The sequence below is a fragment of the Cervus elaphus genome, chromosome 2 (genome assembly GCF_910594005.1).
Source record: "Cervus elaphus chromosome 2, mCerEla1.1, whole genome shotgun sequence".
NCBI classification, from domain to species: Eukaryota; Metazoa; Chordata; class Mammalia; order Artiodactyla; family Cervidae; genus Cervus; species Cervus elaphus.
The window spans coordinates 31,066,262-31,210,440 of record NC_057816.1 but is presented as its reverse complement, the minus strand read 5'-3'; the positions used below and the strand labels follow the sequence as shown (position 1 = coordinate 31,210,440).

Below are 144,179 nucleotides of genomic sequence, written 5' to 3'. Positions count from 1 at the left end.
CTGGAATCCTGTCTTCTGCCATTCATTTATACCAAGCACTCTGTATTTCTTCTTCTGCAGCTGCCATATCATAGTTTCAGACAGCTCAGTGGCATAAATTTCTTCAAAATGAGGGCTCATGATTTTTGTGACTTCTCCATCTCCAGCACCTAAATCAAGAAGTCTATGGGTTTTCCAGTCTGGATTAATTTTAAGCAGTCTCTGAAACTGATCTGGTGAAAACACAAACATTGAGCCTCTTCCTAGCAACCCATTGATAGATGTTCTAGACATAAACAGGCTAAAAACAGATGACACAAAAGAATGATATAATTGGATAAATAGCCAGCCCGATTTCTCAATGCTGTTGTTTAAGAAGATCTGTGTTCCTTGATCAAGGTAACTCTGAACAAAGACAGCCTGGAGTGACTCGCATAATTTCTCTCTGTTGCACACATACCACTGGTGGTTCTCCTTCCTGCCGCCCGCGGCCGCCGCCGGCCCACCCGGGCCGCTCGTCATGTTCACGTACAGGGAGCGGGTGAGCGGGCTCCGCAGGGGCCACATTCTCCGCGCCAGCCACACGGACGCCAGGCTCAGGCACAGCCAGCCCGCGAGCAGTCTCATCGGGGGCCTGCGGCCGCTCGCTCCGATCACCGCCGGGGCGAGGAGGAGGACGCGCCGCCGCCTCCAGCCGCTGCCGCCGCCGCCGCCCAGGCTCGAGCCATCGCGCCCGACTCCCTCTTCTTACATTCTTGAGAGGGACACTTTCCTCCCCTCCAGAATTGTACTAGAGAATCCTTTGCATCACCATTCCTTATATAGACCTGGGTTAAGTGTTCTCTTGGTAGTAAGCTCTGTGCTGGGTACTGATGATCCAAAGACAAATCAGACATGATTCATGCTCTAAAGGAGGAGCAAACATTCCGAGAAATGACTGATATAGTGAGATGTGTTATAAGAGAGGCTTGTGAGGAGCTCTGATGGAAGAGAGAGAAAGGAATGACTGAAGTCATCTTTATTATTTAAAAAAAATTTTTTTTCATTTATTTTTATTAGTTGGGGGCTAATTACTTTATAGTATTATAGTGGTTTTTGCCATACATTGACGTGAATCAGCCATGGATTTACATGTGTTCCCCATCCTGAACCCCCCTCCCACCTCCCTTCCCCTCTGCTCCCTCTGGGTCATCCCAGTGCACCAGCCCTGAGCACTTGTCTCATGCATCCAACCTGGACTGGCGATCCATTTCACACTTGATAATATACATGTTTCAATGCTATTCACTCAGATCATACCACCCTCGCCTTCTCCCACAGAGTCCAAAAGTCTATACATCTGTGTCTCTTTTTCTGTCTTTCATATAGGGTTATCGTTACCATCTTTCTAAATACCATATATATGAATTAGTATACTGTATTGGTGTTTATCTTTCTGACTTACTTCACTCTGTATAATGGGCTCCAGTTTCATCCATCTCATTAGAACTGGTTCAAATGTCTTCTTTTTAACGGCTGAGTAATATTCCACTGCCAACAAAGGTCTGCTTAGTCAAGGCCATGGTATTTCCATTGGTCATGTATGGATGTGAGAGTTGGACTGTGAAGAAAGCTGAGCGCTGAAAAATTGATGCTTTTGAACTGTGGTGTTGGAGAAGACTCTTGAGAGTCCCTTGGGCTGCAAGGAGATCCAGCCAGTCCATCCTAAAGGAGATCAGTCCTGGGTGTTCATTGGAAGGACTGATGCTGAAGCTGAAACTCCAGTACTTTGGCCACCTCCTGTGAAGAGTTGACTCATTGGAAAAGACCCTGATGCTGGGAGGGATTGGGGGCAGGAGGAGAAGGGGACGACAGAGGATGAGGTGGTTGGATGGCATCACTGACTTGATGGACATGAATTTGAGTAGACTCTGGGAGTTGGTGATGGACGGGGAGGCCTGGCATGCTGCGATTCACGGGGTCGCAAAGAGTTAGACACGACTGAGTGACTGAACTGAACTGAATATTCCATTGTGTATATGTACAATAGCTTTTTTATCCATTCATCTGCTGATGGGCATCTAGGTTGCTTCCATGTCCTGGCTATTAGAAACAGTACTGTGATGAACACTGGGGTATACGTGTCTCTTTCAGATCTGGTTTCCTCGGTGTGTATGCCCAGGAGTGGGATTGCTGGGTCATATGGCAGGTCTATTTCCAGTTTTTTAAGGAATCTCCACACTGTTCTCCATAATGGTTGTACTAGTTTGCATTTCCACCAACAGTGTAAGAGGGTTCCCTTTTCTCCACACCCTCTCCGGCATTTATTGCTTGTAGACTTTTGGATAGCAGTCATTCTGACTGGTGTATAATGGTACTTCATTGTGGTTTTGATTTGCATTTCTCTGATAATGAGTGATGTTGAGCATCTTTTCATGTGTTTGTTAGCCATCTGTTTGTCTTCTTTGGAGAAATGTCTGTTTAGTTCTTTGGCCCATTTTTTGATTGGGTCGTTTATTTTTCTGGAATTGAGCTGCAGGAGTTGCTTGTATATTTTTGAGATTAATCCTTTGTCTGTTTCTTCATTTGCTATTATTTTCTCCCAATCTGAGGGCTGTCTTTTCACCTTGCTTATAGTTTCCTTCATTGTGCAAAAGCTTTTAAGTTTCATTAGGTCCCATTTGTTTATTTTTGCTTTTATTTCCAATATTCTGGGAGGTGGGTCATAGAGGATCTTGCTGTGATTTATGTCAGAGAGTGTTTTGCCTATGTTCTCCTCTAGGAGTTTTATAGTTTCTGGTCTTACATTTAGATCTTTAATCCATTTTGATTATGGATTTTGATTATGGATTACAAATATGTGTAATCCGTACACATATTTTTGTGTATGGTGTTAGAAAATGTTCTAGTTTCATTCTTTTACAAGTGGTTGACCAGTTTTGCCAGCACCAGTTGTTAAAGAGGTCGTCTTTTTTCCATTGTATATCCTTGCCTCCTTTGTCGAAGATAAGGTGTCCATAGGTTCGTGGATTTATCTCTGGGCTTTCTATTCTGTTCCATTGATCTATATTTCTGTCTTTGTGCCAGTACCATACTGTCTTGATGACTGTGGCTTTGTAGTAGAGCCTGAAGTCAGGCAGGTTGATTCCTCCAGTTCCATTCTTCTTTCTCAAGATTACTTTGGCTACTCGAGGTTTTTTGTATTTCCATACAAATTGTGAAATTATTTGTTCTAGTTCTGTGAAAAATAGTATAGTCATTTTCACAATACTGATTCTTCCAATACATGAACATGGTATATTTCTCCATCTATTTGTGTCCTCTTTGATTTCTTTCATGTGTTTTATAGTTTTCTATGTATAGGTCTTCTGTTTTTTTTAGGTAGATACACTCCTATGTATTTTATTCTTTTTGTTGCAATGGTGAATGGTATTGTTTCCTTAATTTCTCTTTCTGTTTTCTAATTGTTAGTGTATAGGAATGCAAGGGATTTCTGTGTGTTAATTTTATATCCTGCAACTTTGCTATATTCATTGATTAGCTCTAATAATTTTCTGGTAGGGTCTTTAGGGTTTTCTAGGTAGAGGATCATGTCATCTGCAAACAGTGAGAGTTTTACTTCTTTTCCTACCTGGATTCCTTTTATTTCTTTTTCTGCTCTGATTGCTGTGGCCAAAACTTCCAAAACTATGTTGATTAGTAGTGGTGAGAGAGGGCACCCTTGTCTTGTTCCTGACTTTAGGGCAAATCCTTTCAATTTTTCACCATTGAGGATAATGTTTGATGTGGGTTAGTCATATATAGTTTTTATTATGTTGAGGTATGTTCCTTCTATTCCTGCTTTCTGGAGAGTTTTTATCATAAATGGATGTTGGATTTTGTCAAAGGCTTTTTCTGCATCTATTGGGATAATCATATGGTTTTTATCTTTCCATTTGTTAATGTGGTGTATTACATTGATTGATTTGCAGATATTAAAGAACCCTTGCATTCCTGGGATAAAGCCCACCTGGTCATGATGTATGATCTTTTTAATATGTTGTTGGATTCTGTTTGCTAGAATTTTTTAAGGATTTTTGCATCTATTTTTATCAGTGATATTGACCTGTAGTTTTCTTTTTTTGTGGCATCTTTGTCAGGTTTTGGTATTAGGGTGATGGTGGCCTCATAGAATGAGTTTGGAAGTTTACCTTCTTCTGCAGTTTTCTGGAAGAGTTTGAGTAAGATAGGTGTTAGCTCTTCTCTAAATTTTTGGTAGAATTCAGCTGTGAAGCCAGAATTTAGAATAATGATAATAAAAATGATCCAAAATCTTGAAAACAGAATGGAATTACAGATAAATAGCCTGGAGACAAGGATTGAGAAGATGCAAGAAATGTTTAACAAGGACCTAAAAGAAATAAAAAAGAGTCAATTAAAAATGAATAATGCAATAAATGAGATCAAAAACACTCTGGAGGGAATCAACAGTAGAATAACGGAGGCAGAAGATAGGATAAGTGAGGTCGAAGATAAAATGGTGGAAATAAATGAAGCAGAGAGGAAAAAAGAAAAAAGAATCAAATGAGGACAACCTCAGGGACATCTGGGACAATGTAGAAACGCCCCAACATTTGAATCATAGGAGTCCCAGAAGAAGATAAAAAAGAAAGGCCATGGGAAAATACTCAAGGAGATAATAGCTGAAAACTTCCCCAAAATGGGGAAGGAAATAGTCACACAAGTCAAAGAAACCCAGAGAGTCCCAAACAGGATAAACCCAAGGTGAAACACCCCAAGACACATATTAATCAAATTAACAAAGATCAAACACAAAGAACAAATATTAAAAGCAGCTAGGGAGAAACAGCAAATAACAGACAAGGGGATTCCCATAAGGATAACAGCTGATCTCTCAATAGAAACTCTTCAGGCCAGAAGGGAATGGCAGGACATACTTAAAGTAATGAAAGAGAATAACCTACAACCCAGATTACTGTACCCAGCAAGGATCTCATTCAGATATGAAGGAGAATGCAAAAGCTTTACAGACAAGCAAAAGTTGAGAGAATTCAGCACCACCAAACCAGGTCTTCAACAAATGCTAAAGGATCTTCTCTAGATAGGAAACACAGAAGGGTTGTATAAATGAGAACCCAAAACAGCAAAGTAAGTGGCAATGGAACCATACCTATCAATAATTACCTTAAATGTAAATGGGTTGAATGCCCCAACCAAAAGACAAAGACTGGCTGAATGGATACAAAAGCAAGACCCCTATATATGCTGTCTGCAAGAGACCCACCTCAAAACAAGGGACACATACAGACTGAAAGTGAAGGGCTGGAAAAAAATATTTCATGCAAATGGAGACCAAAAGAAAGCAGGAGTTGCAATACTCATATCAGAGAAAATAGACTTTAAAATAAAGGCTGTGAGAAGAGACAAAGAAGGACATTATACATTGATCAAATGATCAATCCAAGAAGAAGATATAACAATTATAAACATATATGAAATCATCTTTAGCTGCTGTCAGTTATCACAGTTAGTTCTGAATTTGCTTCAGTGTCCCTGGGACTGTGCCTTGCTAACAGCCTTGCATGTCTGTCTTATAAGGAATGTCAGAGCAGTGAGCCCACTCACTTCAGACATCAAATATCACTGAGTCGGAGCAGAAGAAAAGCCCACAGGCTGTTCTGGATGTGTTGGAATTTTATAACTCAAAAAATTTCTAACAGAAGTAGGTAACTTCCTGATGTAGAAGTTTTTTATAGGTTATAAAACAGCACCATAGGAAATAACCCCATCATTATCATATTTGTTCTTAATTGATAACAATTATTATGTGAAGGGCTTCCTAGGTAGCTCAGCTGGTCAAGAATCTGCCTGCGATGCAGGAGACCCTGGTTTGATTCCTAGGTTGGGAAAATCCCCTGGAGAAGGGATAGGCTACCCACTCCATTATTCATGGGCTTCTGTGATAGCTCAGATGGTAAAGAATCTGCCTGCAATGCAAGAGACCTGGGTTCTTGGGAACCCAGTTGGGAAGATCCCCTGGAGGGGGGGCATGGCAACCCACTCCAGTACTCTTGCCTGGAGAATCCCTGTGGACGGAGCAGCCTGGCAGGCCTGGGGTCGCAAAGAGTCAGACACAACCAAGTGGCTAAGCACACAGCACAGTGTTATGTGATAGTGTGTTTACTGTGTATCTTTTAGGTAGGCAAGCCCAGTTTTTTGCTCAAGTAACTGATTTTTATCATTCAAATAAAAAACAGGCCAGTAATAATAAATGGTCTTTATTTGTACTCTTTATATATAAACATATATATATATATGACTATGTTTATATATATGTGTGTGTGTGTATATATATATATAAAGGACTATGTTTTTCAGAATGTTTTTAATCACAAAATTGGGATTAGAATTCAGGTCTCCTGGTTCCTGAACCAGTACCTTTACAGTTTGCCACTTGCTTCTAGTAACTGTATTTGGAGAACCTCCTTCCATAGCAGAGAGATTTTTTCTTTTCTTAAGCAACTCATAAGAAGGCCTACGTTTTTGGAAACTTGCCTTTTATATGGCAGCTTAGAATTTAGGGGAAGATGTATCCTTAATATAAACCACTTTCAGTTCTCCTTTGTTTTGCAGACATTAGAGCCCCACATGCCTTTCTAATGTGGCAAAATTAGTGCTCTCTTAACCATTGGTCTTCACTCTGAGTCCAGAGATCTTTCTGGTGTTCAGAAAGATCTGTCTCTTTAAAAGGGCAGTATTACTGGGGAAGGTGAGAACCAGGCTGAACAAGCTAATTTTGAAGGATGCTTTTCCCAGCAAGTATCTGACTTGCAGCAAAGGGCACAGATGGTGAGGATGACAGACTGCAGCTTTGCTCATGCTTCATGGCTGTGCCCTGGAGAGGGTCATGCATGTCCCTAGCATATGTCCTTCCTGACATCTGGCCTGCTGGGCCTGTCTCACTTTTTTCATTGGAGGCCTGGATCATTCCAAGGAGGCACTGGGATTGAAAAATGGTGGGTAGGCAAGTTTTCTAGTCAGGATATCAGGGCTTGTGTTATATAGAGTTTGTTGTAGAGATATCAGCTTAGAAGCTGGCTTTGAAAATCTCAGCAGCAAAGTCTTTGGAAGAATCTATTTTTATGTGTATGTGTGTAGATGTGTACAAATGCCATTTATGTATATGGAAGCATAACTCTGTGGGTTTGCATATGTTTGAAATTAAAGTCCACTTCAGTGTTTATGACTGAATATGGGTATAGATATACAGATGCAGGCAATTCTGTGTATGTTCCTCTGTGCATGCATAAATGAATAACCCTGAGTGGATATGTATAGATACATACCCATACACCTACTTCTCTGTGTATAAATTTGTGCAGACTTGTATGTATGTGTGTGTGCATGCATGTGAGGAATTTTTAATTTTCTAGAAGTTGAAGACTAGGGTTAACTGTTCTCATACTACTAATTATGATAAAACTACTTCAATTTGTATATTCTTACACATGAATTATCTCATTTGATTCTCATGATGGCCTTGAGAGATTGGTAGGGAAAAGAGTATTATCCCCATTTTGCAAACTCAGGTGAATTAAATAGGCTTTGGGAAAGTAAGTGACTTACTTACTCAGAATGACTTAACTGCTGTGTGATGGAAATGTGTTTTCAGCTTGGACCCTTAAACACTTTGCTATGGTATAACCCAAAATCAGTCCTTTGTGCTAATTTTTGGTCATGTTTCCTATTTTTTTAGTGCTTTATATTCTGTACCAATTAGTAGCTAATGTGATAAACAAACCCTTGTGACGGACAACCCAAAGTTTTGGGCTTTAGCCCACTTTGCCACTGATTTATGTAACCTTGTACCTGTTTCTTTTCCTCTGAACCTTAATTTATTTATTGTAAAATGAAAGGATTGAAAGTACTTTGCATTCTGTCATTCTAGGCTATGGAATGTAATTTTGATATACAGAAATTGTAAATCACGTTTAAAAAGAGCAATGCTTACCTGGTTTTAATACAGTGGCAATATATTTACTACCAGAATACCTATGACATAAGGTGAAGGCATAGTATTGCACTTTTTTTCTGTCTAAGGTGATGGACTTTTGGACCAAAAAAATGTGAATCAGTCCTGAACTTGTTTCTCCGAGGTACAGATGGCTGTTGAGGATTGTTTTAAGAATGTGTTAGCACAGCTTATGCATTCACTATTTGTCATAGGATCAAAGAAGCTGTACCTGGTACTTTCTTATCCGATGAGATTGGAATCTTGGACATCCTTTGGGCTTGGTTCTTGGTGAGAATTAGGTTAAATTTGTTAGGCTTTTGTCCTTCTTAATTCCTTTGGTGGTGAACTGGTGAAGTTAGTTTCTTCTTAGACCTTTAAGAATTTAAGAATAAAATCAAATATAATACTTGGTCTTTGATCTTATGTTTCTGCTGTAATCTTTGTTGGATCTATGTTTCACATTTCATTAAGTTTACGCTTTCATTCATTGTAAGATACACCACTCTTTTATATGCCATTAGAGAAAAAAGTTGTCAGTTCAACCATGGAAATGTCTTTGCAAGATACATTTCTGTTTCAGAGGTGTTAATGTGAAAAAAAAAATATACCTAAGAATCAGTGAACTGTGGTAGTTATCTTATTGTGGAAGTTGGATCTATTCTTAGGAATAAGATCCTGCCTTGATTAGACTTGAGATGATTAAAACTTCTGTTTTCCTAAGTCTTAATCTTCCTGTGGGGAATAGACATGGATGTAGAAGTGTCCTAAACTAAAAACTAGTCATGAGGTGTTACGGATGTGGCTCAGGATGGTACCAGCCATGGATTACTTTCTCTTGAAATGCAGGAAACCTCTTTGGCCATCGAGGCTTGATGATGATACAGTTGATGATATGAATACGGTTCTAGCATAGTGTTTAGAAGTGCACAAAGGTTCAACTCTTGACTCCTGCCAATATATATGTTAAGTAATTACTGGGTAAATTACTTAACTTTCAGTAACTTCAGTTTCCAAATCTATAAAAATAGACATGCTGATAGTACTCAGAGCTGTAGTGAAGATTAAAGGAGGTGATGTTTATAATGTGCTTAGCATGGCGTTGGGCCTGTAGTACCAATAGCACTATGATTATACTCTGAGCTTGGAAACTGCTTTACTGAATAGGTCTCCTTAGCTCTCAAGAAAGGATTAAGTCTAATTGTTTATTGACTAAATCCCTTGTCTTCTTCCCTTTGGAGGTAAAGTAGCTGAAGATTATAATCCTAACATTTCGGTAAGCCTTTACTTCCTCTATTCTGATATGGGCAGGTATGATTTTTAGGGATCAGGTCAGTGTGGCAGATGCAGAGTCTGGGCTGAAGGGCACTCACCTTGGTCACTTGTCTACACAGGGCCTCAGAGTAAAGGACTTGGATTTAATAAACAGTAAGCATCCTTTCCAGTTTTAGCGTATTAACGCTGTAGAAATTCTAACCTTAGAACCAGAAGAACTGCCTGCTAGACTCAGTTTTTCATTTGTAGATTTGAACCTTACAAAAACGAATTTGCCTTTCTGAGCTTCAATTGTTTCATCAATAAAGTGAGCATAATACACTGATTTTCCTGGACATGTCTTCAAATAGCTGAATTTGGTAGATAATTTTTTTCTTTCGAGTTGGTTGGGTCTACAAAACCAGGATTAAGACTTAATTGTTGAAGGAGCAGATTCTATTAATTTTAAAGTCATTCATTCTGTCCTCTGAAGTTGTAGTGAATGCCCTGTCAGTTGAAGGGATATTACAAAAATCAGTGATGAATTGGGTGGAAAGTAAAACTAAATGACCTCAAGGGTCCCTCTGTCTTTCTCAGCTTATGAATTCCGTTTTCCAGAGCAGATAAAATGAGATGTAGATATATTTGGAAGGGTCTTATGAATAGTAAGCTGTGATATATCTGAGAGAATACTGCTGCTTTTTTAAGGATAACTTTTTATTTATAGTCTTACAGTAAAGGGGGAAGCCTTAACTTGCAAGGTGATTCTTCAGCAGTATGTACAACATACTTTTTATTTCCATGGAATGGAATCAAATGTGGACTGAAACTACAGCGTATACACTAGAAATCTGCAAATGCTGGAACAGAGTAGGAAAAAGACAAATGAGGCCTAAACAAAACCCTTCACTGGGATCTACTGACCACCGCCAGAACCAGGGCTGGATCACATTATGGGGACAGATTCCAGGACAGTCTGAAGGGGAGTGGGCAAAGGTGGGGAGGGGTCCACAGTGGGGTGTGGGTTTAGTATGAGGTGAACTGCTCTTGATATTTACAAAATCAGTTGGCTCTATTTCTTAGAAATACTCAAGGAAAGAAAGGAAGATTTGATCATTACTTTATGAATCTGTTGCTTTGCAATACCGACATTATCAGAAATAGGAATGATTCACTCAGATTCGAATTTCAGTAGCAGGAAATCACACCATCATCACTGGCCCTCAGTACAAAACCTCTACCTTACCCTATCCTCCCTCCTTGGCCCACCCGCTACCACTCCCCTCCCTGGAGGCTGCCACTCCACCGCTGCCCTCACACTACACAAGTGTCTTAGAGCCTCCCTAAGGCTGGCTGAGACAAGTAGGCGTGAAACAGGCCACTCTGCAGGCAAATCTGTCCCTACTTCTGTTTATACCACAAACTTTTTCAAGGATCTGATCTTTCAGTAGAAGCGATAAATAGCCCTTTAGGGGGAAAAAATCCTTAAACAAAGGAGGAATTACTCTGATTACTCTAGACTGGTGGTCTTCTGAAAGTAGGGCAGTCCTCAGATTCTCAAAGTCTATCAAACAGGGGTGAAGGTGGCCTGGGAGGAGAGGCCTGTGAGGGGCAGGAGCCCACCCGGCATGTGCTGGACAGGGCTAGAGCAGCTCGTGGGTGATCAGGATACCATGTCCTCAGGGGTCTGCAGCTTCTGTACTTCACAGAAAAAGCTGCCAAGTTGGGGTGTTTGGTTTAAAAATTCCTGGTGGGGACAGGGAATCTCTGAAGGAAAACATTAAAAGAAAAAAAAAGGAAATGAGGAAGGAGAATGAGAGGTATTGTCTAAGGACTTCTATTAAACAATAGAAGGACTTTTATTAAAAAAAAAAAGGAGAAAGAGCAAAAAATAAAGTGTCTCTTAAAAGGTTCTGAGAATTCTAAAGATGAACTAAAAGGGGGATAAGATGACAGAGGAGACAGTTTTTTTGCTGGCCTTGCCCCATGGAGCTTAGCTGGTCTCCATCTGAAGCTTCTTCCTGCTTTGGGGCTCTTTGGGCTCTGACTCTGAGCCCCCATTGAAAGCAAAAATGAGGGACTCTCAAGAATCTTCTCCAGCACCACAATTTGAAAACATCAGTTCTTCAGCATTCAACCTTTATGCTCCAGTTCTCACATCCTACAACTACTGAAAAACCATGGCTTTGACTATACAGACCTTTGTCAGCAAAGTGATATCTCTGTTTTTAAATATGCTCTCTAAGTTTGTCATAGCTTTCCTTCCAAGAAGTAAGTGTCTTTCAATTTTATGGCTACTGTTACTGTCCGCAGTGATTTTGGAGCCCAAGAAAATAAGATCTGTCACTGTTTCCACTTTTCCCCTTCTCTTTGCCAGGAAGTGATGCGACCAGATGCCATGCTCTTATGTTTTTAATGTTGAGTTTCAAGCAACTTTTTCACTCTCCTCTTCCATCCTCATCAAGAGGCTCTTTAGTTTGTCTTTGCTTTCTGCCGTTTGAGTGGCATCATCTGCATATCTGGGATTATTGTTTCTCCTGGCAACACTGATTCCAGCGTGTGATTGATACAGCCCCCCATTCGCATGATGTGCTCTGCATATGAAGTTAAAGAAGCAGGGTGACAGTACACAGCCCTGTGATTCTCTCTTCTCAGTTTTGAACCAGTCCCTTATTCCGTGTCTCACACGCTAGCAAAGTAATGCTGAAAATTCTCCAAGCCAGGCTTGAACAGTACGTGAACCACGAACTCCCAGATGTTCAAGCTGGTTTTAGAAAAGGCAGAGGAACCAGAGATCAAATTGCCAACGTCCGTTGCATCATAGAAAAAGCAAGAGAGTTCCAGAAAAACATCTATTTCTACTTTATTGACTATGCCAAAGCCTTTGACTGTGTAGATCACGACAAACTGGAAAATTCTTCAAGAGATGGGAATACCAGACCATCTGATCTGCCTCCTGAGAAATCTGTATGCAAATCAAGAAGCAACAGTTATTACTGGACATGGAACAACAGGGAAGGGAGTACATCAAGGCTGTATATTGTCACCATGCTTATTTAACTTACATGCAGAATGCATCATGAGAAATGCTGGACTGGATGAAGCACAAGCTGGAATCAAGATTGCCAGGAGAAATATCAGTAACCTCAAATATGCAGATGACACCACCCTTATAGCAGAAAGTGAAGAAGAACTAAAGAGTCTCTTGTTGAAAGTGAAAGAGGAGCGTGAAAATGTTGGCTTAAAACTCAACATTCAGAAAACTAAGATCATGGCATCTGGTCCCATCACTTCATGGGAAATAGATGGGAAAACAGTGGAAACAGTGGCTGACTTTATTTTTGGGGGCTCCAAAAATCACTGCAGATGGTGACTGCAGCCATGAAATTAAAAGACACCTACTCCTTGTAAGAAAAGTTATGACCAACCTAGATAGCATATTAAAAAGCAGAGACATTACTTTCCCAACAAAGGTCTGTCTAGTCAAGGCTATGGGTTTTCCAGTGGTCATGTATGGATGTGAGAGTTGGATTATAAAGAAAGCTGAGCACTGAAGAATTGATGCTTTTGAACTATGGTGCTGGAGAAGACTCTTTGAGAGTCTCTTGGACTGCAAGGAGATCCAACCAGTCCATTCTAAAGGAGATCAGTCCTGAATATTCATTGGAAGGACTGATGCTGAAGCTGAAGCTCCAATACTTTGGCCACCTGATGTGAAGAACTGACTCATTGGAAAAGACCCTAATGCTGGGGAAGTTTGAAGGCAGGAGGAGAAGGGGATAATAGAGAATGAAATGGTTGAATGGCATCACTGACTCAATGGGCATGAGTTTGAGTAAGCTCCAGAGGTTGGTGATGGACAGGAAAGCCTGGCGTGCTGCAGTCCATGGGGTCACAAAGAGTCAGACATGACTGAGCGACTGAACTGAACTGAACTGAACCAACAGTGCAAGAAAATTCCCTTTTCTCCATATCTTCTCCAGCATTTATTGACTATAGACATTTTGATCCATGTGATTAGTTTGCTTAGTTTTCTGTGATTGTGGTTTTCATTCTGTCTACCCTCTGATGGATAGGGATAAGAAGCTTGTGGAACCTTCCTGATGGGAGGGACTGGCTGTGGGGAAAACTGGGTCTTGCTCTCCTGGGCCATGCTTAGTAAATCTTTAATCCAATTTTATACTGATGGATGGGATGTAATGGCAACCTCCTCCAAGAGGACTTATGCCAGTGTGCCGTGCGTCCCAGGACTGCTGCAGTCAGTGTACCTGACCCTGAGGCAGGTCACTGTCTCAGGAAGACCCATGCTTCCTCCGGAGACTCCCGAGCACTCACAGACAGGTCTGTCTCAGTCTCTTGTGGGGTCATTGCTCCTTTCTTCTGGGTCCTGGTGCACACAAGGTTTTTGTTTGTTCCCTCTAAGAGTCTGTTTCCCTGTCTTGTGGGAGTCCTGTAATCAAATCCCACTGGCCTTCAAAGTCAAATTCCCTGAGGAGTCTCAGTTCCTTTGCTGGACCCCCAGGTTGGGAAATCTGTTGTGCGGCCTAGACATTTTGATGATGGCCCTTCTACTGGTGTGAGATGATATTTCATTGTAGTTTTGATTTGCATTTCTCTAATAATAAGTGATATTGAGCATCTTTTCATGTGTTTATTAGCCATCTATATCATCTTTGGAGAAATGTCTGTTTAGGTCTGCTCACTTTTTGATTGGGTTGCTTGTTTTTCTGATATTGAGCTGCAATTGGAGATTAATCCTTTGTCAGTTGTTTCATTTGCTATTATTTTCTCCCATTCTGAGAACTGTTTTTTTTTTTTTTTTTACCTTGCCTATAGTTTCCTTCATTGTGCAAATGTTTTTAAGTTTAATTAGGTCCCATTTATTTTTTTGTTTTTATTTCCATTGTTCTAGGAGGTGGGTCATAGAGGATATTGCTGTGATTTATGTCAGTGTTGTGTTTATGTTTTCCTTCAAGAGTTTTATAGTTTCTGGTCTACATTTAGGTCTTTAATCCATTTTGAGTCTATTTTTGTGTGTGGTGTTAGAAAGTGTTCTAATTTCATTCTTTTGCATGTAGCTGCTCAATTTTCCCAGCACCACTTATTGAAGAGACTATTTGTTGTATAATTTTGCCTCCTTTGTCAAAGATAGGTTGTACATAGGTACATGGATTACCTCTGGGCTTTCTCTCGTGTCCCATTGGTCTGTATTTGTCTTTGTGCCAGCACCGGACTGTCTTGATGACTGTGGATTTGCAGTACAGTCTGAAGTCAGGCAGGTTGGTGCCTCCAGCTCTGTTCTTTCTCAAGACTGCTTTGGCCATTCAGGCTCTTTTATGGGAAATTACTGATCTTATTTCTATACGTATAAATTTACCTTTTCCAAAAAATTTTAAGTAAATGGATTCATACAACAGGTAATCTTTTGTGTCTAGCTTTCTTTTACTTAGCATAAAGTTTGCGAGATTCATTCCTGTTTTATCATGTATCAGTATTTCATTCCCCTTTGTGTCTTAATAATATTCTGTTGTATTGGTATACAACATTTTTAAAATCCATTTATCAGTTGATGGGCATTTGGGTTTCCACTTTTTTGGCTATTATGAATAATGCTCATATGAATAGCCATGCTTTTGTGTGGATATATGTTTTCATTTCTGTTGGGTGTATACCTAAAAATAGAATTGTTGGATTATATGGCTACTCTATAATTAACCTATTGAGGAACTGCCTTCCAAAGTGGCTGTACTATTGTACACTCCCACTAGCAATTATAGTTCTAATTTCTTTGTATCTTCCCCCACATTTGTAATTGCATGTCTTTTCTTTATATCCATCATAGTGGGTATGAAGCGGTATCTCACTGTAGTTTTGATTTGTATTTCCTAATGGATAATGATGTTAAGCATCTATTCATGTGTTTATTGGTCATTTATCATTTTGGAGAAATGTCTTTCTTGTTGTTTAATTTAATTCCACTGTAGTCAAAGAATACATTTTATTTATTTTAAATCCTTTTAAGCTTATGGAGATGTGTTTTATGACCTATCATATAGTTTGTGCTAAAAATGATCCATATGTGGTTAAAAAGATTTGTATTCTGCAGATCTTGGGTGGAATATTGGGTTGATTAATATAGTTGTTTGTGTCTTGAATATCCCTGCTAATATTCATTCCAGTTTTGCTAATTATTGAGATAGAGTAGTGAGCTCTTCAGCTATGACTGTAGAATTTTCTTTTTTTCCTTTAATTCTGTCATCTTTTGATTTATGCAAAACCACTTTCTTGTTAGGTGCATATACATTCATAATTGTTAAATCTTGGTATATCAACTCTTATAATTATGAAACATCCTTTTTTTATCTCTGGTGATATTTCTTAAAGCTTATTTTAATTGATATTAACATGGACACTTCCAGTCTCTTGTAATCATTGTTTCCATGATACGTCTTTTCCATTATTTTGCTTTCAACTTACTCATGTCTTTGAATTTATAATGTGTCATTATTTATATGTTTAGCTTTACATTTGACATTTTGCTATTTGTTTTCTATCTGGAACCTAGCTTTTTCTGTTCTTCTTTCTTTTGTTGAATAAATTAATTTATTATTTTTCTTCTTTTATAAAAACTATTTCTTAGTGGTTGCCTTCAGGATTAAAATATACATTTTAATTTATTATACTCTATTTCAATATATTATTATATTCTATTTCAGCTCAACACAAAGTGCTTTCCAATAAAATACATAAATTTGGTTCCAGTACAGCTTCATTCCCTGGTCTCTGCTTTGTGATATTATTACCATATACTCACATGTACATATGCACATGCACACACATACATACAGATACATCTATGTATAAGCCCAGCAGTAAAGTGTTACAACTATTGTTTCATACAGTTTTTTTTTGTTTTTAAATGTTAATAAAATTTATTTTAAAAGTTTATTTATGGAATATTTCATGTTAATTTACATATTTACCATTTCTTCTGCTCTTCATTTGTACTTGTGGACTGTGAATTTGTGGTTTTTTTTTTTCAGCCTGACAGATTTATTTCAGTATTATATGTAAATAGGTCTTGTGGTAAGCAAATTTTCCTAGTCTTTGTTTATATTGGAATGTCTTTATTTCACCTTCATTTTTTAAAGATTGTTTTACTGGATATAGGTTTCTTGATTGGGATTTTTAAACAATTTCAACCCTCTGAATATGTCATCTCATTGCTCTCTCACCTTCATTGTTTCAGACTGGGAGTTAGGTTTTAACTTATATTAAAACTTAAGTTTAGCTTAGGTTTTAACTTTAATCCTTTTATATTATGTGCCATTTTTCTCTTAATGCTTTTTAGTATTTTTACTTTGGCTTTGACTTTCAACATCTGTCTATGATGTGTCTGTGTGTGAAACTATATATATTTTACTACTTGATGTTTATTGAGATTCTTGGATATCTAGATTAATATTTTTCATCTAATTTGGGAAGTTTATGTATGTTCACACAGTCAGGCGTGTATGAAGAATTTGAGGCCTCTCTCTAAAGTCTGCTATGTCTGTGAGCAACGTCAGGCAGAAATTTGTTTGCCCTATTCAGTATTGCAATCTTAGGCTAGTAGCAGATGGCACCGCTGGGCCTGGGCATTGCCCACTGCTCCAGATGAAAGTGAGCCCTCTTGGATCAAGTAGTTACAGCATACCTTCCTTGGAAGAAGCTCCTTTCTGATCGAGCTGGGGTTGGCTGAATGGGAGCTACCCTGGGGTAGGACATCAGAGATTCCTACTGTTATTACCCAGACTTCAACCATTTTCAATCATATGCACTTCTTATACATGTTTCCACCTTAGAGCCATTGTACTTCTTCCATCTGCAAAGAACAGTCTTTTCTCAGAGGGTCGAATGGCTTCTTCTTTCATTTCATTCAGGCCAGTGATTATATAACTTGTTGTTGTAGAGACCTTTCCAAGACTACTCTGTCTAGAGTAATATTTCCCCACTTTGAACCAATCTCTACTCTCCTATGTTTATCTTTACCTTATTACTACCTGACATTTTGATGATTAATTTTGACTATATCATCTTCTACAATGGAAGCCATAGGACCAGGGACTTTATCTGTTCTGTTCTTTAAAATAACCCCAGAGCTTCAAACAGAGACTGATACACAATGAATGAATGAGTGAATTAAGGTCATTGGCTTTTTAAAAAAGAGGTTTGTGGTTATTAGATATAATGATCCTTTAATTGATTCTTTACATCTTTCTAGCTCCTAACCAATTACAAAGTGTTTTTATACTCATATCACTTCATTTCTTCCTCAAGGTGGCCCTGTAAAGTAGGCAGAGATGTGCTGTCATTACTGTGTTTTATAGATGAGAACTCTGGCTTAGAGTGACACACCTTACCTAGGAACATAAGGATAAGAAATAGAAGTCTGGCACAAAAACCAGTATCTCTTGATTCTGGTAGTTGTTGATATTACCACTCAAAGCCATCACCTGTGGGAAACAGAATATGTTGATGAGGAAAGTGATGAAATCCCCTTCTCTATAGAGTTTTAGGAAACAAAAGAACCTAGTGGTTTTTTTCCCTCAGGGTTGTTATCACTATTTGTGGTATGTTGCATTTCCATACAAATTTTTAAAAAGTTTTTTTGTTCTAGTTCTATGAAAAATGTCACTGGTAATTTGATAGGAATTGCACTGAGTCAGTAGATTGACTTGGGTAGTATAGTTGTCATTGACTGTTGATAGTTTTTGTGTAATGCGTCTTGGAGAAGGTCTTCTTGTGTTGAGGTAACTCTCTCCTCAATCTATAACCATAAAATATCCACAACTCAACAATGGTGCCTATGCCCAACACATCACGATGCTGGAGAATTCTCATCTGAAGATAGATAGGGGGGGTGGAACCAGGGGACCAGTAGAGGCAGTGCAGAGTCCCAGGCCCTTGGTCTCAACTGTTTAGTCCACAGTCCCAGAGAATCCAGGAGCAGCAGCAGAGGTGGCGCACATGACTTTGGATTCCCGGCTACAGTGACTCTTAGGGCCAAGGTAACTGGGAAGCAGTGAGCACTACCCCTCCAGCCATAGAGGTACCAACAATTCTGCCCCCACCCCTACCCACAGTAGTGGATAGGAGCCTGAGAACCTGACGGCACGAACGTGGCAGAGGTGTCCACCTGACCCAGCTCCCTGCCCACCCCATCCCCATGCTAGGAGTGAAGCCTGCAGGAGCCCAGAAGCAACAGAAAAGTCCACCATCCTGGTGCCCCAGGAAGCATCACCGGTGACCTGGTAGTAGCAAGGCGTCAGTGACCATGGAAGCCCAAAACGTGATAGTAATGGCAAGGGGCAAAACTTCTGACAGACATAAAGTGAGGGATATAGTGTGCACTTTCAAATGTAATCAGAGGTAGATTGGCTAAGTGAAATCAGATGTGCTATACTGCCACCTACTGGGAAATGAAAGACCTGTCATTTCTAATCTGTTGAATTGTTAGAACCAAGTAGAAAGACACTTCACTACTTCAAATGTCTTAGCAGAGAAACAACTCATCAATCACTGTAAGAACCACAGTAATGCTGTACCAAACAAAAAAATGACAATTCTTCATAAACCAAACTTAAAAGTCATAAAATATTGCAGCCTAACTGGTGGAGAATTCAAAACATCTGTCATGAAGAAACTCAACGGGCTATAAGAAAACTCAGAAAGGCATTTTAATGAGCTCAGGAATAAAATTAATGAACAGAGGAATAATTTACCAAAGAGATGGAATATCTGAAAAGAAGAAAACAAAATCTAGAGCTGAAGATTCAGTAAATAAGATGAAGAATGCATTAGAACACATTGGAACAAGAGCAGAACATATGGAAGAATTAGCTCAAAGATAGAAATTTTAAAATGATACAGATAGAAAAGGAAAGAGAAATATTTGTAAGAATGAAGAAATTCCACTAAATCTATCTCAGTCTTCTAGGAAGGGCAACATTAGGGTAATGACAACAGCAGAAGAGAGAGAGAAGGGACCAGAGAGATTACTGAGAGAAATAATAGCTGATCCCAATCCTAAGGAACAACTACACAGCCCATGAAGTTAAGAGAACACCTAAGAAGTGAAGAGGAACTAAAGAGCCTCTTGATGAAGGTGGAAGAGAAGAGTGAAAAGCTGGCTTAAAACTCAACATTCAGAAAACTAAGATCATGGCATTCGGTTCCATCACTTCATTGCAAATAGATGGGGAAACAGTGGGAACAGTGACAGACTTTCTTTTCTTGGGCTCCAAAATCACTGTAGCCATGAAATTAAAAGATGCTTTCTCCGTGGAAAAAAGCTGTGACAAACCTAGGCAGTGTATTAAAAAGCAGAGACATCACTTTGCTGACAAATGTCTGTATAGTCAAAGCTATGGTTTCTCCAGTAATCATGTATGGATGTGAGAGGTGGACCATAAAGAAGGCTAAGCACTGAAGAACTGATACTTTTGAACTGTGGTGTTGGAGAAGACTCTTGAGAGTCTCTTGGACTGCAAGGAGATCCAACCAGTCAATCCTAAAGGAAATCAGTCCTGAATATTCATTGGAAGGACTGATGCTGAAGCTCCAATACTTTGGCCACCTGATGTGAAGAGCCAACTCATTAGAAAAGACCCTGATGCTGGGGAAGATTGAAGGCAGGAGAAGGGGACAACAGAGGACAAGATGGTTGGCTGGTATCACCAACTCAATGGACACGAGTTTGAGCAAGCTCTGGCAGAAGGTGAAGGACAGGGAAGCCTGGCGTGCTGCAGTCCATGGATTCGCAGAGTCGGACACGACTGAGTGACTGACCAACAACAAATGGTTAGTATATACACCATACTGCTGGATGCTTTGCTGCTTGTGTGCCTGACCTGGACACTTTCATAGCCAAGTCATCCCAGCAGTTCAAACCTGACCTCGTGTAAGTCTTATGGCCTAAACTGCCTGCCCAGTCTCCGGACAGCATGGTTGCAGAGGAGATTGACATCTTAGAATTTGTCACTAAATTTGTAACCTGTAGCTCCTACCAGGTGAGGACAGCTCTTCCTTTTCTCTCCGTAGGTTTACTATATTCTCACTCTTAGCATCAGAAGTATCTATTTATTTTAGACACTGGAGTAGTTTTGTTGGATTTCTTGTTTTCCAACTAGCCTTTTTTAAACAACTGTAGTATATTTTCTTCACAGTGTTGTGTTACTTTCTGCTGTACAGCCTAGTGAATCAGCTGTGTGTGTACATGTATTCCCTCACTCACCCCCACTGCACCCACGTGTCTGTGTCATCACAGAGCACCGAGCTGAGCTTCCTGTGCTGTACCTCAGGTTCCCGCTGGCTATCTATTCTGTACATGGTATTGTATTTATGTCAAATCTAATCTCCCAGTTCATCCCACCCTCCCAGTTCCCTTCCCCCATGTCCACACATCCATTCTCTAAATCTGCATCTCTATTCCTGCCCTCTAACTAGGTTCATCTGTACTGTTTCTCTAGATTCTATATACATTCATTAATATATGGTATTTGTTTTGCTTGTTTTGACTTAATTCACTCAATATGACAGACTGTGGGTCTGTCCACATCTCTACAAGTGACCCAGTTTTCTTTCTTCTTATGGATGAGTAATATTCCATTATCTTCTTTATCCATTCATCTGTCTACGGACACTTAGGTTGATTCTATGTCCTGGCTATTGTAAAAGTGCTGCAGTGAACACTGGGGTACATGTGTTTTTTTGAATTATGGTTTTCTCGGCATATATGCCCAGTCGTGGGATTGCAGAGTCATACGGTAGTTCTGTTTTTAGTTTTTTAAGGAATCCATTGTTATTGTTGTTCAGTCACTAAGTTGTGTCCTAGTCTTTGCAACCCCATGGACTGTAGCACGCCAGGCTCCTCTGTCCTCCATTATCTCCCAGAGTTTGCTTAGGTTCATGTCCATTGAGCCAGTGATGCTATCTAACCATCTCATCATCTGCCATCCCCTTTTCCTTTTGCCTTCAACCTTTCCCACAATCAGGGTCTTTTCCAGTGAGTCATTTCTTCACATCAGGTGGCCAAAGCCACCTGGAGCTTCAGCATCAGTTCTTCCAGTGAATATTCAGGGTTGATTTTCTTTAGGATTGATTGTTTGATCTCCTTGCTGTCCAAGGGACTCTCAAGAGTCTTCTCCAGCACCACAATTCAATGGCATCAGTTCTTTAGTGCTCAGCCTTCTTTATGGTCTGACTCTCACATCCATACATGACAACTGGAAAAACCATAGCTTTGAATAGACAGACTTTGGTTGGAAAAGTAATGTTTCTGTTTTATAATATGCTGTCCAGATTTGTCATAGCTTTACTTCCAAGGAGCAAGTGTCTTAGTTTCATGGCTGCAGTCACCATCCACAGTGATTTTGGAGCCCAAGAAAAGAAAATCTGTCACTGTTTCCATTGTTTCCCTATCTATTTGCCGTGAAGTGATGGGACCAGATGCAATGATCTTAGTTTTCTGAATGTTGAGTTTTAAGCCAGCTTTTTCATTCTCCTCTTTCACCTTCATCAAGAGGCTCTTTAGTTCCTCTTCACTTTCTTCCATTAGAATGGTATTATCTTGATATTATATATATATATATATATATACATATATATATATATATAATATATCTGGTATTATAACCTCAGGTGAGGTTGTTGATATTTCTCTGGGCAGTGTTGATTCCAGCAAGTGATTCATCCAGCCCCGCATTTTGTATGATGGGCTGTATCAATTTACATTCCCACCAACAGTGCAAGAGAGTTCCCTTTCCTCTACATTCTCTCTAGCATTTGTTGTTTGTAGATGTTTTGATGATGGCCATGCTGACTGGTATGGAGTGATCCCTCACTGCAGTTTTGATTTATGTTTCTCTAATAATGAGTAATCTTTGAGCATCTCTTCCAGTATTTGTTGCCCATCATTTTTTGATTTTGTTTTTTTAATATAGAGCTACATGAACTGTTTTTATATTTTAATCCTTTATAGATTAATCCTTTGTGCATTACTTTGCAAATATTTTCTGCCATTCTAAGGATTGTCTTTTCATCTTGTTTATGGTTTTCTTTGCTGTGCAGAAGCTTTAAGCTTAATTAAGTCTCATTTGTTTATTTTTGTTTTTATTTTCATTACTGTAGGGAGTGCATCAAAAAAGACCTTGCTGTGATTTATGTCAAAGATTGTTTTTTCCTATGTTTTCCTCTAAGAGTTTTGTGATATCCAGTCTTGTGATATCCAGTCTTACAGTTAGGTCTTTATTCCATTTTGAGCCTATTTTTGTGTATGCTGTTAGGTAGCATTCTAATTTCATTCTTTTATATGTATATGTTTAGTTTTTCCCTGTATCACTTTTTGAAGAGACTGTCTTCTCCATTGATCCTGTTGTCCTGTTTTATTGATCTACATTTCTGTTTTTGTGCCACTACCATAATGTTTTGATTATTGTAGCTTTGTAGTATATTCTGAAGTCAGAGAGTCTGTTTCCTCTACTTCAGTTTTTCCTTCCCAGGATTGCTTTGGCTATTCATGGTCCTTTATGTTTCCATACAGATGCTAAAACCTTTTGTTCTAACTCTGTGAAAAGCGCCATTAGTAGTTTAATAGAGACTGCATTGAATCTGTAGATTCCTTTGGTAGTATAATCATTTTCACATTATTAATTTTTCCAATCCAAGAATATATCTTTCCACCTTTCTGTGTCATCTTTTATTTCTTTTAGCAGTGTTTTATAGTTTTGTGAGTATAGGTCTTTTTGCCTCCTAAGACACGTTTATTCCTAGGTATTTTATTCTTTTGGTTGTGTTGGTAAATGGGATTATTTCCTTAACTTCTCTTTCTGATTTTTCATTGTTAAGGTATAGGAATGCAAGAGATTTCTGTGCATTTATTTTAACAAATTCATCGCTTAACTCTAGTAGTTTTCTGGTAGCATATTTAGGATTTTTTATGTGTAGTATCATGTCATCTGCAAACATTGACCGTTTTGCTTCTTTTCCAATTTAGATTCTTTTTATTTCTTTTCTTCTCTGGTTGCCATGGCTAGGATTTCCAAAATTATATTGAATGAAAGTGGTGAGATTGGACATCCTTGTCTTGTTCCTGGTGTCAGAAGAAATGCTTTCAGTTTTTCACCATTGAAATCGATGTTTGCTGTGGGTTTGTCATATGTAGCCTTTATTGTGTTGAAGTAGATTCCTTCTGTGTGCACTTTCTGGTTAGTTTTTAATCATAAATGGGTGTTGAATTTTGTCAAAATCTCTTCTGTCTCTACTGAGATGATCATACAGTTTTTATTCTTTAAGTTCTTAATGTGGTGTATCACATTGATTTATATGCATATATTGAAAAATCCTTGCATCCCCAGGATAAATTCCTCTGGATCGTGGTATGTGATTGTGGTATTGTTGGATTGATTTTCCACTATTTTGTGAGGATTTTTGCTTCTATGTTTATCAGTGATATTGGCCTATAATTTTCTTATCTTGTGCTATCTTTGGTTTTGGTGTCAGGATGATGGTGACCTTGTAGTATAAGTTTGTGAGTGTTCTCCTATCTGCAATTTTTTTGGAAGAGTTTGAGAAGGATAGGTGTTACCTCTTCTCTAAATGTTTGACAGAATTCACCTGTGAAGTCATCTGGTCCTGGACTTTTGTTTGTTGGAAGATTTTTAATTACAGTTTTAATTTAATTACTTGGTCAGTTCATGTTGTCTATTTCTTCCTGGTTCAGTCTTAGAATGCTGTACTTTTCTAAGAATTTGTCCATTTCTTCCAGGTTATCCACTTTATTGCCATATAGTTCCTTGTAGTGGTCTCCTACAGGCCTTTGTATTTCTGTGGTTTCTGTTGTTTAAGTTCTGCTTTTTCATTTCTAATTTTATTGGTTTGAATCCTCTCCCTGTTTTTGTTGATGAGTCTGGCTAAAGGTTTATCAGTTTTGTTTATCTTTTCAAAGAACCAGCTTTTAGTTTCCTTGATCTTTGCTATTGCTTTCTTTGTTTCTGTTTTACTTATTTCCTCCCTGATCTATATGATTTCTCTCCTTCTACTAACTTTGGTGTTTTGTTTTGTTTTTTGTTTTTTGTTTGATTCTTCTTTCTCTACTTGCTTTAGGTGTGAGGTTAGGTTCTTTATTCGATGTTTTTCTTATTTCCTAAGGTTGGCTTGTATTGCTGAAAACTTCCCTCTTAGAACTTCTTTTGTTGCACCCCATAGGTTTTGGGTCATTGTGCTTTTGTTGTCATTTGTTTCTAATTTTTTGATTTTTGAGAATTTTTTGATTTCCATTTTGATTTCTTCAGTGATCTGTTGGTTATTTAGTAGCATGTTTAGCTTCCATGTATTTGTGTTTTTTAAAGTTTTTTTTTTCCTTTCTGTTGTTGGTTTTTAATCTCACAGTGTTGTAGTCAGAAAAGATGATTGATATGATTTCAATTTTCATAAATTTACTGAGGCTGCATTTGTGACCTGGTGTGATCTGTCTTGGAGAATATTCTGTGTGCATTTGAAAAGAAAGTGTATTCTTCTGCTTTCAGAGGAAATGTCCTATAAATGCCACTTAAGTCTCTGGGTCTAATGTGTCATATAAGGCTTTTGTTTCCTTATTAATTTTTCTCTCTGGAGGTTCTTTCCGTTGATTTAAGTGGAATATTAAAAGTCCCCTACTAGTTCTGTGTTACTGTCGATTTCCTCTTTTATTACTATTACTCTTTGCTACCTTATGTATTGCGGTAATACTATGTTGAGTGCATAAATATTTGCAATTGTTCTATCTCCTTCTTGGATTGGCCCTTTGGTCATTATGTAGTGTGCTTTCGCGTCTCTTATGATAGGTTTTATTTTAAAGTCTAATTTTATTTGATGTAAGTATTGCTACTCCACTTTTCTTCTGATTTCCATTTACATGGAATATTGGAATATATTTTAATCCCCTCACTTTCAGTCTGTAAGTGTTCCTAGTTCTGAGGTGGGCCTCTTGTAGATATTGTATATGTGGGTCTTATTTTTGTATTTATTCAGCTAGTATGTGTCTTTTTGGTTGGAGCACTTAATTTATTTACATTTAAGGAAATTATTGCTATGTATATTTCTCTTACCATTTTCTTAATTGTTTTGGGTTTGTTTTTGTAGGTCTTTTCCTTCTCTTGTATTTCTCACCTAGAGATACTCCTTTAGCATTTGTTGTAAAGCTAGTTTGGTGTTGCTGAATTGTGTTAGATTTGCTTATCTGTAAAGTTTTTTATTTCTTTGTCTAATCTGAATGAGGTCCCTGCTGGGTAGAGTGATATTTTTGTAGGCTTTCCCTTTCATCACTTTACATATGTCCTGCCACTCCCTTGTGGCCTGCAGTTTTTCTGGTGAAAAATTAGCTGATAACCTTATGGGGATTCCCTTGAGTGTTATTGGTTGCTTTTCCCTTGCTGTTTTTAAATATTTGTTCTTTGTATTTAATTTTTATTAGTTTGGTTAATATGTTCTTAGCATATGTTTCCTTGACTTTTTCCTGTATGAGACCCTGTGCTTCCTGGACTTGATTCACTATTTTCTTTCTCAGATTAGGGAAGTTTTTGACTATAATCTCTTCAGATATTTTCTCAGGCTCTTTCTCCTTCTCTTCTTCTTCTGGGATCACTATAGTTTGAATGTTGATGTGTTTAATGTTGTCCCAGAGGTCTCTGAGACTGTCCTTGTTTCTTCTCATTCATTTTTTTTATTCTGGTCCTCAGCAGTTATTTTGCTCCTTGCCTCTGTCTGTATCAAGTGTGTGTTTCGGAGTGTCTGTGAGCTTAGTACATCTTTAGGCAACCTGTCCACTAATGGGTAGGGCTGTGTTCCTGTCTTGCTATTTGTTTGGTGTGAAGTGTTTGGCACTGGAGCCTGTAGGCATTTGGGTGAAGCTGAGTGTTGGTGTCAAGGTTGATACTTCTGGCAGAGCACTATTTAATATTACCTGGGCCCTGGAATTCTTTGGTGGTCTAGCATCCTGAACTTCATATTCCGACCCTGGAGGCCTGAGCCTAATGCCTGGCCAGTGAACCAAGAGCCCACAAGTCATGCTCCATGCCAGACAAAAAAGAAAAGAAAAAGGAAAAGAAAATTCACAGAAAACAAACCCCAAGAAAAACAGCAAAATCAAAACCAAACACATAGCAGCAACCTGGAGACAACACACACACACACATACACATACTCTCTCAAAGAATTGAGAAAACAGACAGACACACAACATCCAAGAGTTATGATAAAAACAATGAAACTAACAAAAACAAAGAAGCAGACAGAAAAGAGGAAAAGAGAAAAAGAACAAATGAAAGAATTCGAACATGAGAACAGTTAAGGCTAAAATAATAAAACAAAAAAATGAAAACTAAAAAACAGAAAGCTCACGTACAGGAAAAAACAAAGAAAAATAAGTACATAGAAATAATAAAAAAGGAAAAAAATAAAAAACGAAGCATAAATATAAAAACCCCAGAAAACTACAAAAAGTAAAAAGAGCAAAATAAAAATGTACACTATAAAAAATAAATTATAAACAACAACACCATCCACTGAACAAAACAAAATAAACAAGGAGAGAATAATAAGAAGAATATTTCCTTGGGGCCTCCTGTCAGCGCTGTTGCTCCGACAGTGAACCGCAGACAATCTCAGCCTCCAACAGGAGGCCCTCCAATACCTGTAGATAGGTCTCTGGACCTGCTATTGGAACTGTGGTGCCGGTTCAGACTCTCATCTGGCCCAAGTACTGTGTGTAGTTGCCTCCAATGTCCACTGTTGTTACGGCTAGACTGATAACCATTTTGGGACCGCTCATTGTCTATTCAGGTATTCCACGGATGTAGGATTTACCAAGCCTGTTGGGAGGATTTAATGTGTGACTTGAGGAGCTGGGCAAAATGTTTTCGTTTTTCTTCCTTGGTGACACTGCCCCTGGGGCTCAGCTTTTATTTTGGCCTCTACCTCTTCATGTGCGTCACCCTCAGGCACGTGCTCCCCACACAGGCACCAGGGAGCAAAGCAAGGCCTCACTGGGGCACATTGACTTCTTCAGTCCTGGGGGCGGGGTGCAGCAGCCACAGTTAGGGTGTGTGCGGATTGCCTCAGCCATTAGGAACTGAGAGGCAGTTGCAATAGTCTGGGGCATGCCTGCTCTTGTGTGAGTCCTTCTCTGTGCCCACATGGACCAAAGAAACTGGTGGGGTGGGGAAAGGGGTTGTACTGGTGGCCCTGCCTCTTGCATACCACTCAATAATGATACCTTGCTTCTGTGGGATCCTGTACTTTTTCTGCAAATTTTATTGATTGTGTCGCTCCTTACTCCTGTCCCTCCTTAGGCTGTCTTTTCATAGCAGTTCCCTCCCTGGTCCATGCTCCAGAACCCACTTTCCAGCACCCAGCCCCTCTCCATAACAGGAGCCTCATGACTCAGGCTGGGGTGCACAGAGCTCACATGGCCACACAGACCATGCGAGCAATTCTTACTTTGTCCTGTCTTTCTCAGGCTGTCTCAAGACCTTTGATCTCCCTTTCTATCCCAGCTGATTTCCCCATCGTGAGATTTTTCTAAGTGCAGGGACCTCCCCTCACCTTCAACTTCCTGCCAGAGTTGCTGGTCCCTTTTTTGATTCCTCATTTTTTTTTCCCTTTCATTCTACCCAGTTAGAGGATTTTTTTTGTCCTTTTATGTGTTCAAAGTCTTTTGCTAATGTTCAGTAGGTGCTCTGAGAGAATTGTTCCATTTGTACATATATTCTTGATATACTTATGAGGAGCAATGACCCCCACATCCTCCTATTCCACCATCTTCCAGTTCAGTGTATCTTTAAAATTTACCTTAAGACTTGGTCCTTGACCCACAGGTTATTTAACAGTGTATGGTTAAATTTCCAAATATTTGTAGATTTTCATGTTATCTTCCTATTATGATTTCTAGTTTGATTCCAGTGTATCACAGAACACACTGTGTATGATTTAAATTCCTTTAAAACAGGATCTGTTTTAAGGCCTAGAATATGGTGTGTTTTGGTGTGTGTTCCATAAGTGCTTGAAATGCATGTACATACTGATGATGTTGGGTGGATTATTCTATAAATATCAGTTGGATACTATCGGTTGATGTTCTTATTGAATTCCTCTTAAGTGTTTGTTGATTTTCAACGTAATTGTCCTATAAATTTTTGAGACTTTGATAATGAAGACTTGAACTGTTGTGGGTCTATTTTGCATTTCACTTCTATCAGTTTTCCATTCATATACTTTGCAATTCTGTTTCCTGCTGCACGCAAATTTAGGATTGCTGTGTCTTATTTGTGGATTGGTCCTTTCATCATTATATAATGCCCTTCTGTGTTTTTAGTAATTATCTTTGCTCTGAAATATAATTTCTTTGGCATTAATGCAGGCTCCTCTGCTTTCATTTGAGTCATGTTGCCATGATATCACTTTTCTGTTCATTTACTTTACTCCAACCCGTACTGTTACATTTGAAGTGAGTTTGTTGTAGATAGCATATGGGTGGTTCATCATGAGTCCTGTTCTGCATATTATACCAGGAAGGTCATGTAGAGCTCAGATCATTATTTTTTATTTATTGGTTTGTGTCCTTGTTTTTATTTATTTATATTTATATCCTGCCCCTTTCACTCAAATGGTTTAAGAAAACCTGCAGCAAGGATTTTTGGAAAGGAACAAAAAAGTTCCTTTGGAAACTTTGAAACAAGGGAAAGATAAGCCGAGATAGGTTGATTACAGGGGCTAAAATATTGCTATACTTGAGCTTAAACTTTAGAATTGAACCTCCTAGAAGTTAAAGTAACAAGGTATGCTATGTAATCCTCATGATCAGAAAAGAGGGAGCGCATCCCAGTTACCTGTGACTCCAAATTGTAGCTTTCTGAAGTAATGGATTCTCTTCCTGTGTTGTTCAGTACATTAAATACTTGAAATGTGGTTAATGAATGAGGATTTGTCTTTTACATTTTATTTAATTTTATTAATTAAAACTTAAATAGCCACTAACTGGAGAGCCCAGGTCTAAGGAAACAGTGTAGCACAGTGTAATTGGAATCAGATGGGCTGGGCTAATTTTTGGCTCTGTCAGAGGTATGTGTGACTGTGGAGAAGCTACTTAACCTTTCTGAGCTTCAGTTTCTAGATATGTGAAATGAGAAAAATGATAGTATCTAACTCTAAGACTCTGAGGAAATAAAATAGGATGTGCAAAGCATTTAACACAATCTCTAACACATAGCAAATATAGACCTATTTTATAATGCTTGGAATTACCTGGTTTGTCAGACTTTATGTCTTGATTTTAAAAGGCACTCAAATGGAGGTTTTATACAAGAATAACAACTAGCAGTCTCAGTTATCCTTAAGCATCTTGGCCAATAACTGCTTTTCTGTTCACAGAATCAAAGATCAATCAACATTGTTAACAGCCTATATCCACTTCAGGCTACTTGAGGATACTCTGTATAAAAGCATGGGATTCTCTTGCTTTTCTTGTCACGTTGTTAAGGGGTTAAATTCTAATATTACCATTCAGTAGCTCTTTCAGGCTTGCTGTTCAGTTCTTCTTCTAGGTATATTAAAAGCAAAAAGTACTAATTTCAGTGAGCTTTTATTGAAACATGAGAAGATTCATTACTTCTAGTAAAAAGAATAATGTTTAAACTAGGAATACCATATGTATTTAGTGAAGATAACATCCAGCCTTTGGGCTTGATACATTGCTGTACAGTTGACTAGGGTCTGGCATACTGCCCAGCATACTGCCTAGAAAGAGAAATCAGAGGCTGGCACTCAGCTGGTGAGGTGAGGTATCTATAGGTCTCAAGTTTATCCTTTTTTTGTGTCAATTTTATTATTTTGCAGATTTAAGTAACTGATATTTAAAACAACTCGTAAGTCATCTATTAGCCCAAGCAGTGAATGATAGAATTGCTCTTACAATAATTAGAAAGTTACAAAAAATGGTCGGGATTGATATTGCCTAGCCTGTAGGCTGCAGGGCAAGTTAGGAATTGACTGTGTTTTTGTAATATTACTAGGTTCTTATATTTTTCTGATAAGCCACTCCTGTACAGAAAGGCCTGTGTGACAGTGTGCTATCCTTGATGTTTAAATAGCACAAGACAATGTGTGCGTGTGTGTACGTATATTTGTAAAGTATATGAAACAGGCTTTATGTACAATAGCAAATGCACTCTCTTACTTTGTTTTTAGTAGAATTCCCCCCAAGATGATAGTGTGACAGTGATCACTAGAAAAAACTTTATCAGGTTGGCTTGCTCATTATGGAAACTGTTTGACTCAGAGCCCCTATTCTACAGGAGGGTGGAGTTTTAAAAGAATGACTGACAATCTTTGTTTGCCGGTTTGAGAGTGTCTTGAAAAGATAATCGAGTTCTTCCAGTATAAACTTTTATGAGTTCATCATATATTTTGTGTAGGATCATACATGGTCCACTAGACTTTGAACAATATTCATTACAAAATAAAAGTTTAATTGGGTGAATAATGATTCTATAAAATTGAGTCAGTTCTTTTGGAACAGTAAAGCTGGGAGAAAATATTTCCCAAATAGCAGTGGGAGCCTGTGGTCTCTTTCGTTACATCATGTCACCAAGTCACCTTTCTTTATTGACTTTTTTATAGTCAAGTTTGAAGACTCCCACAGAAATTGAGTACTTATGTTCTTTGAAATAAAGACATGATGGTTAGACTTATTTGATAAACTCTTTGGTATCCTTTTTATATTCTGCTTATCATGCTTTAATTTTGTCTTGCTTCTGCTTTAAAACCAGGAGTGATAGGATCAGACCTTGTTGTTGTTTAGTTGCTTAGTCTTGTCTGACTGTTTGCAACCCCATGGACTGCAGCACACCAGGCTCCCCTGTCCTTCACTATCTCCTGGAGCTTACCCAAACTCACGTCCATTGAGTTGGTGATGCCATCCAACCATCTTGTCCTCTGTCATCCCCTTCTCCTCGTGCCTTCAATCTTTCCCAGGATCAGGGTCGTTCCTAATGATTTGGCTCTTCACATCAGGTGGCCAAAGTATTGAAGCTTTAGCTTCAGCATTAGTCCTTCCAATGAATATTCAGGACTGATTTCCTTTAGGATTGACTGGTTGGATCTCCTTGCAGTCCAAGGGACTCTCAAGAGTCTTCTCCAACACCACAGTTCAAAAGCATCAGTTCTTAGCCTTCTTTATGGTCCAGCTCTCACATCCATACATGACTACTGGAAAAAGCATAGCTTTGACTATACAGACTTTTGCTGGCAAAGTAATGTCTCTGCCTTTTATATGCTGTCTAGGTTTGTCATAGCTTTTCTTCCAAAGAGCAAGCATCTTTTAATTTCAGGCCTATATTTGCCCTAACATGGGACCAACCTCCAGAGACTGTTTCATTTTCTGTTGATAAGAGAAGAGGAAAAGATGTTTAAAGAAGAAATCAGAATGAAGTTTCAGAAAATCATCATATCAAAAGATTTCTTAATCCTTTAATTGCTACCTAACCTCAATGGGTGCAACCATTTCAAGGGACGTAGAAGATAAGAGGAGGAAGTATTCAGCTGAATCTGTTGGTGAGGAATATGTGGTGATGATCAGTAAAGACTTCCTGAACTGAGTCTTACACCAACAAGTGTTAACTGGGTGAAAGTTGGAGATGGAAAATGGGTCAGCCTTGCAGTAGGGAAAACATGAAGAAAGGTACATAATGGTATAGGAGAGTAGTACAAGAGATTTGGTTTTGCTGGAGTTTCAATATGAATGAGGATGAAGGGGAGTTGGGGGAAGATGTAGCTGGAGAGAAAGAAGAGATCTAATTGAAGGAGCTTAAACTTTAACCTTTGGAATGAATTTTAAACATATTCAACTTTGCATTTTAAAAAGATCACTGCTTGAATTTGGGGAAGTAGTGAGATTCTTTGGGAGTCTACTAAGTAACTACCTTAACAACTTAACCATAGTAGTACTAAGCAAGGAGTTGATTAGGGGCCTAGTGGACATTGAAATCAACAGGGGAATGAGTAGGAGAAATAAATATAAGTGAATAAGAGGTATAATAATCAGAATTTGTTTGGTATAAGTGGGAGGGGTGTTGCAAAGGAAAGTAAGCTATTAAGAATGAGGCGTTCATTTCAGATCTTGTCATTCATAAATTTGGAGGCACAGAAGATGGAGTAGATTTGAAGGTAAAGATCATTCAGGTTAAGGTTTACTGAGTTTGAGGTGTCTACAGAAGGACATTCAGACAAAGATGACCAGTAGATTGATGGATGTAAGAATCTAGAGCTCAAAATGAGGTCAGAGCTAGAGAAATAGCCAGAAGAATCAGATATTAAAGAAAGCTAAAACAAGTCCATTTTTGAAGCAGGTTAGTGAAGAAAAGCTTCCCAGGTGGCACACTGGTAAAGAATCCGTCTGCCAGGGCAGGAGATGCAAATAACACAGATTCGTTCCTCGGTCAACACGATCCCTTGGAGGAGGAAATGGCAACCTGCTCCAGTATTCTTGCCTGGAAAATTCCATGGACCCAAAGGAGCCTGGCGGGGTATAGTCCATGAGGTCACAAAAAGTCCAAGGTAACAGAGCCTGCAGTGAAGAAGAAGAAAAAAAAAAGCAAGAAAAATTATTTTAAAAGAAGAGACAATCAGTGACTATGTGGGCTATAAAAATAGTTAATGCCTGAACTAAATGACTGGTGAAAATTAAGTTTATTTTTAAAAGAAGAGAAGGAAACATGGTATACCTTAAAAGACATTTAAAGTGTGGTGCACTGTAAGGTTGAGGGTTGACTTTAGATTCAGTCTTAGTGCTTGACTGGGCATTAAGGCCACGCCCCTGGCCACGCCTACCCACAACTGCCACCTTAGGCCTTGTTCTGCCTGGCCGCCATCTTGAAAGACGTTGGTCTTCTCTACCCTGAATTCTAGATTTAGGTTTGGGACCTTGAAGTCACGTTAAGTGTTGAGTCCAGCTCCGTGCTTTCCCTAAGTATCTCCAGAAAGAGGAAGGTACGTTAACACTCTTAAGTTGGCCAGCATACTTGAGTGAGGCACTGTATCCTGTCAGCTCACCACGGGTGAAGCCGGAGCTGCCGTTATACCCCTGCTGCCGGGAGGTCGCTTGAGAACCGAGGGCTTCCACCTAAGTGGGTCCCAGAAGCCCCACGAAGCCCTACAGCCCCTGGGCAGGTTTCTTGCCTCGGCTTCTCTGGAAGTCCCCGCAGATGTGAAGGGTGCTCTATATATTGTCTTGTTTTCTAGTTTTATTTTTATGGCAGGACGTATTTCCGTTTCTCAGTCCTGAGCGGCATGCCCTGGATTTTACCTCAAGCAACTCTGTGAACAGTGGTGCCCTGTACTAAGTTGGGACTGAACATAAGAGCAGTAGGTTTGGGGGGGAAAGGTCGGGGGTTCAGTTTAGGACATAATAAGGTTGAGATGCCTGTAAGAAGTCCAGATGGACATTTCAGTACAGTTTTGATTGTATGGGTTTGGAAACCAGAGAAAAGTTGTTGGAGGGAAATCATGTTGATTAGCCTTTCCCTGTGCTCAGTCATGTCTGACTCCTTGCGACTCCTTAACTGTACCCTGCCAGGCTCTTCTGTCCGTGGGATTTTCCAGGCAAGAATACTGGAGTGAGTCACCGTTTCCTTTTCCCAGGGAAACAGAGTCTTAGTCTTTTCCTAAATACTACTTAATTTTCATGTGAATTTGGCTACTCTTGACTGTTGGAAGTAAATGTAAAGTATCTGTAGATACATGGGACATGGTTATGGTAATGATTCTGGTTAAAATGCTGACTTTTATTTAGTATTCATTCAGTTTATGTTCCTCCCAGTCACAAAACTTTTGTTCACAACACCTTTTTTTGACAGGCCAACATTTGCAACACCAGTTAGCGAAATTTCATCACCAGTTAAAACTTTTTTCTGATTTTGTGTTTATTTTCCTTTGACCCATAATTTTTTTTTATAAATACAGTGTTTATTTCCTGAAATGTGGAGTTTTCTGATTATCATATTATGATTGATTTCTAACTTGACTGCACTGCAGTCAGAAAATATACTGTTAAATTTCTGTTACTCAACTAGGTTTGTTTTTTCAAGGGGCTTTATGGTTCCATAGAGTCCACTTTAGTTCCTTATAGCTGTTGGATCATATTTGATTATGTATTCTTCAAATAGGACATTTCAGTCAAAACCATGATAATATCAGCAATATTTTCAACAGTGTCCTGTTGTAAGGAGAACAAACTCTTATTTAACTCATTCAAATAACTGTATTTCCATGAAAATAAATATAGTAAAAGAGTTTCCCAATTCTGGAGGGATTGGATAGAAAAGATAAACGCTTCACCTTTACTTAAAAAGGTATAATTTACTAGATTGCCTCAATTGATTATTAGCTTGAGGGGAAAGCTTCCCCTATATCTGGAAAACATAGATTAAAAGCCAGTAATATTTCAGATAAAAATGATAAAAGTTATAACCATATTCATCAGATCACTCCACCCTATATATCTAATCATTGATCTTACTATTTTGTTAACATTTTTATGAAACTGTCAGGGTTTCCATTAGAATTTTAAAATTTCTTCTTCTGTTCAGTGGTGTGATCTGAAAGTTATCTAAAACCTGTATTAGTCCTTTCTTTGAGTCTTCTTGAAGATGAAGCATTTTTGAAAAAGCAAAAGATGTACTCTGCAAATAGTTAAATAAGCAGGGTGACAATATACAGCCTTGTTGTACTCCTTTCCCAATTTTGAATCCATCAGTTCCATGTCTAGTGCTAACTGTAGCTTCTTGATCTGCATACAGGTTTCTCAGGAGACAGATAAGGTGGTCCAGTATTCCCATGTTTTTTTTTTTTAAAGAATTTTCCACAGTTTGCTGTGATCCACACAAAGCCTTTAGCACAGTCAATAAATGAGAAATCGGTGTTTTTCTGGAATTTTCTTGCTTTCTCTATGTGCCATTGAAATGTTGGCAGTTTGATTTCTCTGCCTTTTCTAAACCCAGCTTGTACATCTGAAAATTCTTAGTTCATGTATTGCTGAAGCCTACCTTAAATGATTTTGAGCATTGCTTTGCTAGTATGTGAAATGACCACAATTGTATGGTAGTTTGAACTTTCTTTGGCACTGCCCTTCTTTGGGATTGGAATGAAATCTCACCTTTCCCAGTCCTGTGGCCACTGCTGAGTTTTCCAAATACGCTGGTATATTGAGTTCAGCACTTTAATAGCATCATATTTTAGGATTTTAAATAGCTCAGCTGGAATTTCATCAACCTTCACTAGCTTTTTTTCCTATAATGCTTCCTAAAGCCCACTTGACTTCACACTCCAGAATGTCTGGCTCTAGGTGAGTGACCACAACATTGTGGCTATCCAGGTCATTAAGACCTTTTTTTTTGTATAGTTCTTCTGTGTTCTTGCCACCCCTTCCTAATACCTTCGTCTTCTGTTAGATCCTTAACATTTCTGTCTTTTAACATGCCCATTTAATTAAATATATTTTACAGTTTTTATCTCTTAAAAATATTAGTCTTTAGTGAAAACGAAGAATCAAGCAGTTCTGAACATAGCAGAATTTCCTGATTGGTTAACTTATGAACATATTCTACACCTCTAGTAGCATACATTTTCTCATAGCATAGTTTCTTTCCTCAATGTGGTACAAGACATACATCCGATGAACCCAAAGTATCTTTAATATTTCTCTCATAAGACGATAAAAGTAGGTAAACTTAGACTTGTTTAGCAATTAGTTGCCATATTTTATCTTATTTAGAAGTGATCTGGATATTTAATGCCTTCCTATCATTGAACATAATTTAGCAAAACTCTAAACTTTAAAATTACCGAATATCTTGAGAGAGTATTTTTAAATAGATAGGCCTAAAATATAATTGGGCTGCCCAAATGGTGCAGTAGTAAAGAACCATCTTGCCAATGCAGGAAACATAAGAGATGCAGGTTTGATCCCTGGGCTGGGAAGATCCGTGAAATGGAAAATGGTGACCCACTCCTGTATTCTTGCCTGGAAGACTCCATGGACAGAGGAACCTGACTGGCTACAGTCCATGGGGTCACCAGGAGTCAGATATGATGAGCACTTGAGCAGCAGAGCAGCAAACTCATTATTCCCAAAGATTTCACCAAGAAGGTTCTTATGTCACTTACATTTAGTTAAAACAATTTATCAGAGAATAGTTGATTTACTATGATGTGTTAATTTCAGATGTACAGCATTGTCAATCATATATATATATATACACACACACACACACATATGCATACACACACACACATACATACATACAACATTCTTTTTCAGATTCTTTTCCCATATATGTTATTGAAGAATATTGAATAGAGTTCTTTGTGCTATACAGTAGGTCCTTGTTATCTATTTTATATATAGTAGTGTGTATATGTTAACTCTAATTTCCTAATTTATCACTCCCCCCTCCATGTTACCCTTTGGTAACCATTAGTTTGAGGTCTGTGAGACATTTACATTTAATTTTCTTAAAAGTTTCATCATATCAAATTTTTCTTGCAGAAACATTTTGCAACAGAAAGAATTTAACTTTAACTTTTAGTTAAAGTAGATACAATAAAAGTATTGGACTTAATGTTGATGACAGTAAAGATATGCCTACATTAATTAAATCAATCTTAAACTAATATTAATACCAGATATGAATTTAATACTCAATATTTACCAGCTGTCATGAACCTGAAGTTCATTCAGGTTAGGTTTTTTCCCCCATGTTTCTGAGAATTTATATAAGCAATTGGTTTCCTATAAGCCAGTTAAGTAGAGCTCAATTATAAATTCATTCTGTTAAAAGCATTCAGAGGTAAAGATATGTCACACTTATAAAGTACACACGTACATACCTAGAGGTCTTACACCTTCATTTAAAAACTTAGTCATTAATTAGGTATTACAGTATAAAGCAGTTTGTAAAACAATAGAAACAAAAAAGTTAGAATAAGTTCTGTTTCCTCCATTGAGTTTAAAAGACCTCTTCATTCCCCCACCCCTCTTTCTCTGTCCAGATTTAAATTCTAAAATTAATCCTTCGTCCAAGGTAAGGAGCAGCAGCTGCGCTTTGCTGGAGCAGCCGTGGAGATACCCCACCTCCAAGGTAAGAGAAACCCAAGTAAGACGGTAGGTGTTGCGAGAGGGCGTCAAAGGGCAGGCATACTAAAACCATAATCACAGAAAACTAGCCAGTCTGATCACAGGACCACAGTCGTGTCTAACTCAATGAAACTAAGCCATGCCGTGTGGGGCCACCCAAGACGGACGGGTCATGGTGGAGAGCTCTGACAGAATGTGGTCCACTAGAGAAGGGAATGGCAAACCACTTCAGTATTCTTACCTTGAGAACCCCATGAACAGTATGAAAAGTCAAAATGATAGGATACTGAAAGAGGAACTCCCCAGGTCGGTAGGTCCCCAATATGCTACTGGAGATCAGTGGAGAAATAGCTCCAGAAAGAATGAAGGGATGGAGCCAAAGCAAAAACAATACCCAGGTGTGGATGTGACTGGTGATAGAGGCAAGGTCTGATGCTGTAAAGAGCAATATTGCATAGGAACCTGGAATGTTAGGTCCATGAATCAAGGCAAATTGGAAATGGTCAAACAGGAGATGGCAAGAGTGAATGTCGACATTCTAGGAATCGGCGAACTAAAATGTACTGGAATGGGTGAATTTAACTCAGAACCATTATACCTACTACTGTGGGCAGGAATCCCTTAAAAGAAATGGAGTAGCCATCATGGTCAACAAGAGTCCGAAATGCAGTACTTGGATGCAATCTCAAAAATGACAGAATGATCTCTGTTCGTTTCCAAGGCAAACCATTCAATATCACGGTAATCCAAGCCTGTGCCCCAACCAGGAACACTGAAGAAGCTGAAGTTGAATGGTTCTATAAAGACCTACAAGACCTTTAGAACTAACACCCAAAAAAGACATCCTTTTCATTATAGGGTCCTAGAATGCAAAAGTAGGAAGACAAGAAACACTTGGAGTAACAGGCAAATTTGGCCTTGGAGTACGGAGTGAAGCAGGGCAAAGGCTAATAGAGTTTTGCCAAGAGAACACACTGGTCATAGAAAACACCCTCTTCCAACAGCACAAGAGAAGACTACACATGGAAATCACCAGATGGTCAATACCGAAATCAGATTGATTATATTCTTTGCAGCCAAAGATGGAGAAGCTGTATACAGTCAGCAAAAACAAGACCAGGAGCTGACTGTGGCTCAGATCATGAACTCCTTATTGCCAAATTCAGATGTAAATTGAAGAAAGTAGGGAAAACCACTAGACCATTTAGGTATGACCTAAATCAAAAACTTTATGACTATACAGTGGAAGTGAGAAGTAGATTTAAGGGACTAGATCTGATAGAGAGCCTGATGAACTGTGGACGGAGGTTCGTGACATTGTACAGGAGACAGGGATCAAGACCATCCCCATGGAAAAGAAATGCAAAAAGGCAAAATGGTTGTCTGAGGAGGTCTTACAAATGGCTGTGAAGAGAAGCGAAAATCAAAGGAGAAAAGGAAAGATATACCCATTTGAATGCAGAGTTCCAAAGAATAGCAAGGAGAGATAAGAAAGCCTTCCTCAGCAATCAATGCAAAGAAATAGAGGAAAACAACAGAATGGGAACGACTAGAGATCTCTTCAAGAAAATTAGAGATACCAAGGGAACATTTCATGCAAAGATGAGTTCGATAAAGGACAGAAATGACCTAACAGAAGCAGAAGATATTAAGAAGAGGTGGCAAGAATACACAGAAAGACTGTAAGAAAAGAGATCTTCATGACCCAGATAATCACGATGGTGTGATCACTCACCTAGAGCCAGACATCCTGGGATGGGAAGTCAGGTGAGCCTTAGAAAGCATCACTACGAACAAAGCTAGGGATGTGATGCAATTCCAGTTGAGCTATTTCACATCCTGAAAGATGATGCTGTGAAAGTGTTGCACTCAACATGCCAGCAAATTTGGAAAACTCAGCAGTGGCCACAGGACTGGAAAAGGTTAGTTTTCATTCCAATCCCAAAGAAAGGCAATGGCAAAGAATGCTCAAACTACCGCACAATTGCACTCATCTCACATGCTAGTAAAGTGATGCTTAAAATTTTCTAAGCCAGGCTTCAGCAATACGTGAACCGTGAACTTGCAGATGTTCAAGCTGGTTTTAGAAAAGGCAGAGGAACCAGAGATCAAATTGCCAACATCCACTGGATCATCGAAAAAGCAAGTGAGTTCCAGAAAAACATCTATTTCTGCTTTATTGACTATGCCAAAGCCTTTGGCTGTGTGGATCACAATAACCTGTGGACAATTCTGAAAGAGATGGGAATACCAGACCACCTGACCTGCCTCTTGAGAAGCCTGTATGCAAGTCAGGAAGCAACAGTTAGAACTGGACATGGAACAACAGACTGGTTCCAAATAGGAAAAGGAGTACGTCAAGGCTGTATATTGTCACCCTGCTTATTTAACTTATATGCAGAGTACATCATGAGAAATGCTGGGCTGGATGGAAGAAGCACAAGCTGGAATCAAGATTGCTGGGAGAAATATCAGTAACCTCAGATATGCAGATGACACCACCCTTATGACAGAAAGTGAAGAGGAACTAAAAAGCCTCTTGATGAAGGTGAAAGAGGAGAGTGAAAAAGTTGGCTTAAAGCTCAACATTCAGAAAACTAAGATCATGGCATCTGGTCCCATCACTTCATGGGAAATAGATGGGGAAACAGTGGAAGCAGTGTCGGGCTTTTATTTTCTGGGCTCCAAAATCACTGCAGATGGTGATTGCAGCCTTGAAAGTAAAAGACGCTTACTCCTTGGAAGGAAAGTTATGACCAACCTAGATAGCATATTAAAAAGCAGAGACATTACTTTGCCAACAAAGGTCTGTCTGGTCAAGCCTATGGTTTTTCCAGTGGTCATGTATGGATGTGAGATTTGGACTGTGAAGAAAGCTGAGCATTGAAAAATTGATGCTTTTGAACTGTGGTGTTGGAGAAGACTCTTGAGAGAGTCCCTCGGACATCAAGGGGATCCAACCAGTCCATCCTAAAGGAGATCAGTCCTGGGTGTTCATTGGAAGGACTGATGCTGAAGCTTTGGCCACCTGATGCAAAGAACTGTCTCATTAGAAAAGACCCTGATTGTGGGAAAGATTGAAGGCAGGCGGGGAAGGGGACAACAGAGGATGAGATGTTTGGATGGCATCACCGTCAATGGACATGAATTTGAGTAAACTCTGGGAATTGATGATGGACATGGAGGCCTGGCGTGCTGCAGTCCATGGAGTTGCAAAGAGTCAGATAAGACTGAGCAATTGAACTGAACTGAATCTCTGGCTTTGTGGACTGTGTTTGTATTTCAAGAACATGATAGGGTGATAACTTTAAGCCTTTTCCTAGGAATGTTTTTCTTCCTTCAGGATCAGAATTTTGAAAAGATATTTTATCAAGGCAGCTTCTTTAATGGCATATGCAAAAAATCCAAGTATTTAAATGTCAAAAGATCCCCTCCCATCTTGGCCATTTTAGAGTAAGGTTTCCTTCAGTTCTCAGTTAAATAAGTACTTGCAAATATTGATTCCATACCAATTGGCTCCATGTTCATGAATCAACTGGAATTCCAGTAGGTTACTGCCTGTCTGAGAGCCGGTAGGCTTTAGAAGCCAAATTTCCCATTTTCTTTTAGCTTTATTTTAGTATACAATGGAAATCTTTCCAATTTCTTAGCCCCTATATAGCCAGTTGTTAACAAATAAGGTGATCAGACATAGACAAGACAAATAGGGCCAAAAATAAAACTAGAAGCCAGAAGCCCAGGATATTAATCCAGGCTTAATTATCTCAGTACCTAAAACATTTTGTATTGTATCTATTAGTGTGGACCTCTATCCCTTGATTCTGCTGAATTCCCACCAGCAGGACCTCTAACCCATGATTTAGACAATTTAGGCATAGGTAATTTTTAATGGGTCTTCCCTGGTAATTTTTAGTGAGCTTACCCACCCAAAAGTGTCTTCCAGACCCACAAATTATTTCTTAGCTGTAAAGCAAAATTATGTGCCAAAGGTCAATGGCCCCATGCCCGCGGAAGTCCAGGGAGTGGTCCCTGGATCCAATGGACCAGGCAGCTGCTTGGGCTTATCCATCTGTTGGGCTCATTGAGCTTGCTTGCTCAATACCAGAAAGCCACTAATAAACTATGGGCAAAAAGTCCATCTGCACGTACCTCCTGACTGATTACCAACTTTGTTACAGAATCATTTGCCTGATATGTGGGAAACCAAACACTAAGATGCTGAGGTTTGCAACAGAGACTAAATCTCAGAGCTGGGAAAATAAATCTCAAATCCAGCTTCCTGAAAGTGTGAGGCTTCAGATGTTTATGGGATAGAAAAATAGGGTGGTCTTGCATGGGAAAAGGTGATCAGAGGTGTGGAAAAGGTTGAGGTAACTGGTCTTCTGTGTAGATGTGACTGAGTTACATTCTTCTTCATGGGATACATGTTCATAAGTGGAGGCAGTTTAGCATGATTATATGGTTAAGTTTGGGGCCTTTTGAAGTCAAAAGGTCACCCACTGGACACTTGTACATGCGCAATTTTAGGGTTGGTGGTCCTGAATAGTCAAGCTGGCTCAAATTGGACAAGAACTGACTCTTAAGTTCCTAAGCTATGTGAAGCTTGAAGAGTATCCATTCTGCAAGAAATAATTAAGGAAACTTGCTCATTGAAGGCAGGCTATAAGCAGAGAGTTTTTAAAAACAAGATGTTCTGTTATCTGCTGATCTGTAAGACAAGCTTAAGAGTTTCTGTTACTCACCAGTTTCTGGTAATCTTATGGTGCATAGTTTCAGGGTGGCTTTTTTTTTTTTTTTAACCCTATGGGACATGGTTTCAATTTCAATTCTTAGATGTTTAACACAATCAGTTGTGTGGCTCAGTATGTGATCGCTGTTGATAAATGCTCCATTTTCATTGGAGAAGAATATACATACTGCAGATATTGAGTAAGTACAGTATTCTATAAATGGTAAAACTAGTTTATTAGTAGAGTTGTTAAATCTTCAGAATTCTTACAGAATTTTTGTCTGCTTATTATATCCTTTATTGAGAGAAGTGTGCTAAATCTCCCAGTATTATTGTGAACTTAGGTATATTTCCTCTAGAGGCTAGGTGATTGGATGCATATATATGAAAAATGGTTTTTTAAAAAATCATTTTTCATCATTATGTCCTTCTTTGTCTCTACTAATGTTTCTTTCCCTCAAGGTTTTTTGATATGCTGGTAAACCAGTGAGATACATGATGTCATTTGTTCCCAATTCTCACCCTTCCTTTACTTACAGCCTTTTCTTCATACCCTTTGCTATTCAAATTTACATTTGCTTCCTACCGTAAGTTGATATGCTTTGCTTTTGACTTTGACATGAAGTTATCCCTTAGAGCAAAAGGTTGAATTTGGCTTGTACCTTGGGACTTGTTCTCTTGGACAAGTTCCATCACCATTAGAATACACTCAGGCCACCTGGAGCAGAGTTGTCTGCTCATATTAGCTGAGGTGAGTCTAGAAAAGCAGGATGAATATGTTGGGGTCCCTTAATGGACCAGAACCTGGTGGTACGGAGTCGACAATAAGAAAGTAAAAGAGAGAGAGAGAGACAAAAAAAGACCCGGGGACCTAAGCTCTGTTGGAGCAAAGGTGCTTTAATGATTTTTCTATGAGTATATATAGGCTCATAGTACAAGAAACTTCTTTCGGGAATGATAGAGATCAGAAAACCAAACATACAGTAACCGTTACCAAGGGAACAAGGGGTAATCCTAGCCACAAGTTCAGGAGACAATCCATATCTCATGAAGGGGGAGCAAGACTAAGCAATTTTGTCAAAAAGAGAATGTTTACTAAAGGAGACCCAAGCCTGCCTCACACAATGACTTCAGTCCCTGGGAGCAGCGTGCTGTTCCGCTTGAAGAAGGACAAAGGACTCATGAGAGACAGCACGTAGGCATCCTCCTGTCAAACGCTCCCTGACAATTCCCCCTTATTTATTTATAATATTTGTAAGAAGAGTTCTGACCATCAGAGTTTGTTTAGTTTTGACAATCTTTGCATGAAGGCAATGGTAGACAACAAATATAATTGTTAAGACAATTGCCAAAATTATGGTTCTAGACCCAGTGCTATGAGTAAGGCTTTGAAACCATCCATGTGGGTCTAGCCCAGATAATTGATCAGCTAATTGTTTAGCTAAAGTTCCCATACTAGTGGAAGAGGGCAGATTATTAGAAAAGGTTTCACATATTTCTTTTTTGTAATAACTGTACATTCATAAAGGCATTATCATGTATGTTTTGTAAATGAAACTTGATTTGTTTCCAGTTGTAGGCACTATTATAGAAATGAACAGGAGTAACATAAAATTGAGTAGAATTTCAATCACATTTTAGCATCATCTGTTTTTGTACATCTGTTCATTGATCTCCAACCCATTTGATGGCTGTTCTCAGTTCCTGTATTTCTTTTTGAATATCCTCATCTATTTGAGCCTGAGTGGCACACATAGTATGAGCATCTTTAGTCCAATTTTGGATAAAATTATGTGTTTGAATTGAGATTTGTAAAGTAACGCTGGTGATGGCAGTAATGGTGCAAATAGTTATTAATCCTATAATGCCAAAAATCAGCCATCCAGTGAATCGTTTAGATCGCTAGAGCAATTTAGTAAATAACTGGGAAGCAAGTCTAGCCTTGGGACCGTCTTCCCAGGGCCATTGGAGATTTATTGGTAACCATAGATTATGTTGAGATCGAAGAATCACAAGGGAGTCATTTTTTAAGGAAATAGAGGAGTTAGGACAAGTATGTAATTTACAATTTATGCAAGTTACAGAATGTAAAGTCTTACTGAATTGTAAATTTCATATAGCTACAGCAAAAAGAAGTGGAACATAGGCTTGTATAAAATATGATTGATTATCGTGAAAGAAATAATTGCTATAGCTATGATTGGTCCCTGTGAAATGTCTGGTCCAAGTCCCAAGTTCCTTGGTGTTTGCAGCAAGTTTTCAGATGTCCCATTGTTTAGGCCCAGTCTGTTTATCAAGGATGATTAGAGGACAAGGTGGGGGCCATTCCATCATCAAGCTAGCCAAGAAGTCCTCTGTCATGGTAATGTTCCATTGTAGTATTAGTAACCTTCCATGTTACTTGAGTAATATAATCATACATAGTATTGTTAATATCATCTGAGCAGTTCCATAACCACATACTATGGGGTCCCCAATTGACAATTGTATGATTAGCTATAAACATTAATTTTCCTGATTTGGCCTGACATTTGTCTTAATGAACAGGAATATATTTAAAGTTCTTATTAGTAAACCCTTTGCATAGTGTTCTTTGTTTTTTCTTAAATTCTTTTCCTAAAGTTTTAGTAGTATAAACATGATTCATGGACAAAGAAAGGGCAGTAAGTAATCCAAGAAGCATCAGAAAGTCCTCTTTTGGAGGTAGGGGGAAGACCTAAGTTTGTCGGCTAACGTATATGCATAATTCTGTTGTGCCCATACACAAAGGAAGGATTTCATAACCTAGAAAGATATTAATTAGTTTTTCTTTTTCTTCAGGATGAGAGGGCCCCTCCAAGTTCCAAGGAAGGGGCATATGTATTGACTCATTAGTGGATATGATTGGTCCTATATCTGTCCATTTTATAACCTACAATAAAAGGGGGGTTAGGTATATAAGCCCAATAAGTATGATCAATCAAGTCAGCCTGAGCGGGGGAAGCAAAAGCAAGCAAAGCAAGCATAGTGAAGAAAAATATTTTCAGGATTCTGAGGCATTCACTGCTGAGAAATCAGATTTTCAGTTTGATTAGTAAGGGTGTTTATCTGTCCCCGAATAGGGAGATCATAAGGTTGATGACGTCGAGTGCGGCGTTTTTTGGAAATTTTTAAAGTCGCCATGGCTTGTATTGGAATTCTTTCTTCCTGGGTTTTTTGCTGTTTCATCTCTAGTCTGAATGCTGGGGGCCCCCTTAGGTTGAATCTTCTGAAAAGGAAGTCATGTGAGCTCGTTGGATCCATCTGGAGAAATAGAAGCATACCCCTTTCCCTGTAAGATTAGTTTCTTAGATTTCCATTGATTAGTTAACCCATCTTGATATCAAATGGGCAAAGGAAAGGAGGTGTCCTTCAGTGTTTCAAAACTTTTTTTTTGTTTGTTTTTTGTTTTTGTCAAAACATCTCTTTGTGGTAAGTTTAAAAATTTAAAACAAATAAGGTTATATTAACAATAGTTATAAAAAGAAAGGAAGACGTTAATGATGAAAACATTCTTAGGAAATATTTCAGTCCAAAAGAAAAAATAATCATTCAGAAATCTGTTTGGGACTGGTATTTGGCTGTGGTTTTGAATTAATGGGTTGATTTTCTCTTCATACAGTGTATACATTTTTCCTGATATAAAAAGAAATGGGATCTGACTGTGTTGTAAGTGGTTTGTGTTATTTGGGGCAAAGGATTAGGAGTAACCATTCAAATATTTTTTCCTAAGTGAAATTATTGAAAAGGTGATGCAGAATAACTTGACAAATGAAATGTTGCTCACATCCAAATATATTTGACCTTGTCTTTGAAAAAGAAAAGCAGCTTAGCAACTGTTGAATCTCTCTGTTCAGTGTGTTAAAGATGATGATTATACTTTCAAGACAGACCTGAAAAGAAGGTGAATATTTTACATTTTTTATATTCTTAGGAACAAATAATTTATTCGGGAAATGGTGTCTTTTTTTATGTTGTTTTTGTTTTGTATTGTGAAATAGGCATTGAAGTTGATGTTGTTTTGTTTTAAGAATCTTACAGATTGGAAACAGAAATAAAGTTATATTAATAATAGTTATAGGCTTAAAGAATATATTACATTAGAATCTAGTACAGTTCTGGATAAGGAAGATAAAAGTGTTCCTGTGTATTTCCTCTTATTTAATTTTTTATTTGCAGTTACAGTGTGTAATGTGTTTGTTTAATTATGTCTTGTGTTTGTGGATTATAAGGAATGTCTGTAATCTGTTTAATAGAGAATGAATGTAAAAATTGTTTGAACTGCTTAGAAATATAGGCAGAGCCATTGTCTGTTTTTATAGAATTAGGTGTTCTCATTATCGCGAAGTAAGTTGATAGGTGGGTTATAACATGTTGTGTAGTTTTACCTTAGAGAGGTGTTGCCCCTAGAAAAGAAGAATTTGTATTGATCGAGACATGTAAGAAGGAAGAGGAAGAAAGTTCAGGACAATGAGTTACATTTATTTGCCATAAAATTTTCTTTCATTTGTCATAAGCCTTTTTAGTATTTTTGTATTCATCATTTTATTTGCTATTTCTTATATCTTTCTATTAAAAGCATATATTTTACTTTTCTTTAGCAACTATGAAGTGTCTTGTATGTTAGTATTTTATAGACTGTTGAATATATTTATCAAATCATATTATATTATATATATATCCATTCCTATATAAATATATATTTATATCCATTAACAGCTCAAAATCTCTTCAGCTCTTCTGCAAGAAAAACCCCTTGTAAGAGTAAGCCAATGTTCAGCAATTAATGCTTCAAAATCCTATTTCATTTGGAAATGACCCAGCCATTCAACAAACTTCCATTATTTAGTTCAGTAAAACTCCAGAAACCTAAGTCACTCCAATCCTAAGAGATTGTTTTTGATTATAATAATAGATTACTCTATTAAAAATATAGTTATTTTTAATAGAGCTTATCTAAAAGTTTTCATCTCATTTATATATTTGTATATATATATATAAAGAGTTACCTTTTTGTTGACAAATTTAGTTTACCTTAAACCAAGGCATAATAAAAGTATTATATAATGTTGATGACTTAAGACATGTCTTAATTAGATTAACAAATAATTCTATTTAAATTATATTTATATTTAAATAAACATTATATTTAATATTGAATATTTTTCAGTTCATGTGAAGTTGAATTTAAATAGAGCTTAATTAACTTTATATTATCCAAAAACAAAGACATACATTGAGACATAGATAATTTTAGATAGACAGGCATAGTTCTCCATTTGAAATTTAAAATATCTTTTTGTTTTATTTATTTATTTTGAGTTCCACCAATTTGTTAATGGCTGGAGTCCTAGATAGAGTGGGCTGTGTATCCCAAGGACATGATAAGAGTTACCTTAAGGTTTTTTCTTAGGCCGATTTTTTGTTTCCCAGGCAGAACTGGAGCTCCAAAAAAGTATTTTAACAAGTTAACCTTTTCCTAACTGCACGTGCAAGAAGAACTGGTTTTGCAATTTCAAAAAAGATTTTATTTTAATCAGTTTTCTCCGGAGTCTAAAGAATATCATGGCCATTCAGTGTCAAAAATATCATTTCTCCTTTTTGTAGCTGTAGTATATTATTAATGATATATGCATGAGGGAATTGCTGTCACATAGGAAGTAAAGTCTTGGTTACAAAATTTTGACAAATACTAGGACTGTTATGGAGACGGCAATGGCACCCTGTTTCAGTACTTTTGCCTGGAGAATCCCAGGGATGGGGGAGCCTGGTGGGCTGACATCTATGGGGTCGCATAGAGTAGGACACGACTGAAGTGACTTAGCAGCAGCAGTAGCAGGACTTTTAAGCATACCTTGAGGTAACCATAGTCTATTGAAATCTTTTATGAGGCCTGATATAATTAGGATAAGGGAGAGAGAAAGTGAATCTCTCCCAGTCTAAAGGGTGTAAAGGTATATTAAAAAAGCAATCTTGTGAATCAGTAATAATAATTTGCCAATTTTGAGGAACAGTAATAGGTGATGGGATCTCTGGTTGCTGTGCACCCATAGGTTTCATAAAAGAATTAACTTTTCTAAACTCTGTGAAGAGACACCATTTGTTAGATTTCCTTTTTATAACAAAAATAGGAGAGTTCCAAAAAGAGCAAGATTCCTTAATATGTTTCAATTTTAATTGTGTGTTTTTAAGTTCTTTAGTAGCTTGTAATTTTTCTTTCGTAAGGGGCCATTGCTTTATCCAAATAGGCTCATAATTTTTCTCAGTTATTTTAATAATTGTTTTGCTTGTTAAATGAGCAGTGGCCCCTAGGAAAAATGTGGAATGTATATCTGAGTTGGCCATTGCATAAGTAAGTCCCTTCCTATTAGATTAAGGGGTGCATCTATCACATAAGGTCTTAATGTTGTAGGTTGGCCTTTTGGTCTATCATATGGGTAGATTTGAATATTTTGATAAATTTCTTGTACTTTGGTTTGAGAAATTCCTGCAGTTTGGCAAGAGACCTTTTGTATAGGTCAGGATTTGGGCCACAAGTGTTTGGATATAATAATAATATTAGATCCAGTGCCGAGGAGACCAGAAAATCTTTTACCATTAATTTTGATATTTATATTTGGTCGAGCATATTTAAATACCAATGATGTCCATAAGGATTGTTTTTGATCTGTATTGCCAAATCTGCCTGTCCGTACATTATTAGAGGAGTTAATAGAAATGTAAGGCAAAAGAAGTAATTGAGCAATTTTGTCCCCCCTTTTGAATTGCCATGGAACCTGAGCTGACATCATAATTTGAATCTCTCCTTTATAATTTGAATCAATTATTCCAGGGTGAACAGCAATTCCTTTAGAAGCCAAATTAGATCAGCCAAGTAAAAGACTGAAGGTTTGTGGGGGCAGGGGTCCAAAAAGTCTGGTAGGTATTCTAGAAGGGACTGCTTAAGGGTAAAGGAAAAAATCATTTAGGGCTGGTATATTAATGGCAGCACTGCTGGACGTTGAGGGTTTGAGGGAAAAGATAGAACTTGCGCCTGGTTTTTGTTGTAGGTGACCTGGGAGGTCCCCTGTTTGGAATTTCCTGGAATAGGTTTTCCTTCAATATCAAATTTAAATTTACTGTCTTTGGCCCAATACATTCCTCTGGCAGCAAGGGCGAATTTTTGGAGGTTTTTTATTAGCCTTCTTAGGGCAATCCCTTTTTAAATGGTTTTTATCTCCACATGTAAAGCATCCTTCATTTCCCTTTTTAAAAGGTAGTAGCCATTGTTTCAGCTAGTATTTGCATCTTGTGAGTTTTTGATCCTAGATTGTGACAAGCCTTCAAATAATCAATAATAGTCCTAGTCTCACAAATTGCAGCTATAGCTCTTTGACATTTCTGATTTGCATTCTCATAAGCAAGTAATTTCTCTAGCTGTTTTTTGGTTTCTTCTCCGATTACAATACAGGAAATAGCAGCTTCTAATCTAGCTAAAAAATTAGCATAACTTTCATCAGGTTCCAACAAAGGAGAGACTTTTGGAGTTTCGACTGTTGGCAGAGGAGGAGCATTTGGAGCAGCCGGGGCAGGGCTAGTAAGAAAATTTTGAGATATTTTGTATTGTTTTAATTGGGCCTTTTGTAAAGTTTTATCATTTAATTTATATTTATGTAATAAGTGTTCTGTCTGTTGCTGAATATTGGAAGGGCTAGAATGTACCTTGAAATGGCAGAATTACAGCTTTAATGAGAGCCCATAGGGGCTAGAGATCAATTGGAATATTTTTTCCTTGTTTGGCTGCTCATTTAACATTTTCTTTGACCTGGAGCCAAATTTCTAAATCAAAACTGCATTTATCAGGAAACTAAGGATTATGTTCAACTACTGTTTGAAGGCAAGCCTCTATTCATTGGCGTGAAACCAGAAGTCCCTGAACTTTAAACAAATGGTGAAGTAAAGTAGAAAAATGATGAGGCTTTCCAGCCGTTTGACCCATGCCTTAGTACTTACCCACCTCAATAGGTCCCTGAGTCACTCCGCCCGATATGCCACATATACCAGTGTCCCTGTTCCTTGGCGCCATTTGTTGGGGTCCTCTAATGGACTGGATCCTGGTGGTACGGAGTCGACAATAAGAAAGTAAAAGAGAGAGAGAGACAAAAAAAGACCCGGGGACCTAAGCTCTGATGGAGCAAAGGTGCTTTAATGATTTTTCTATGAGTATATATAGGCTGTGGTACAAGAAACTTCTTTCGGGAATGATAGAGATCAGAAAACCAAACATACAGTAACCGTTACCAAGGGAACAAGGGGTAATCCTAGCCACAAGTTCAGGAGACAATCCATATCTCATGAAGGGGGAGCAAGACTAAGCAATTTTGTCAAAAAGAGAATGTTTACTAAAGGAGACCCAAGCCTGCCTCACACAATGACCTCAGTCCCTGGGAGCAGCGTGCTGTTCCGCTTGAAGAAGGACAAAGGACTCATGAGAGGCAGCATGTAGGCATCCTCCCGTCAAACACTCCCTGACATGAATAGTCAGTCAACTCAAATGTATTAGCAGTAAATTCTTAGGATTGTATATGAGTGGGGTTTTTGTCTTTGATTGGTACATGACATTATCCTGGTGATGAAGCACTAATACATACACAAGTTTTATGTTTTTTTTTTTAACCTATCTCAACAAACCAAGCTCTTCTAAAGTGTATATGATTATTGTTCTTTTAATCCGGTTAGACAGTTGTTATTTGGAGCTTTTAACTCATTACATTAAATGGCATTACTGATAACATTTAGGTTTAAATCTGACATTTCTTATTTTTAGGTTTAAATTTGGTATTTGCTTCATTTATGACTTAATTTTATCTCCTTTGTTGGATTATTATATTATGTCAGTTCAGTTCAGTAATTCAGTCATGTCTGACTCTTTGCAACCCCGTGGACTGTAGCACGCCAGGCTTCCCTGTCCACCACCAACTCCCGAAGCTTGCTCAAACTCATGTCCATTGAGTTGGTATGCCATCCAACCATCTCATCTTCTGTCATCCCTTCTCCTCTTGCCTTCAGTCTTTCCCAGCATAAGGGTCTTTTCCAATGAGTCAGTTCTTCGCATCAGGTGGCCAGATCTTTTGGAAGTTTATAGTGTATGTCTTTAACTTATCCAAGTCTACCTTCAAGTAGTATTATACCACTTCACATGTAGTAGAGAACTGTACAACAAACAGTACGCTTTCATCTCCTTACTTCTGGCCTTTGAAGTATTACTGTCATACATTTTACTTCTACAGTTGTTTTAAGCTGCAGGATTCATTGTTTATGCTTGTTCCTTCAAACATTGTTATCTTCTAAGTAGATTTTATAAATAAGAAAATCATTTTTGTATACTACCTATATATTTAATACTTCCAGGGCACCCCATTCCTTTCTTTAAATGTGCATTTCCATCTGGTTTCTTTTTCATTCTTACTGAAAGACTTTCTTTAACTACTGGAAGTCTTTCTTAAAGATTTTAGTTGAAAGTCTTTAAGACTTTCTGTTTCTTTTAATAGAAGTTCTGTCTTTCTACTTTTGAATAGATGAAAAGATCTTTATTTCACTATCTTTTTTAGAGTGCTAAATTCTGTTTTAACATTTTATAAAATAATTTCTTCAGTTCTTTAAAGATGTTACTCTACTGTTTTCTGGCTTCATATTTTTTTTTTTTAAAAGAGAACTCATTTTTTTTGAAAGAATGTACAAGAGTCATTCTTTGAGATTTTCTTTTTATCAGTGTTTTTAAGCATCTTGATTAGGATGTGTTTTATTTTTTGTATGTGCCTTTTCTATGGGGTTTTGGTGCTTCTTGGTCTGTGGGTTTATAATTTTTTCAACTTTGGAAGATAGTAATTTGTTCAAATATTTTTTGTCCCTTACTTTGTCCCCTCCTCTCTTTCAGCAACTCCAGTCACATTTATATTAGAATGCTTAAAGTTGTTCTGCAAGTCACAGTTTCTCTTCTTTTTTTCAAATTCTCAAGTTTCTAATCTTTTTTTCTACAGTCTCCTCTTAATCTTAGCAGTGTATCTTTTGTCTCACATGTTATATCTTTCATTTCTAGAAGTTCAGTCTACATCTTTTTAAAGAACTATTTTGCAAAGAATAAGTATTATAAATATCAGTGAAATAAATAACACTTGTTGATGTTTGCAAAAAAAAAATCATGTATTTCCTTCAAATGTACACCTTCTTCTGCTGTCTTGAACATGGGATACAATTGTAATGACATTTTAATGTCCTTGCCTACTAAGTCTGTCATTTGAGACGTTTCTGAGTTGTTGTTGTTGATTATTTTTTTCTTATTTAGGGATTGTGAATTTTTGCTTTTTTTTTTTTAAAAATTATTTATTTTTGGCTCTACTGGATCTTTGTTGCTGCCTGGGCTTTTTTCTAGCAAGCTACTCTCTAGTTGCAGTGTGCAGGTTTCTCATTGTGGTGGTTTCTCTCTCTCTCTCCTTTTCTTTTTTTTTTTTTTTTTTGTGTGTGTGTGGTGGCCTCTCTCGCTGCAAAAGAATGGACTGTAGATTGTGTGGGCTTCAGCGCTTGTGGCTCCTGGGCTCTAGAGCACTGGTTCAATAGTGGCACACAGGCTTAGTTGCCAGTGGCATGTGGCATCTTCCTGGTTCAGGGATCAAACCCATATCTCCTGCAATAGCAGGTGGATTCTTTACACTGAGCCAGCGTGGAGGCCTCTATCAGGAAAAATCCTGATAATTTTCATTGGGTGCTAGGCATTGTGAATTTTGCTTTGTTGGCTGCTTTTAATATTAAAAAGTATTCTTGATCTGTTCCATAACTTATGTAACCTGGAAATAATATTTTCATTATTTTGAAACTTACCTTTAAGTTTGTCTGGTTAGACCATAGAAGCCTTTAATGTAGGCTTAATTTTTTTCCCACCACCCAGGTAATACCCATCTGAGTATGCTACGTGGTGCTATAGGTGTATTACAAGGTTTTGCTGCTCTGGTTTTTAAAACACTTAATGTGAAAGTTATTACCCTAGGCCCTCTTACTTCATTTTAACCTGAAGTGGACATTCAGACTATTTGCTTTTTGCTACAACACTGGAGTGCCTTTCTAAAAAAACAAAATGGAGCACAACAGAAAGTTTCCATGGGCAGAGATAATTGCCTGGTATAAGATCTCTAAGACTATTTTTGTTTCATTAAAAGAAAGTGAAAATGAAGTTGCTCAGTCATGTCCAACTCTTTGCAACCACATGGACTGTAGCCTAACCAGGCTCCTCTGTCCATGGAATTATTCAGGCAAGAGTATTGGAGTGGGTTGCCTTTTCCTTCTCCAGGCAGTCTTCCCAACCCAGGGATCAAACCCGGATCTCCCACATTGCAGGCAGACACTTTACCATATGAGCCACCAGGGAAGCCACATTTCGTTAAAAATTTCCCCCAAATCCATACATTCTTTGAAAGTTCATATGTCTGAGAGCCTTATCTGAGCACAGAAGGATGAGAAAATGCAGTATTGATGTCAAGATGTCCTTAATATCTAGTTATTGTTGTTTTGCCTGTAAGAAAGCCCTTGTTAGTGAAATGTCATCTCCAGCTTCTTGAAACATCCTTAAAATAAGGGGAAGCACCCTTCTTTGTTCTTTTCTTCTTGTTGTTAGTTGGAATTTGGAATGATAGATACACTTTGAGCAGCCATTTTGTACCCTGAGGAGCCATGTGTTGTAGTGGAAGAGCAAACTGAAAGATATCTGGGTTCTAATGACATTATAAAGCAACATACCACATAATTGTTTCCTTAAACCTTTGAAATTTTTTTGTTGGCAAAAGCAAAAATAAACTTATTTCAGCCATTGCTGTTCTGAATATTCCATAATTCTTAATTGAAGCTAACTCTAGAAAAGCCACATGTGGGAGGAAAAACAAGGGGCAGACACTTGTGTGTCTGAGTACCTCATTAGTCAAGGATGGTATTTTTTCATATACTTCAACCATGTCTCTAAGATCTCAGGTTATATCAAGGTCATTATTGTTGTTTTTCAGTTGCTATGTTGTGTCCAACTCTTTGTGACCCCATGGACTGCAGCGAGCGAGTCTTCTCTGTCCTTCACTATCTCCTGGAGTTGGCTCAACTCATGTCCATTGAGTCAGTGATGCCATCCAACCAAGAAAATAAAATCTGTCACCATTTCCACTTTTCCCCCTTCTATTTGCCATGAAGTGATGGGACTGGGTGCCATGATTTTAGTTTTCTGACTGTTGAGTTTCAAGCCAGCATTTTCACTCTCCTCTTTCACCCTCATCAAGAGGCTCTTTAGTTCCTCTTAACTTTCTGCCATTAGAATGGTATCATCTGCATATCTGAGGTTGTTGATATTTCTTCTGGCAATCTTGATTCCAGCTTGTGTTTCATCCAGCCTGGCATTTCTCATGATGTACTCTGCATATAAACTAAATAAACAGGGTGACAGTATGCAGCCTTAATGTACTCCTTTCAAGAGCATATTGGAGAAGGCAGTGGCACCCCACTTCAGTACTCTTGCCTGGAAAATCCCATGGGCGGAGGAGCCTGGTGGGCTGCAGTCCATGGGGTCGCTAAGAGTCAGACACAACTGAGCGACTTCACTTTCACTTTTCACTTTCATGCATTGGAGAAGGAAATGGCAACCCACTCCAGTGTCCTTGCCTGGAGAATCCCAGGGACGGGGGAGCCTGGTGGGCTGCCATGTATGGGGTCGCACAGAGTCGGACACGACTGAAGTGACTTGGCAGCAAGAGCATATTACTGTTTTAATAACACATTCCATATATATTATCTAGTTTGAATTTTTTCAGCATCTATTAGTTAACTAGGGTATAGAACATGGTACCATTTTAGCAGTGAGAATGCTAAACTTAGAATGGTGCAATATCTGCAATAAACACTCACCTAGTTAGTAGGAAAGATAGGATGAAGCTCTACTCTTCTACATCAAATCCAGTTCATCTTTCTAGATTATGATCTTTTGAAAGATCTGTCCATTATTGGTGGACTTTTCTGTAGAATAGTGGGGATAGGAAACATGAAGAAGCTATTGGATTCTGACTACTTTATTTACCATTTCAGCAAAAGGGTGAACCATGGATGATGTTAACAGGACTGAGACTGGAAATGAAGAGACAGGAAGATGGAAAAACTTTAATTCTTGGATTAAATACTACTTCAACTATGAATGCTATATGACTTTCCTTAATGGCTGCTACAGTTGCAAATGGGAAGCCCAACAGAAGAAAAAAGCTAGACGTCCACTCTGCTGCTGCTCTTTGGTATATGAGTTGGGAGGGAGACGGACCACACTTTCTTAGATATGGGAAAGTGTGTATTCTCTCCTTGAGAGAAGTGCTATATAGTGTGCATGTCTCTGTGTGTGTCTGTCTACATATACAGTCATGCATCATGTTTAATGGGTCAAAAATAACTTTATTTAGAAGGTGTAAAGTTATCAGAAAGAATGGATAGGGAAAGATAGATAGATAGGGAAAGAATGGAGGATGGCAGAAGAAATGATATTGGAGGAGTCAAAGGGCTTAGTATTTTTAGGTGGAGTGGAGGATATGAATGGAGAAGTGATGGGAAGTGAGTGTAGAGAGAGAATGGGACAGATGTTGTGTGGTTTTAAGAATTTGACTTCTGTCATGTAGGAAATAGTCCCTAAATTAAGATCGGGGGAAAAGAGAATCTCTAAAGATTTTAAGCTTCTAATGTTGCCCACGCTGTGCTTTGGAATGGTTTCATATGGAAGATACAATAAAAAGTACAAGGGTAATGCAGGGAGATGTCTTTGCCTTCAAAGAGAAAGCAACAGCAATATTCAAGGTAAAGCTGATGATGTCCTGGATTAGCATAGTAATGGCAAAAGTAGAGAAGAGCAAATTGATTCAACAGATATTTATTACTTAAGGATGATGTAGTAAGTCATAAGAGAGCTATACAGAAGGACATAGAGTGAAAGAAGGGAGGCTTCCTGGGAAAGATGCCATTGGAAGGGGCAGTGTGGTGTAATGGGAAAAATCCCTGAACCAGGGCCTGAGACAATGTTTTAGTCCTTGTTCCATCTCTGCCCTTGGGCTGGTTTTGTGCTATCTCTGAGCCCCTCTACAGATAGGGAATTAAACTACATAATTCTCAAAGTCCTTAGATAATTCTCAAAGCCCTATTTCTGCTCAGGGGAAGGAGTCTAGCATGTGGCAAAAGAGAAAATTCCTTGTGTTCTAGGGAAAGACTGCCTGGATTAAATTTATGGCTTCATCACTGACTATCTTCAAACTAGAGCTTAACTACTGTGGGACCTTGGGCCGGTTGCCTAACATTCCAGTGACTGGTTCCTCATTAGAGTAATAGAGATGGTAGCAACAGTAACCACCAGTTGGGTTTGTTGTGAGAAGAGAAGCGTTATGTGGAAACTTAAAATTGGGCTCAGCACACAATTAGCACTTAATAAATGTTAGCTATCATTTTGCTGTTCTTGGAGTCACTGACTTGTGAAGTCATCTTCCACTTAGAGGAATCATGGTGTAGGGGATTCTGGGTGGAGGAATTCAGGTGGTCAGAAGTCCAGAGATAGAGAAGTATAGTGGTGTTTAGGGAAAAGTGAATTTCTGGTGTTGAATTTATGAGCAGATAAGGTGATAAATGGTTAAGTGATCAGGTCAGAAAGGAATGTTTTAATCAAATTTTGAGGCATCTTTGTCAAGTTAAAATGTTTGAACTTTGTTCTGTAAACAGTGGGGAGCCTTTGAACATTTTTGAGCAAGTGTGGCAGCAGTGAGAATCAAAGCAAGGAAATTTGTTTATGCAACAAGAACAAGTTCATTGAATGTGCTCCACAGTGAGTAAGACCACTAAGGCTTCTGGCCTTCCTGTGGCTTGTATTGTAGTGGGATGAGTTAGATAATAAACAGTAATGAAGAAAGATGGTTTCATATAGTGATAAGAACTTTGAAGATAATACATCGGAAAATGGGAGCATGGTTAGAGAAGACTGCTTTGAAGCAATGTCATGTGAACAATCTCTTAAATTAAAAAATCAAATCAGCCTTGTATACACATGGGGACAGAAATACTCCAGGCAGGGGAACCAGGAAGTGTGAAACTCTTAGGAATTAAAGAGCCTCCTGATAAGAGTGAAAGAGGAGAGTAAAAAAGCTGGCTTAAAACTCAACATTCAAAAAACGAAGATTATGGCATGTGGTCCCATCACTTCATGGCAAATAGATGGGGGAAAAATGGAAACAGTGACAGACTTTTTTTCTTGGGCTCCAAAATTGCTGCAGACAGTGACTGCAACCTTGAAATTAAAAGGCACCAGCTCCTTGGAAAAAAATCTATGGCAAACCTACATAGTGTGTTAAAAAAGCAGAGACATCTCTGTGCCAACAATGGTCTGTATAGTTAAAACCGTTTTTCCAGTAGTCATGTGTGGATGTGAGAGTTGGACCATAAAGATGTCTGGGCACCGAAGAATTGATGCTTTTGGACTGTGGTGTTGGAGAAGACTCTTGAGAGTCCCTTGGACTGAAAGGAGATCAAACCAGTCAATCCTAAAGGAAATCAACTCTGAATATTCATTAGAAGGACTGATGCTGATGCTCCAATACTTGGTCACCTGATGCAAAGACCCAAGTCAATGCAAAAGACCCTGGTGGTGGGAAAGATTGAGGGCAGGAGAAGGGAACAATAGAGGATGAGATGGTTGGATGGCATCATCAACTTGATGGACCTGAGTTTGAGCAAACTCCAGGAGATGGTGAAGGACAGGGAAGCCTGGTGTACTGCAGTCCAAGGAGTCACAAAGAGTAGGATGTGACTAAGCAACTAAACAACAAAGGAACAGATCTGATCATGTTCTAGAAGCATAAAGACCAGTATGTCTGGAGTTCAATAATGGAGTTAGTATGTAGAATGGAATGAGGTCAGGGATGGGCAAGACTTGATCATGTAGGACCTTTGGGTCAGGGCAGGCAGTTGGGATGATATTCTTATACAGTGGGCTGCTCTGGGAGGGTTGTAAGCAGGGGAGTGACTATGTGATACATATTTTTAAAAGTCCACACATGATTTGTGTAGAGAGTGAGTATAAATCCGAGTCAAAACCTGTTCTCTTCATATTCCTACTCTAGAAGTGGTGGTTTAGTGCCTTGTTACCTATCATATCTCTCACCATTTTGGAGTACTCTGTTTACCATTTTGTTTCCTTATTCTTAGTGCTCACAATAACCATATAATTTGTACAGGGCAGGGATTATTCTATACATTTTTAATAGCTTGGATGCAGTGTCCCAGCGAGGCAAAATTTCTCATTTTTGTGATACAGTCATAGTCCTGGGAAGAGTTTGATAGTGTATTGTTCGGCTAGTTTGTGTTACAATTTTCAGTGCAAGGGTTGTCTTCAAGGTTCAGTTTGTACACGTTTCCAGAAAGATCATTTCCATCTTGGTTTTGAGCTCACAGATCCAGGCTGTTTCCCTGCTTAGTTGTGTTATCTTGAGCCATTTAACCTAACCTCTCTGAGTTTTAATTCTTTCTTCTACCAAATGAGATTAACAATACCTAACTTGTATAACTCGTATATGAGAATTAAAGTAAATGTAAGTAATTTGTAAAGTCCCTAGCATTATAGCTACTGGTACAAAATAGCTACTGGAGAAAAAAAAAAGATTTATTCCCTAATCTAATGCTCTTCTCCCCCAAATGTGGGTAGATAAGGGACTATTCATTAGGGAACTGATGAATAATTAATGAATGAGTTACTCAGTGAATGAACATACATTTGGTACATGGAGAGGTAGATGAATTCAACAGATGATTGTTGAGAGACCATAATTGGAAATACATAGAAGTGTAATGAAAGTTCCTTTTCATCAAAGCAGAAACTGTGACATCAGATATAAACATATAAACACACAACTCTAGTTCAGGATAATGTTATAAATAAAGTTTTGCAAAATTCCATAGGGTTAAAAGAATACAGTGGTCTCTCCAGTCAGGGGAGGGTAATGCTGCACTGTAACTATGTAGACCTTTGGGGAGTATAAACAGATGTTGCAGAAGTACCATAAATAAATGGAGTTAAATGAGATTTCCTCCTGTCTCTTCCCAGAGAGAGCGATTATTTTACCCATGGCTGATTACGTCATTTTGCTTGTCTGTGTTTTTACTTTTCACATGGATAGAATCTTCAAATGAATACAATGGCTTTGACTGGTGAGTTTCACTTTTTGTATTTTCATTTGTGTAAGGGCTCTTTGGTATAATTACCACATGGATCTTACTTCAGGCTGAAAAAATCTGCTTATATAAGAGGGAGGGTGGACAAAGTTGGATTTTCTGCATCTGGTGGATGGGAGGCCTGACTCTGGGGAAGCGTAAGCATGCTCAGCACCCTCAGCTACTATACTTCCCTTCCACCTGTTCTCACTGTCACTCTTAGACCAAATCTGGCTCAGGGGGAAGCTTTCTGTGTGCTTCCGGTGTCCCCAGTCCTTCTATTCGGATGACTCCCTGATACCTTGTTCCTCAACTTCTTGATCTGGGTTACTGAGGTCTACACTAGTTGGTCTTCATGATCTCTGTCCATGAACCCTGATATCTGTCTCACCTCCAGCCTCTTACTCTTTCTCTGTCCTTACAGGGCTTCCTGAAACTCTAAAGACAGGTATGATGTGTGATCTGAGTACCCTTCTGGCCAAACTCTTACTCGAAGACAACTCTCAGTTTTTCCAGCTTCTCTAGCCTTGATTGTTTGGTGTTTGATGGGGAAAGGGGTCTGTTTAAGTATGAGGCTTTTTAGAAATGTAATTTATTGTTTTTGTTCAGTCGCTAAGTTATGTCTGATTCTTTGTGACCCCATGGACTGCAGCATGCCAGGATTCCCTGTCCTTCACTATATCTCAGAGTTTGCTCAAACTCATGTCCATTGAGTCAGTGATACCATCCAACCATCTCATCCCCTGTCACCCAATTCTCCTCCTACTCTCAACCTTTCCCAGCATCAGAGTCTTTTCCAGTGAGTTGGCTCTTTGCATCAGGTCACCAATGTATTGGGAGCTTCAGTATAAATCCTTCCAATGAATATTCAGGTTTGAACTCCTTGTTGTCCAGGGGACTCTCAAGATTCTTCTCCAACACCACAGTTCAAAAGAATCAGTTCTTCAGTGCTCAGCCTTCTTTATTGTCCAACTCTCATATCTATACATGACTACTGGAAAAACCCTAGCTTTAACTATATGGACCTTTGTTGGCGAAGTGGTATCTCTGCTTTTTAATATACTATCTAGGTTTGTCATAGCAATTCTTCTAAGAAGCTAGCATCTTTTAATTTCATGGCTGCAGTCACCATCCACATTGATTTTGGAACCCGGGAAATGAAATCTGACACGAATTTCCACATTTTCCCCATCTATTTGCCAAGAAGTGATAAGACCAGATGCCATGATCTTCATTTTTTGAATGTTGAGTTTTAAACCAGCTTTTTCACTCTCCTCTTTTGCCTTCATCAAGAGACTCTTTAGTTCCTCTTTGCTTTTTGCCATTAAAGTGGTGTCATCTGCATATCTGAGGTTGTTGATATTTTCCCCAGCAATCTTGATTCTTGGGTCTGTTTAGGGCTGTTTTGTTGCTGTTGTTGTTTTGGGCATTTCTTTTGGTTAGTCTTGTTAAGGTTTTTCATTTTGCTTATCTTTTTGAAAAACTAAATTTTAGTTTTGTTGATTTTGTCATTGTTTTCCTGTTCTTTATCTCACTCATTTACTGAGTAAATTGGCCCTTGAATGGAGCAAAGGCATTGACAGAAGGTGAAAGACATTGTTGCGCAGCCAGTACTGTATGCTATCAATCTTACTCCTAGTTTTATCCTAGAAGAACTTTTAATAATTTACCAGATTTCTTGTCATTGGGGAAGAAGAAATACTTTTATGGGATTCCTGGACACTGACTGTGAACTTTCTGAAATGTATAACTGGAGATATAAAACGCTGCTATGATTCCTTAGTAAGAGTAGGAACTTTTGAGTATTAGGTAGTCGATAGAATTCTGGTTCAGACTCATATCTTCACTGGGCATAGTGGGGCCCTAGACCACCCTGTGGTTATTTTTCTAGTTCTGGAATGCATACTCCAATAAACATACTCAAAATCATTCAGAATCCCCACAGCAATACTCCATCATCAAATAGAAGGTGTAAATATAAGAGTGAGCTCCCCCTGATCCTAAAGCCACAGTAGGTTTCATAGGTAGTTCCATGGCTGCCATGGCAAATTACCACAAATTGAGTGACACCAAAGAATACCATTTCTTATCTCACAGTTTTGTTGGTCAGAAGTGAAGTATGACCTGGGTACTCAAGGTGCTTAGCTGGCCTGTGCTTTTAACTGGGGCTCTGAGTGAGACTCACTTCCAGGTTTATTTAAGTTGTTGGCAGAATCCAGTTTCTTCTGGTTGGTGAAATGAAGTGCTCATTCATTAGTGATTGTCAGATGGGAGTTGTTCTCAGCTTCTAGCTTGTGACCTTTTCTATCTTCAAATCTAACAGTGGTATTTCAACTCCTTAGCTTCAAATTTCTCTGATTTCTGCTTTCTCATGTCTCTGACTTCCTTTTCTGCCTTCTTATTTTAAGAGCTCATGTGACTACACTGGATTCAATCTGATAATCTAGAATAATCTCCCTACTTTAAAGGCAGCTGAATAGTAACCTTAACTGAAAATGTTCCTCTTATAGTCTAACACAACATCATCACTAGTGACACCAGAGGACAAAGATATATATTATGTATAATATATATATATATATTTCCCAGACCCTGATGCAGGGAAAGATTGAAGGCAGAAGAAGAGGGCAACAAGAGGATAAGATGGTTGGATGACATCACCAACTCAATGGACATGAACTTGGGCAAACTCCAGGAGATAGTGAAGGGTAGAGAGGCCTGGCGTGTTGCAGTCCGTGGGGTCACAAAGAGTTGGACATGACTTAGAGACTGAACAACAACATACAGATATATGTGTGTATATATACACACATATATGTGTATTTAAATGATATATATATATATATATGAATAAAATGTATGTTTGTAATATAATATGTAAAGATATATATATATATGAATTTTTGCTTATCTCATTTCTCTGTCATTGAACATAAGATATGTGACTAGTAGTTAACCTTATATACTAGTACTTAAATTCGAGGCGTAAACATCATCCAGTGATCAACTATCAGAGCAGATGTAACAACCTTCTCTAGCATTTTCTGTGATAGCATAAGATCTAATCCCAACAGTGAATACTTCTCTGAATCATCCCAGACCAATCCAATATTTTTAATCATTTTGAAAATTCTTAGGCTTTATCTTTCATTTTTTTAAAACTATTTTTAAAGTATCTGCTTATTTATTTTTGGCTTTGTTGAGTCTTTGTTGCTGCATGTGGGCTTTTTTCTAGTTGTGATGAGCAGGGGCTACTCTCTAGTTCCAGTGCACGGACTTCTCATTGGGGTGGCTTCTCTTATTGTGGAACATAGACTCTAGGATGTGTGGGCTTTAGTAGTTGCAGCATGTGGGCTCAGTAGTGTGGCTCACGGGCTTAGCCTGTGGGATCTTCCCGGATAAAGGGTTGAACCTGTGTCCTCTGCGTTGGCAGGTGTATCTTTACCACTGAGCCCCCAGCAAAGCCTTCATCCCATTTTCTGCTGCCTCTCCTTTTGAAACTTTAGTTTCATGTGTGTTAGGCTTTTTCTCTTCTTCCCGTAAGTGTCCTATCCTTTCTTCTGTACTTTTCATGTTTTTTGTGTGTCTCTGTTTCCTTCTTGATATTTGTCTCCTGACTTGGTTTTTTGCTAAACAAATTATTTTGACTGTGTTTTACCTGCTATTAAGTTTGTTCACTGCATTCTTAATTTTTGTTGCTGTATTTTCCTTTGTAGAATTCTTAATTGGTTCTCTTTTTAGTAGGTCTCTGTGCTTTGTCACTCAGTCCAACTCTTTGTGACCCCATGGACTCTAACACGCCAGGCTCCTCTGTCCATGGGATCCTCCAGGCAAGAATATTGGAGTGGGTTGCCATGCCCTCCTCCAGGGGATCTTCTCAACCCAGGGATCGAACCCAGATCTTCCACATTGCAGGTCTCCCACAATTTTTCCTTTGCCAGCAGTACTCAGCAAGTAGATGGGACCTTCACCTGTTTGGTGGGAGAATTTGGAAGTGACCTAATATTAAATATTTACATGTGAGTGAAAATAGAAAAGAAGGCCATTATGTTGATGAGGGGAGAAAATAATGTGGCTAGAGAAATTATTAGAAAAGATAGAGGTCCCATTGAAGGCAAAACCAAACTTTTCTTTCTCATTTGGAATATAAAGTCAATTTTGCTTCTGGATAAGTTGTATAATTAATTCTTTGGCTGTCTTTAGGCTGCTTTATGTCTATCCTATGTGTTTTTTCCCCCTGTATCTCATTTTTGATCATTATTCTGCTTGCATATAAACATTCTGTTTTTGTTATGTGGATATGAGTCCTTTATCTCTCTGAAGATCTTGAATATATTTTTTATTGTTCTTTTCTGATTGTTATCTTAATTATATTTTTGTGCAAGTTATTGTATTAGTTGGCATTATTAGGTTAATTTGTTAACATCACTTACACATTTTCTGATTCCTGGCTGTGAGATCATGTTTTACAGGATACTCTTCCCAGTGTCTTGATCTGGGATCAGCCTTGCTAGGTTGACTACTTGTCTAACTTTTTCTCTTGGTATGTCTTCTCACCCCTGACTAAAGAGAATTTTTTCTTATGTTTAATGTAGTAATATGTTCAATAATCTATATTTTGTATCATTTAAACATAATTTGTCTAGGTCTCATAAGGAGAGGAAATAATTTCTGTTATCTTGAAATGAAGAGTCTAAATTCTATGACATATAATATTTAGAATAATTATAACATTGTTTAACTTAAATCAGTTTATTAGCAGTTTTAACTTTTAAACTACTTTAGGAACAAGGAGGACTACAAATCGCTCACACAGGATATAGATGTTAATATAGTGGCTTGCTATTATGTAAGAGAACATATTCATAAGGACAAGGAATCTGCCAAATTGGCATGTATTAGCTATATGAAGGCAGTGAACTTATGGATGACTTCTTCTCTTTTGACATTCCATAATTTCTGCATTTTATTGTTTTTTAAAGAGTATATATTTTTTTGAGTCTTTATTCTAAATCACTTTAAAAAGCATACAAGTTGTATAGAATCCTATTAATGTACCTGATTGTCTGTAGAGCAAAATTAAAACTTCTCAGCTAAATACCTGCAAAGGATAACTGTTCCCAAATTGCTCCTCTTCTTATTCCCCTGTTTTATTATGCCTCATCTAGTCCAGTCTTATCACCTATACTTGACAGAGATACTACTAACTTCTTTATTTTAGAAATTGAAACACATTTTTGCAGGGTTATATTCCTAGGTACAGGAGTCTGGTTCTTTTGGTCCCTTGTCTTGCTGAGTTTCCTTGGGATCCTGGCTACCTACACAACATTGCTACTGGTGAGTAATATTTCCCATTTCTCCCACTCCCTTCCTGAGTAGCCTTATGAGGTGCTCTGTCTGTGGTATGGTTCCCAATTGGTGCTGGGAGCCCTCAGATCACTCTTAGCAGAGTCTGGGTTTTCATCAGCCACTTAAATATTAGGCAGGAGGGATAGAGGGGTAAAAAGGCTTGTGCTGTTAGAGGGTGTGTCTTTTCACTTTGATCCTTTGAAAGGGTGGCAGAACATCCTTTTTCTCTTCCTATGTTTCATGGCTTATTTTCTGATTCTTTCAGTGTTGTCATTTTAGACACCTGCATCTTCACATGGCAATACACTTACTCATTAAACTACTCATTTCATAGCCCATCTCTTGAGGATCAGTCTTTCTGGGCCTTACAGATTATCTAGTGAGTTAAACCTGTTCTGCTGTGCAAATGCTAATCCCCTAATCCAGGTGCAAATTACATTTTAGCAAATGTGTTTAAGTAATAGAGACCCTGCCTGTTTCCTGACATAGTAGTGTTGTGTAGTGTGGAAAATTCACACCAGACAGAGTAGTGTCATGTAGTTTGAGAAATGTAGGCCAGGCAGCAGAGGAGTCTTCAGAACTGGAAAGCTTATGGGAGACTAACTTTTAGGTAACTAGAGTTTTCAGTGCCCACTTACACATAGGACATGTATTTCTTTGTCTCGTTTCATAATTTTTTGTCTCCATTGATTTCTTCCCTGATACTAAAGAACCCAACCCTCACATCAGTTGACATTTGCATTAATTTTTCTTTCAGCAAAATATATGAGTGATAAGTACTTAGGTTACAGAGATCAAAGATGTTTGGTTTCTGTTTTCATCCAGGGCACTTCAGAGATAAGTATGAGAAATAAAGTTACAGTTGTCCTTAATTCAATGAGTGTAGAATCTAGTAGGGCATTAGGAAATAGACAAAAATAAGGAACACAGAGCATTATAATTGTCATTAGAGGGTCCTAAATAAAGTTCTACCTGGGTACTGAGAAGGAAGAGTTAACTTCCAGCCAGGAAGATTAAGTGAGGCTTCTTGGAAGAGGTGGCACAGGAGGGGGATCTTGAAGGGATGTTACATTTAGATGTGTTTATGGGGATGGAGGAAAAAAGTTCCAGAACATGGGGATATCATGACAAAGTCAGTAAGACAGACATACATAGAGTTTGACTAGATAAGAAGGAAGAATCAGTGATGGTGGTGGTTTAGTCTCTAAGTTGTGTCCCACTCTTGCAACCCCATGGACTGTAGCCTGCCAGGCTCCTTTGTCCATAGGATTCTCTAGGCAAGAATACTGGAGTAGGTTGCCATTTCCTTCTCCAGAAGAATCAGTACTGTTAACATATAAGGTATAATGAAGAATAATGTGGAATATGGATAAAGCGATAGGATTTTCAAAGATTTTGCAAGGCCTGAAAAATAGGCCAAGACATTTAGCATAAATCAGATTTCTAGTTAGGATAATCATTCTGGAAGTCTTTGCATGGAGAGTGTATGTAGACAGAGATTAGTTTTTTTTTTTTTTTTTTTCAGAGATTAGTTTTTAATGAGGAAGATGCAGATGAATGATGTTCTTGGGGCAAGAATGTGTCCATCAAACTGTACTTCATACACAATAAACATAAAATGGTATAGGTAACTTCTAAGATGGACTTGCAGTGTCTAGTAAGTCATGTATTTTAACAAGCTTCTACTCTATCCCACCTCTTTTTGGATATAGTGGCAGCAACAGAGAAGACCAGGTTTCTATTTCTTTATCTTTCAGTTATTTGTAACCTTAACAAAGTCACATAACTCTTCTAATTCTGTTTCTTTTCTTTCAATTGAGAGTGATAATGATATTTAATGAAGTGGTATTTTATAGGGCCTAAAAGTGGAAGTGTTAGTTGTTTAGTCATGTCCAACTCTTTGCAACCCTATGGACTATAGCCCTCCAGGCACCTCTGTCCATTGGGATTCTCCAGGCAAGAATACTGGAGTGTATTGCGTCGCCCTCCTCCAGGGCCTCTTCCCAACCCAGGGATTGAACCCAGGTCTCCCACATTGCAGGCAGGTTCTTTACTGTCTTGAGCCACTAGGGAAGCCCAAGGTCTTGTCTGGGACCTGAACTCAGGACCTCTCATGCCAGAGGCAAGAACCATACTCCATAGACTAACCAGCTCACCTGTATTGTACATTGGTAAAGTACAAATAAAATCATATCCATAAAATTATTTTGATAAAAAGGTGAGTTCCTTATGCACTCAAACTCTCTTTAATATTCTTAGCATCTAAAGACTCCAGTTTTCAGTCTCCATCTCCACACTGACTTGATGATTGCATAGACTTGGATTCAAATCTAATTAAGATTTATTGACTAATACCAACATTAACAACAGTGGTTAACAATTGTAACAATGGCACTGGTTCCTCAAAGAAGAGCTTTTTTTTTTCTTTTTTAACATTTCAGTATTATTATTTTATCGTTGGCACATTTATAGGAGAAACTTGATTAGATGAGAAGAGGAAGCAAAATTTAAGGAAATTCAATGAGACTATCAAAGAGCTGGCCCCTCACTCCTGATCTCTTCTTACTAGCTCTGCATAATACTAGGAATAAGTTCCTGCACAGGGAAAAGAAGTTGGTAGGAATTCTGGAAGAATATCAGTGTGGTGATTGTTACAAATTTGCAGAGAAGATAATAAACTCTCTCTGGGTTGCTGGTGAAAGTTACAAGTAGGCGGTGACATGGAGCATTGTTTGAAGGGTTGGTGGCATGGAAGGGGAGAGTTTTTTAGGCAGAGGAATAGTGTGACAAACCCTTGATGCTGAAAAGGGCAGGTATAGCGAGAAGTGAATGTAATGCTGGACTGAAAGGAATGTTGAGTTGACAACAGTGTTTTGGGTAGCATTGTGGTGATTTCATTTCAAATTATTATCCTCTGTTTTTTTTTTTGTTTGTTTGTTTCAGGTACTTGGACTTTTGTTGTGTTGGGAAAAACAGCGACTACGCCTGCACTGGTATCATAAGGTAGGGCATCTGAATCTTCAAATAAGAGACCTGAGACAAGGACTGAATGTGCCTCTTTGGCACGAAGCATTAAATACAGAGCTCCCCTTTCTTTGTCTCCTTTATAAAAAAGAAATCTGCTTACACTATTTCAACTGAAATGATTCAGTTTCTAACAGGTGGAACTGGCTTACTGACCATGCTGAACCCAAATGTTATTTTTTCTCACTACTCTGTGTTAAACTTACTATGGCCTCTGCCCATCCCCATAAAATCTTGAGCAAGCTCCATTAATTTCCCAGTCCTTCATAGTAACAAGGGCATTCCATTTCAGTTATTAAACATTTCAGTTCATTGTAATGAATTCCAACTTTATGAAACATTTTCCTTACCCTATTTCACATGACCCAGGCCTGGAAACCAACAGTGGTGAAGAGAACATGATTATCCTTTTACCTTTTTTCTAGAGTAAGGCTCAGGGGAAGGAGAGATAGGGTAAAGAACACAGTCCCACAGCGAGGGTTTGGTTCCATTAGGACCAAGAAATTGCAATTTTTGGCTCTTTACTGCATGGATTTTTCCATGTGTGTTTTCAGAGATCCTTCTGTTGAGATCTTGACTGCAACTCTTGGTGGATTCAATGCCTGTCTTCCTGTACCCTCTAAAATTTCTCTGCTGGTGTCTTTTTTATTCTCCCTGAGTTTGGAGCCCTTTGAAAATACACAAGGGAAAAAAAATACACAAGAAAGTACAAAGGATCTGTTTTTGTTCTGAGGAGACAGGCATTACTGACCCATTATCTGAAGACATGCAGCTCATTTCCATCATTGCCTCCCTTGTCTTGTTTTGCCATGGGCTTGAGCATCTCCAGCACAGCCTCTTGGTATTTATAGACTTTTTCAGGCATGGTTTTCCTTGTATTTCCTCAGATGCAGAAACATGTCAAATGCCCTGAGTGGTCCCCTTAAATTTCCTCTTATTCAAAAGGGAAATATGAATTGAAAGTATACATTTAGGAGTTAGAAAGAATGGAAATTGAAGTAATAAGATCATGCAGGGAAAGAGGAAATAGAAGCATGAACATATAGGTGTTACTGAGATTCCCATAGGTTTTGGAGTTCGGATACCATGAGCAATTTGTCACTACCAAGAGTCCCTGTGGGTTAAACCATTATGATTACCATTCCAGGCTTGTGTCTATTACAGAAACCATGCTTACCTTGCCTCTGACAGTGAGCGCTGCTACTTGGCCTCTGCCACAGCAGAATCTCATCACTGTCTTTGAACTCAGGAAGCCAGTTTCTGTGGCAGCGCTTCTCACCTTTATCCAGGCATAAAGCATGGCCGCTGCAGTGCTTTTCAAGGATGTTGACACTCTCCTCACCAATGTGTTTCTCAGTGTCCTCTGAGACCTCCTGTAGGGCACAATATGGAGTGGGTTAGCTGACCATAGGTGGTAGCATTCCAACAACATTTTCTTTTTAAGAATTATTCTGTTTGTTGTAATCCACACAGTCAAAGACTGTGGCATAGTCAATGAAGTGGAAGAAATGGAAATACTGGACCACCTTATCTGCCCCCTGAGAAACCCGAATGCAGGTCAAGAAGCAACAGTTATATATAACCAGAGATGGAACAACATACTGGTTCAAAATTGGGAAAGGAATACATCAAGACTGTATATTGTCACCTTGCTTATTTAACTTATATGCAGAGTACATCATGCAGAATGCTGGGCTGGATGAATTAAGCTGAAATCAAGATTGCCGGGAGAAATATCAACAACCTCAGATATGCAGATGATACCACTTCAGTGATGAAAAGTGAAGAGGAACTAAAGAGCCTCTTGATGAAGGCAGAAGAGGAGAGTGAAAAACAGGCTTAAAACTCAACATTCAGAAAATGAAGAACATGGCTTCTGGTCCCACCACTTCATGGGAAATAGATGGGGAAACAGTGGAAACAGGCAGATTTTATTTTCTTGGGCTCCAAAATCACTGTGGATGGTGACTGCAGCCACAGAATTAAAAGATGCTTGCTTCTTGGAAGGAAAGCTGTGACAAACCTAGACAGCATGTTAAAAAGCAGAGGCATCACTTTGCCAACTAAGGTCCATATAGTCAAAACTATGTTTTTTCCAGTAGTCGTATATGGATGTGAGAGTTGGACCATAAACAAGGCTGAGCTCTGAAGAATTGATGCCTTTGAATTGTGGTGTTGGAGAAGACTCTTGGGAGTCTCTTGGACAGCATGGAGATCAAACCAGTCAATCTCAAGGAAATCAACCCTGAATATTCTTTGGAAGGACTGATGGTTAACCTGAAGCTCCATACTTTGGCTACCTGATGTGAAGAGCTGATTCTTTGGAAATGACCCTTATACTGGGAACTGTTGAAAGCAGACAGGGTGGCCGCAGAGGATGAGATGATTGGATGGTATCACCGACCGAATGGACATGAATTTGAAAAAACTGCTCAAGATAGAGGAGGATAGAGAAGTCTGGTGTGCTGTATTCCATGGGTTTGCAAAGTTTTGGACATGACTTAGTGACTGAATAACATCAGCAGTGATAACCTTTTGTCAATAAATTATTGGATTTTTTCTTCCATACTATTTTAAAAGGGAACAATGTTTAAATTTTTTTTTTAAATTTACATTAACAAATTGAAAGATAAAAACCATATGATTATCTCAATAGATGCAGAGAAAGCCTTTGACAAAATCCAACATCCATTTATGATAAAAACCCTTCAGAAAGCAGAAATAGAAGGAACATACCTCAACATAATAAAAGCTATATATGACAAACTCAGAGCAAGCATTATCCTCAATGGTGAAAAATTGAAAGCATTTCCCCTAAAGTCAGGAACAAGACAAGGGTTCCCACTCTCACCACTACTATTCAACATAGTTTTGGAAGTTTTGGCCACAGCAATCAGAGCAGAAAAAGAAATAAAAGGAACCCAGACTGGAAAAGAAGAAGTAAAACTCCCACTGTTTGCAGATCACATGATTCTCCACATAGAAAACCCTAAAGACTCCCCCAGAAAATTACTAGAGCTAATCAGTGAATATAGTAAAGTTGCAGGATATAGAATTAACACACAGAAATCCCTTGCATTCCTGTACACTAACAATGAGAACAGAGAAATTAAGGAAACAATTCCATTCACCATTGCAATGGAAAGAATGAAATACTTAGGAATATATCTACCTTAAGAAACAAAAGACCTATATATATAAAACTATAAAACATTGGTGAAAGAAATCAAAGAGGACACAAATAGATGAAGAAATATACCGTGTTCATGGATTGGAAGAACCAATATAGTGAAAATGAGTATACTACCCAAAGCAATATATAGATTCAATGCAATCCCCATCAAGCTACCAACGGTATTTTACAGAGAACTAGAACAAATAATTTCACAATTTGTATGGAAATACAAAAAAACCTCGAATAGCCAAAGCAATCTTGAGAAGAGAAGAATGGAACTTGAGGAATCAACCTGCCTGACCAGCTGTACTACAAAGCCATAGTCATCAAGACAGTATGGTACTGGCACAAAGACAGAAATAAATTTAACTTTCTTTATTTGTTATTTTTGGCTCCACTGAGTCGTCTTTGCTGTACACTGGCTTTATCTAGTTGTGGCAAGCAGGGGCTATTTTTCGTTGTTGTACACAGACTTCTCATTGTGGGTGGCTTCTGTTTTTGTGGAGCACAGACTCTAGGCGCATAGGCTTAAGTAGTTGCACCACATGGACTCAGAACTTGTGGCTTATGGGCTATAGAGCATTGGTTAGTAGTTGTGGCTTACCAGCTCTAGAGCACTGACTCATTAGTTGTGGCACATGAACTTAGTTGCTCTGTGGCATGTGGAATCTTTCTGGATGAGGGATCAAACCCATGTCCCCTGCATTGTTAGGCAGATTCTCATCCACTGTGCTGCATGAAGTCTTCTTTCTTTCATACAATACAAATAAATTGCTGGCATCCCAGTTTATTAAGCATGGGTTTCTATTGAGTGAAGTTTTCAAATAAACAATTAGAGATGAATAATACCTGGATACTTATATACTGAACTTATATATAACTATATATATATATAGTATATATATATATAGTATATATATATATATATATATACTTTATATGTTGAGCTTAGAATTGCTGGTTAGTGCACAGTGAGTAAAAGTCGTTCAGTCATGTCCAACTCTTTGCGACCCCATGGACTGTATATGTATAGCCCATGGAATTTTCTAGGCCAGAATACTGGAGTGGGTAGCCGTTCCCTTCTCCAGGGATCTTCCCAACCTAGGGATCGAACCCAGGTCTCCTGCATTGCAGGCAGATTCTTTACCAGCTGAGCCACAAAGGAAGCCCATATCAATAAATTCAGCCTGATTTAATATTATGTTCCTTTCTCCTTGTATAGTGAGCACCTTTAGAATTTATTCCCACGCACAGGGTTTTTTTTGGTCAATATATTTAATGAAGCCTTCATCTCTCAAGGTATTCCGTGGTCTAATTCCAGTTATGAATCCATAGCCAATGAGAAGTGGTGGAGCTGGGTATTAGAAGAGTTGGAATACCCTTAGAAGATGACTAACTTGGTTGGGCCTTTAAACCCTTGCCTTTCAAATCTCCCTGGCAAGTGAATTTCTTTAGGGCTTGGAGTTTCAATGTGCAAAGAACAAACCTAGATGGAAAGAGCACCAGGCCTATATAGTGCATTGTCTTCCACCTAGGCATGCTCAGAGAGCAATGAATGACCTCAATCAAAACTTCTTAAATAGCTAATAACCCAACCTTCACATCAAAACATGTATTAATGTACTAAACATTTTAATTAGCCAAAAGCTAATGGCAAGTCCTTATCTATGAAAATTTCTAGCAGCTTCTAACCTGTATATCTAGGTTGCTTGTAATAAATAAACCTGGAAGTTATAGATTTATAGGGTGAGAGACATGGCTGGCTGGAGTTGTATAGTTAATGGAATATATAAAAAAATGATGCACCATAATGCAAAAGACTTCTTCTGTAGAAAAATGTTTTCTCATACTTTGCTCAAAACACACCTCATGCTTTAAGTCCCAGACCAGAGCATGTATCCTAATACAGGAAAGGAAGGACCTTTTTTGACATTTGACAGTCAGATTTATCTAAAGGAAACTGTTTGTACCTTATAATTGTCAGTTGCCTTAAATCATTAGTAAAGCTTAGTGTTGAGTAAGATCACAGAATCACATGAAATTCATGTTGAGTCTGATTTGTCTATTAAATATTTGTGTTATGAGGCATTTGGTCTGCTAACAGTTTTTTTTTTCTTCAAATTTTCACATTTATTTGTGTCTATGTATAGGAGAGATTGGACTGTAGGTTTTGTTTCCTGTAATTGTCTTGTTCAGTTTGAGTATCAATGTTTTTGTTGGCTTCAAAAAATAATTTAGAGAGAATTCCCTCTTTATTCTCAGGAAGAGTTGGTTAAAATTGAAATATTTCTTCCTTTGTTTTTGTTCAGTTGCAACCCCATGGACTGCCACATACCAGGCTTCCCTGTCTTTTACTATCTCCCAGAGTTTGCTCAAACTCACCTTGATTGAGTCGATTATGCCATCCAACAATCTCATCCTCTATGGCCAAATTCTTCTGTCCTCAATCTTTCCCAGCATCAGAATCTTTTCCAGTGAGTTGACTCTTTGCATCAGGTGACCAAAGTATCGGAGCTTCAGCTTCAGCATCAGTCCTTCCAAAAATATTCAGGGTTGATTTCCTTGAGGATTGACTGGTTTGTTTTCCTTGCTGTTCAAGGGACTCTCAGGAGTCCTTTCCAGCACCACAGTTGAAAAGCATCAATATTTGGTGCTCAGCCTTGTTTATGGTCCAACTCTCACATCCATATATGACTACTGGAAAAACTGTAGCTTTAGCTAGACGGACCTTTGTCAACAAAGTGATGCCTCTGCTTTTTAATACACTGTCTAGGTTTGTCATAGCTTTCCTTCCAAGGAGCAAGTGTCTTAATTTTGTGGCTCCAGTCATCTGCAGTAATTTTGGAGCCCAAGAAAATAAAGTCTGTCACTGTTTCCTTTTTTCTCCATCTATTTGACATGAAGTGATGGGACCAGATGCCAAGAGGTTAGTTTTTTGAATGCTGAGTTTTAAGTCTACTTTTTCAACCTCCTCTTTTACTGTCGTCGAGAGGCTCTATAGTTTTTTTTGGTTTTTTTTTGCACATAACATGTATTTATTATTTTTCAAATTGTTTTCTTATTTAGATTACTACAGAATATTGAGCAGAGTTCCTTTTGTTATACAATAGGTCCTTATTGGTTATGTTTTTTTTTTTTTTCCTTTTCTTTTTTTTTTTTTAATATTTTTATTAGTTGGAGGCTAATTACTTCACAACATTTCAGTGGGTTTTGTCATACATTGATATGAATCAGCCATAGATTTACACTTATTCCCCATCCCGATCCCCCCTCCCATCTCCCTCTCCACCCGATTCCTCTGGGTCTTCCCAGTGCACCAGGCCGGAGCACTTGTCTCATGCATCCCACCTGGGCTGGTGATCTGTTTCACCATAGATAGTATACATGCTGTTCTTTTGAAACATCCCACCCTCACCTTCTCCCACAGAGTTCAAAAGTCTGTTCTGTATTTCTGTGTCTCTTTTTCTGTTTTGCATATAGGGTTATCGTTACCATCTTTCTAAATTCCATATATATGTGTTAGTATGCTGTAATGTTCTTTATCTTTCTGGCTTACTTCACTCTGTATAAGGGGCTCCAGTTTCATCCATCTCATTAGGACTGGTTCAAATGAATTCTTTTTGACGGCTGAGTAAAATTCCATGGTGTATATGTACCACAGCTTCCTTATCCATTCATCTGCTGATGGGCATCTAGGTTGCTTCCATGTCCTGGCTATTATAAACAGTGCTGCGATGAACATTGGGGTGCATGTGTCTCTTTCAGATCTGGTTTCCTCAGTGTGTATGCCCAGAAGTGGGATTGCTGGGTCATATGGCAGTTCTATTTCCAGTTTTTTAAGGAATCTCCACACTGTTTTCCATAGTGGCTGTACTAGTTTGCATTCCCACCAACAGTGTAAGAGGGTTCCCTTTTCTCCACGAGAGGCTCTATAGTTTATCTTGGGTTTCTTCTATTAGAGTGGTGTCATCTGCATATCTGAGGTTGTTGATATTTCTCCCTGCAACCTTAACTCCAGCTTGAGCTTCATCAAGCCTGGCATTTTGCATGATGTACTCTGCATATAAGTTAAGTAAGCAGGGTTGCAGTATACAGCATTGACATAACTCCTTTCCCAGTTTGGAACCAGTCTGTTGTTCCATGTAAGGTTCTAACTGTTGCTGTTTGCAGGTTTCTGTTGCATATAGGTTTCTCAGGAGACAGGTAAGGTGTTCTGGTATTCCCATCTCTTTAAAAATTTTCCACAGTTGTGATCCACACAGTCAAAAGCTTTAGCATAGTCAATGAAGCAGAAGTAGATGTTTTTCTGGAATTCCCTTGCTTTTTCTATGATCCAACAGATGTTGGCAATTTGATCTCTGGTTCTTCTGCCTTTTCTAAATCCAGCTTGTACATCTGGAAGTTCTTGGGTCACATACTGTTGAAGCCTAGCTAAAAGGATTTTGAGCTTTACCTTGCTAGCATGTGAAATGAGTACAGTTGTGTGGTAGTTTGAATATTTGTTTGCATTGCCCTTTTTTGAGATTGGAATGAAAACTGACTTTTTCCAGTCCTTTGCCACTGCTGTGTTTTCCAAATTTGCTGGCATATTGAGTGTAGCACTTTAACAACATCATCTTTCAGGATTTGAAATAACTCAGCTGAAATTTCGAAAATTAACCTTTGCAGGCAGCAAGGCCTGGAATTATTTTGTGAGGTTTGATCATGGATTCAGTTGCTTTCATAGGTACAGAAGTCTCTAGAGGGCACCACAGATGTAGGAAAACTACATTTGAAGGGGAACAAGTTAAAATCGTATCTTCTTGGTTTCAGTGTTCTTTCGCTATAAAATGAATAGTAGATTTTTAAAATCTGTCCAACAGATATTTGCTGAATGATTACTGTGTGTCAGGCAGTGAGAATATGATCTTACCCAAATATTGTCGTTGACCTCATAAGCTTATATATAGTCTCTTTGGGAAAAACATATGTTAAAAAGGCAATTACAAATACTGTTGACTTGTGATTTTACTGAGTCACTTAAAGTGGTATTGAATATTTAAAATGGCCATTGTTGAAACTTGGTGAGATATGCCAAGCAGTATAAGACCCAGCTGAGGTGGAAATAATTAATTAGTAAAGACATTAGACCGTATAGCTGTATAATTTTTTCCAGCCATGCTACATAACTTAAACTTGGCAGCAATACGATTAAATCCAAGTAGTACTGGGGGTCTGAGGGGTGGTTAGATTAAGGAGATGAGGAATAAGGTCACTGAAATTGTGAGAACAAGTATACATTTCTCAAGGACAGTTATGATCAAAGCCTACTGCATGGAAGTCAGGACATTCTTTTTGTTTCCCCAGATCCTGATTTTGATAATGATTCCGTTTTTCTCACTTTTGTTATGGATTTTATTAACTTACTGGAAAGAAAGGTGGCTCACCATCGGGCTGTCACTGCAGGTAAGCACCATTCTTAGTTGTAGCCCTGTCTATCCAGATGTGTTCAGGCTGACTTTTCAATTTTCTCACAGATCTTAGCTCCCTACGTACACCTGAGCAGCATATCTATGATGGTTTTGCTTTCATGGCCTGTGGCCATCTACTTGATCCATTTGGAAGGAGAAGGTATGTCCTGTGGGTGGAACCTTGCCTGATTCTTCCAGCTCTGGCTTTAACGTCTGTACTTTACTGAGCAGAACAAGCAAAGCACCACTGTATTGTTCTGAAACTCATTTATCTTGTTACTCAAGCATGCTCCTTGTGATCAAACTCACAACCCTACATGGCCTGTCGTAACATCCTGTCATAGCAGTTCCCAGGCTAAGCAGTCCCTCTTCTAAAGAGACATTCTCCTTCTAGGAAAATAAGTATTTTGTCTCATTAACTTTCGGGGAATAGATTGGAGTAGTTTTAGGGAAGGAAGAGGGTGTTTTATTTTTATTTGGCCAGTGATGGTACACTTCATAGTTCTTCTAGTTTGTATTCAAATATTACTATTTTCAACTCAAGAACCAGGTGCAGATATCCCCTGGATACATCTTAGTCCTTCAAAGCAGTCCCTGGTGAGTCTCTGTCATGTCTGAAGACTTCCACAGAAGCAGAAATATCTGCCTCTGCCACTGCTTTCTTCTTCATTCTTTGTCCTAATATCATGGAAACAAGTAAGAATCAGAGCTGTACATGAAGCTGTTTTGAGAATGGAGTTAACTCTCAGCACCCTTACTGAGAAATCAGGGAAACCTACTTCTGTCTATGTCTCTTTTTATTATTACTGGTTAAACAAGGAGTGCTTGCTTCCTGACTTGTCCAAGGATGCAGGGAAGAGAAAAACAGGATTGGTAGTGTTGCCATTATGTGTGTACATGGCTGGTGAATTGTAGGAAATGTTTCTGGGGGCAGGAACTTAAAGGGGACAATAATGAACTCTTTTTTTATTTCCTGAATTTTAGCTAGAATGAGACGTTACCAGATTACAAGTAATGAAAGAAGAAGAAATACGTGCTGTAGTATGCTCACGAAATTGAGAGGTTAGAGCTGGAGAGCTAGGTTTGGAAGTGACATGGATGGTAATTTTAAAATATACAAATAGGTTAAATCCTCAGAGGTATAAAATAGTAAATATTGGGGTATTGTCAGTGATAACAGGTATTGTGATTAGTCTGTGTGTTTGTGTATGTGTGTTTAAGAGAGGAGTGGGGGAGAGAGAGAAATACAACTATTATTGAGGGTCTATGATGAGCCAGTAGTGTCATATCAATTACATGAGGTAATACTAGTAGCAGAATAGCTCCATTTTTCAGAATGAAGAAAATGAATACCCAGAGAGGTTAAACAATAAGTCTGAGTCACAAAATTAAAAAGTAGTAAAGTCTGCTTTGTATTTGGATTTCTTTCAACTAGTATCCCTTCCACTATTCCTCTCTGCCATCAACACCTGCACATTTTAGGCTGATCTTTAAGGGCTTGAGAGCTTTCTCATAACCAATCAAACTCCTCCTCCTTCTGAGAAGCTACTCCTTAACATTCCCTCTCCTTCCTGCCTCCTGTACAATTTATTCCCTTGTTAATTTGTATTTGTAATTTTTTGTTGTTGTTCAGTTGCTAAGTCATGTCCGACTCTGTGACCTCATGGACTGTAGCACGCCAGGCCTCCCTGTCCCTCACAATCTCCTGGAGTTCACCCAAGTTCGTATCCGTTGAATTGGTGATGCCATCCAACCATCTCATCCTTGGTCACCCCCATCTCCTGTCCTCATTCTTTCCCAGTAACAAGGTCTTTTCCAGTGAGTTGGCCCTTTGCATCAGGTGGCCAAAGCATTGGAGCTTCAGCATAAGTCCTTCCAATGAATAGTCAGGGTTAATTTCCTTTAGGATTGATTGTTTTGATCTCCTTACTGTCCAAGGGACTCTCAGGAGTCTTCTTCAGCACCACAGATTGAAAACAAACTCTTCAGTGTTCAGCCTTCTTTATTGTCCAACTCTCACACATCATTACTCGACTACTGGAAATACCACATCTTTGACTATATGGACCTTTGTCAGCAAAATGATGTCTTTGCTTTTTAATATGCTGTCTAGGTTTGTTATAGCCTTCCTTTCAAGAAGCAAGTGTCTTCTAATTTCATGTCTGCAGTCAGCATCCCCAGTGATTTTGGAGTCCAAGAAGAGAAAATCTGTCACAACTTTCACTTTTCCCCTTTCTATTTGCCATGAAGTGATTTGACTGGATGCCATGATCTTAGTTTTTTTAGTGTTGAGTTTTAAGCCAGCTTTTTTACTCTTCTCTTTCACCCTCATCAAGAAGCTGTTTAGTTTGTCTTCACTTTTTTTTTCCCATTAGAGTGGTATCATCTAAATATTTGAGATTGTTAATATTACTCCCAGCAGTCTTGATTCCAGTTTGTAACTCATCCAGCCTGGCATTTTGCATGATATACTCTGCATATAAGTTAAATAAACAAGGTAACAGTATATAGCTTTGTTGTACTCCTTTTCCCAATTTGGAACCAGTCCATTGTTCAATGTAAGGTTCTAACTGTTGCTTCTTGACTTGCATACAGGTTTCTTAGGAGATAGGTAAGATGGTCTGGTATTCCCATCTCTTTAAGAATTTTCAAGAGTTTGTTCTGATCCACACAAAGGCTTTCTTGTAGTCAGTGAGGCGGCAGTGAATGTTTTTCTGAAATTCCCTTGGTTTCTCTATGATCCAACAGATGTTGGCAATTTGATCTCTTGTTCTACTGCTTTTTCGAAACCCTGCTTGTTCATCTGGAAGTTCTTGATTCAAGTATTACTGAAACCTAGTTTGAAGGACTTTGAGCATAACCTTATTAGCATGGAAAGTGAGCATAATTGTCCAGTAGTTTGAACATCCTTTAGCATGGTCCTTCTTTGGAATTTGGATGAAAACTTACCTTTTCTAGTCCTGTGGCCATTGCTGGGTTTTCTAAATTTGCTGACATATTGAGTGCAACACTTTAACACCATCATCTTTTAGTATTTTAATTAGCTCAGCTGGAATTCCATCACTTCCACTAGCTTTATTGGTAGTAATGCTTTCTGAGGCCCACTTGACTTCACACTCCAAGATTCATTTGCAATAATTTTAACTTAATAATCATGCTTGTATTTGGATAGCCTTTTACTTTCAAATAATTGAAATGTGGGGGACCTGAGAGAAATAGTAAATCTGTGAGTTCACAGAGCCAATGAACCCATGGATTAGATATTTACTATAACTATTTTGGAGGGATACTTATTTGCTTGGGATGGTTCTCCATTCCTCTTTTCTTTTTCATCACTTTCTCATTCCAACTTTTTCAGCTCTACAAGTGGCTGTTGGGTTGCCCTTTTTTCTTATCCTTTTATGTCTCTATGTGGTGCCATTTGGGACTCACTCTCCCTGTCTTCAGGAGAGGGAGAAATTGGCACCCAAGCCGACCTTCTTTGGACATAGAGGTGCACCCAGGGTAAGTCTGAGCTTGATGGATGTGGGTGTGCATGGGTGTGGATGAGACAAGGGCACATCAGATCCTCAGAAACCCCTGGAGAAATAAGAGGTTGGCTTGAGATGACAAGTAATTATTTGTAGAGGTTGGACATAATTCTCCTAATTCTCAGTCCATTTCTCTTTATTATGTCCAGTGACATTGTCTCAGATGAGCAGAATTCCCAAACCAGATTTGGGAGAGGAGAATGTAGGCAGGTTCTTAGAACAAAAAGCCAAGAGAACCAAACTCTGCTTCCTAAAGTCCTTTCATTACTGTGCCCCCTTCCTATGCTAAAATGGATGTTGGCAGAAAAGACTGTGAGATTAAAGGCCTGATGTCCTTTTCTTCCACAGCTGGGGCCTGAGAATACCATAATGTCCTTTGAGAAAGCTGTTGAATATGGGGCCCATGGACTGGAGAGTGATATACAAATAAGGTAGGAAAGAAGGGACCAGGGTGGGAGGAGAAAAGACCAGTGGATGACTCCAGCCTGGCCCAAGCTGTAGAGAGGGCAAGCCCTGGGAGTTTCTCCCTTATTCTCCTGGCACATCTGAACATAACACACGTACATGAATCACTTCTCCTTTACAGACCACATATCTGCACCCCTGCATTCTCAATCACAGGCTCATAAATCACACACTCTATATAGTCTCCACACATAGCTCAAATTTGTCCTCCCTGCAAACATCCTTGCAGCTTACCTCTGTGCCCTACCTTAGCAATCTGTTTAGCTAACATCTCCTCGGCATCGCCTGTGTTCCTACCATATCCTTCTTCTGAGCGCTAGTGAGAGGCAGAGGAGTGAGACAGAGTCGTGCCTAAGAGCTGTTTGCAGCCAGTGAAGGAGACATGGCATGTTTACAAATAAACCCAGCATAGGACCATTCGTGGTGAGTGCCTTCCAGAGAAGAGTAAGGCAAATGCAATGGAACCTCAGTGGAGGAGGAAGAGGTCACCTCTTTTGTGAAAAATTATCTGTTTGCTCAGAACAGTGTTTGGGTTGAGCCTTGAAGGAAAAATAGTATCTTCCCAAACGGAGATGGAGAATGAGGATATTCTGGGCAGGGGCAACAGCTTAGTCAAAGGCATCCAAAGGAGAAATAGCAAGTTTGTAGATCCGTGAGCTAGACTGTATGTATGCCAAGAGTAATCCACTTCGGGGACACCGGGGGACTAATCCACTTTGGGAACACCGGGGGGCAAAGCTTACTGAGACTGGATCACAGAGATCCCTAAATGTGTACTGGGCAGCCATCGTAGGTTTTAGAGAACAAATTAGCTTATTGTTTTAGAAGGACTTATCTGAGAAACTCTGAGGGAGAATCATCATGGATTTGGGCAGTAAGCTCTAGCAATGTCCAAAGGACAACACAGGAAGACTTGGATCATAGCAGGAATGAGGACAAAAAACACATGCTTTTCTGTAGAATGTATGTACTTGGGCAGCCAAAAATAGAGATGAACTGTCAGATGGTTATATTAGAGAATGTGGCATGTACTACTCCCTTCCCAGCCTTCTGTGAGGCAAACAGAAAAGAAATGAACATCCTGTTTCACAGTGAAGCACTGTGGTTTGAACCTGAATTAAAAAAGGAGAAATGTATTGCTGAGGACCTAAGGCTAGAATGTACATGATAAAGCCAGAACTAGAACTAGATTTCCTGACCCCCGACTAGGGTTCTTGTCAATGGTGACAACTATTCCATGCAGAATATTTGAATCAGGATTGAAACTGGATGCTCTTTCAGAGCTTCCATTTCATTGTGCAAGTTCCTCATGGTCATGGCTTAACGTGGTCTTGGTGCTGAGACAGTGAGCTCCTGGCCCATTGTCCTGTTCTCTTCTGGGACTTCAACTTCATTGTAGATGATCTTCCCAACTGCTCAGTTTCTCTGTTGACATCTTCATTTCCCATGACCACCTCCTCTGCATATCTCCACCATCCACATTGATGGCTATCATCTGTACTTCATCATTAATAAATATTGCTTATCAGTCATGGTCTAGTTAGGACATGAATACCATAAAAATAACTAGAATAGGAAAAATCATATTATAATTACTAAGTAGTAAAATTGGCTAACTACTGAAAGTGGGACACAGGACTCTGGGGAATGCGCAAATTGCAACTACTACTGTGTATTCCACTGTATTCTCTCCATTAATTACCAAAAAAATTTAAAAAATAAGATACTGGACAAAACCCACAAAGCAACTAACAGAAGACTCTGAATGGTGAAGAATAGAATGTGGACTGGCTTGGTTCATAAGACCAAAGGAACTTCATAATAGGCAGTGAGTTTCCACTTGCTAATTTCTGTTTCTCCTCATGTATCCTGACATGAACTCTGAAGAGAGCTGATCTGGAAACATCTATAACTACAGACAGAAAAAAGCTCCACAAAAATTGTTATTTCTAGCCCAATAACTTGTAGAAGGGTCATCCAATATGATATAAATGTTTTGATCATACCAGTCCTACTCAAGGGAATACGACACAGAAACCACTCCCCACCCTGTCACAGCTTGCGGCTTTGGCTCTGGAGACTATGAGCAGATCCGTGTAATGATTTCTGTCCTGATGTAAGCGGTGGTACCCGTTTCCTTTCTTCTTCAGCTAGAGAGTGAGCAGAGAAATATTGAGAAAAGTTTTCCAGAAAAAAATACTTTTTATTGTAAAATATTCTTAACATAAAATTTACCATTTAAACCATCTTTTAGGGTACAGTTTAATAGCATTAAGTACCTTCACCTTCTTTTAAGCATCACCACATAGATCTCTGGCACTTTTCATCTTCTCAGACTAAAACTATTTATTAGATGTTAATAATAACTCCACCCAAGCCTTTGCAACCATCATTATTTTTTCTCTATGTATTTGACTGTTTTGTGAAATCATACAGTATTTGTTATTTTGTGTTAAGCTCATTTCACATCAGCATGATGTCAGTATAGCTCATTTCACTTTAGCATGTCAAGACTCATCTATATTGTAGCATCTGTCAGAATTTCCTTCCTTTTAAAAGTTCTCTTAAAAAGCACATAACAAAATTTGCCATCATAACTATCTTTAAAGTGTACAATTTAGTAGTATCAAATATATTCACATTTTTTGAAACAAATCTATAGAACTTGTTCATCTTGCAAATCTGAAACTTGATACCTGTTAAATAACAATTCCACCTTTCCTTCTGCCCTCAGCCCCTGCTTACCACCATTCTACTTTTTGTTCCTATGAATCAGACTCCCTAAGTAACACCCATAAGTGGAATCATACAGTATTTGTCTTTTTGTGACTATTTCTTGTTTGATTTAGCATAATGTCCTCAGATTTCAGCAGCCCACTCCAGTATTCTTGCCTGGAGAATCCCATGGACGGAGGAGCCTGGTAGGTCCATGGGGTCACAAAGAGTCGGACACGACTAAGCGACTTCACTCACTCACTCCTCAGATTTCATCCATGTTGTGGCATGTGACAGGATTTCCTTCCCTTTTTAGATTGAATGATATTCCACTGTGTATATATATCACAGTTTGCTTCTTCATTTATCCTCTGATGGACATTTGGCTTGTTTCTGCCTCTTGGCTGTTTTGAAAAATGCTGCTATGAACATTAGAGTACAAGTATATTTTCAAGAACTTGTTTTCAGTGCTTTTAAGCATGTACCCAGGTGGAATTACTGGTTCACGTGGTAAATCTATGTTTAGTTTTCTGAGGAATTGCCATGCTAGAGAAAGGGAATTTAAAAACCTGTTCATAAAATCCTTGGCAGACCTTTGTATAACCTGTGCATGAAACCACACAGACACAGCACAGCAGAAGGTTTGAGAATCGGTTGGAACACTTATCTGTGTTGTAGATTGACTTCTGCAGAGCCTTTGAAAACTAAGTTGGCATTAAACCATATCTTACAAATGTGGTCCAGGACATGTTTTCTGAACCTAGACATGTTGAATCTCTGTTAAAATAGATTTTAATGAGATTTCAAATCTCCAAATACTCAAAGTGCTCAGGATACAATCCAGAGTTTTCCATAGCAAGATCTAGAAAAAACTCAGCTTCAGTGAGAAAAGGTAATCAATAGATGTCAACAGCAGGAGAAATAGATGTTGGAATTATTTCTAAGAATTTTAAAGCAGCCATCATAAAATGTCTCCAACAAACAATAATGAACACTTGTTAGTTGCAGAAGTAGAAGGTGTTAGCAGAGAAAGAGAAGTAAAGAAGAATCAAATGGAAATGAAAAATTCTTTAGACAAAAGATAATGATGTTAAAATTCACTCCTATGCATATATCAAATCATGCTGTATGTACACCTAAAAATAATACAATGCTATATGTCAGTTATATCTCAGTAAAACAAGGGTAAGGAAAACAGCTTGGAACATGAAGAATAAAAAAAAGCAAAGAAAAGGGTAAAAAATACATAGGTGGCAACTGCTCTGGTGGTCCAGTGGTTAAGGAGCCACTTGCCCCTGCAGGGGACACAGTTGGATCCCTGGTCTGGGAAGATCACAGAAGATGTGGGAAACTAAGCCTGTGCACCACAACTGTTGAGCCTGCATGCTACAACTAATGAAATGCGCATGCCTAGAGCTTGTGCTCTGGGACAGCAGAATCCACCACAATGAGAAGCACACCCACCACAAAGGAAAGTAAACCCACTCCTGAAACTAGAGGAAGCCCGTGTGCAGCAGGCGAGACCCAGCCAAGCCAAAAATAATAAACGTCTTTTTAAAAAGATAAATATTAATAGGTGATTCTTCTATTCCAGAGTTTAAAAATTGTGTTCAGTAGTTAAAGACAAAGTGATAATGTTGTTTGATATATGGGTCTCAGTATATTTTGAGATATTTAAGACATGTATATCATAATGGAAGGAGGTTGGGTAAAGGGACCTAAAAAGTATTCAGTTTTCTACATAATACTTGAAGTGGTAGATGGCTGACACTAGTAGAATGTGATCTGTTGGGTCGTATTTGGAGTCTTTGGGGCAACCACAAAATTATACAAAGAGTACACAGTTGACCCTTGAACAACAGGAGATTGAAGTGCGCTTCAATTCAGTTCATTCACTCAGTTATATCCGACTCTTTGGACCCCATGGACTGCAGCATGCCAGGCTTTCCTGTCCATCACCAACTCCAGGAGCTTGCTCAAACTCATGTCCATCATATCCATCTTATCCTCTGTTGTCCCCTTCTCCTCCTGCCTTCATCTTTCTCAGCATCAGGGTCTTTTCCAGTGAGTCAGTTCTTCCCATCAGGTGACCAAAGTATTGGAGTTTTAGCTTCAGCATCAGTCTTCCAATGAATATTCAGGACTGATTTCCTTTAGGATTGACTGGCTTGACCTCCTTGCAGTCCAAGGGATTCTCAAGAGTCTTATACAACACCACAGTTGAAAAGCATAGGTTCCTTGGTGGTCACTTTCTTTATGATCCAACTGTCACATCCATAGATGACTACTGGAAAAACCATAGCTTTGACTAGGTGGACCTTTGTCAGCAAAGTGATGTCTCTGCTTTTTAATATGCCATCTAGGTTTGTCACAGCTTTTCTTCCAAGGAGTAAGCATCTTTTAAATTCCTGGTTTCAGTCACATTCCACAGTGATTTTGAACCCAAGAAAATAAAGTCTCTCACTGTTTCCATTGTCTCCCCATCTATTTGCCATGGAGTGATGGGACCAGATGCCATGATCTTTGTTTTTTGAATGTTGAGTTTTAAGCCAACTTTTTCACTCTCCTCTTCCACTTTCATCAAGAGGCTCTTTAGTTCCTCTTTGCTTTCTTCCATAAGGGTGGTGTCATCTGCATATCTGAGATTATTGCTATTTCTCCTGGCAGTCATGATTCCAGCTTGTGTTTCATCCAGCTTGGCATTTTGCATGATGTACGCTGCATATAAGTTAAATAAACAGGGTGGTAATATACAGCCTTCACATAGTCCTTCCTCAACTTGTAGCCAGTTTGTTGTTCCATGTCTGGTTCTAACTTGCTTCTTGACCTGCTTACAGGTTTCTCAGGAGGCAGGTAAGGTGGTACAAAATGAAGCAGGGCAAAGGCTAACAGAGCTTTGCCAAGAGAATGCACTGGTCATAGCAAACACCCTTTTCCAACAACACAAGAGACGACTCTACACATGGACATCACCAGATGGTCAATACTGAAGTCAGATTGATTATATTCTTTGCAGCCAAAGATGGAGAAGATCTATACAGTCAGCAAAAATAAGACTTGGAGCTGACTGTGGCTCAGATCATGAACTCCTTATTGCCAAATTCAGACTTAAATTGAAGAAAGTAGGGAAAACCAGTAGACCATTCAGGTATGGCCTAAATCAAATCACTTATGATTATACAGTGGAATTGACAAATAGAGTCAAGGTATTAGATCTGATAGACTGCCTGAAGAACTATGGACGGAGGTTCGTGACATTGCACGGGAGGCACTGATCAAGATCATCCCCAAGAAAACGAAATGGAAAAAGGGAAAATAACTGTCTGAGGAAGCCTTACAAATAGCTGAGAAAAGAAGAGAAGCTAAAGGCAAAGAAGAAAGGAAAGATATACCCAATTGAATGCAGAGTTGCAGAGAATAACAAGGAAAGATAAGAAAGCCTTCCTCAGTGATCAATGCAAAGAAATAGAGGAAAACAACAGAATGGGAAAGACAAGAGATCCTTTCAAGAAAATTAGAGATACCAAGGGAACATTTCATGCAAAGATGAGCACAATAAAGGACAGAAATGGTATGGACCTACCAGAAGCAGAAGTTATTAAGAAAAGGTGGCAAGAATACACAGAAGAACTATAGAGAAAACATCTTCATGACCCAGATAACCATGATGGTGTGATCACTCACCTAGAGCCAGACATCCTGGATTGCAAAGTCAAGTGGGCCTTAGGAAACATCACTATGAACAAAGCTAGTGGAGGTGATGGAATTCCAGTTGAGCTATTTATCATAAAAGATGATGCTGTTGAAGTGCTGTACTCAATATGCCAGCAAATTTGGAAAACTCAGCAGTGGTCATAGGACTGGTAAGGGTCAGTTTTCATTCCAATCCCAAAGAAAGGCAATGACAAAGAATGTTCAAACTACTGCACAATTGCATTCATCTCACACACTAGCAAAGTAATGCTCAAAATTCTCCAAGCCAGGCTTCAACAATATGTGAACCAAGAACTTCCAGATGTACAAGCTGGATTTAGAAAAGTCAGAGTAACCAGAGATCAAATTGCCAACATCCGTTGGTTCATTGAAAAAGCAAGAGAGTTCCAGGAAAATATCTACTGCTTTACTGACTACACCAAAGTCTTTGTGTGGATCACAACAAACTGTTGAAAATTCTTCAAGAGATGGGAATACCAGGCCACCTTAACCTGCCTCCTGAGAAAGCTGTATGAAAGTCAAGAAGCAACAGTTAAAACTGGACATGGGGTAAGCCTGTAATGCTATGAACCTTCCCCTTAGCACTGCTTTTACAGTGTCCCATAGGTTTTGGGTTGTTGTGTTTTCATTTTCATTCATTTCTATACATATTTTGATTTCTTTTTTGATTTCTTCTATGATTTGTTGGTTATTCAGAAGCGTGTTCTTTAGCCTCCAGGTGTTTGAATTTTTAACAATTTTTTTCCTGTAATTGAGATCTAATCTTACTGCACTGTGGTCAGAAAAGATGACTGGAATGATTTCAATTTTTTTGAATTTTCCAAGACTAGATTTATGGCCCAGGATGTGATCTATTCTGGAGAAGGTTCCGTGTGCACTTGAGAAAAAGGTGAAGTTGCTTGTTTTGGGGTGAAATGTCCTATAGATATCAATTAGGTCTAGCTGGTCCATTGTGTCATTTAAAGTTTGTGTTTCCTTGTTAATTTTCTGTTTAGTTGATCTATCCATAGTTGTGAGTGGGGTATTAAAGTCTCCCACTATTATTGTGTTACTATTAATTTCCTCTTTCATACTCGTTAGTGTTTGCCGTACATATTGCGGTGCTCCTATGTTGGGTGCATATATATTTATAATTGTTATATCTTCTTCTTGGATTGATCCTTTGATCATTATGTAGTGTCCTTCTTTGTCTCTTTTCACAGCCTTTATTTGAAAGTCTATTTTATCTGATATGAGTATTGCGACTCCTGCTTTCTTTTGGTCTCCATTTGCATGAAATATTTTTTTCCAGCCCTTCACTTTTTGTCTGTATGTGTCTCTTGTTTTGAGGTGGGTCTCTTGTAGACAGCATATATGGGGGTCTTGTTTTTGTATCCATTCAGCCAATCTTTGTCTTTTGGTTGGGGCATTCAAGCCATTTACATTTAAGGTAATTATTGATAGGTGTGGTCCCGTTGCCATTTACTTTATTGTTTTGGGTTCACGTTTATACAACCTTTCTGCATTTCCTGTCTAGAGAAGATCCTTTAGCATTTGTTGAAGAGCTGGTTTGGTGGTGCTGAATTCTCTCAGCTTTTGCTTATCTGTAAAGCTTTTGAGTTCTCCTTCATATCTGAATGAGATCCTTGCTGGATACAGTAATCTAGGTTGTAGGTTATTCTCTTTCATTACTTTCAGGACGTCCTGCCATTCCCTTCTGGCCTGGAGGGTTTCTATTGATAGGTCAGCTGTTATCCTTATGGGAATCCCTTTGTGTGTTATTTGTTGTTTTTCCCTTGCTGCTTTTAATATTTGTTCTTTGTGTTTGATCTTTGTTAGTTTGATTAATATGTGTCTTTACAGGCTTACCTCAAGAAACAAGAAAAAAGCCAAATAGATAACCTAACTCTACACCTAAAGCAATTAGAGAAGGAAGAAATGAAGAACCCCAGAGTTAGCAGAAGGAAAGAAATCTTAAAAATTAAGGCAGAAATAAATGCAATAGAAACTAAAGAGACCATAGCAAAAATCAACAAAGCTAAAAGCTGGTTTTTTGAAAAAATAAACAAAATTGACAAACCATTAGCAAGACTCATTAAGAAACAAAGAGAGAAGAACCAAATTAACAAAATTAGAAATGAAAATGGAGAGATCACAACAGACAACACTGAAATACAGAGGATCATAAGAGACTACTACCAGCAGCTCTATGCCAATAAAATGGACAACTTGGATGAAATGGACAAATTCTTAGAAAAGTATAACTTTCCAAAACTGAACCAGGAAGAAATAGAAGATCTTAACAGACCCATCACAGGCAAGGAAATCGAAACTGTAATCAAAAATCTTCCAGCAAACAAAAGCCCAGGACCAGATGGCTTCACAGCTGAATTCTACCAAAAATTTAGAGAAGAGCTAACACCTACCTTACTCAAACTCTTCCAGAAAATTGCAGAAGAAGGTAAACTTCCAAACTCATTCTATGAGGCCACCATCACCCTAATTCCAAAACCTGACAAAGATGCCACAAAAAAAGAAAACTACAGGCCAATATCACTGATGAACATAGATGCAAAAATCCTTAACAAAATTCTAGCAAACAGAATCCAACAACATATTAAAAAAATCATACACCACGACCAAGTGGGCTTTATCCCAGGAATGCAAGGATTCTTCAATATCCGCAAATCAATCAATGTAATACACCACATTAACAAATTGAAAGATAAAAACCATATGATTATCTCAATAGATGCAGAGAAAGCCTTTGACAAAATTCAACACTCATTTATGATTAAAACTCTCCAAAAAGCAGGAATAGAAGGAACATACCTCAACATAATAAAAGCTATATATGACAAACCCACAGCAAGCATCACCCTCAATGGTGAAAAATTGAAGGCATTTCCCCTGAAATCAGGAACAAGACAAGGGTGCCCACTCTCACCACTACTGTTCAACATAGTGTTGGAAGTCTTGGCCACAGCAATCAGAGCAGAAAAAGAAGTAAAAGGAATCCAGATAGGAAAAGAAGAAGTGAAACTCTCACTGTTTGCAGATGACATGATCCTCTATATAGAAAACCCTAAAGACTCTACCAGAAAATTACTAGAACTAATCAATGAATATAGTAAAGTTGCAGGATATAAAATTAACACACAGAAATCCCTTGCATTCCTATATACTAACAATGAAAAAACAGAAAGAGAAATTAAGGAAACAATACCATTCACCATTGCAACAAAAAGAATAAAATACTTAGGAGTATATCTACCTAAAGAAACAAAAGACCTATACATAGAAAACTATAAAACACTGATGAAAGAAATCAAAGAGGACACAAACAGATGGAGAAACATACCGTGTTCATGGATTGGAAGAATCAATATTGTCAAAATGGCTATTCTACCCAAAGGAATCTATAGATTCAATGCAATCCCTATCAAGCTACCAACGGTATTTTTCACAGAACTAGACCAAAGAATTTCACAATTTGTATGGAAATACAAAAAACCTCGAATAGCCAAAGTAATCTTGAAAAAGAAGAATGGAACTGGAGGAATCAACCTGCCTGACTTCAGACTCTACTACAAAGCCACAGTCATCAAGACAGTGTGGTACTGGCACAAAGACAGAAATATAGACCAATGGAACAGAATAGAAAGCCCAGAGATAAATCCACGAACCTATGGACACCTTATCTTTGACAAAGGAGGCAAGGATATACAATGGAAAAAAGACAACCTCTTTAACAAGTGGTGCTGGGAAAACTGGTCAACCACTTGCAAAAGAATGAAACTAGAACACTTTCTAACACCATACACAAAAATAAACTCAAAATGGATTAAAGATCTAAATGTAAGACCAGAAACTATAAAACTCCTAGAGGAGAACATAGGCAAAACACTCTCCGACATAAATCACAGCAAGATCCTCTATGACCCACCTCCCAGAATATTGGAAATAAAAGCAAAAATAAACAAATGGGATCTAATGAAACTTAAAAGCTTTTGCACTACAAAAGAAACTATAAGTAAGGTGAAAAGACAGCCGTCAGATTGGGAGAAAATAATAGCAAATGAAGAAACAGACAAAGGATTAATCTCTAAAATATACAAGCAACTCCTGCAGCTCAATTCCAGAAAAATAAATGACCCAATCAAAAAGTGGGCCAAAGAACTAAACAGACATTTCTCCAAAGAAGACATACAGATGGCTAACAAACACATGAAAAGGTGCTCAACATCACTCATTATTAGAGAAATGCAAATCAAAACCACAATGAGGTACCATTACACACCAGTCAGGATGGCTGCTATCCAAAAGTCTACAAGCAATAAATGCTGGAGAGGCTGTGGAGAAAAGGGAACCCTCTTACACTGTTGGTGGGAATGCAAACTAGTACAGCCACTATGGAAAACAGTGTGGAGATTCCTTAAAAAACTGGAAATAGAACTGCCATATGACCCAGCAATCCCACTTCTGGGCATACACACTGAGGAAACCAGATCTGAAAGAGACACATGCACCCCAATGTTCATCGCAGCACTGTTTATAATAGCCAGGACATGGAAGCAACCTAGATGCCCATCAGCAGATGAATGGATAAGGAAGCTGTGGTACATATACACCATGGAATTTTACTCAGCCGTCAAAAAGAATTCATTTGAACCAGTCCTAATGAGATGGATGAAACTGGAGCCCCTTATACAGAGTGAAGTAAGCCAGAAAGATAAAGAACATTACAGCATACTAACACATATATATGGAATTTAGAAAGGTGATAACGATAACCCTATATGCAAAACGGAAAAAGAGACACAGAAATACAGAACAGACTTTTGAACTCTGTGGGAGAAGGTGAGGGTGGGATGTTTCAAAAGAACAGCATGTATACTATCTATGGTGAAACAGATCACCAGCCCAGGTGGGATGCATGAGACAAGTGCTCCGGCCTGGTGCACTGGGAAGACCCAGAGGAATCGGGTGGAGAGGGAGATGGGAGGGGGGATCGGGATGGGGAATAAGTGTAAATCTATGGCTGATTCATATCAATGTATGACAAAACCCACTGAAATGTTGTGAAGTAATTAGCCTCCAACTAATAAAAAAATTAAAAAAAAAAAGAAATAAATAGACCAAAATAAAAGACCAAAATAAATTTAAGAAATGTACATCAAAAAAAAAAAAAAGAAGGGAAACTTGTTATAGATTAAAAGAGATTTAAGAGATCCATCAACCAAATGCAGCATGTAGACTTTAACTGAATAGTGATTTAAAAAAAATCAATACTAAATATGTACGCTTGAAATGAAGAAAAACTGAATGTGGATAGAGTATTAGATAATATTAGAGAATTTTTATTTTGTTGGGGTGTGTAAGTGGTACTGTGGTTATGTTTTAAAACATCATTATCTGTTAAAAATACATATTAAAGAATGTATTCGTAAAATTAAAAAAAAAAAAAAAAACTGGACATGGAACAACAGACTGGTTCCAAATAGGGAAAGGAGTAAATCAAGGCTGTATATTGTCACCCCGCTCATTTAACTTATATGCACAGTACATCATGCAAAATGCAGAGCTGGATGAGACACAGGCTGGAATCAAGATTGCTGGGAGAAATATCAATAACCTCAGATACACAAATGACACCACCGTTATGGCAGAAAACAGAGACAAACTAAAGAGTCTCTTGATGAAAGTGAAAGAGGACAGTGAAAAAGTTGGCTTTAAACTCAACATTCAGAAGACTAAGGTCATGGCATCCGGTCCCATCACTTCATGGCAAATAGATGGGGAAACAGTGGAAACTCTGACAGACTTTGTTTTTTTGGGGCTCCAAAATCACTGCAGATGGTGACTGCAGCCATGAAATTAAAAGATGCTCGCTCCTTGGAAGAAGAGTATGACCATCCTAGAGAGCATATTAAAAAGCAGAGACATTACTTTGCCAACCAAGGTCCATCTAGTCAAAGCTATGGTTTTTCCAGTAGTCTTGTATGGACGTGAGAGTTGGACTATAAAGAAAGCTGAGTGCCAAAGAATTGATGTTTTTGAACTGTGGTGTTGGAGAAGACTCTTGAGAGTCCCTTGGACTGCAAGGAGATCCAACCAGTCCATCCTAAAGGAAATCAGTCCTGAATATTCATAGTAAGGACTGATGCTGAAGCTGAAACTCTAATACTTTGGCCACCTGATGAGAAGAACTGACTCACTTGAAAAGACCCTGATGCTGGGAAAGATTGAAGGCAGGAGGAGAAGGGGATGACAGAGGATAAGATGGTTGGATGGCATCACCGACTGGATGGACATGAGTTTGAGTTAACTCCAGGAGTTTGTGATGGACAGGGAGGCCTGGCATGCTGCAGTCCATGGTGTTGCAGAGAGTCGACAGGACTGAGTGACTGAACTGAACTGGTTCGTGTGGCTCTGGGGAGCACAGGGCCCTACCTCATCCCTACCCTACTCGCCTTATTCTCAGGTCATTACCTTTTTCTTCATTCTAAAAAATCCCTGGATAGGGAAGCTACACTTTCACCATAAATAATATGATATTTACACACCTCAAAAAGAGATCCCTAGGGCAGAAAAATACTGATATCATGTAAATTATTGGCACTTAGTCCTTTGTTGTGATATGGGAGGGAGTGAGGAACCTTAGTTAGACTTCTGACCTTGGTGGGCTTTCTGAGAACCCTGTCTGCCAAGTTGACTGTATTCTGCCAATTCTCCCATTTTCCTTTTCTCCCCATGCCTGCAGTATTGATGGGGTGCCTTTTCTCATGCATGACTATGACTTGACAAGAACAACCAATATAAAGGAGGTCATGCCAAATGCCTCCAGTAGAAACCCTTCCTTCTTTGAATGGAGTTTCCTGTCGACTCTGAATGCGGGCAAGTGGTTTTCAGATGCATGGGTAAGATACATTTCCCAGGTCAGAAAACTGAATCTTTTTGTTATGCATGGTCACATTCCTAGAAATAAATACACTGTGTACAGTATAATTTTGATGCCCTTGTGAGGTGGTACTACCTGAGAGAATTGGAGAACTTCATGCAAAGGTATCATTTGATCTGAAAGAAGGTTATTGCTGAGGGGAGCCGTGGGCAATAATGGTGGTTGGTTTCATATATTACAGTAGAGTGAAGCAAGAAGATATGTGTGTGTGTGTGTGTGTGTGTTTGTGAAAGAGGGAAGGACGGGGGAAGGGAAGGAGAGAGAGACAAAAGGAGAGGTACAGAAGAGATGGGATATACGCTGGGAAAAGAATCAGAAAAACATGTTATGAGGAGAAAACATGTTACACAGCAGTGTGTAAATAAGACAGTTTAGAATTATCCTGAATGTTTTAAAGTGGGTAAAAAAGTCAAGCCTGTCTTTTCAAGATAGTTTAAGAAAAAACAACTGACATTTTCCAGGTTATCATATGTTTATAGGGAATCCATGCAACCTAGGTTTTACCAATCAGATATACTCATTTTGAGTCTTTGATTTTGTCAACAAATATCTGAGCAGGCCAGACAGCAGGCATTCATATTGCTAGCGCCTCTGGCAGCAGAGCTACAATACTTGGGGGTCAGCTGTGGTAATAGCTCTCTTATTAGATAATTGTATAATTAGGAAAATAAATCTTCAGGTAATCTTGTTTATGTTCTAGGTGGAATGGAATTTTATTTATATTACATGTTAATCCTGAAGACTGACTTGATCCTTTTTCATGTTTAAAAAGTGACAAGTTAAGACTTAGGTAGAGAGAGCTATCCACCTCAAATTCATTCTGTTAACAAGTGTTACTATAAGGGACAGCTAAATGTTGGTTTATAATGACTGTATCACCTCAGAATACTTATTCTCATATGAGTATATAGCCTACAAATGCTGTTTCCATGTGTGAAATAGTGGTAACCATCTGATATTCCAGGTTTCAGTGTGTGTGTAAGCTCTGTATATAAATCTCATCATACATGAATAAATAGAAACATACAGACTTGAGAGGCTTCTTTAGTATAGGCTTAGTTTGCCATGTAGCAAACTTTTCTCTTGTAACTCAGCTGGTAAAGAATCCACCCACAATGTGAGAGACCTGGGTTCAATCCCTGGGTCAGGAAGATTCCCTGGAGAAGGGAAAGGCTACCCCTGGAGAATTCCATGGACTGTATAGACCATGGTTCACAAAGAGTCGGACATGACTGAGCGACTTTCACTTTCACTAGTTTGCCATAGGTAATGTTTTAACAAACATGTATTCCAAATGAAAAGGCCGTTATTAATCTGATGTGTAATGTATGGTTTGTGAGAGTCTTATTGTGAGTGATGGAATTGGATTTGTTGTTAGAAAGTTTTGCTTATTTTACAGGATTAATAGTTTTATTTTAGCTTGTTTAGGTGGTAAGTTTACAGTGTTTAGTTTTTCGATTATTCTGGTTACTGAAGGGTATCTGAAAGCTTGACTTAAATATGATTATCTAGGAGGCTTTATTTTTAGGTTTCATAGTAGAGCTTTCTTTGATTCCATGTTGTGCAGGCAGGAAGTCAAGGTGGTGTTGGCACATGATTTAAAAGATTTGGATGTTTGGATAATTTTTCACAGTAAAGAAATTGGTTTTGTTTGTGAAGGTTTTCCTGGGTGCTCTTTATTGGTTGTGTATAGTTATGGATTGATGGTGGTGGTGAGTTGATTATCATTTGTCAGTATAATTACTATTCTTGAGATACTTGTGAAAATTAAATACCTAATCTGATCTATAATGAAATAAAAATAGATACTGAAGTTCTGGGAATTATCCCTGGAAGCTCAGCTGAGTTCCTATTTTTTAGTAAAACCAATCTTTGTGTGGAACATTTTTATATCCTTTTGTGAAAGTATAAATCTCAAGATTACAGAGAAATTTATCTCATGCATAAAGATAATGAACTAGGTACAAGTTTTATTTAGCACATTAATATGGGAACAAACAGGATGACGAAACCCAGTCAAGAGAAAAGTGAGAAACCAGCGTGCAAAATTCTCAGTGCAACAAAGAAATGCTAAGAATTGCATTGCTAAGTTGGATACAAACCTAGTGTATTGTTTCAGTTAATACATTCTGTGATGATAAAACTTAATTTTAGAGTTGTCTTCTCTATGAAAACTCATTTGTACCTCTACTAGACAAAAATCCTGTCCTCTTTTATCAGTTTTCTAGAAGTCAACATCTAACTTTACATTGTAAATCAGTTCAGTTCAGTTCAATCGCTCAGTCATGTCCGACTCTTTGCAACCCCATGAACTGCAGCACGCCAAACCTGCCTGTCCATCACCAACTCCCAGAGTTTACTCAAAGTCATGTCCGTTGAGTCAGTGATGTCATCCAACCATCTCATCCTCTGTCGTCCCCTTCTCCTCCCGCCCCCAATCCCTCCCAGCATCAGGGTCTTTTCCAATGAGTCAGTTCTTTGCCTCAGGTGGCCAGAGTATTGGACACAGCAATTCAAAGAAAGGTACATTCCCATCAGATGATCTTTAGGTGTGCTTGTTTAAACAGTGTGCTACGATGATATTGGAGGGTTCAACAATGAACTTATGCTTCATTTCTAAGTTTTGAATAATTTAGGTTCCCTCTTGTGCTCATAAATAACCTCTGTAGATTATTTAGAGGAGGGTCTTGTTATGATTTTGTGTTATTTAACCTTATTAATTTGCATCCAGTGCAGTTTAAAGGATCAGTTAATATATATAATATTTATTGTTGTATAATCAGCAAATCTTGATTCAGATTGTGTTTAATAACTATTAAGCTTAATAAATGAGGTCCTGTCTAGAGCATGTATAGGGAATCTAGAATTTCATTTTAAATAGTTCCTACTGTTCCAGACTCTTATTCTTACTATGACTTGAGAAGTTCACTTGAATCAGGTTTCACATGTCTACCTACAAATGTGGACAAATTTCTCTCTCCTGTTCCTGGTAATCAGTGATCTTTCTTCCTACTATAATGCTGGGATAGAGTACAACAAGGGACACCAAACTGTTTGCCTAGGAAAGCTGTAGGCTTTGATTCCAAATACCAGTTATGCATGTGTCCTTAGTGGGGACGGGTGGCTTGTTCTTTCGGACTGAATGACATGTATTCTCAAATATGGTCCTTCAGTTATGACCTTGATGACACAATCAATTTTTCCAATATCTCCCAGTGTAAAGGAGTACATATTTTCAGCTTTTGCTAAAGACTGTATTGCCATGAAACATAGTGGCTCAGTAAAAGCAAATTTTACCTGAATTCAGAGGGGTGGTGAGAACAAATTACTAAATAAAAGAATGTTTTGCACAAGTGTAACAGAAAAAATGTCAAAAGAGAATGAGTTTTCTCATACACCCCTGAGGAAGTAGAATGTTTAAAAGAATACTAACAGGGAATCCCCACCTGGTGGTACAGTGGTTAGGACTCAGCACTTTCACTGCTGAGGGCCTGGGTTCAATCCCTAGTCAGGGAACGAAGATCCCACAAGTCACACGGTGTGGCCAAATATGAAGAAAGGAGTACCAACAGTTTCCAAAAGGAAAAGATGAATATGCATGATTAGATTGCCCTCATCAGTTTGTTCAATCTGCTGTAGGTAATGTCCTACTATATCTAGGGTTATCAATGTACTTCTGGGGAGTTATCTGCTCCTCTCTAAAATTTAATCTTGGAAATTCTGACTCAGTCCTCTGATCAGTTGGATTGGTATCTAATTGAGATGGCAGTGTTAGCTTATACTAGGAAAGCTGTTTCCATGAGTTTCTTCCTTGTGTATCAGTAGACAAGAGAGTATCTGTAAAGTCCTCTCAAACATGATTTTGAGGTTAACTTTTCCTATTTCTGTTCTGTATTGTGTAGGAAAAACCTTCAGATGAACATGGGACTAAAGCAGAAATCACATGATAATTAAAATTAATTTGATTATTATATGATAGTAAATAGCAGTGTCAGAAAGGAGAATACAGTAGCCTGTTAATAGGCTATAATGCATAACTATTTTCAAAAGATTTGGTCTGTTTCTCTTTCCCTTAAGAGTAAGAACATGTTGTGACTTCTGTCTTGGTTCAGTGGTTAAGACTTCATGCTTCCAATACAGGGGACACAGGTTCAGTCCCTGGTCAAGGAACTAAGATCCTGCATTCCACTCAGCACCCCCACCCACCCAAAAAGGAAGATCACACTATGGGCATTGAGAACCTTAACAGCTCTCCTGGTACTTCCAATCCATTCTTTATTATGTTAAAAAAACTGTCCATCTCTGAAATGTATTTCTATTATCATTTTACCTGCACAGTATTAACTAAGAATTTAAAATTTCCCTTTTTAACAACTCCTCCCATATTGAAGGCTTAATGCACAATGTTGAGCTATATATGAAGCAATGGACATTTCTACTTCTAGACATGACTATTTGCAGGTGCTGGTTGTGTTCTCCTGCCTTAAACAACTAGAAAACTAAACCAAAGATCTTAAATAGTCATTCTTAGATACTGGAAAACAGTCCGTGCAGAACTGTGACCCGTGAGAGAAGGGAATACTAGGAGAGCCTTATAATTGCCCTCGTGTTTTGCCTGGATGTACTTTCCAGGTCTTACAGCAGGAGGAAAGCATAGCTGTCTTGTGGATTTGAGGAGAAGGAGATTGGATTTTTGGGAGATCAGAGTGTCTGGAATTTTGAGGGATGAAGTTCAAAAGTGAGAAAGCTCTCCAGAGAAAGGCCTTTAGAAATCTGCTTGGGATTGGCTTGAATATGTTGTTAATATCTATGAGACACAGAAATAGGGTGAAGTTCTACAAGGCTGGGCAAAGTACTAATAGGGAGCTTTTATTTGAACCATTCTAAGAACATACGGTTGTGAGAGCTGGACCGTAAAGAAGGCAGACCACCAAAGAATTGATGCCTTTGAACTATAGTGCTGGAGAAGACTCCAGCAAGGAGATCAAACCAGTCGATCTTAAGGGAGATCAACCCTGAATATTCACTGGAATGACTGATGCTGAAGCTGAAGCTCCAGTATATTGGTCATCTGATGCGAATAGATGACTCATTGAAAAAGTCCCTGATGCTCAGAAAGATTGAGGGCAGAAGAAGAGGGCGTCAAAGGACGAGATGGCTGGATGGCATCACCAATGCAATGAACATGAACTTGGGCAAACTCTGGGAGACAGTGAGGGATAGGGAGTCCTGAAGTGCCGCAGTCCATGAGGTTGCAAAGAGCCAGACACAACTAGGCGATTGAACAACAACAACAACATCATCAAGAGCTCACATCCATTGCCAACATTCATTGGATCATAGAAGAAGCTAGAGAGTTCCAGAAAAGCATCTAATTCTGCTTCATTAACTATGCTAAAGCCTTTGTGTGGAATAAAACAAACTGTAGAAAATTCTTAAAGAGATGGGACTATCAGACCACTTTACCTGCCTCCTGAGAAATCTGTATGCAGGTCAAGAAGCAACAGTTAGAACTGGCCGTGAAACAATGGGCTGGTTCCAAATTGGGAAGAGAGTACATCAAGCCTGTATATTGTCACCCTGCTTGTTTAACTTACATGCAGAATCATGTGAAATGCCGGGCTGGGTGAGCATGAGCTGGAATCAAGGTTGTAGGGAGAAGTATCAATAATCTCATATAGCAGATGATACCACCTTATGGCAGAAAGTGAAGAGGAACTGAAGAGCCTCTTGATGAAAGTGAAAGAGGAAAGTGAAAAAGCTGGCTTAAAACTCAAAATTTAAAAAACGAAAATGGTGGTATCTGGTTCCATCACTTCCTGGCAAACAGATGGGGAAACAATGGAAAGAGTGCAAGCATCTTTTAATTTCATGGCTGCAGTCACCGTCCACAGTGATTTTGGAGCCCGAGAAAATAAAGCCAGGCATGCTGCTGTCTATGGGGTCACAAAGAGTTGGACACGACTGAGTGACTGAACAACAAGAGCTCACATGTGTCTGGAAGATACTCAAGTTCTAACTAGCCATATTAGAAGATGGACATGAGGGAACTTCAGTGGAAACCCCAGAAAAGTCATACCATAGTAACAAGCCTAAACCAGCTCTAAATTAAAGGCTATTTTAGACCCACTTAAAAAAATCCAATTGATTTGTTCATAATATAACCCACCCCACCCCACCCCACAAAAAAAACCACTTCCCTTGTAGCTCAGTTGGTAAAGAATCTACCTGCACTGCAGGAGACCTGTGTTCAATCTCTGGGTTGGGAAGATACCCAGGAGAAGGAAATAGCAACCCACTCCAGTATTCTTGCCTGGAGAATCCCATGGACAAAGGAACCTGGCAGGATACAGTTCATGGGGTCCCAAAAGTCAGATACAACTTAGTGACTAAATCACCACCACCAAAAAAAAAAAAAAAAAAAAAACAAAACTAGGAGAGACAACAATACCCAGACATCTTACAGTGTATAAGATCCAGTAGTAAAATTACTGTGCGTATGAAGAAGGTTGAAAATGTGGCTTAAAGCCAGGGAAAAACTACACATAAAGATCCAGAAAAAAAAAAGAGCTGATAAAATTAAGAGAAAGGTAGTTTTCAAAAGCTATTCCAAGTGTATTAGGGATTTAAAGAAAAATAACATAATGAGAGAGACATAAGATATAAAAATAACTGAATAGAATTTCTAGAACTGAAAGCCTATGCCATCTGAAATTCTTCCATTATTTGTTGATAGTTTGTGTGTTTTGAGTAATGGCTCTGTATCATCAAGGTGGTTGAATGAATGGATATAGAGTTGTTCATAAGATTTTTTATTATCCTTGTAATGACTTTGGGATCAATGGTTATATTTCATTTTTAATTCCTGATTTTCATAATTTATAGTTGTCTTTCCTCCCCTGCCCTAGAGATCTGTGCATTGTATTGATCTTATTAGAGATGCAGTATGTGGTTTTGTTGATTTCTGCTCAGATCTTTATGTTTTCTTTCTTTTGTTTGCTTTGGGTTTGATTTTAGGTTTTACGTAGTTTGCAAAAGGGTCAATTTTAGGTTACTTTAGTTATTTTTTCTTTCCATTATAAGCATTTAATACTATACATTTACCTCTAATACCGCCTTAACTGTGTCATAGATTTTGATGTATTTTAATTTTTATTTATTTTGAAATATTTAAAAATTTCCCTTAAATTTTCTTTATTGTTATTGTTTAGTTGCTAAGTCCTGTCTGACTCTTAGGGACCCATGAACAGTAGCCCGCCAGGCTGCGCTGTCCATGGCATTTCCCAGGCAAGAATACTGAAGTGAATTGCCATTTCCTTCTCCAGGAGTCTTCCCGACCCAGGGATTGAATTTACATCTCCTGCATTGGCAGGTGAATCCTTTACTGCTGAACCACCAGGGAAATCTGGCCCATGGTTTATTTAGAAATTTTCTTTTAAAATTTCCAGATGCTTTCAGATTTTCTAGTTATCTCACTATCGATTTCTAGTTTAATGCTATTCTGGTCTGATTACATACTTTGAATGTTTTCATATTTATTGGTTTATTTATTTTATGGTTCAGAATATGACCTGTTATATTGTTACAAATGCACATGAAAGGACTATGTATTCTGCCATTAAATGAGTTGTAAAATAGCAAATAAAATGTGTCAGTCCGTCTTCCAATTTATTCATCCCAGCCCATAACCATAAGTTTATTTTCCACATATGTAACTCCACTTCAGTTTGGTAGATGAATTCATTTGTAGGCTTTTTACTTAACACATATAAGGAAATCCAACAAGTCCAACCTAAAGGAGATCAGTCCTGGGTGTTCAGTGGTAGGACTGATTTTGAAGCTGAAACTCCCAATACTTTGGCCACCTGATGTGAAGAGCTGACTCAATTGAAAAGACCCTGATGCTGGGAAAGATTGAGGGCAGGAGGAGAAGGGGATGACAGAGGATGAGATGGTTGGATGGCATCATCTACTCAATGGACATGGTTTTGGGTGGACTCTGGGAGTTGGTGATGGACAGGGAGGCCTGGTGTGCCACGGTTCATGGAGTCATAAAGAGTCGGACACGACTGAGTGACTGAACTGAACTGAACTGAAGCAATACCATATATTTATCTTTCTCTCTCTGGCTTACTTCCCTCAGTATGACAGTCTCTAGGTCTGTCTCTGTTGCTGCGCCTGGCATTATTTTGTTCCATTTTGTAGCTGACTAGTATTCTATTGTATATATGTACCACATCTTCTTATCCGTTCCTGTTTGTGGACATTTAGGTTGCTTCTGTGTGCTGAATATTGTACACAGTGCTACAATGAACACTGGGGTGAATGTGTCCTTTCAGGCCATATTTTTCCCTATATATATGCCCAGGAGTGGGATTGTTGGATCATATGGTAGCTCTATTCTCATTTTTTAAGGAACCTCCATACTGTTGTCCATAGTGGCTGTACCAGTTTACATTCCCACCAACAGTCGAGGAGGGTGCCCTTTTCTCCACATGCTCTCCAGCATTTTTTGTTTTGTGCATTTTTTGATGATGGCCATTCTGACCAGTGTGAAGTGATACCTCATTCAGGTTTTGGTTTGCATTTCTCCATTAATTAGTGATGCTGAGCATCTTTTCATGTACTTTTTAACAATCCACATGTCTTTGGAGAGATGTCTGTTTAGATCTGCCACCCATTTTCTGATTTGGGTTGTTTGTTCTTTTGATATGGAACTGCATGTGCTGTTTGTATATTTTGGAGATAAATACCATGTTGGTTGCTTCATTTGTAAATATTTTCTTTTTCTGAGGGTTTTCTTTTCATTTTGTTTGTGCTTTTCTGTGCAAAACTTTTAAGTTTAATTAGGCCCCTTTTGCTTATTTTTGTGTTTACTTTCATTATTCTAGGAGGTGGATCAGAAAAGATCTTGCTGGGACTTCTGTGGCAGTCCAGTGGTTAAGACTGTGCAAGCCATTTACTTGCCCTTGTGGCTCAGCTGGTAAAGAATCTGCCTGCAGTGCGGGAGACCTGGGTTTGATCCCTGCGTTGGAAAGATCCTCTGGAGAGGGAATGACTATCCACTCCAGTATTCTGGCCTGGAGAACCCATGGACTGTGTAGTCCATGGGATCGCAGAGAGTTGATCAAGACTGAGCGACTTTCACTTCACTTCTTCACTTCATGTTTAATAATAGATGTAAATTTCTTTTTAGTGATATCTTTAGAGCTAGCATAAATCATCTTACTTTTTAAAGGTGTACTTTTGGGAGCCTTTCACATTGTTAAAAACTTTGGTGACTTCATCATTCACCGTTACTCCAGAAGCCATAGTGCCTGTGGCTGAGGCTGTGGTGGAGGCTCCCAGAAATCATCTTAATTTTGTTTAGTTGGTTGGTTTTTGATAATTTTTCATGATTCATAATCTCTCATTATGTTATGTCTCTTCCTTAGCCAATATCAGCCCAAAAGTTGGTTTGGGTTTTTCCGTAAGATGTTGCGCAAATCTTGAATGAAGTTTTTGCCCAACCTTATATCATGGCCTAGATCAGGAGCTGACAAACTGCAGCCTACTGTCTAAATTCAGCCCAGCAGCTGTTCTGTGTGGCCTGAGAGCTGTATATGGTCTTTGAATTTTTAAATCACTGGAGAAAATCAGAAGAATAATGTTTCATGATGTGTACAGCTCAATAAAACTCAAGTTTTTAGTGTCAGTAAATAAATTTTTATTGAAACACAGCCATGCTTATTCACTTATGAATTGTCTATGTCTGTTTCTGCACTGTAATAGTTTAGTAGTTGAGACAGACCTTTGTCTCACACAAAGGAAAAAAATATTTGACACTTGTCTCTTGACACATAAGTTTGCTGAACCCTGGATAAGGAACTGTTTATGTTTTATAGAACTAAATTTCTCCTTAGAAGATTTGTGAATAGAATTATAAATTCAATCTTAGAATTTCAATGTGGATTACTGCATAGAGTTAAGATCTTGGTTTAAGACTTAAGGAATGGTAGGATGACCCTTCAGTAAAACCTGAAGCTTAACTTTCCAGGCCAATTGTTGATTTTGGTCTGATCAGGGAAGTGTTGATGATCTTGATAAGCTAGGTTAAGGACACAAAGAAAGTAAATATAGAACCAGAGAGAGTACATTTGGATATAACTGGTTAATAACTCACAGACACTGAATGAATTTATATCCTCCAACTGTCTGAGTTTGGAGTTTTTTTTTAAAAATAAATGAAATATATTGGTTGGACTAAAATGAGGTATAATTAATCCTTGTTATGTTAAGTCTGCCATTATAGTTGGGTTAGATCTTCCTTAAATTCAGCACTAGGAAGATTTTAGGCAAAAGTTACCAACACAGATAATGTGAGCTCTTACAGGTTTGACTCTAATTATTCCTGCTCTTTTCCTCTCAGGAATTCTGCTGCCATGACCATTTATTTACTTTTTGAGTCAATATACTAGTGTCCATACTGATAGTCAAATAATATTCAGTACAATTTTCTGCAACTCCTGATACTAATTTTTCTGTGGTGCCTTTATTCTGGCTATTCTTTTGCCAAGAAGATTCCTAGCATAAAAATTTTAGGAATGGGCTGCAGAGAACAAAGAGGTGTTGTGACAGTGGTCTCAAAGTAAAAGTTATAGGTTGGTTCATGGGAAAGGACTTAATATTGTTAAAAATTCCCACCATTTGAGTGGTTTTGAGCACTAAGCAATCTGATTTTCTACCATAGTGGGATGAATAGTAAAGGTAGTGGCACTTGTTTGAATAAAAAATGATATTGCTGTTTATATTTTTGGCTAGTTCTCCTCAGGATTACCTGTTGAGTGGCAGTGTTTCCTTCTAAATGGAGTCATTGAGAAGACATTGCATAATTGTCCTTTTTAAAAAGAAATGGAGTATAATTGACTTAGAATATTATATTAGCTTCAGATGGACGACATAGTGATTTGATATTTTTATGCTTTACAAAATGATCACAATAAGTCTGTTTACCCTCTCACCATAAAAATTATTACAATATTATTGACTATATTCCCTATGCTTTATAATTTTCTTATTATCATTTATCTTATAACTGGAAGTTTGTACCTCTGAATCTCACCTATTTTATTCATCCTCCCTTCCCTCTGGCAACTACTAGTTTATTCTCTACATCTGTGATGCTGTTTGATTTTGTTATGTTCGCATGTTTTGGTTTTTAGATTCCATATAAAAATGAAACTTCAAGCTTTGGAAATAGCTTGAGAAGGACAGATGTTAACTCTTTTCTAAAGATTAGGTATAATCCACCTGTTAAACTGGCTGGCTGGAGCTGGAGTGTTGTTGGGAATTTTAGGTTATCAGTTTCATTACTAGTAATTGTATTGTTCATGCTTTCTGTTTCTTCCATATTCAGTCTTGAGAGATTGTACCTTACTAAGAATTTATTTATTTCTTATAGGTTGTCCATTTTATTGGCATATTTTTATTTGCAGTTATCTCTTACAATCCTTTGTATTTCTGTGGTGTCAGTTGTAGCTCCTCTTTCATTTCTAATTTTATTTATTTGGGTCCTTCATCACTTTTCTTGTTGAGTCTGGCTAAAGTTTTATGAATTTTGTTTATCTTTTCAAAGAACCAGCCCTTAGGCTCGTTGATCTATCATTTAGTTGTTTTAGTCTCCATTTTGTATCTTTCTGCTTTGATCCTCATTATATCTTTCGTTGACTAACACTGGATTTTATTTTTTCACTTTGTACTTTCCTTTAGGTGCGTATTTTCAGATTTTCTTTTTTACCTGAGGTAGACTTGTATCATTGTAGACATCCCTCTTAGAATTGCCTTTTCTGCATCCAGTAGATTTTTGGATCTCGGGGTTTCCATTTGTCTCCAGCTATTTTTAAAATTTTGTCTTTCTGACCTGTTGGTCACTCGTTGACTGTCCAATAGCACATTGTTTAGCCTCCATGTGTTTGTGTTTTTATTTTTATTTATTTTTTTTGTGTTTGTGTTTTTAAAATTAATTTTTATCAGAGTATAGTTGCTTTACCCTGTTGTGTTTCTAATGTATAGCAAAGTGAATCAGCTATATGTATACATATATCCTTTCTTGTTTGGATTTCCTTCCCATTTGTCACCATAGAGCACTGAATGGGGTTCCCTTAGCTATGCAGTAGGTTCTCCTTAGTTGTATATTTTATACATAGTACCAATAGTGTGTATATGTCAGTCCCAACTTCCCAATTCATCCCGCACATCCCCTTTTTCCCCTTGGTGTTCAAACATTTGTTCTCCACATCTGTATCTCTATTTCTGCTTTGCAAATAAAACAATTATACCATTTTTATATTCCACGTATATGCTAATGTTAACATATGATATTTGTTTTTCTCTTTCTGACTGACTTTTTCTCTGTGACCATCTAGATACATCTACATCTCTACAAATGATCCAATTTTGTTCCTTTTTACAGCTGAGTAATATTCCATTGTATATAGGTATCCTATCTTCTTTATCCATTCTTCTGTTGAGCGACAATAGAGGACCCTTGGACTGGAGAGTCTTATGTGGGGCCCAGACCCCATGATTCTGGGGAGAATATTCTGCAGTTGTGATTATCCTTCCTTTTGTGGATTGCCTCCCTCACATATGGGTCTTAACTGTATAACGTCTCTAGATTCCTTTTTTATGTCTGTAATTGTGGAAATGTTCTCTACTAGCTTTTTTAAATTTATTTTTGGCTGTGCTGGGATCTTCACTGTTGTGTTCTGGCTTTCTCTAGTTGTAGTGAATGGGAGCTACTGTACCTCGTGGTATACACGCGTCCCCTTGTCAGGGCTCCTTTTGTTGCTGAGCAGAGCCTCTAGGTGCACAAGCTTCTGAAGTTGCAGCACTCAGGCTTCAGTGGTTGTGGCACAGGGGCTCCTTGTTGTGGCTTGTGGGCCCTAGAGCGTGGGCTCCAGTAGTTGTGACACACAGTCTTAGTTGCTCCACGGCATGTGGAATCTTTCTGGACTAGGGATCGAACCCATGTCTCCTGCATCGGCAGGTGGGTTTCTATCCACTGTACCACCAGGGAAGTCCTCTACAAGTCTTTAGGTTGTTCTCATAGATACTTGTTCTGCCAGTGGTTGTAGTTCTGGTGTGTTCATGGGAGAAGGAGAGTGGAGGGTTTTTCTGCTCTGCCATACTGGCCACAACTCTAATTGTCCTGTTTCTTAACAAATTGATAAGTTGGATCATCCAGCAGCCCTTCTACTTATAATTTCTCTAAGCACAGACATGGAGAACTGAAAACCATTTAATACTGTTTTTTACTTGATAAACAAGGTGTTTTGTGGAGAATTTGTCTTCATTTATAGCTTGTTACTTACTAGAGCCTTTTAAAAATGTTCAGTCATATGCTAGAGATAGTCTAAACTGGCTTTGTCCCATTCCAGTATATTTTTCTGAGTATTTTAAGGTGAGGCCTGATTTACCTAAGCTATTAGATTACCAATATTACTACTTAAAACTACTGGAATCTAGTTTTAAGCCAGCCTGTTAATCTTGATAGTCTTTGCTATTTCAATTTTTTTGTTCAAGTTGTCCTTAAGGAAAAGGCTTCATGAATATCCTTGTATAATAGATTTCCTATTCCCTTTACCATTTGGGGGCATTTTAGAAATTAAGCACAAATGATTTATTTAAATCCATTTTTGATCTTTCTCATCCAGCTTTTTCCACCATTTTCCCCACATGAAGGTCTAGCAGTTACGTGAATCATTTATTGTAGAACTGGTAGAGTCTAAGGAAATCTTGAGTTACAAAGCAAATTCCTGTGTTTGTGAGGATTAAGAAAAGACTTATTGACTCAGCTCAGATCTCGACCATGGTTTTAATTCAACACTGATGATCTGCCTTGTTGGTATTATGAAATATGATTCTTTCTTTCTTGAGAAAAAAGTGAGAAAGGGCAGTTTTCTTAGGGTATTATGGGAGCAAGAAGACATACAGAGGGTAGAAGAAGAATGAAGATTAAGTTGTGTTGAGACAAAGGAAGGCTACTTTATAGTCTTGAGAAAATGTGAGGTAGCTACTGCTTCCTTCTGAAAGATAGCCATCTATCACCGACTTTACCAAGTGATCTAAAATTGGCAAATAATGGTAAAAGTAGCCATCTACTAAGTTTAATATAGACTGTATATATATATATATATGTATATATATATGGACTGAGGTGTAAGATAAAATGCTGTGTCTTAAAAAAAACCTGACAGTTCCCGCTGTGAGAAAGTTACACTGAGTAAAAGTAGAAAAGTGAGGGGACTGTTGTGAATTGTGCAGTATTCTGTGTACCAGGCATTCTGCTAGACCCAGAAAATATTTTGCTGTGTTTAACTATCAAAATAATCCTGAGAAATACATAGATTATTCCTCCCCTTTCCCATTTTATAGTTTGAACAATAAAGACTTTGAGACTATAAGTGGTTTTACCAAGGTTACAAAGCAAGAAGCATATGAAGCCAAGATTTGAATTTGGTTTTAGACATATAAAAATAAGTAACGATAGAGAACAGAATTAAAGAGGCATAAAATTAGTCATTGGAGTTTAATGCCTTCAAAGTCTCTTTAGTTCAGAAATATTTCAGGAAGTCTTCATGAGGAGGTAGCATTTGAACTAAGCTATGCAAGTAGAGGAAAGGTTTGTAACAGGTGAATGTGGCAAGGGAGGCAGATGTATGATAGAGGTGGGTTTGAATCCAGTTCAGTCTGAAGCTAAAGCGTATTTTTTTTTTCATTGCCCATAACTAGAATAGTGAGAGAGAATGTGGGAAACCATTGAAACTAAAAATGAATTTTATTACCTTGAGTTTTAAAAAAGTTTAAAAAGGGAGCTCTAGAGAAGAATAGGAAGAACCTTCAGTGCAAATACAACAGGTTCTATGATATAGAATAAATAATTAAAAATACCATCACTTCCAATGGAAATTACATTTAATTTTTCTTCTTGGCAACTCTTATCTCAGGACCAGTATTTCAGAAGTCCTGGTGGGTTGAATGGTAATATATCAACATGGAGGTAGGGCTGGGTGTGGGACTAAATGCAGGAGAATTGGAAAATGCTTTTGATGGAGCCAATGTTCTCTCTGATGTACTTATTTTCAGATCAAACCATTTTTTCATATGAAACCCTTATCAGAGGCTGATAAGAAAAGAGCAAGAAATCAGAGGATTGCTAAACTAACTGATTTATTGAAAATTGCACAGAAGGAAAAAAAATTGGTGATATTTGATCTTAATGCTCCTCCTCCAAGACATCCTTCCAGAAAATCATATATCCACCTTGTAGTAAGAGTGATCCTTGACTCTAAGATTGAGCAACATCTGGTATGTCTGTCTCAGTATTTATGATAGAGGTTGGGAGGTGGATTGCTTGTCCCAAGAGCATAGTGTTTGAACCTGACCTACCTTGTAGATCTTTCCTGGGATCCTTAAATAATTCTGCTCTCTATAGAAATGGAGTTGGTTGCTGATACAGCTACATGTGGCAATCTAAGAATGACCCAGTTAAATTTACATCATTGGGGAAAACATTGAGGCTGTTTGCTGTTCCAAACCAAATGAAATGTCACCAGTGTGTTAAAAGGGAATGTGTGTGATTGCTATACAATGTGACCTTCACCATCACCAACATACATCTATTAGAAAAGGCCTGAGCATGGAACACTAAGGCTTTGAGGACTTGGTTTTCATTAATAATATAGAAAGGACATCTGGTTCTTATTTGAGCATAGATTTGTTCATCATGTTTCTCAGAACTTGCTGCATTTTGGCAGCTAATCATTCCAAATGTCTTAAAATTTCAAAATATGGAAGAATGCTATGAGTGAAACAAGTATGTATCTTTGCAAATAGAACTATTTCCACAGATGAGTCATAATAGCATCACCTGTTAGCAGGATATGGCTCTGCTCAAAGATGATTTTCAGCATCATCAGCCAGAGGAGATGTTTATAATTCTGACTTTTCATCCACACCTACCAACTCCTCATCCACTTCGGCTAGTATGATATCACCGTGGACCCTTGGTCCCATGATGTTAACTGGGAAAACTCAGCTCCAGAACAGCCTTGGTGAAAGCCTCATTATAGGAGTTTGTTAAATGTTGTATGGCAGAAACAAACACAACAATCTAAAACAATTATCAATTGTTTAAAAATGTTCATTAGACAATATTAAGTCAGGTTGGCTCTTTCACCAAAGGCTGGACTCTCTCTGCTCCCTGTAAAATGTACCCATGCTGGAATGGGGCTCCTCCCATTCTACATGGGGCTATTTGTGTCTGGACTGCTGATTATCCACTGAAAGATGTCCTGTTTCTCCTTATAGATTGCTTGGTTACCAGGTTCTGAGAGAAAGTATATCAAGAGCAAAGCTCCTGGTTTTCAGCATGTGGGCACATATTATACCCTTAAGGAACTTGCGGATGAAAATATCACTAGAATAAATGTTGACTATAAGAGGTTGTACTACAATGGATTGAGGTAACTGATCACATCTCTTTTGGCATGTATTGCTTTACTTGCACAAAATCTGCATCCCAACCAAGGTACTTAGGTTCCTCCTCAGGATACGTGTGTGTGGTTATCTGTTTGGAATCCCCTATTTTCCTCCTCCTGCCCCTCCCACCCTCTGCCAACAAACATTTATCAATGATAGGCTCTCTTCCTAGGACAGTCTTCAGCGCCTTATCCTTGTGCTCCAATCTGTTATCATTGTTGCTCTTTTTTTAATATGTATATAATGTTATCAGTGAAAGTTAGAGCTCAAAAAGTTGGTGATTTCCTCTGCCATTACCAGATAGATTACAGTACCTTATAAATGGCTTTGTGATCCAGATATCTAGATCTCTTATAGGAATAACCAAGGGCATAATTAAATCATTATTTCAAAAAACTTAAAATCGGCAGACGAATGGATAAGAAAGCTGTAATACATATACACAATGGAATATTACTCAACTATTAAAAAGTGAATTTGAATCAGTTCTAATGAGGTGGATGAAACTGGAGCCTATTATACAGAGTGAAGTAAGTCAGAAAGAAAAACACCAATTACAGTATATTAATGCATACATACATAATTTAGAAAGATGGTAACAATGACCCTATATGTGAGACAGCAAAAGAGACACAGATATAAAGAACAGACTTTTGGACGCTGTAGAAGAAGGCAAGGGTGGGATGATTTGAGAGAATAGCATTGAAACATGTTTATTATCATATGTGAAACAGATCTCAAGTCCAGGTTCGATGCATGAGACAGGGTGCTCAGGGCTGGTGCACTGGGATGACCATGAGGGGTGGGCTGGGGAGGGAGGTGGGAGGGGGGTTCAGGATGATGAACACATGTACACCCATGGCTGATTCATGTCAATGTATGGCAAAAACCACTACAGTATTGTAAAGTAATTAGCCTCCAATTAAAATAAATAAATTTAAAAAATAAATAAAAGGGGGGGAAAAAACTTAAAATAGCCTAGTATGAGAATAAAGTAAAATCATTCAGATACCACATTTACAAATATATAATTAGGGATAGATTTTCAGAATTAAAAGCACCTGGGAATGAAATGGTACCTTTTTCGAAGTCAACTGTTATTAGTCACTGCTCATGTTAACCCCTATACCCTTTCTGTTAGATTTTAAAATAATTTTTCAGATAATTCTAAATGCTTCCAAGACACAGCTTCCTTGGAGGTATAGATGTAGATGTACATGTAGTTACAGGCATCTGTCAAGAGATGTAAATATCAATATAGCTGTAGTTACAGATGTATATCCAAAATCTTTTGGGGGTAGTAGGAATTCCCATAGATACCTTTTTGTATTTGAAGCCATGAACTCGGCTGCTGGATGCACTTGTGTTACTTTTCCTGGCTCTTTGACCATAAGGGAATTGATAAAAAATATATTGTTTTTTTTTTTCTTTCAACATTAGAAAATCATATATGTATATGTATTTCTGTCTCCTTTTATTTTCATATAGGAAATGTTTCTAGTTAAATTTCTTCTCATAATTATTATTTAGATTACTAGTAGTTGAAATTAATTATAATAGCTTCCATTTATTGAGCTTTTATTATGTGTCAAGTGGTTGGTAGACCACAGACTCATGTTCAAAGCCTGGCCTACCCATCAGACAAGTGATGACCACACTTATGACTTAGACAAGTGTCTGCAAAGTGTTATCCCCATAACAAAATTTTTATAATCAAAAGGGGTATTTTCTAGGGTTTCTCTCTGAAGGATCTCACCCCTTATCCCTGTCTTGACTAATTAGTTCATTCCTGTGGATGGTTCTGAGAAGCAGCGTGTCCTCAGAGAAGTTTCTCTTTTTGTTTACTTGTGGTTGAAGGTGGGTTGGACCAATAGGAGACACTACTAACTTTGGAGAGTGTTCAGTTCTGGGTTGATCAGGAGTCTTCCTCCACATTGTAGGATGTTTAGCATTCAGTGATGTCACTGCAAAGAGTTGACTCATTGGAAAAGATCCTGATGCTGGGAGGGATTGGGGGCAGGAGGATGAGATGGCTGGATGGCATCACCGACTCAATGGACCTGAGTTTGAGTAAACTCTGGGAGTTGGTGATGGACAGGGAGGCCTGGTGTGCTGCGATTCATGGGGTTGCAAAGAGTCGGACACGACTGAGCGACTGAACTGAACTGATGTCACTGCATCATTGTGACAATCTCAAATGCCCTAGATATTTCCACATGTCATCTGAGAAGATGATTGTTGCTCCCATTGAGAGCCATAGGCTAGATGATTGTGTCTAGGTGCATGTTCAACTTCAGCCCAGGATTTTGTGATTGTTTAAGGAGATGCAAATGCTGTCCCAACACTCAGGCATATCTTCACTCTTAGGAACTGGTAAGCAGGAGCTGCCCATGTGGCACACCAGTCAGGCAGTCAGAAATGGTGTACCCTCAGCACAAAGACATGTCACAAAAATGGCACCAAAAAACTCAGGTTTCCATATGTGACTTCTTACATAGCCAGAAAAATGATAAGAGTATTAGTCCCATTTGAGAACCCACTTAAATTGAAAATAAAAGCCATATCTCACTTGAATTAATGTGTATCTCACTATTGAGAGATTTTGAGACTAGCAACTTGTTTGTTGCTGCTGTAGGGCAAGCTTGCCAACCTCAAGGCTAGGTACTTGAAATCAGCAGCCATAAGCAGTAGAAACACTGAAACTGAATAGTGCTATTTCTGTGACTTATTTCACTATCTAAAGTTTACATGTTTTAATATGACACTTTGGAAGCTACTTGTTTTGAAAAATTGTCTATAATAAATCTTTTGGTTTTGAACATCAAAAAAGGAAAGCAGTTTAATTTAGTTCAGCAAATATTTCCCAAATAGTAATATGTATATAGACCAACTAGTTTTAGTGAAAAGTCAACACAAGCAAGATATGATTCTTTTTGTAAGAAAACCCATAGATTCTAGTAGAGGAGTATAAGGGTTTTTTAAATATACCTATACTACAGGGTGGATCATGATTATTCATGAACCAGACTTTATTCCAAGCACTTCTCCTTAAGACACACTGGATTTTAAGAAATTCAGCGGTTGTACCTTGTTAGTCATATACTGTTTATGATCAGAATATTTATTCCAATCACATTTCCAATACAGTGTCTATGGTCAGTGTTCATTTTGATCAGACCACTAGTGCAAGACATTGTGACCTCACCATTTTGACTGAGAATGCTTTAAATACATTGTTTTAACCAAAACTATATGACTACAAAGATGTCCTCTGATTTATTTCTGATGTGGGAATTTTAAGTGTTTTTAAAATTTTTAATTTTGAAAACTAATTTGTTGAGGTGAAATTCCCATAAAATTAACCAGTTTAAAGTAACAATTCAGTAGAATTTAGTACATTCAGAATGTTGTTCATCTGTCACCTCTAGGTCCAGTACATTTTGGTATTGGACATTTTTGTTTTCCCTTTTTTGGTCATTCTTGCTAGAGGTTTATGAATTGTACTAACCATTTCAAAATACCAAATTTTAGCTTCATTAGCTATATTCTATTGCAGATTTTCTTTCCTATTTCATTGACTGCTGTTATCTTTATTTATTTATTGTATTTCCTTTAAGTTTACTTTGCTCTTCTTTTATTAGTTTCTTTATGTAGAAAATTAGGTGTTTGATTCTAAATTTTCTCTTCTAGAATAAACATTTAAAGCTATAAATTACCATACAAGCATTACTTACATTCCACAACATCCAATTTAAAATATTTAAAAAGTGTTTCATTTCCCACTTGACTCATAGATTACTTAGAAATGAATTGCTTTTAAAAAATGTATTAATGCACCTATCCTTAGTGTTATTTGCTTTTGACTTAAATTCATTGTGTGTGTGTTAGTCATGCAGTTGTGTCCAACTCTCTGACCCGTGGACTGCAGCCCGCCAGGCTCCTCTGTCCATGGGATTTTCCAGGCAAGAATATTGGAGTGGGTTGCCGTTTCCTTCTCCAAATTCATTGTGACCAAAGAACAAGTCTCTAAGACTTCAATACTTTAAATGTATTTAAACTGGCCTCCTTGCCTACTAAATCATTTATCTTGATGAATTTTCCGTGTCCACCTAAAAATGATGAGCTCTGTTCGTTTCTTGGATGTGGTGTTCTGTAAATATTGGTCAGTTTAAATCAGTTGACAGTCTTTTTAAACATTTTATACTGTATTTTCCCCTTTTTCTGTTGGGTTAACACAAAGCTAACGCTTTGTTTCTTGCAGATCAAACTCGCACACAGCAGAGAACTTACCTGCTGTGAAGCTTTACTGTTGATTTCAGAGGTCCAGCAGTCAGTCAGGAGGTTTAGACAGCGCAAGGAGAGGTGGTCACTGATGGCAGCTTCGCAGGGTTTTCTTTTATTGGATTCATACTCCGTGGCCTACAGTAATAGACAAGAGTGCCAAGTGAGTTTCTGCAGGGCTGTTTCACTTAGAGGGGAGCGTTTGCATTACAGAACATCTGCATTTAATATTCCCAAAGAGATGTGTAGTTTATGTGACCTTCTCCAGGGAACCATGCCTCATAAACCCACATTCTGTAATTACTTACAAAATATATAATAAATATTCAACCAGAAGATCTTTTTTAAAAAATATTCTATGCATAAGGCCTCTCTTCACAGTAAATATTATTCTATTTAGAAGAAAAGTAGCTACCATATCGACAAGATTAGACCATGTCACCTGCCTCTTACGTCTGTGAGCAGTCTGCCAGACCACAGAAATGAAGGGCTCCAAATGCCTTGTCTGTCAATTATGGAGAGAGAGGTATTGATATCTCCCACTCTGGTTACTGATTTGTGTTATTTCTCACTTTAGCTCTGTTTATTGTTATTGTTATTACTGTGGTTGTTTGGCTTATATTTTAAACACTTTTAAAAAATACATTTAAATTTAGAATTGTTAGATCTTCTTGGTGAATTCACCCTTTCATTATGAAATATCCATGGTCTCTGATTATAATTCTTGTCTAAATATTGCTTTTATTAATGTTGCTACATTTTCTTATAGTCAGTGTTTATGTGTTGTTTTTTTTTTGTCCTTTGTCTTTCAACAGCTTTGCATATTTATGTTTAAAGTGCATCTTTTATAAACATTGGTTTTTGCTTTTATGTTTATGAGGATTATCTCTATTTTTTAATGAGAATTGTTGGTTCATTAATATTTAGTTTACCTGGTATACTTGGGTTTACATTATAATTAAGACCATTTTTTCCTATTTATCTTCTCTATTCTTGGTGAGTTGTTTTGGTTGTTCTTTCCTATGTTTTAATTTTTTAGTTAATTTCTAATTCTTTAGTGTTCTTTTCTGTCTCCTCTATAGGCTTTTACATTTTTGAATTATTTTTTAGTGGTTGCTCTAGGGATTATAATTATTATTATAATGTACTGTAAATTAATATTATTCTATATTATAAAATACAAAATATTAAAGCCTTAGGACAACACAATTCTATTTACTACCTTCTGCCCTTTGTGTTCTTCTTGTTATGATACTTTTGATATAAAACCCAGAGTTGTTGTTGTTGTTTAGTCACACAGTCATGTCTGCCTCTTTGTGACCCCATGGACTGCAGCACTCCAGGCTTCCCTGTCCTTCACCATTTCCTGGTGCTTGCTCAAACTTAGGTTCATTGAGTTGGTGGAGCCATCCAACCATCTTGTCCTCTGTTGTCCCCTTCTCCTCCTGCCTTCAATCTTTCCCAGCATCGGGGTCTTTTCTAATGAATCAGCTCTTCATATCAGGTGGCCAGAGCGCTGGAGTATCAGCGTCGGCATCAGTCCTTCCAGTGAACATTCAGGGTTGATTTCCTTTGGGGCTGACTAGGCTGACCTAGACGGGTGGGTGTGGGGTAAGAGGAAGGTCTAAGAGAGGAAATACATGTATGCCAGTAGTTGATTCACTTTGTTGTATAGCAGATCTAAAATTGAGTCCCTTGTAAACACCATGAAATGTGTTTTTATGCATTCTGCCAATCTCTGTTTGATTGGAGAGTTTAATCCATTTCCATTTAAAGTAATTACTGATAAGGTGGGCTGTTGTCATGTTACTTCTGTCATGTCTGTAAATATTTATTTATTTACAAAAATATTTATTTATAACAAAAAATATTTGTTATTTTGTTTCTGTCATCTGTTTTAACTTGTTATTTCTATATACTTTATAATCTTTTACCCCTTATTTCCTGCCTTACTGTTTTCTTTTGTGTTTAGTTATTTTTTTCTCATTTCCTTTTCTATATATTATATACCTAATTTCCCTATGGTTACCATGGGAATTGCACTTACCATGTAATACTATGACAGTGTGATTGAATGTATACCAGCTTAAATTCAATGATATGCAATAGCTCTTCTCCTTCACAAGTCTGGTCCTACCCCTTTTGCTTGTTGATGTCAGAAAACATCTTTTTTCATTGTGTGCCCCTAAATATAAACTAATAATACTTCTAAATGTAGTTGTTTCTCAAATGATATTGAAAACAACATGTGGAGTGGTAACCAGAGTTACGAAAATATTAGCTTTTAGACTAATGATTGTGTTTTTTTTTCTTTAAGTGTTTCAGTCTTAAATTATGTGAAAAATAAAGACATATTAAAGTCGTTGTATTTACAGACCATTTTTACAGTAATGCTAGATTTTAAATTTGCCCGTGTATTTACTTTTACTGAAATCCTTATGTTACCATACAGCATTGATTTACTATCTCATGACTTTATTTCACCTTGGCAGACTCCCTTGAATTTTTCTTACAGGGTCAGTCTAGTGGCCATGAATTCCCTCAGCTTTCATTTGGGAATGTCTTAATTTCCACCTCTTATTGAGTCCACGCTCATACTTCTCGCTCCACAACAAGCCAGTAAATTGAGACAGTTTTTTGGGGCAAGTATTAACAACTTGGTTCAGAAAACTGGCAGACTGAGAAGATGTCTAGTACCTCATAGAAACATCTCACCAACTTAGAACTTAGTCTTCATTTATACTACAAGTGGAGGGGTTGTGGTTGGTTGGTGCAAACTTCTTGGTGTATGAATCCTCTGTTCTTGTAGGTGTCCATGTAGTTCAGATCATGATTCCCTTGGGGGTGGGGGTAAAGAGCTCTGTCTCTTTTTTGGAGGGGGCATTTCATGAATGCCATCTATAATCTTTTTTTTTTTCCCCATCTATAGTCTTAAAGCATGTTCTGGTAGGATTCTGATGTCAAGCTGTTCTGGCAAAAAAGTTATTTGAGCATTTCATATACAAAGGAAATCTCAACTCAAAAGGATTGGTTACTCTGGCATATATAAGAAGCTGTGTTTCAGGATGAGGTCCCTTAGTTGGCATTCTGGAGTTTGTAAGAAGGAATGATTTTGTACTTCTTTAGAGAGTTTTGTGACTGAGATGGATCGAGATGTTTTCTGTGTCACCCTAGTGTTTACCATAAAGTATGTTGCACCCTTGTCTATTAGAAAGTCAGTCAGATCATTCCCCACTGTCAGTTTTACCTTGGGCTCCTGTGGGGAAATTGTAATTGGGTGCCTCAAGTCCAAGAGAGAATCTGAGCTTCTTCATTCATCAGAGTTTTCCTCTCTTTCTGCCGTATGAAAGGTTCCTACATTTCTTTGTTTTGTTTTTGGTGTTTTAGCCCAGGGCAATCGTTTTTTCCACTGTCCTTCCTCCTTACAGTAAGTGCATTGTTCCTTCCTCAGTGGTGGCTTACCGCTATTCCGGTTACTTGTCTTCTGGGAATCAAATGCTGTTGCCAAAACAGTGGCATTCTGTTTGCATCTTCTTATTTCTGTTATTGTTTCCTGTTGTTGAATACTTTAAAAGCAGCATCTACCAACTGAGAAGGGTTCATTCCAAATGCACCATCTCATGTCTGCAATTTTATCATATTTACATTTCTAGCACTTTTAGAGACCCCAGGATCTGCTGTGGGCTTGATAAATTCATTGAAAAAATTCAGCGGAGTCTTTATTTGGTTTTTACTGAATTAAAAATAATTTATTGAAACCATCCTGCTGGCTGTTTGCATTTAGGCCCTCAAAGGATAATGGCATAGGGGAAATTGACTTGAGCAAGGAGTGGCTCCTGGTCCAAACTTGGTATTCTAACAGGTCTAAGATGTCAATACCAGACGGAGACTCTGTGCTCCGGGACCTAATACAGGATTTTCTAATTGATCCCTATAAGGTGTGGGAGCCAGTTCGAACATTTCCTGAGCCCCAGCATTGGGAACTGGCTCTGACTGTACAGGAAAGTAATGAAATCTTGAGACATAGATATATTCACATAGCCAGAGTGGCTTGCACAGGTGGCTCAGGCAGAGAGGTAAAGGTTTTAAACAACATATCCTCACTCTAGTTCCCTTTCTTCTTTAATTTTCCCTGATGTAATAGCACAAATATTTGCACATAGGGCATTTCATCATTCTTCCCCATAGTCTTTACAGAATAGCTCTAATTGTAGAGTTGTATAGTCTTTTTGAGTGTTTTACTGTAAAATCAAAAAGAGCAATTGATTGTTTCATAACCATTTTGCCTTGGCATAAACCTATCAGCCGAATTCTGGGCTGAGGCTTTCAGTTTTAAGAACAAAGTGGGAATTTTCTCTTCTCCCTGGGAATGTCCCACTTTCAGACACAGACAGACAAGTTTTTGTGTGTGTGTGTGTGTGTTCCTTTCTTCCATTTGACATCAGTAAAAATTTAAATATCACAGACTGATTTGACTGTAAATGAAGAAATGGTTCCAAAACAAAGTGAAACAAAAGCTTAAAGACAAACAGATAATTCTAAATAAAGCCTTAAGTTTGGTCTTGGGGTTTTACATATACCAGTGACACAGGCTGGAGAAGTGAAAGGCAACGCACTCCAATATTCTTGCCTGGCAAATTTCATGGACACAGGAGCCTGGTGGGCTACAGTTCATGGTGTCGCAAAGAGTCGGATATACCTGAGTGACTTTCACTTTCAGTGACACAAGAGATCACAGATGATGCAATTAACACAGCAAAGGTGGCAGTACATGGGACACAGGGTCTCAAGATAACCATATAAATCCCATTGGAGTTCCAGACAGGTGCTGTGACCACACATTGTTACAATAGAGTATTCTCTTTTTCTTAGTCATGGGTTCGTAGCTGTAATCAGACCACTCCCCAGAGGATGTTCTTTAGTAATAGTGGTTTTAAAGACAGAAATATAAGACAGACAAACAAATGACACACACAGATGCTTTCATTCAAAGAAACAGATAAACCAGTTGGAAAATCGGATAAAAATCAGCAACTGTTTCCTCTCTCCAACAGGGTACCCTAAAAAAAATTGACTTATGCCTGAGAGGAAAAGCCCCAAACAGAGAGGAGTAAAGTTTTTGGTTTATACACAGCAACAGCTTACCTTCCAGATACCAATTGCTCATTCCAACTGCCAAGTGCTGGGATAGCTGGGGCCACTTTGGGGGAATTTTGTATGGTAGATCTTCAGCATAAGTGGTCCCAGCAGTTGCTAGGGCCTTATCCAATAATTTCTAAGCTGGGGATAGCTGGCCATGAGCAGCAGGGATCCTCTCTAAATTCACCAAAATTTGTTACCTAAATCCAAGCTCATACTGCTTGCTACATGACAGTTACTGGGTCAAGGAGTAGCAGCTTTCTTTGGAAAGCCAGCAGACTGAGAATACGGTGAATGAGTGTCCCAAAGCACCATCTTATCCAAGTTAGAATTTGGGCTTTTTATGTTCCTAAAGGAGAGATGATGTGGTTGGTTGTTGGAACTTCTTGGTATCTTTTGTTGTTGCACCTGTCCACGTAGGTCACATCACAATGTTCCCGAAGACCTCCAACAAGATAAGTGCTATTCTGTGTTCCACAACTTTTAATCTCCATGTAAATGGAAAAGTGTTATACTTTAATAAGTCATAGCCTTGAGAATGAACTGTGCTATATATATCAGGCCATAGGCAACATTCTTGCAATAGAGTATGCAATTTAACTTGCATATTAGAATAAACAGATCTAATATGGAGTCAGATTTTTTTTCCTATAACACCCATTATTTTTAAAAGACAGACTTTGCTGGATATAAATGTCTTCGTTGACAGGCTTTTCTTTTAACGCTTAGACTATGTGGATTCACTACCTTCTGTCTTCCAAAATTTCTGATGAGAAATCTGCTCAGGATGTGATTGAGGATCCTTGTATATAACAAGCTGCTTTCAAGAGTCTTTTCTTTGCCTTTGGCTTTTGAAAGTTTGATTATAATATGTCATAGGGTGGATCTCTTTGAGTTCATCTTGGTGTACCCTAGATACACCTAGATTCAAATGTTTCATCAGAGCACAGATCTCCAGTAATTGGAGGATAGTGACCTTTTGGCCCATCTTGGCTTCCATAAGCTGTGTGCAAGCTGCTCCAGGAACAGGGCACAGCTGCCTGTGATAGGGCTGAGAATGCAGAGTGGATAATTGATACTGTGCTAATTACTGAAATTGACCAAAGTTAACCATAACTTATAAAACTTCCCTGGAAGTTGCAAGACTTCAATAAACCCCATAGAGCCAAAGCAGTTACGTTTGGTAGATTTTGCCAGTGCACTTATTGTTTAGATGGGGGCAGGTTCCTGGTGCTTCTTTTTCTGCCGTCTTCCCAGAATTGCCTGCTGTGAATATAAGTTGTTACCTCTGAGTGATAAATGCCCAAGAATGCAATTCCTGGCGTATGATAGTTTGACAATTTTATAAGGAACTTTATAAGTTTTATGTAGTCTGTGAGAAACTGCCAAACATTTTCAGAGGGCCTATACCATTTTATGTTCCCACTAGCAAAGTATGATGATCCAGAGGTTCTCCATCCTTGCTAGTTTAGGGCATTGTGATTTATTTTTAAATGTAGTCATTCTGTTATGTGTAGTGATATCTCATTGTGGTTTTAATTTTCATTCCCTGGTGAGTAATGATATTGAACATCTTCTCATGTGCTAAGTTGCCATGGTCTATCCTCTTCAGCGAAATGTCTTATCATACCATTTCTAACTGAACTGCTTGATTTTTTTATTGTTAAAATTTGAGAGTTCTTTGTGTGAGTATAGTTCTTTATTGGATATTTGGTTTGCAAATGTTTTGTCCCAGTCTGTTTCAGGAGTGTACCATCTCCTTAACAGAGTCTTCCACAAAGCAAAGACTTCCACAGAGTCTTAACATTTTGATTATGTTTACCTTCTCAATTTTCTCTTTTATGAGTCTTGCTTTTAATGTCAAGTCTAAGAGCTCTTTGTCTAGCCCTTAGATCTCAAAGATTTCTGTTTTTTTCCCAAAAGTTTTATGGTTTTACATTGTGTACTTAGCTCTGTGATCCATCTTTAGTCAATTTTTATATGAATTATGTGGTGTGGGTCAAAGTTTTCTGTTTTTTGCCTTTGCCTATACAATTGCTCTAGTACTATTTGTTGAAAAAAACTTTTTATTTCATTGATTTAATTTTGCACCTTTAACAATTATCATTTTGACGTGTTTGTGTGGGGTCTGTTTATGGTTTTTAAATTGTTCAGTTGCTCAGTTGTGTCCAACTCTTTGTGATTTTAAATTATGTTCCACTAATCTCTCTTCTTTAAGACCACAGTATTTTGATTACTGTAGCAATATAGTAAGCCTTAATATTGGGTAGCATGATTCTTTCTCACTTTATTCTTTTCTTAGTATCATTTTAGTTAATTTTGGGCTGTGCCTTACTATATACATTTCAGAATCAGCCGGGCTAATTGTACAAAAATCCTCTCTCCTATTTTCATAGGAATTTCATTAAGCTTGCGAATCACTGTGAGAATTGACATCTTTACAATGTTGAGTATTTTGATTCATAAACACATATGTCTCTTAACTTTTTAAATCTTCTTTGATGACTTTCACCAGTTCTTTGTAGTTTATGGCTTATAGGTTTTGTTAAGTTAGTACCTAAGTATTTACTTTTCTTTGGAGTAATTGTTTATGGTATTGTTTCAATTTCTATATAGAAATGGAATGGTTTTGTGTATTGGTTTCAAAAAGTTTTTGAAAAGTAGGTTTTTATTACTATTTCCTTATTTCTATTAAAAAAATCTTTTAGGTGAGCTGTAGAATTGTCTTAGAGACAATTCCAACATACTAGGTAACTAATTGCAAGCACTCCTGCAAATGTAGTAGTATGATTTTTTATTTTCCAATTTATACACTGAGCCTAAGAACCTGCCAAGCTAGCATATGACAAAACTGCATTCACACCCAGGCTTGTACAGAGCTGTTTCCAATATACTGTGCCATCTCAGGGTTAAAACAAAGATTTTTGAAGGGATTTGTATGGTATATTTTGTGAGAAGTTTTCTCTGAAGATGAGAACTTGATTAGAATTACTAGATGTTCTTCTACTTATTTTCTTTCCATAGCTATAGATACTGCGTGCAAATCTACTGACATTTAGTGCACAGGGAAATTTGGGTTCCATTTATGCTACTCAGTGCTTTTGAAAATTCTTTTAAAAATTTGAAATGTAAATATTTACCAGATAGGTATTCATTTATTTATTCCTTCATGTTAACTATTTATGAAGCAGGTACTGAATATATGGAAATGAATAAGACAGAATCTCTGCTTTAATACGCTTACAGTCAAGTAAAGAAGACTGATAGGAAAGCAGGTAGAGTAGAGAGTGGTTAAGTTCTCTGAAGGAAGTAAATATATTTGCTTCACAGTAGTAATATGTGGAGCTCACTCATACTAGCTCATTGGAGCCAAAGAGGTTTGCAAACCTGTTTTAACAGCGGTGGTTGAAATTGGGCTAAGGCTTCCCAGGTGGTGCTAGCAATAAAAATCCAGCCTACCAGTGCAGGAGACATAAGAGGCGTAGGTTCAATCCCTGGGTTGGGAAGATCCCCTGGAGGAGGGCATGGAAACTCCATTATTCTTGCCTGGAGAATCCCATGGACAGAGGAGCCTGGTGGGCTCCAGTCTGTAGAGTCTCAGAGTGGGACACAACTGAGGTGACTTAGAATGCACTCATACATAGGAATATTTATACCATGGAAATTGGCTAATTCTAGTAGGGCTTTCCTTCCTCCCATTTTCCCCTCCATCTTTTCTTCACTCTGTACCCCTCTTTCTTCCTTCCTTCCTCTTTTCTTCCTTTATTTCTTTCCCCCTTAGGACATGCATACTACTGTTGATTGAGGAGGAAAGGTATTAAATGCAGTTATGTGTCTCACTGTAACATGAGTTCATCCTACATGTCATGTCATAAGTCGTCCCATGTCCAACTAATTCTGGTGATTTAAGCTACAGTCTTTCACAGATGTTGTGGCTGTTTACCTTTTAGATGATAAAAATAAGATTAAATCTAAATCTCCTGTGGGTTCCTTTTCTTCCCAGAGAATATAAAGCAGCTAATATCAGCATCAACTTATACGTCGTCAATGAACCTTGGCTTTTCTCATTGGTCTGGTGCTCCAGTATTCACTCCGTGACCACAGACAACATTGAAGTCCTGAATGAGATGAATTACCCTTACTACTTCATGGTGAGCTGGTTGTTCAGATTATTCTTCCTAGACTGATACAATGGGAGTCTCTGTCCCCCACCCACCCCTACATTGCCCACTGTGCAGATGTAGTTACTTAAGAGCAGAAACAATATGTGACATTGGAGATATGGCATTGTCCCTTCTGTCACTCAGATCCTTCTGTTATTCTCAGGGAGAAATTACTGTTGCTATAAATAATTGGCTGTTTATTGAATCCCCACAATGTGCCTTTCTTGGATACTGTAATTCAGCCCTCTGAGCTAGCCACTAGGAGTAATGCACGGGGAATCTGAAGTTGGAAGCTTCACATGATGCAGGATTCACAGTGTCTGACTCCAGTGTGTTGATGCTGCATCCCCACCTGTAGGCAGAGCAACAGTGACAGTGGATGAGGTGTGGGAATTCAAGTGTACTTGAATTCCAGAGTGAAAACTGTGGGTCCTGACCAAAATGCTTTTGAGAAGGAGTGTGAGTGTCCATCACCTAGCTTGATTTCCCCCTCTGTCCTGCTTCTGCTTATGATCAGAGGCATGGGGGCCTGAACACCTGAGTTATACTTCCAGCTGAATCCCGTCACTTAGTATCTGTGAAGGGAACCCCAGCTAACCAGTTAACTGCTACAGAGCCCATTTTTCTTATCAGTGTGTAAATAGGATGACTGCGTCAGACACAATAGGCAACAACAGAAAACAGCTTAATTTCTCTTTTCTGACTTTTTAAACTGCTCTGTGAGCTAGACTTTTCCTTACTCTGAGTGAGATTTCTCTCAGATCCCGTAGTTTTTCTAGTCATTCTTAGATAATCTCTCAATGTACTGTTTAGTCACCAAAAAGCCTCAATTCAGGATCAAAATGTGTAGTTCAGAATAATAACTCAAATTCTAAACTGCCTTGAAAATTAAAGCTTTAGGCAGAGAAACCTAAATGAGAAGACTGAATATTTTTGGTTGCCTTCTCCATACTTCCAGCCTTACTGGCCCTTTTTTTTTTCTGACTTGTTCAAGGTCAGGAGCAGGTGCAAGGTAATTAGGGCAAAGGGCACAGTCTTGTAGGGTCGGTATTTCGTTGAGGCCCTCTGGTGGCAGTGTAAAATTGCCTACCCCTTCTTTCTTGGTGGCTTAGGGAGGTTTCTACAGATGATCCTCAAGGAAACCTAGGATGGCAGGTCTCTTGGCACAAGTGAAGCCTCTTCACTTGTCTTTCCTCATATTATCCCTCTTCTTGTATGTACTATATACTTTTCTTATGTTTTTGATTTTTAAAGTTGCAGTGTAAACTTGTTCATTATATAAAATTCAGTTATTACAAAAATGTAAATTAGAAAGCCGTGCATCGTTCATAATCCTACCCCCTAAATCAGTAATGGCTCAAAATTGTCCCTTCAGATATATTAAATAAAACTTTTTATTTCAGTGCTTGGATTGATGATATTTAAATTTATATTAAATTCATGTGTTTCAAAATCAAAGAGTGTAAAAGGATGTAAGTAAATAACTTCTTTCTAAAAGAAGGACGTTTAAAGGACTGAAGGTAACTTTGGTCAAGGAGGTGGGACCAGCATCCCAAAGGCTTTCCTAAGCAGCCCATACTCTGGGTCAGAATATGCAGATTCAAATCTTGGCTCTACCACTTACTGTGTTAACTCTTGGAAATGTTATCTAACTTGCTGGGCCTCAGATTGTTTATTTGTAAATTGGAGATAAAACTAATACAATAGAAGCAGTTTTATCCAACACACATGGGTCTGCTTAGTGGTCTGTTTGTTGAAAAAGTTATAACAGGACATCATGAAATAAGTTATATATAGTCTATTACCATTTTATTATGTTTAAAAAACATACCTAATATTTAGTGGCTTAAAATTAACAAATATTTGTCTGTCACATTCCGTATGATGGCTGAGTTGTTTCTCCAGCCTGAGACAGCTTGACTGGACTAGGTGGTCTAGGATGGCCTCATCCACATGTCTAGGTTCTTAGCTGGGATGACTATGGTTTTTTCATTTGGTCACTCATCCTCAAGGAGGCCAGCTTGTGAATGTTCACCTGCTGGTGCTGGATTTCCAGCAGCAGAGAAGTCAAGCACCAGTGCACATGCTTTCTTAAGGATCTCCCAGTGTGATGTTTGTAAATGTACCATTGGCCAAAGAAAATCACATGATTAGGTTCAGATTCAAGGTGGGTCGGGGGAAAAACAGACTTTACCTCATAAAGGAAAGTGACAGTGCAGTCACATTTCATATAGGCCTGCATTTTGAATCAAATAATGTGGCCATTTTTATAAACAATCTACCACAAAAACAAACTCAGAATGGATTAATGATGTAAGACCAGATACTTTAAAACTCTTAGAGGAAAGCATACAACACTGTACCCTCTAGAATTCTCATCCAGATTCATTGGAGAAATCAAAAGCTTTATAGAAAAGCAAAAGCTAAGAGAATTCAGCACCAGCAGACCAGCACTGCAACAAGTACTAAAGGAACTTCTCTAAGGAGAAATGAAAAAGCCACAAATAGTGACAGAAGAAATTATGAATGGAGAAACTCACCGATAAAGGCAAACATACAGTAAAGATAGGAAATCATCTGTGCACCAAAATATGACATAAAAGCCATCAATTGTGAGGAGAGCACAAATGGAGGATATTGGAAATGCATGTGAAATTAAAAGACCTTAAAACAATCTTGTTTATATATAGACTGCTATGTTAAAACCCCATGGTTACCACAAGCCAAAAATCTACAGTACATACACATACACAAAAGAGAGAAAGAATCCAAACACAACACTAAAGTTAGTCATTAAATCACAGGAGAAAAAAAGAAGAAGTAATAAGACCTGTAAAAACACACCCAAAACAATTAAGAAAATTGTAATAGGAAAATACATATCCATAATCACCTTAAATGTAAATGGGTTAAATACTCCTATCAAAAGACACACACTGGCTGAATGGATACTAAAATAAGACCCATATGTATGATGTTTATACGAAACCCACTTCAGACCCAGGGATATATATAAACTGAAAGTGAAGGGATGAAAAAGATATTCCATGTAAATGGAAATCAAAAGAAAATTGGAGTAGCAATACTCGTATCAGACAAAATAGACTTTATAAAATAGTCAGAGACTGTTATAAGGGACAAAGAAGGACACTACATAACAATCAAAGGAACAATCCAAGAAGAAGGTATAACAATTGTAAATATATATGCACCCAAATATTAAGTACCTTAATACATAAGGCAAACAATAACAACCATAAAGTGAGAAATTGACAGGAACACAATAATAGTGGGGGACTTTAATATTTCATTTACACCAATGGGCTGATCTTTCTGACAGAAAAATTGATAAGGAAACACAAGTCTTAAATTACACATTAGACCAGATATTAACTAATATTTACAGAGCATTCCATCCCAATGTAACACAATACACATTGTCCTTAAGTGCACATGGAACATTCTCCAGGATTGACCATATGCTGGGCCACAAAGTCAGTCTTGGTAAATTTAAGAATATTGAAGTTATATCAAGTATCTTTTCTGACCACAATACTATGATACTAGAAATCAACTACAAGGGGGAAAAAATGTAAAAAACCAAAAACACATGGACGCTTAACAATACGTTACTAAGCAACCAATAGATCACTGAAGAAATGAAAGAAGTTAAAAGATACCTAGAGACAAATGAAAATGAAAACACGATGATCCAAAACCTATGTGACATAGCAAAAGCAGTTCTAAGAGGCAAGTTCATAGCAATACAATCTTACCGCAGGAAACAAGAAAAATGACAAATAAATTAACATTACATCTAAAGCAAGTTGAGAAAGAGGATCAAAGAAAACCCAGCGTTAGCAGAAGGAAAGAAATCATAAGATCAGAGCAGAAATAAATGATAAAGAGATGAAGAAAACGATAGGAGCAATGAAAAGTAAAATCTGTTTTTCTTTTTGAAAGATAAAATTGATAAACCTTTACCCAGATCCATCAAGCAAAAGGAGAGGGGGCACAATCAATAAAATTAGAAATGCAAAAGTAGAAGTTACAACTAACACCAAAGAAATACAAAGGATCATAAGAGACTAACACAGGCAACTGCATGCCAATAAATTGGACAACCTGAAAGAAATGGACAGATTCTTAGCAAGGTATGATCTCTCAAGACTGAACCAAGAAGAAATAGAAAATATGAACATACCAATCACAAGCACTGAAACTGAAACCGTGATTAAATGCTCCTAACAGGTGAATTCTACTAAATATTTAGAGAAGATTTAGCACATGTTCTGAAACTATTCCAAAAAAATTGCAGAGGAAGGAAAACTCCTTAACTCATTCTGTGAGGCCACCATCACCCTGATACTAAAACCAAAGATATCACAAAAAAAAGAAAATTACAGGCCAGTATCACTGATGAACATAGACACAAAAGTCCTTAACAGAATACTACCAAACTGAATCCAACAACACATTAAAAGGATAATACACCATTATCCAGTGGGATTTATCCCAGGGATGCAGGAATTTGTCAATATCTACAAATCAATCAGTGTAATACTCCACATCAACAAATTGAAAAATAAAAACCATATAATAATCTCAATAGATGCAGAAAAACTTTTGACAAAACCCAGCACCTATTTATGATAAAAACTTTCCAGAAAATGGGCATAGAAAGAACATACTTCAACAAAATAAAGGCATTATTTGATAAACCTACAAAGAACATCATAAACCAACACTGAAAAACCGAAAACATTTCCTTTAAGGTTAGGAACAAGACAAGGATGTCCATTCTCACCACTTTTATTCAGCATAGTTTTTGGAAGTCCTGCCTATGGCAATCAGAGAAGAAAAAGAAATAAAGGGAATCCAGACTTGAAGAACTTAAACTGTCACTGTTTGTAAATGACATGATATTATACATAGAAAATCCTAAAGATGCTCCCAGAAAACCACTAGAGCTCATCAATGAATTTGGTAAAGTTGCAGGTTGCAAAATTAATATACAGAAGTCCCTTGCACTCCTATACACTAACAGCAAAAGGTCCAAAAGAGAAATTCAAGAAACAATTCCATTTACCATTGCATCAAAATAATAGAATACCTAGGAATAAACCTACCTAAGGAGACAAAAAACCTATACTCCAAAAACTGTATGATGCAGATGAGAAAATCAAAGAAGACACAAATGGATAGAAAGATACGCCATATTCATGGATTGAAAGAATTGATATTGTCGAACAACTGTACTACCTAAGGCAATCTACAGATTCAGTGCAATCCCTATCAAATTATAAATGACATTTTTCACAGAACTAGAACAGGAAATCTTAAAATTTTTATGGATACAAAAAGTATCTTGAATAGCCAAACAATATTGAGAAAGAAAAATGGAGCTGGAAAGATCAGGATCCCTGATTTTGGTCTATATTAAAAAGCTACAGTCATCAAAACAGTATGATAGTGGCACAAAGAATTATAGATAAATGGGACAGGATAGAAAGCCCAGAAATAAATCCATGCACCTGTGGTCAATTAGTTGATGACAAAGGAGGTAAGACTATACAATAGAGAAAAGACAATTTCTTCAATAAATGAGGCTTGGAAAACTGGACACCATCATGTAAAAAAAAAAAAATGAAACTAGATAATTCACCTTTTGACATACCCTCAAAGTCTTTGAGAGCATTCAGCTGCCTGAATTTTGTATTCTCTCACTTGTATGTGCTTCCCAGTGCACCAGCTTTGACTTCTAAGTTTAGTTTCCTTGATGTACAAGAACTTCATTTCATTTGGAGAATGAGGAATCTGCAGATTTTTATAATCCTCCCACCCTTCAGTTGCAGTTTATTTTTAAAAAACCTTTTCTGTCATCATCGAGTTTTTCAAAGCATTGACTTTTTTTTTTTTTTTTTTGGAAAATGTTGTACTTTTAAAACTCTGATCATACAGATTTAATATAACATTAATTAAACTCCTTCCCAGGTGGTTCAGTGGTAAAGAATCTGCCTGCCAATGGAGAAGACACAAGTTGGATCCCTGGGTTGGGAAGATCTCTTGGAGAAGGAAATGGCAACCAACTCCAGTATTGTTGCCTGGGAAATCCCAAGGATGAAGGAGCCTGGGGGCTGCAGTGCATGGGGTTACAAAAGAGTCAGACATGACGTAGTGACTAAAACAACAACAGTAATTACACTGTACATTTATAACAAGTACAGGTGTTCTAAGTCACATGGACAGTAAGAACAACTGATTCTTAGTGACTGTATAGCTGATCTGGTGGGCAGCCGGCAGCAGGCCAAGGCATCAGTCAGTCAATTGCCTATTGGGGATTAGGAGCCTTGGCTTAGTAGAAGTTGGTTAAGAGATTTTATTTTGCCTGCCTAGTAGATCTCTTGTGAGAATTAGCTGTGAAAATATACCTCACATGCAAAGAATACTACCTTCACTCCTGTAAATGCTCATTAGTGTTAATTGTTGTTCTCATCATTAACTTGATCATTCATATTATTGTTGTTGTTCTCATTTTCATTATTAATCAGACCAAGCAAAGACCTTGAATTAGGATGGAAATGACATAAGAAAGATAAAAATGCCAGACCTAGTACCATCAAGTAGTATTGGGGGTGGAAAAAATGAAGGTAGAAAGGGAGGATCAAGCCAGGGAATTAAAAAAAATTATTCAGTAGAACCTAGATAATGGAGCTGTGAAATGGGTGATGTAGGAAAGAAGCCTAGAGAAGTGGGCATGTTAGTTAATAATGATAATTTCAGCATTTTTATTTGAAGCATGATGATTTATAAGAATGATTCCTAAATGCTGGTTCACAGACTGGTTGCTTGTTGCTGGGGAGCTTGTTAGAGATGCAGAAATTGTGATTCCTGAGTGCTAATGAGGCCCAGGAAGCTGTATTACTAAAGGCTGCAGCTCAGGTAGATTTGGATGCACAGCCAGGCTTGGGAACCTGTGCCATGAACACGCAGAGCGCTGGAAGTCAAGGAACTTGGGCTATAGTTCTACGTCTAGAGAAGATTTGCTTTGTGCCATTTTTGGGACTCTCTCCGACCTCTGTTGAGTGTCCAAGGAAATGATGTGTGTGAAGTGTTTTAGTCCTTGTAGAGCCCTGGGCACATGTAAGGGGGGGATTGTTAGGTTAGCAGCAGGTATTCTCTGTGTTTGACTTCAGTCCCGGGAATCAAGATTCCTCCTCCTGCTCTGCTCCCTCTTCATTCCCGCTCAGGCAAGGGACTTGATGCACATGATCTACAATGTTCTCCAACTGTAAATGCCTATAACTGTTTTCTGTTTTGCAGACACCAAATTTCTATATGTCCTTGTGGGTTTTCATGGATATTCTTTCTGCAGTTTTCATTGTTTCCATATTTCGTTTTCATTGGTAAGTATGCATTTGTAATTTTGTATAATTTTTTCCCAAAATAAGATGTACATGGTTTTGTACCTTGTGAAATTTGTGAACAAAGTTACACTCTTCCCGTAGTCCCATGTGGCAAATCCTCAGGGAGACAGGGTTTTAAGGGTTTTACCTTCCAAACCTCCTGTTTCCTCTCATGCTGCCTGCAGCTCCACACACCCTTCTACCTCCTCGATGTGAGACCATATTCTAAGGATAAGGACTCTCACTAAAGCTTAATCAAAGCTTTTTACTACATATCCCTTGTGGATCAGTTGGGAGAGGACAAGAGTTGAAGGTGGTTCAGAACAAGTGTCCCACCTTCCACAGAATGGGACACAGCAGGGTGCAGTGTAAAGAGCAAGCTCACGCTCCAGGAAACCTGGGTTTTAGTCCTGGTTTTTCCTGTAGTTGCTGGGTGACCCTGGGAAAATCATTGCCCCTTTCCAGACCTTAGTCTTTTTATCTGCCCAATCAAATGACATTTGAGAATTCTTGAGGGGAAAAATGCATCAAGATCGTAAGGTTCAGGATGGGAGAGGGAACATCTGGTAGAAGAATTTTAGCTAGAAGAAACCATGGTATTTAGATCTCATCATGCTCGTCATTTCCTCATTTGAGTTATCCTTTAAAGGAGGAAACTTCATACCCTCTGCCCAAGGTACCATTTGACTGGTAATGTTCTTTTCTGGCCACTGCCTGTGTTATTGTTGCTTTGGAAGAGGTCTGTGAGGCTCATGGACACTCTGCTTCCTTCTAGGTGGAGAGCAAGCCAGAGTGAAAAAATTCGCCAGGGTATCACCAGTTACACAGGTAAAATCAGAGGCCTAGCCCCCTCTCATCTCTTCATCCCTCCCCATTGCCTCCATGAGGCAGGGCTTGCCTTTAATATTTCTGACAAGAGTTGAACAGGGTGGATACCACTGAGAAGCTGGGCAAAAACAGGCTGTGTGCAGACTCTGAGGCCCTTGACGTCAGAATACATTGTGGACTTTATCCTCTAAGCAGTGAGACTCCTTGGAAGATTTTGAACATGGTTGTATATTTGCTTGTCATATATTCATTCATCACATGATTATAAAATACTGACTTTGTGCCAGGCAGTGTGAAACTGAAGTACCTGAAAGCTTTGTATACGGAAGGTGTCTCGAGAACAGAGGCTGTGGTCCTCAGAGAGCAGTGAGGAAGCAGGAAAAGGTACAGCAGCCATTGACATCTCTGGTTCAGCCATCTAGTTCCAGGACAGAAGCTGCCACGCTCCTCAGGGCTGAATGTGCTTTTTGTGGCTTCAGTTGTGATGTATGTTGGAAGGTGGAAGCAGAAAATTGCCAGGATCCTGGAATGCTGGACTAGAGTCTAGACTCAGCATATAAACATCAGGAAATGGCAAGTGAGTTTCAGACAAGGGAGCAGTATGCTTAGACACTTGTGTAAAGGGATAGAATAGCAGAATGACTTATTAATCAGCAGAATAACTCAGGACTGAGTAAGTGGGATGGGTCCAGTAAGGGAAGGGAAGCTAGAGTTTATTATTCAGGAGGTTGTGGGGATAATCACACAGTGAGTTTCTGGCTTGGGAAGCCACTGCAATGTTAAAGGGAAAACCAGTTAGGCAGAAGACTGTGCAGTCCATGATGCAGTTTCCTCCCATTGCTCTTGGAGTCTTTAAGTAAAGTTGATAACAGTCAAAAATGATTAATTAATTTCTTGTGAGCAGTTGTGAAGATGATAAGATACTTTGTATCAGCTATCAGTCTTCAACATATACATTACTTAGACTTTCAAGAATGTATCCGCAGGGACTATGAAAAAATAAGAAATTTGAAGGGTAATGGTCTTTTGTATTGTAAAACTGAAGGTTTAAATCAAGTCACCCAAATTTATTAAGATATAGAGTAATCTCCAGTGACTCTGAGTTTTATGGATTTTAAAAAGGTCACTCTGTGGGCTGTTAAGGAGACTGAAGGCTGTGTTCCAGCTGCCTTATGATATTTAGAAGTTATATCAGTAAACTAGGGCTTCCAAAACAAAATACCATTGAATGGGTGCCTTAAACAACAGAAGTTGATTTTTCTCACATTTCTGGAGGCTGGAGGTACAGGACCAACGTGTCAGCAGGTGTGGTTTCTTCTGAGGCCTCTCTAATTGACTTGCTGGTAGACTCTTTGTTGCTGTGTCATCCATCACACTGCCCTTCCTCTGTGCACACACAAACCCCCAGTGTCCTCTGTGTCTCCAGGTTTTCTCTTTGATCAGACTGGATCAGGACTCACCATAATGGCCTCATTTTAATCATGCCTTTAAAAGCTTTATCTCCTAAATTAGTCCTATATTGAAGTGCTATGGTTAGGTCTTCAACATATGAGTTTGTGTGGCACACAGTTCAGCCCATAATAGTAATCTAATCAAGAAATAGAAAGAATATGGAATTGGTGTAGAAAGCATGGATGGGTTAGAAGTTCTGAAGGAAAGTTCAAAGAACCATTTAAATTTGAATGAAGAAAGGTGGATATCATGCCTTAGAAAATAATTTAACTTGACAACAACTTCCCACCATATTTAAAGGAGAATAAGAAAATAAGGTGAGTAGATAATAAACTAAGAATCTTTCATGTTTTTAATTTTTAGTTGCTTATTTACAGAAACCAATTTTGCCTTGTCTAAATAAATAAATAGAAAGACCATTTGAGTACCTAAAAGAGGCAACTAGAAGGCAAGGGATGAAGTTTAGTATCAGGGAATGAACAAGGATGACTGGAAAGAAGCCATAACCACTACCTAGAACCATCAGTTCAGTTCAGTTGCTCAGTCGTGTCCGACACCTTGCAACCCCATGGACTGCAGCATGCCAGGCTTCCCTGTCCATCACCAACTCCCAAAGCTTGCTCAAACTCAGGTCCATCGAGTCGGTGATGCCATCCAACCATTTCATCCTCTGTCACTCCCTTCTCCTCCTGCCTTCAATCTTTCCCAGTGTCAAGGTCTTTTCCAGTTAGTCTGTTCTTCACATCAGGTGGCCAAAGTATTGAAGTTTCAGCTTCAGCATCCTTCCAATGACAGCCTGGAGCCATGCAGGGTGGGAAGAGCAGGCCTTGCATACTAAGCCTAGTGTCACATCTTGCACCGTGACTACCTTTTAGACTGACGTGTACTGCTGCACCTGCTGCTGCTGCCTTTAGGATACACACACACACACACACACACACACACACACACACACATCTTTAAGGTGTGTTTTTCAGCCCTTCAAAGAAGTTGATCCTTTACCTTTTGACTCGTATAGTTTCTTACGAAAAGTCATTCAAAAAAGAAATCTTCCATTATTTTATTCATTGTTCCTCTACTTATAATATTTTATTTTGTCTCATACAGTTTCTTATGAAAAGTCATCCAAAAAAGAAATCTTCCTTTATTTTCATCATTGTTCCTCTACTTGTAATATGTCCTTTTTAAGGTTGTTTCTTTTATTACTTTTTTCAGTAATTTGATTATGATTTACCTTAGTGTATAGTAGTGTGTCTACCTGCTTAGGGCTTGCTGAACTTCTTAGATCAGTAAGAGTATAAATTTTCAGCCTGTATTTTTCAACTATCTTTCTGCCATTACCTTCTTTTTGGGTTTCCAATTACATAGATATTAGATGGTTTTATATTATCTGATAAGTTACCAAGACTGTTTATTTTTATTTTTAGCCTGTTAATTTCTATGCTTCATTTTTGATATATCCTATTAAAGTTTGGGTTGTTTTTGATTGCTGTGTAACAAATTACCATAAATCTATCAGTGTAAAGCAACACAAATTTATCATCTCCCAGGGGTCCAGGCATGGGTTTTCTAGGTCTACTGCATATCTCACCAGGCTCTCATGAAGATCTTGGCTTGGGCTGCAGTCTCATTTGAGACTTAAGAGTCCTCTTCCAAACTCATTGATTGTTGGCAGAATTTAGTTCCTTACAGTTGCAAGAACTAAAGTCAGTTGTGTTTTCTTAATCGCTCTTGACTGAGTTTTTCTCTGAGATCTAAATATTCCATTCCAATCTTAGTCATAAGGCTTTCTCACATCATGGCATCTTACTTCTTCACACCCAGTATGAGAATATCTCTTGTAGCAGATGGATTCAGAAGAAAGAGGACAAAGGGAAAAAATATTACACAAGATAAATAGAAAACAAATTGAAATATAGTAGTCATAAATTCAACCATTTTATTAAGTTCAGTTAACATAAATGTACCAAATACTTAAAGCAGTAGTAGAGATTTTGATATTGGATAGAATTAAGCAAGACCCAACCATATGCAGTTCACAAAAGAAATGCTTGAGATATAAAAACACAGATTAACAGTGAAAGGACAGAAAATTAAAATAAAATCAGAAGGGAGAAAAATGAAAAAAGATAGGATGGAAAATAACATGCCATACAAACAGCAAGCATGAAAATAATATCTGAAAGATAAACTTAAAAACGTGGAGCCTTACTTGAAACAAATATTTCTTAAGAAGGAAAAGGTCAGTATATCAAGAAGGCACTATAATTATATAGTTAGTAATAGAGCTTCAAAACACATTAAACAAAAATGGAAAGAAATAAAAAAATCATAGTTAAAGATTTTGACATTCCTCTCTTAGTACCTGAAAGAACAACTGAATTCATCAAAAAGTAAAATCAGAAAGGATATAGAAGTCTGAACACTTCCAGCCAACCTGACCTAGCTGACAGAAAATAATATATTCAACAACTGCAGAATGTACAATATTTTGAAACGTAAATGGCATAGTTGCAAAATAGACCATATGGCAGGCCATAAAGCAAATCTGGAAGATAGAGCTGATTTACCCAACACACAGATGCAAACACACTGAATTATGTAAAATAAGGAGGTAGAGGAATATGTTCCAATCAAAAAAGCAAGATAAAACCCCAGAAAAAGAACTAAATGAAACAGAGATGAGCAATCTACCTGGTAGAGTTAAAAAATAATGGTCATAAACATATGGTTATTGAACTTTGGAGAAAAATAGATGGACATAGTGCAAACTTCAACATAAACGACAAGAAAGTACCAAACAGAAGTAATAACTGAACCAAAAAAATACATCAGAAAGGCTCAGCAGCAGAACAGATGAAGTAGTAGAATGAATCAGTGAGCTGGAAGACAAAACAATGGAACTCACCCAGACAGAGCAGCAGAATGAAAAAAGAACTTTAAAAAGGAAAGATACATTATGGGACTGTTGGGACAGCATCAGGTGTAATAACATTCACATTTTAGTGCTCTCAGAAGGAAAAGAGAAAGAAAAAAATGTGCCCCAAATTAACTGAAGAAATAGTGGCTGAAAATGTCCCTGTCTGGGGAAGGAAAGAGACATCCAGATCCAGAAGGCCCACAGAGTTCCAAATAAGATGATCGCAAAAAGACACATACCAAGACACATTAAAGTTAAAATGGTAAATTTAAGGATAAAGAGAGACTCCTAAAAGGAGAACACAAAAACCAACTTATAATCAAGGGAAACAGCATAAGGTCATCAGCAGATTTTTTAGCAGAAAGTTTACAAGCCAGATAGGAAAGGTATGATATATTAAAAGTGTTGAAAGGAAAAAAACTTCCAACCAAGAACTCTCTACCCAGCAAGGTTACCATTCAGAATTGAAGGAGATACCAAGTTTCCCAGATAAACAAAAGCTAGAAGAGTTCATTACTACTAGACCAGTTCTACAAGAAATATTAAAGGGAGTTCTTTAAGTTGGAAGCATACAAAAGTAAAAATATCACTGGAATGTGTTTATGTATAATAAAGGTAGTAGAGGAATCACATATAGCAAATATAAAGATTAAAAAACAAAAGTAATAAAAATTACTAAAATTGCAATAATTAGTAAAGGATGCCTAAAATAAGAAGATATAAAATGTGTCATCAATCAGTATATTTCAAAAGACTGAAATCATACAGTATTTGAGCACTAAAGTAGTTAAATTAGAAACAATCATTAAAATATCTAGATAATTTCATAATTACTAGAAATTGATGTATTTCCAAACTTTTTATTGATCAAGAGATTAATCACAAGGGAAATTGGAAAATATTTTAAAGTGTAATGCATATACAACAGCAAAACTTGTGTGGTACAACTTAAGCCATAACTTAGAGGGAAGTTAGTAACTTTAACTTTTAGAAGGAAACCTGGCTTAGTAGTGATTAAGAGTCTACTGTAGCAATCTAGAAAATGGAGTTTTTTTTTTTGCCAAGTAAAAGAAATGAAATGATAAAGATAGCAGGAACAATAAAATAGAAATGATGCAAACTATAGAGAAAATTTAAAAAGTGAAAAGTTAGTTCTTAGAAAAGATGAATAAAATTGATAAATGCTTAGTAAGGGGAAAGAGGAAGAGACAGACTGATTGCCAGTATGATGAATGATTAATGAGAGATTTTCTCTCCAGATCCTAGACATAAAAAGGAACATCATGGAACATTTTTAAGCTGTTAAATTTAAATGAGGTAAACAAATTCCTTCAAATGATTCAATTTTCCAGAACTGAAAAAAGAAATCGAAATTTTAATAACCTATCAGAATCTTTCAGAATCAAATCCATGTATCAAAAACCTCACAACAAAGGAAAGTCCAGGCCCTAAAAGCTTCACTGGTTAAGTGAATATTTAAGAAATAATACCAATTTTATACCGACTCACTAAAAATCAAGTGCATTTCCTAGCTGATTTTTTGTGGCCAGCAATAATGTCATATAAAAAATATCTGACAAAGACAGTGCAACATCTAAATGTATAGATCAATATCATTCACCAACTTAGCCATAAAATATATTAGCAGATTGAATCCATCAGTATAAAAAAAGGATAAAACATCTGGAGCAAGTGAGATTTATTGCAGCAGTACAACTTGAATATATAAGTTGCAGGTTAATCAAATTATCATCTAATCAAAATAGACTGGAAATAAAGTATATTTGACAAAAATCCACATCTGTTTATGATCAAGATCTGAATAGCCTAGTTATCAAATGAAACTTCCTTAATCTGATGAAAGATACTTAAAAATAAAACCTCAGCCGGTATGATTGTTAATGATGAAACCATATTTTCTATCTAAGATCAGTAATAAGGTGAGGCTGTCTGCTCTCACTACTTTTACTTGGCATTTTACTGAAGATCCTAACCAGTTTCAGTTAGTTCAGTCACTCAGTAGTGTCTGACTATTTGTGACCCCATTGACTACAGCACGCCAGGCTTCCCTGTCTATCACCAACTCCTGGATCTTGCTTAAACTCAGGTCCATTTAGTAAGATAGCCAGTTTAGTATATATAAATATATATATAAAGATAAATAACAGGCATAAATGAATAAATAAAACTCCTAATTTGCAGATGTGATTATATACAGTAAAAAATTCTAAGGAATCAAACAACAAACCTACTAGAACTGGTGACTTAATAGCTCAGGAATGTTGTTGTTCAGGCTCTAAGTCATGTCTGACTCTTTGCAACCCTGTGCATTGTATCATGCCAGGCTTCCCTGTCCTTCACTCTCCCCCATAGTTTGCTCAAACTCATGTCCATCGAGTCAGTGATGCCATTCAACCATCTCATCCTCTGTCGTCCCCTTTTCCTCCTGTCTTCAGTCTTTCCCAGCATCAGGGTCTTTTCCAATGAGTCAGTTCTTTGCATCAAGTAGCCAGAGTATTGGAGCTTCAGCTTCAGCATCAGTCCTTCCAGTGAATCAGTTCAGTTCAGTTCAGTCACTCAGTCATATCTGACTCTTTGCAACCCCATGGACTGCAGCACGCCAGGGTTCCCTGTCCATCACTAACTCCTGGAGCTTGCTCAAACCCATGTCCATCGAGTCAGTGATGCCATCCAATCATCTCATCCTCTGTCGTCCCCTTCTCCTCCTGCCTTCAGTCTTTCCCAGCATCAGGGTCTTTTCCAATGAGTCAGTTCTTTGCATCAAGTAGCCAAAGTATTGGAGCTTCAGCTTCAGCATCAGTCCTTCCAATGAACACCCAGGACTGATTTCTTTTAGTATCGACTAGTTTGATGTCCTTGCAGTCCAAGGGACTCTCAAGAGTCTTCTCCAATATCACAGTTCAAAAGCATCAATTCTTAAGTGCTCAGCTTTCTTTACAGTCCAACTCTCACATCCATACATGACTACTGGAAAAACCATGAATATTTAGAATTAATTTTCATTAGGATTGACTTTGGTTTGATCTTGCTGCCCAAAGGACTCTCTATAGAACCTTCTCCAGCACCACAACTTGAAAGCATCAAATCTTCAGCACTCAGCCTTCTTTATGGTCCCACTCTCATATCCATACATGACTACTGGAAAAACCAAGCTTTGACTATATGGATCTTTGTCAACAAAGTGATGTCCTGCTTTTTAATATGCTGTCTAGGTTTTTTCCCAAGGTAGCAAGCATCTTTTAATTTCATGGCTGCAGTCACTGTCCACAGTGATTTTGGAGCCCAAGAAAATAAAATCTGTCACTGTATCCACTTTTTCCCCATGTGTTTGCCTTGAAGTAATGGGACCAGATGCCATTATTTTTTTAAGTGTTGATACAAGGCCAGTATAGAAAAACCAACTGTATGTTGACATATTATCAGTGAATACTTAAAAAATTGAAATAGCATCATCTACAGCAGTATAAAAACATAAATAGGAATTTTAGGAAAATATTGTAAGCCCTTGCAAAGAAGATAGATGATTCGTCACTGAAAACTACAAAAGTTTAGTGAGAAAAAGAAGACCCAGATAAATGGAACAACATAACACATTCATGAATTTGAAAACCTAATATCATAGATATTGGATGTCTTGGAATTGAAGTATAAATTCAGTTCAGGTGCATTAAAAATCCCATTCAGCCTGTGAAGCTAAAATTAAGCTCATGTGTGCAACTGTTTCTTCAAGAGTGAAATTACACACAGGGGAAAAATAACTGGATTCTCTGCTTTGGATTCTCACTGTCTTCTAGATTTTGTGTCCACAGTTCCTCCTTATATTGTAAATTCTTGGATAATTTTAAGATATTTTCTTCATTTTATACATGATCCAGTTTTTAATTTGTCTTTGATGAGAGTCCATTTCCTAGCTGCATTATGAGAAAAAGTCTCCATCATCTGTTTTTTCTATCATTCAGTTAGAAACAAAACGGAAACTATTTTCTGAGCAATTACTATGTGATAGACACTCCTGAGCACTATACATGGGGTGGCAAGCAAAGCAAGTCTCTATTCTTAAAAAACTCCCATTCTGATGGGGGATGTATTCAGTTTTCTATTTACACTGCTTCGGAGTCAGTGGTTGGGAAATACATGAACCTTAAACAAATGTTGATTTCACCCTTCTGAGTGCTCCAGTGGCGCATTAGAACCTCACCCAATAGACGCTTAAACTTAAGCACCTTGTTGTATGGATGACCATAGCAAAGTCTGCCCAAAGGCTGGGTAGGGAGAAAACTAGGGGGAAAGAATCTAAAATGGTAAGTGAGGAGCTGACATTTTAAAGATGACTAGGATTTTACCACTTTACTAGCAAAGATTGGAGAATTGACTTTGGAGGAATCCATCTTGTTTTCTTTTCTATCCCACAGAAGCTTCAAGTGCAAGCCTCCAAAATGAAGTATTGGAAACTTCGGGTATCACTGGACTTTCACCAGAGAGGCAAAGGGAACCTCCAAGTTCTAAACCTGTTATACCAGAGGTTGTCCATGAAACCACTATAGCAACCGTGCATCCCACAGATGACGTTGGACCACCAGTGCCCACTGAGCCAGCTTTTGAACCGACCTAAGCACCTACTTCGGAAGCCAACAGAGAGGCCACCCTCCAAACTGTATTGCCTACCTAGGAGGCAAATGAACCAACGGTTCCTTCTGTGGAGAAGCCTCCTCCTGAAATATAACCTGAAAAGCCCCCACCATTGACTCCCCCCAGTAATCCTGCTTTATGATGGTTTCTACCACATCCAGCATGTCCATCTCCCCCTTTTGGGCTGTCTTCAAAGAACAATTAGCCCCAACTTGCCTCCTCCTCCTTTTTCTCCCTCTCTGTGCCCAGGGTGACCTGATGGTAGAGGAATGTCAGGAAAGGAGTGCGGAAGAGCCAGGCTCTCAGGAAAACCACTCTGGTCTCAGCTCTCCTCTCCGGGGTTTGAGCAGAGGGGCAAGAGTGTGGTCCTGGAGCTGGAGCTGGTTTCTCTCCGGGTGTCGGAGGGTCTGTATCATCCTAACCCTTCATAATATTCCCCTCTGAAGGAGTGGCTGTGGTGAACATAAGCCTGTAAATAAGGCAGCCTCTCAGGAACTCAGAAGGTAATTGATACAATCTTTGGGGCCCTCTGTGGTCACTCAGGCTGACAGGGTCAAGGGATGAGTTCCAGAGTGATGCCGTCCAGAGTCAGAGAAGAAGAGGTGGCATGGGCGTGAGCGGGGGCAAAGCTTTCAGCCCACTCACCATCCTGTTGGACCAGTGTGCGTGGGGTGCTTCCTCATAGCTTGTCGCGGGCCGATTCCCCAGTGGGGTGATGGGCAGAATCCCATACCCGCCCAGTGGCTTTTGATCTTGAAGGGAAACTCGAGCTGAGAACCCAGTGTCAGAAGCAGGAAGTTGTGTTCCACTGTGTGACCATCACCTACTCACCCTCCTTGTCCAGGGCTCATGTTCCCGTGTATGCGGCGATGGGCAGGGGCAGACACCACAGCACCTTCCCTGTGGCTCAGGTTTATCCTGGGCTGACTGTGGTGGGGCAGGGCTGCCTCAGATGGCCGCATTGTCATCCTAGAAAGCAGGGCTGTCTGGTCTGGGGACTTTGTTTCAGCAACAGCCTCTCCCCCTCCCACACAGGCATCTGGAGGCCAGGAATAGCACTCCCTGTGGAGTGGTTTGTCACCTACATGCAGGCGACCCCAGACTCTTGAGCATTGAGGACAAGTGAGCTGGGCTGGCTGTGCTGAAGTATCAGGGGCCTTGAGGACAGATCCCTAACATGCCAGAGGCAAGAGGATTCTCCCCTGCCACATCCCCAGGCTCTCAGCCTAGCCACAGCCTAGAGGGATGCCCCACCCCACATCACACCTTCTTTGTCTGAAGACCCCACCCAAGACCTGCCCAGAACTGAAGTGAAGTTGCTCAGTCATGTGCGACTCTTTGCAATCCCATGGACTGTAGCTTACCAGACTCCTCCATCCATGGAATGTTCTAGGCAAGAGTACTAGAGTGGCTTGCCATTTCCTTCTCCAGTTCAGTTCAGTCACTCAGTCATGTCCGACTCTTTGTGACCCCATGAACCACAGCACGCCAGGCCTCCCTGTCCATCACCAACTCCCAGAGTCCACCCAAACCCATGTCCATTGAGTCGGTGATGCCATCCAACTATCTCATCCCCTGTCGTCCCCTTCTTCTCCTGCCCTCAGTCTTTCCCAGCATCAGGGTCTTTTCCAATAAGTCAGCTCTTTGCATCAGGTGGCCAAAGTATTGGAGTTTCAGCTTCAACATCAGTCCTTCCAATGAACACCCAGGACCTGTCTCCTTTGGGATGGACTGGTTGGATCTCCGTGCAGTCCAAGGGACTCTCAAGAGTCTTCTCCAACACCACAGTTCAAAAACATCAATTCTTCAGTGCTCAGTTTTCTTTATAGTCCAACTCTCACATCCATACATGACCACTGGAAAAACCATAGCCTTGACTAGACAGATCTTTGTGGACAAAGTAATGTCTCTGCTTTTTAATATGCTATCTAGGTTGGTCATAACTTTCCTTCCAAGGAGTAAGCATCTTTTAACTTCATGGCTGCAATCACCATCTGCAGTGATCTTGGAGCCCAGAGAAATAAGTCACTGTTTCCACTGTTTTTCCATCTGTTTCCCATGAAGTGATGGGACTGGATGCCATGATCTTAGTTTTCTGAATGTTCTGAAAGCTTTAAGCCAACTTTTTCATTCTCCTCCTTCACTTTCATCAAGAGACTCTTTAGTTCTTCTTTACTTTCTGCCATAAGGGTGGTGTCATCTGCATATCTGAGGTGACTGATATTTCTCCCGGCAATCTTGATTCCAACTTGTGCTTCCTTCAGCCCAGCATTTCTCATGATGTACTCTGCATATAAGTTAAATAAGCAGGGTGATAATATACAGCCTTGACATACTCTTTTCCCTATTTGGAACCAGTCTGTTGTTGCATGTCCAGTTCTAACTGTTGCTTCCTGACTTGCATACAGATTTCCCAAGAGGCAGGTCAGATGGTCTGTATTCCCATCTCTTTCAGAATTTTCCAGAGTTTATTGTGATCCACACAGTCGAAGGCTTTGGCATAGTCAGTAAAGCAGAAATAGATGTTTTTCTGGAACTCTCTTGCTTTTTCGATGATCCAGTGGATGTTGGCAATTTGATCTCTGGTTCCTCTGCCTTTTCTAAAACCAGCTTGAACATTTGGAAGTTCATGGTTCATGTATTGCTGAAGCCTGGCTTGAATTTTAAGCATCACTTTACTAGCATGTGAGATGAGTGCAATTGTGCAGTAGTTTGAGGATCTTCCAAACTTGCTTGTTCGATCCTGGTCACAAAGTAATATTTTACAGGTGCCCACTGGACATAGGATTTAATCCAAGGCAACATGGTTCCTGGGGTTCTTGGTGGCTCTTTGATTGACCAAGGAGACATTTCTGGCAGGATGTAAGGGCCACTCTGGATCTACTGGCCCTAGGTAAGGCACAGAAGCTGGTTCCCCCTCTGGATCTCCAGTCAACCACACATAGGTCTCCACCTCCTAGTCTGACATCCAGCATTGCCCTGCCCATCCTTCCCTGGTCCCAACCCATCCCTTTAAGCCCCTTTCAAGCACATTGTGGGCTTAGGCACCCC

At 38.3% G+C, this 144,179-nt stretch overlaps 2 protein-coding genes and 1 non-coding gene across 3 annotated transcripts in view; 2 read left to right on the top strand and 1 right to left on the bottom strand.

Annotated features, from left to right (window-relative positions):
- LOC122676081 (protein-L-histidine N-pros-methyltransferase) overlaps positions 1 to 716 on the bottom strand; it is a 1,258-nt gene extending 542 nt beyond the window's left edge. The window contains exon 1 of the mRNA XM_043875405.1: positions 1 to 716. This exon is cut by the window's left edge and continues 542 nt beyond it. Coding sequence (XP_043731340.1) covers positions 1 to 606 — 606 coding nt within the window. The 5' untranslated portion in view covers positions 607 to 716.
- Positions 717 to 37,383: 36,667 nt separating this feature from the next.
- On the top strand, positions 37,384 to 141,316 carry LOC122676029 (glycerophosphodiester phosphodiesterase domain-containing protein 4-like). Its single transcript, XM_043875312.1, has 17 exons — positions 37,384 to 37,431; positions 55,267 to 55,466; positions 59,300 to 59,403; positions 64,650 to 64,743; positions 67,699 to 67,758; positions 76,301 to 76,399; positions 76,471 to 76,564; positions 77,389 to 77,466; positions 79,763 to 79,908; positions 80,283 to 80,365; positions 93,571 to 93,727; positions 108,895 to 109,116; positions 110,119 to 110,273; positions 123,713 to 123,860; positions 131,196 to 131,278; positions 132,054 to 132,106; positions 140,912 to 141,316. Exons 2-17 carry the CDS (start codon positions 55,281 to 55,283, stop codon positions 141,109 to 141,111), a joined length of 1,962 nt encoding a protein of 653 aa, XP_043731247.1. The 5' UTR covers positions 37,384 to 37,431; positions 55,267 to 55,280; the 3' UTR covers positions 141,112 to 141,316.
- TRNAE-UUC lies at positions 97,208 to 97,284 on the top strand. Its single transcript has one exon. It is a non-coding gene; the product is annotated as a tRNA-Glu (tRNA).
- Positions 141,317 to 144,179: the final 2,863 nt, after the last annotated feature.

What these genes read in the sequence shown, in the direction of transcription:
- LOC122676029 (XM_043875312.1), top strand. Translation starts at nt 55,281, where the DNA reads ATGGATGATGTTAACAGGACTGAGACTGGAAATGAAGAGACAGGAAGA. An exon ending in CCATCGGGCTGTCACTGCAG is followed by an intron (nt 76,400 to 76,470) that starts GTAAGCACCATT and finishes ATTTTCTCACAG; the next exon opens with ATCTTAGCTCCCTACGTACA. An exon ending in TTGTACTACAATGGATTGAG is followed by an intron (nt 110,274 to 123,712) that starts GTAACTGATCAC and finishes TTTTCTTCCCAG; the next exon opens with AGAATATAAAGCAGCTAATA.